Here is a 144,179-nt window from a genome sequence, read left to right as displayed (position 1 = left end):
CTTGGAATTTATCCAGGAAGTTGGTAGAGGTTGTCTCGAATTTCATTCCAAGATACCTGCAGGCATTATTGTCAAGACGACTTTTCCAAAAAGAAAATAAAAATACTGTCGAATTGATCTCTAGCGATTCCCAAAAACATTCCAAATATTTCTCTGTCACTTCCATCTAGGATTCCTATGGAACGCACTACTAGAAAACTCTCATGAAACCGTACACGACGTCCTCTAGGTGCACTTGCAGTATTTGCCCTAAGAATCCTTACAGAAAACCATCCAAGAATTCCACCAGTAGTCGTCCACAGATTCCTTCTGATTTTTTTTTAGAAATTGTTCAAAGAATTCCCCCAAAAAACCTATTAGGATTCCTGAGAAAATTCCTTCAGAAATTCCTGCGGACGTTACAAAGAGTCTTCTTCTACGATTTCAACCAGGGTATCTAATAAAGCTTTTCCTCGGATTTCTTGGAGAAATTCTTGGTGCATTTCCTAAAAGAATTCCAGGAAACAATCTGGAGGAAATTTTTGAAGAAAACTCAGAAGAAATAACTGGTGAAATTACGAAAGAAAAAAAAAAACTGTCAATACCAGGAGGAGTTTTCAGATGTATCAATGTAATGCATGAGTTTTTACAGGCATTCTTCGAAGAATTTCATGAATAATACTTGCTGTTTTACTAAAGCAACCCTGGAAGGAATTTCAAAATGAATTCGTTGAGGAATTCTCGGTAGACTTCATGGAAATCTTGAAAGAACAAATAAGGGATTCCTGAAATAAAAAAAATCTTGTCGATTTTAGGAGGAATGACTGTGATTACTGGAATCACTAGATAAATTTATAAAGGAAAATCCTAGGAATTTCTTGGAGGAATACTTCAAGAACCTCAAAGAGATTTTTTTTAAACTTCTGAAGAAATTTCTATAGGATTGAACCGCAAGAAAATGTTTTGGAGGAGCCAAGTGATATTTTTAAAGCAATGGCTGGAGAAATCCCTAAACGAATTTCTAAAAGAATTCTTGCAGGAATCCCCATAAGAATTTCAAACAAAATACTTGCAGCCATGTGTGAAGAAATTTCAGAAAGAGACTCATAAGCAATCACTAAAAGTTCTACTAGAGCCATTTATAAAGGAATCCTTGGATGAATTATTTTAATACTTGCAGCAGGACGATCCCAAAATAAATTCATAGCAAAATCCGAAGAAGAAAAAACTGCAGCATCAAAACAGAAACGACTCGAATAATTCCAAGCATAAATCTTAACCCCTCTACCGCCAGCTTCATCTTATCACCACAAAACAATATTCAAATTGCGATAACTTTTTTGGTTCACGATATTTTTGCACATTTTTTCACAAGATCTCAAAAAACTTTTCTATTTTTGGATTTTGTGTCGGTATTAACCATGGGTCATCTAGTTTTGAATATATTCCGGTATTCCTTGAGAGACCGATACTTCTCATGTGACATTTCTTAGGCCGCCATTTTGTTTTTAGTCATTTTACCAAAAAAAAAGCTGGCTATACAAAGTCAGGTAATAAGGAGCTTAACTGAAAAAAATCATTCAAATCGCTTGAGTTCCCTTCGAGAAGCCAAAAACTACAATATGATGTTTTTCAAGTTTTCAAGATCTTGTGACGGTCGGAGTTGAACCAAAATCATAATAGCTTATTACTCAAAAAACGGTTGCACCGTTTTGTTTAATTTTTTTCACAACAGACTCTCGTCAAAGTATAGTTTTGAAAAGCCAATAACCGAACATGAGAAAAAATCTGTAACTTGAGATATTAACGTGGGTCATTGGCAGCGCGTCGGTCCCCCAAAGAAATTTTGGAATATCTCCGGATCCAGATGACCAATGATCAAAATCAATACAGATTATTAAAATAGAAGAGTTTTTTTTTTTGAGAACTTGTGGTGGTCCTTCCTTAGCCGAGTGGTTACAGTCCGCGGCTACAAAGCAAAGCCATGCTGAAGATGTCTGGGTTCAATTCCCGGTCGGTCCAGGATCTTTTCGTAATGGAAATTTCCTTGACTTCCCTGGGCATATACTCATCGTACCTGCCGCACGATATACGAATGCGAAAATGGCAACTTTGGCATAGAAAGCTCTCAGTTAATAACTGTGGAAGTGCTCATAAGAACACTCACATGAGACGCAGTATCTGTCCCAGTGGGGACGTTGATGCCAAGAAGAAGAAGGTGGTGCAAATATATTGAGAAACAAAAACGTTATAGCGTTTTCAATATTTCTTCATGGCAAAAAATTTAAGCTGCTCGTAGAGGCGTTAAGAAACCTCTGACACAAAATGCCTAGGGGAATCTTTGACAAACTTTTTGAAAAAAAAAAAAAAATCGCGAATGAAATAACTGAAAAAATCTACTGAGAATTTCTGAAGTAAATTCTGAAATAATTCTCTGAAATATTTCCAAAAGAAATTTCTTGAAGGATTCATGAAGGCATCTCTGGAGGGGTTTCATGAGGACTCTTTGGTAGTTTTGCTGGAAGAATCTCAAGAGAATTTCTAGAGAACTCCCTGAAAGAATCTTTGTGAGAATTTTTCATAGGAATTCTGTGAGGAATCTTGAGAGAAATTCTGGGACAAATTTCTGTAAAAATCCTTGTGAGATTTTTTCATAGGAAATCTGTGGGGAATCTTTGAAAGCGTTCTTGAAATAATTTAAAAATATGTTTGGGAGGAATCTTTGGAAGCATGAATGACGGTGAAATTATGGGAGAAATCCCTAAAAAAAATTCTGCCGGTAACATCCCTGGTGGAATTCTTAAAGAGTCTCTGGTAGAATTCCTACTGCAATTCTTTCAAAGCCAATGGCCATTTTCGCCCTCAATGCATGATGTGAAATTTTTGTTTAATACATAAGGACTGTTCATTTTATAAAGTGGACACCTTGTGCATGCTGTATCTTTTTTATTAATCAATGAAATTTCAATCGGTTTTTTGCACATCGTTCGACTAGTATTGATAAATGTTGTGATAATAAAAATTCTCCAAAATAATTAAATTTCACACGAATATGGAACAACGATTAGATCGGTCGATTTTTTGAGGTTATCAAAATCATTGATTGTAAGAAATCGGCTGGAAAATTCGATAATTTATATTTTCTATTTTCAAAAAAGGCTTGTTCTTCGAAAGCATCATCAATCAGAAGTCTGATGGAAAAAATCATGTTATTTTTGGAGCAACAATTTTACAGATATAATAAAATCAATTTTCCCGTACATTTTTAAAGAAATTTTTTTAAATTTAATGGGAATTGATATGAGTAGAATTTTTTGTGTAAAAGTACGTCCTGACGGAAGTCCTAATATAGTATTAATATGAAAAATAACTTACGCCTTCATAGAGTTACTTAGTAAGTCCCCACGTCACATTCAAAGCACAACAGAAACACAATTGTTTTATTCTTAGAAGACCTATCAAAGTACATTGACAATCATCAAAATTGGCAACACTGCTGTAATAAAATCGATTTTATTTTCCACATATTATTTTCATAATATGTTATTCTGAGATTACCAATTGAAAAATTCGGAGAAAACTGTTTACAATTTGCTGTAGATCGATAAATATGCGTACATGATTTTAAAAGTATGAGAATTTTTAGTAAAACTACCATAAACAGTAAAATTTATACTTAAGACTGTAGTTTAATCTCACGATTAAGCTTTCGTTTATACTAATATAGTTTCTTTAGTAATCCAAACTAGTTTTAAACACGCTTTTTACTTTTCTCTTTTGCTGGGAGTGAAAGGATGGTGTATCAGCAAATTTGGCCATAAATGGATAAATCACTAAAGTTACCTAATGTCATAGAATGGTGGAATATAATTGATATTTTTAAAGCTTTACCTTTAGTAGAATAGTAAAGGATACAAACATAAAATTTGTTCATAAAAATAAGGATTTTTGTTTTGCGAAAAATAATGTTAAACTTTGACGGACACCTTTTTTTAAGAGTTTTTGGAAAAACTATTTTGCTCTTCAACTAAAAGCATTTTCAAAGATTTTATATTTTCATAGCATTTTAAAATAATAGGTCAACGATACACAGAAAACCGATTACGATTTTATCAATAAATAAAAAAAGATATAGCATAAACAAAGTGCGTTGCGTTGCGTTGCGTGGTAACGGAGTATTTCGTAGATTGCATACTGAAAACTGTCATGTTATAAACTTTACAACACTTATTCCAGTTGCTCATGGAAAACTATTTTGGATCAAATAGTTATCCAATCGGAAGTCAGAGATGCAAAGACATGATAATTTCCATTGCCGGCCACGCCCATCTTCTCCGTTACGAGGGTAGGAAAGGAAAATGATGATATGACACCTACTTGAAGAGAGGCCAGCGACTCACCGACGCCCTCATAGATGTCAAGGAGTTGGATGGTGGGAAGGGTAATGGTCTAGGATTCACTATAAGCGAGTGATGCGACCGGATTGAAATTTAGTGTATGTGTAGTTTAGTATACTTTTTGTAATTGAGTGTAAGTGTGAATGTAATGTTTTCATCATCGTTGGGAGTAACGTTGCTAAGAAAGTTAAAGTCACTCCATGCGTGTTCGTCTTCCAGGGATGAGACACAGGTATTTCCACCTTGTGCCCTAGCTAAGAAGCTTTGGTTTGAGCGCCATTATTCGCTCTCTGAAACGAGAAGATAAAATGACCCAACCCCATGCTACAGAAATAGCCCAAAATTAATAATAGCGGTTAAATCGGAACAAACTCACCAAATCCGTCCATTTATCGGAACGCCGAATAAAAATACGTTTTCGTCAAAAACTTCAATATTAATCTGTTGCGAATTTGAATCGACATCCTTTGAATGGTTTCTAATCTGAATTTGGTTTGAATTATTTTTTCGTAACACAATAATCATCATCGAAGGCGGCTTTCATACTTAACATGGGTTTTCAACATTTACTATCAGAAAGCATAAAATTTAAAATGATGAAAATCTCACAACCGTATGCTTTTTTATCTTATTTTGTCAAAGTCACACTTATTCCAAACGAAAAAAAAAACTATCTGGGTGGCGTAACACTAACGGAACCATGCAAAAATCTAGCACGCCACAAGCCATCTTTAAAATCTTCACAAATAAAAAATAACACTTAAATCACTGTACCATCAGCCAGCTTTATTGCAGCTGTTTAGTATTGTACAAAGCACTACTACTCGGATTACGTTGCATCTGCTAATATCGGCGGATTTGGGAATAACGAGAGCACTAAACATTTTGAAGGTGGCATAGCGCCATCAGCCGAATCTATTTTTCACCGTCCGAAACGTGGAACCGAAGTAAACGTGACAGAAAATTCAAAACACAGCCGCCCGCGCGCACGGCTTGCTGCGATCAAGATATAGCATAAACAAAGTGTCCACTTTATAAAATGAACAGTCCTTAACCTTAACAAAGGACCAACAAAAAAAAAAATATCCAGGTTTCCTGAGGAAAAGGGGAAACATCCAGGTCTTACTCAAAGAATTCTGCCAGAAGTTTCCATTAACATTCTCCCCTAATTTTTTTTTCATTAAAATTCTTTAAATGTATTCTTAAAGGATTAAATTCTAGAAAATTATCCAACGTTTCCTCAGGGATTTTCCTTGAAGATTTATCCAGCAGTTTTGCCTGAACATTTCCACGGGTCAAAAGTCTTTCAAAAGTATCAAGAAATTTATTTTTAAACTACCGTCAAGCTACCATTTCCCGTGCATTGAAAAAAGTCTGCGCTTCAAAAAACAGTATTTTTTTTCAAATAATTTAGAGCGAACTAGTTATTAATACGAAGCGTCGCACGCAGGGAAACATTTAAAATTTGTTATGCATAACAAAAAAATACTCAAAAAACTGTGTTTACAAATGTCATGTTAAGGTTGCCTTGTACCATTCTATGTGACTATTTACCGTGCGTCTAGTTTTCGTCATTAAAATTTTCTTTAGAATTCACCCCCAGATTTATTTTAAAAAATAATCCGATAATTTCCAAGTCCAGTCCGACACTGAAGACGGCCTTACAGTTAAGGTCGAAATACGCGAATCTGTCAAAGAGTACAAACGCTAGTGGAATTATATGGTATAGTACTAAATTCAATTTTTCATATACAAAATATTTCTGAAAAAATCCTTGACATTTCTTTGGTAGCATACTTAGAAAAAATGACTGGGAATTCCTAGTGAAAATCACGACATAATGCATACAGTAATACGAAAAGTAACATTTATGGTAATGTCACGAGAAATGCAAAAAAAAAAAAAAAAATTCAAAATACTCTCAAAGAAATTCCTGGTCAAATTTTATGATAAATCGATCTTTTCTTCTTCTTATTTTTATGAATCGATCTCTTATCCTCTATTTCCTGTTAAGTTTCTCTTTGTTTTCTTACCTTTTTTTGGTTTCTTATTGTTTTTTTTTTCTGGTTCCAGTTTGGTGTCTTTTTTTCAGGAAAGAACTAAAAAGTTCCAGTCTTATATTGCATATTTGTAACATTCGACAAAAGTAGGCATTGAATAAATGGAACACCAACTGTGGATTTTATGGAAGTATGGGAAGAAAGTGAAATTTCTAAAAATTACCTTAAACTCAAAGCAAGCACTTGAGATTGACATTTTGTACAGAAAATATTGCATATTGGGAGAATAGTCAGAAAATAATTCTGATAGAATTTTCATTGCTACAAAACTACGAGGCTCATGTATGATCTCAATGTGACTGCTATGCGGTTACAATTGGCAATGTGACAAAACAAATTGGTATTTTTTTTCGAATTTTCTAGAACATTCTCACAGATTTCAGTAAGTTGATCGGAAGTGTTTATCGTCCACGGTATTGACTCGACATAGTCAAAAATATCCAATGTGACAAATATGCCGTTATGGGCAGAATACCAGTCCTAGTCAAGAGTCGACATTAGAGCGGGTCAACGGATATGTATTTTTTTCGCTGATTTATTTGTCCAGGACTCTGACAAATGCGAGGGAAAATTTCATAAACTTTATAGATATCGTTAGGAAATTGTGTGTTATAAGTCCATAAACGTGCAGTATGCCGGGATAGCTAGGTTATAATGCAAAAAAAAAAAAAAACAAACGCGTAGATAAATAGTAAATATTTTATTAATCTTTACTGTTCTCCTCCTTGCAGAATTGTGGGAAAAAATCAGTAGGTAGAAAACTCTGAAGTATCCTAAACATAGCTTACCTGTGAAAACTGAATATCGATATTGAGATATTAGATATCAAAAAATGAATGAAAAATGAATTAAAAGTTCATTCGAAAATCGTGCAGAAACTTATTTTAAAATATCCCTAGAATTTTGTAAAAATTCTGTAAACATTTTTAATGAATCAGAACGATAAATACGAATTGTTTTACAAATTCTTTTAGTTATTCCCTACAATTTACCATATATCAAAATATCACAAATTTCAATGGAAGTTCGATCCAATTATTCTCCAGAAATAAGGGAAGCAAAACAGAAATTTTCTTCGAAGCTCGTTTATGTGTGTTCTGCATAAATGGATCAGTTCTATGTGTTTTTTTTTTTCATTTCCATAATGGAAATCATGAAAAATGGGACAGGGAAGGATAAGCTTCAGAATTATAAATGTAGGACATTGGTTCAACGAAATGGGATACTAACAACTTACTTAAATTCATCTTGATTTAAAGAAAAGTAACTTAAAGAAACAGTTTACTGAGCCATGAACCTCAGCTTCATGCTTCGAAAATTGGATAAGTTCCATTAAATTTTAGAAGAATTTCATCGTGCACGTCGATCCAAATTCACAAGGATTTTTCTATTGGGAGCAATTTTGAAAACTGTTTTTCAATTAAATTTCGGGCAAGTTAAAACGGCTGGGGTTACATGAAATGTAAATTTTCGTAATAATTTAAAATTTTACTGCAAAAACATTGTGCTAACAAATGAAACCAACTTTAAGGAACAAAAAACCTGCTAACACTTATTGTCATCATGTTTAAAACTTAGTTTTTTATTTTGCCCCGCAGTAAGAACTCATGTTTACAGAAAAAAAAATGTCAATTAATTTGATTAATCGAAAAATAGAAGTCGATTAATCGTTATCGATAATCGGCATTCTTGGACTGTAATCGATTAATTGAGATTTTGCGACAACCCTAGACTCGTGCACTCAATCGCACGGGTCCTGCTGTAAAATTTGTTTGCGCGAGAGATCCAAGCATGCTTTTATGGACGTTGCTATCGATTCTGCCTGTCCGCGTTGCTATGTTTGAGGAGAATTGTTATAGTTTACTGTGATTAGCTTCAATTTCTATAAATGTTTTGCTAATCCACAGGTGATAGTTTCGACTCCAATTCAATGTTCGTTTGGAGTTTGAATTTTTGAAAGCACAGAACCGCCAAAGGAACATTTATGGCAGCTGAAAACTCAATCGATTGATCACTTGCTGAGATGATCTTTCGATCTAGTTTTCAGCTTAAGAGGATGCTCGGTCCTCCAGATTTGTGTTATTTAAAATTTGAGGTTTGGCTTCGATTCATCTTCACCTCAATGAAACGAAATGCTCTCCGGATTGTGTCAAGAAGTCAACGATGATTTGATGGCAATGATGATGGAGGGGCCCAGATAGCCTTAGCGGTAAACGCGCAGCTATTCAGCATGACCAAGTTGAGGGTCGTGGATTCGAATCCCACCGGTCGAAGATCTTTTCGTAACGGAAATTTTCTCGACTTCCCAGGGCATAGAGTATCTTCGTACTTGCCACACGATATACACATGCAAAAATGGTCAATTGGCACAGAAAGCTCTCAGTTAATAACTGTGGAAGTGCTCATGAGAACAAGCTGAGAAGCAGGCTCTGTCCCAGTTGGGACGTAACGCCAGAAAGAAGAAGATGATGGAGGAAAAAAACTGAACCATCGAAATACAACCATACTCTGTTCAACAATGTTCATCTCAAATGTCGGACGACTACGGCGAGAGATCATTTTTCAAGCCATCCATAGCTTGCTTTGTTCGGAGTGTTTGCCCATATGCTGAATGTCAACATAATTAGATTCTTTGTTTTATTGCGGTAGATTTCTTTTAGTTGTTTGCACCAGTAATCGTAAGCAGGCCACGATTACTGAAATATAGTGATTCACATTTGGACGTGACATACAACAATGAAGAAAACATATCAGTTTGATTAACGAAACAAGATTATACTATTCATCGAGTTTTTGAATGAATTCAATACTCTTCCCATTAACGCTGTCCAAAGTACTGGCAATAAAAGCGATAAGTCGCAAATTAATCTAAGCTCATTTGCCTACAAAGCTTCTCAACGAGCATCACACATAACCCCATCTCCGCATCTTCGCCGACCTTCCCCACCTTTCCACCCACATTTCCCCGTCTCTCGTTTCCTCCTGCCCCGAAGCAACAGCGTGCGAACAAGTTGACAAACGAACAAAAATGCGAATAATTGCTCCTATATAGATCTGAGTCATCTCTTTGCGGTAAGGGGGGAGGGGGCTGGTCCGGACGAAGTGAAGCGACGCCAAGAAACCATTTAGATGTGAGATCCAGTATTATCTCAGCAACCAGTGACAGCGTCGTCAACGACACAAAAAAAAAAAGACCAACAACGGCAAAAATGAAGCCAAGGCACTCTTTGACCAGCAACGCGAACTGAAGTCCATAAACGATGGGGCAAATGATCTCCCGCTCGTTTGTTGTTGAACGGAGGTCCGAGAGATCTGAACAAACGAAGAAGGTGGACCAACGATGCGACGACGGGAATAAGATTTCAACATATTATGATAATAAAACAAATGAAACAAAAACGAAGCGGGAATGAAATAAAACTACATTAAAAACATAAAAGTATAAGAAACGGATCGACAAGCTCCGAGAGATGGCAGAAGGGAGACAGCGAGCTGCGCAGGTGCTGCTTAAGTATCGCGCTGGACGTAGCGATAAACTTAAGAGGCTCGATGAATTTCAGCATGCAGATTCATCAATTGTTTTAATTGTTTCTCGTTTATCGCTTTTCTTTCTGGTCTCATCACGAGTAGATCGTATGCTGCTTGCCCAGGGTTTTGTGACCTCCATGGTCAATTCCTCCGCACGGAATGGTCAACGGGATATTTGATGGCCTGGAATGCCGTTCACTTTGGTGCGTGGAAGCAAAGCGAGGATCGAGTAAAAAAAAAACGTTCAAAGTAAACTGGAGATTCCCCTCGATTATTTCCATGGAATAGCAAGCCATGAACTCGGGTTTTTATTGTTATCAGCACCTTGTTACACACTCAACCCTAATGACACGTTTTTATGCAAAATTGTTCCGAGCAATCTCAGCAAAAAGCTTCACTTTTAATGGTTGTGTCACTGGCAAAACAAATACAGAAAACCACTCACATGTTGATGCTTGCCAAGAGTAGAAATTTGTAGCACTAAAAGCGATGCGATAATTAAAACTTCTTGCACACAAAGCGTCCTAAAAGGGGCACGACAAGGCAAGGCAACAAAACATTTTACGATTATCACGCTCCAAGCCGGGCGTTGTTGTCACTGTCCGTCCTTCTGCGTTTACCAAGTCCAAATCCTGGGGTCTAGAAATGCAAAGTGTTTCGGACACACTCAAACCCTACGACGGTCTGCTCTCTTCCGCCATTGCCAAGTGAGTGCGAAAAGGCGCCGCGTTGAATATGGCGACAGTTTACGATTCTGTAATTTATGTAAATATGCAACGTTCGGGCGCTTGCTTGGATTGCCAAAATTATATCGTCGCCGGACGCTGGGAATACCAACCAGTGCTTACTATGCCTTCGGTCGAACGCGCAGCCGATTGCACTTTTAAATGCTTTTTAATGAGGGTTAAAGGGCTGCGATTAAGAATTGTTCATCCAATTTCTTTCGGTTGATGACGGGGATTATAGGAGGCGAATGTGACAGCAGTGTTGAAAAATTGTCAGTAGCGCGGTATGATGCACATTATCGTTTGTAGAGATATTTTGTTTAAAAGGTATTTCTCCATTTAAAATCAGATCTGCCTTTTTAAATCAATAGCCTATCTATGCTGTTGACCCGTGACCAACTGGCAATAAAGCACATTTTTTATGACTGATGTTTTTAAATATTCAACAAATGTCCATTGTTTTGACTATAGATGAATTATGTTGCCAGTGTATCCAATTTAGTATTTCTGTTTTATTTATTTATTTATTTATTATTCCTTGTGTTTATTTGAAAGAAACTCGTGCTCATGGCCGCCACTATGCCGGGATCATAGTTCATCTGTAGCTTTCTAATTCTTTGATATATTTCTCTTGAAAAAAAAAACTTCTGTATTGTACAATGTAAACATTTAAAAGTGCATAATTCTTGAGGAAGTTATCTAAGAATTCTTGCTACAAGAAATCTTCCAAGAAATTTTCAGTGGGTGTTCTTAGGCTGGAGAATTAGACTGGAGTGGGTGTTCTTGTAGAGGATTTTGTAAAAAAATCTCAGATAAATACTGATAACGGGTGTTAAAAGAACATGAGAATTTTTTTAGTTACATAGTATTTTTTTTCAACGAATGCCGATTTTTTTTTATTAAAAACATAATGTCTATTCTTGAAAAAAAAAGGAAAACCTCAATGAATATTTGAGAAAGGGCCTTGATAAGCCGTAAGACGCAATTTTTCGCGATGCTGTCACAAGAGCGCTGGACGGCACTGGCCTCCATCTTCCGGATCCTCGTGGTCAACTGCTTCGTATACTTGGCCCGCCAATTATTTTTGTACACTAGGGCACTGAGGGAGCCGAAAAAATCCTCAATGGGACGGCAGTGGGACACTTGTTGATCTTGTTCCTTTATTTCGGCACTTACGGCATTTCGTAAAACCGTACAACACGCTCGGGGAGTGCTTGCTGTTTCGATAGCATCTTCAATTGAGCTGACAGCACCTGAGCGAAAAAAAAAAACATGCCACACATTTTTAGGGAGTCCAGAGAGCAACGCTCTTGGAGAGTACAACATTTACGTTCTTTACTTTTATTTCAAAAAGGTATTGAAATCATTCTCATCTTTTACTGAACATCCGATAGGAGTTTTCAAATAAATGTTTGGATGAATGTCAAAAACAAATCTCGAAAAATCAACAAATTTTTTCACTTGACAAATAGAATGACCTCGCGTTATCTATTATTGACTGATATTGGGGTCTTAAAGAAATCCTTGCAAGTTATTTGTGGGATAATATGAGATGAATATCTCTACGATCTCCTATACAATTTTTCAATGGATGCTTATGGGTCTTCTTGGGAGTCTTCTTAGCCTAGTGTTAACGTTAGGTATTGCCCACCATACTTACAAAATTCAAGCATTGGACTCTGATATGCAACAGTTGATGTTAAATAAAACCGAAATTGTCGATTTAGCATCGAAACGGATATCGATAACGTCAAATCAGATATATCGTCGATACCGATTGAATTGATATAATTCGCCAATGCCGATCAATGCTCATTGTGCACAGCCATATAATTTTACCTGCCACAATACAAGAATGCGAAAATGGAAAACTTTAACACAGTAAGCTCACAGTTAACAACTGTGGAAATGCTCTTTGGACAAGCAGACAAGTTCCTAAAAAACGTTGTAGTAATTTATACTGTAATTGATCTCATGCAATGCAAACAAGAGCCCTGAAAACATATTTTAGTTCAATAGAAGTCCGTGACAAAATCTCTGCAAAATATTATGATTTCTCGGAAAATCTCTGAAAGAAACTTAGGCGAAATCCTGGATATGTTTCATCGCAAGCGTTACAATATTTGCTTTAAGCGAAAAGATTTCATTTTTTCATCTCTAGGGGGAAAGAGTATTAATGAGTATACTGAGCCTGTTCTCAAAAGAGGAAAATTCAGGTTAAGGAAAGAGAGTTGCCCTTTTTTCACATGTAGACCATTTTCATCTTCTTAAATTAGAAGCTTTTGTCTAGCAGATACTAATATCGATTTATCTATATAGATCACACAAAACATGATCTCAATTTTATTCATCAACTTGTGGTCCCAGCAAACTTCGTCTTGCCATCAAGTAGGCTGTTGAAAATCGCTATGAATCGACTCATACAAAATGACAGTTCCGTTCACTATCGTTTTTCAGACTTTCTCTGTCAATATCCTGGAATATTTATACACACACACACGTCGGAACTTTTGACGAACAAAACGGAGAAAGAATCATCCAAATCCGTTGACCCGTTCGTGAGCCATTTCGTGACATACAAATACCATTCCATTTTCATTTATATAGATAGATTGATTTTGTAATATTCATTCCTACCAGGCTCCAGATGAGTTGGTTTAAATAATCAATATTATTTTTTATAATATAGATTCTCCATTATATTGCTACACGTACAATCACAATTTGACTTTTTGTAATATGGATTTTCTCAAAACCCAGCATGTAGCGAGCATGTTAGTTCTATATTTATTAGAGTGCTTCAAAAATCGTTTTTGCTCCACATCGCTCATTAAATTCAAGATCAAATTTTGAATGTCCTCTTAAAATTGAACTCATTTGACAAAAGGTCGAAGAGACAAAAGATCGGAAGGACAAAAAGTCAAAAAAGGTCAAAGAAGGAAAAATTCCACACCTAGTAAGTAATTTTTAACCTTTTGTCATTTCTACCTTTTGTCCTTTCGACCTTTTTGATTTTTGTATGAGTTGAAAATCTTTGGCTATAATAATTGGACTGCTCTGCAGGCATCACTGGTTATATGCAGTGAAACATAGTAGCCATGATTTGTGTTTGCTATCTTTCGCGTCAGAAGCAGCAATGTTGCCTGTTCGTAGGATAAATGAACACTGTTGAAGAATTCCCATTTGGGTATAAATCAATAACTAATTACTGAGTCGTCTGATTTGAAAACGGTCTTCGGCAAAGTTGTAGCTGACCAATGTATCTAACAGCATCAGCGTAGTTCTAACCCTCAAGAGCACATGGGAAAACACTACGACCGATTGAATGAATTGCTTGCTTTTTCCAATGTAGTTTCCATAAAAACTTTGGAGGGCTTGTGCAGTCTCAGTTTTCATTCAAAGCTCCAAAAGCCCAAATTTTGGGAGGACACTCAGAATTTGATCTAGAATCAAATGAGCGGTGTGGAGCAAAAACGATTTTTGAACCACCTTATTATGTGATGAAAAATGGCATACACACTCAGCTAATTTTCATTCTTTTGCCGAGATCCGCACAGCCGAGCGGTCGGCAACTGAGTTTTAGCTGATATGTCAGCAGAAAATCAAGTTTGTTTATAGCAGAACCTGTGGGTGCCGCTGACATCAAACGTCACTTTTGCTGAGATGTCAGCAAACGAACTTTAACCGAGATTTGCACAGCTGAGATCGGCATTCTGATTTAAGTGTGTACAATGCGAGTGCTACCGAACTAGTCTGTGATCTTATGCGACTTAACTTATGATCAGTGCTGGGAATTATAATAGTAGTAGGCTTGAATTTTCGCGAAAATCACGTGGCTCTTTCAGTACAGTAGTTCAAAAACGTGAATCTCATCAAGTAGCCTATGTTGGGTGTACGAATTTTCTAAATCATGAGTGTCATTGAAGGCTCTAAATGCGGGTAATGCAGCGGGAAATAGGACATTTTTCTTCAGTAGTTTTGGGTTGCCCTTAGCAACGGGTGTTATGATAACAATTGTTGATTCGACAGCTGCTACGGATTTTAGATTTACTTTGTAAGAGTGTACGGGGTGACAAATGAACTCAGAAAATAGCATTTTATGCGAGGAAACTCATCAATCTGACGATTTCATGCACCATAATCATAATTTGTATGAATAAATTGATATAACCGTTGCTTTAAGATATCCTCAGGAAATTTTACTCCATGAATGTCTCATTAAACTGTTCTTCATGAGGAATTTCTCAGGATATTCTGACGGAAATGTTTCCTAGATAAATTTAAACGTTAGCCCAAAGATACCTATTAGAACATTTTTGAATTTAAATTTTTGGTTTTCTTCATGAATTCTTTCAGAGTTCGCAGAATCTTCCAGATCTCTCAAATACATCCAAAAATATATTCATAAATTTCTACAATAATAACTTAAAGTAAATACAAAAGGAAACTTGCATACATCCAGAAAGACCATTTTTTTTCATAATTGCTCCAGAATTCCTAAAGTCAAATTTTGTGGAATCCTAGAAAATATATAACAATATATAATTCCTAAAAATATCACTGCATTAATTCTTGAATAAGTTTCTGCAGCAAATTATGGTAAAATTAACTCATAAATTTTGAAGGAAATCAAGAAAAAAAAAATATTCCAATAATACCAGAATAAAATGTCTGAACAAACTACTGGATCAGTTTCCAAAAAATTTCTTAATCAAAACATGAATAACATAAAAAAGACATAGAGCAAAAAAAATTCCTAAAATCCCATCAATAATAATATATCTTGAAGCATTTCTACAGCATTCCTCAATATAACTTCAACAACAAATGTTTGCCTTTCAAAAATCCTGATGATATTTCTGGGAATATTGTTATCTAGAGAATTGCTTGAAACGAGGACGGACCTGGTGTAGTGGTTAGAACACACGCCTCTCACGCCGATGACCTGGGATCAAATCCCATCCCCGAGATAGTCACTTAAAAAACAATTCAGTGACGACTTCCTTCGAAAGGGGGCGCGGTAAATGGCTTGGCATGGCGTACCATTGGTACCTCGCGTACCTGCAGGAATAAAATAGACCCCTTTGTGCGGTCCTTAGCCTCTTGCCCAGCAACTCCTATCCCTACCTCCTCGTGGTACTGGCCGGGGTACGAGTAACCTTGGGGAAGATCGGGTAACCAACCCCCGGTGGGAACTTTGGTCGTATGCTGACAGGGAAGGGGGGGTTTGCTTCTGCAAACCTGGAGCGTCTGTACTCCACGTTAGGAGCGGCTCACAACAGCGTCTGTTCCCCATGTCAGGGGCGGCTGATCATCGTCCGTGTGCCAGAGAAGGACTCTAAGCTAAACTGCGCACTATGGCCCTCCGAACATTTAGGGGGAATGGTCCTCCGGAAATCTAGGGGGTTGGTGTCAGGCCCTGCGAGCCAGCCGTAAAAACACATCAGCACAGGAACGTCAACGAGAGAATACGGACCGGAACAATCGGCAAAGACCACAGCGACGAAAATGGACTAGCGATTGGAAACTCGGTACGTGGAACTGCAAATCTCTCAACTTCATTGGAAGTACTCGCATACTCTCCGATGTACTGAAGACCCACGGTTTCGACATTGTAGCGCTGCAGGAGGTGTGCTGGACAGGAGCAATGGTGCGAACGTTTAGAGGTAATCATACCATCTACCAGAGCTGCGGCAACACACGCGAGCTGGGAACAGCTTTTATAGTGATGGGTGATATGCAAAGGCGCGTGATCGGGTGGTGGCCGATCAATGAACGAATGTGCAAGTTAAGAATCAAAGGCCGATTCTTTAACTTCAGCATAATCAACGTGCATAGCCCACACTCCGGAAGCACTGATGATGACAAGGACGCATTTTACGCGCAGCTCGAACGCGAGTACGACCGCTGCCCAAGCCACGACGTCAAGATCATCATAGGAGATTTGAACGCTCAGGTTGGCCAGGAGGAGGAGTTCAGACCGACGATTGGAAAGTTCAGCGCCCACCGGCTGACGAACGAGAACGGCCTACGACTGATAGATTTTGCCGCCTCCAAGAACATGGCCATTCGTAGCACCTATTTCCAGCACAGCCTCCCGTATCGGTACACCTGGAGATCACCTCAGCAGACAGAATCGCAAATCGACCACGTTTTGATCGATGGACGGCACTTCTCCGACATAACCGACGTCAGAACCTATCGTGGCGCCAACATTGACTTCGACCACTACCTGGTGATGGTGAAACTGCGCCCAAAACTATCCGTCATCAACAATGTACGGTACCGACGCCCGCCCCGGTACAATCTCGAGCGGCTGAAACAACCGGATGTCGCCAATGCGTACGCGCAGCATCTTGAGGCAGCGTTGCCGGATGAGGGCGAGCTCGATAGGGCCCCTCTTGAGGACTGCTGGAGGACAGTCAAAGCAGCCATTAACGACACTGCCGAAAGCGTTGTCGGATATGTGGAACGGAGCTCAAGAAACGATTGGTTCGACGAGGAGTGCCAGGAGGTTTTAGAGGAGAAGAATGCAGCGCGGGCTGCAATGCTGCAGCATGGTACGCGGCAAAACGTGGAACGATACAGACTGAAGCGGAAACAGCAAACCCGCCTATTCCGGGACAAAAAGCGCCGCCTGGAAGAGGTGGAATGCCAAGAGATGGAGTTGCTGTACCGTTCTCAAGAAACGCGGAAGTTCTATCAGAAGCTCAACACATCCCGCAAAGGCTTCGTGCCGCGAGCTGAGATGTGCCGGGATAAGGATGGGAGCATCTTGACGGACGGACGCGAGGTGATCGAAAGGTGGAAGCAGCACTACGATGAACACCTGAATGGCGCAGAGAACACAGGCACAGAAGGTCAGGACAGCGAAGGCGATGGCTACGTCAGCACAGCGGACAGCGGAAATCAACCAGCTCCCACAATGGGGGAAGTTAAGGATGCCATTCAACAGCTCAAGAACAACAAAGCCGCTGGCAAGGATGGTATCGGAGCCGAACTCATCAAGATGGGCCCGGACAGGTTGGCCGCTTGTCTGCATCGGCTGATAGTCAGAATCTGGGAAACGGAACAGCTACCGGAGGAGTGGAAGCAAGGCGTTATATGCCCTATCTACAAAAAGGGCGACAAACTGGAGTGTGAAAATTATCGTGCAATCACCATCCTAAACGCCGCCTATAAAGTGCTATCCCAGATTATCTTCCGTCGTCTATCACCTATAGCAAACGAGTTCGTGGGAAGTTATCAAGCAGGTTTCATCGACGGCCGCTCGACAACGGACCAGATCTTTTCCGTGCGGCAAATCCTCCAGAAATGCCGTGAGTATCAGGTCCCTACGCACCATTTGTTCATCGATTTCAAGGCGGCATACGATAGTATCGACCGCATAGAGCTATGGAAAATCATGGACGAGAACAGCTTCCCCGGGAAGCTCACAAGATTGATCAGAGCAACGATGGACGGTGTGCAAAACTGCGTGAAGATCTCGGGCGAACACTCCAGTTCGTTCGAGTCTCGGCGGGGACTACGACAGGGCGACGGACTTTCGTGCCTGTTGTTCAATATTGCGCTTGAAGGTGTCATGCGGAGAGCCGGACTTAACAGTCGAGGCACGATTTTCACGAGATCCGGACAATTTGTTTGCTTCGCGGACGACATGGATATTATTGGGAGAAAATTTGAAACGGTGGCAGATTTGTTCACCCGCCTAAAACGCGAAGCAACAAGAGTCGGGCTAATGGTGAATGCGTCGAAAACAAAGTACATGCTGGTTGGCGGAACTGAGCGCGACAGGACCCGCCTAGGAAGCAGTGTTACGATAGACGGGGATACTTTCGAGGTGGTGGACGAGTTCGTCTACCTCGGATCCTTGTTGACGGCTGACAACAATGTTAGTCGGGAAATACGAAGGCGCATCATCAGCGGAAGTCGTGCCTACTATGGGCTCCAGAAGAAACTGCGGTCAAGAAAGATTCACCCCCGCACCAAATGCACGATGTACAAAACGCTCATAAGACCGGTAGTCCTCTATGGGCATGAGGCGTGGACTATGCTCGAGGAGGACTTGCAAGCTCTTGGGGTTTTCGAACGCCGAGTGCTAAGGACGATCTTCGGCGGCGTACAGGAGAACGGCGTGTGGCGGCGAAGGATGAACCACGAGCTCGCTCAACTCTACGGCGAACCCAGTATCGTGAAGGTAGCTAAAGCTGGAAGGATACGCTGGGCAGGGCATGTTGCAAGAATGCCGGACAACAACCCTGTAAAGATGGTGTTCGCCACGAATCCGGTCGGAACAAGAAGGCGTGGGGCGCAGCGAGCTAGGTGGATGGACCAGGTACACCAGGACCTGGAGAGCGTGGGTCACAGTCGAGGATGGAGAGAAGCGGCCATGAACCGAGGGAATTGGCGAAATATTGTTGGCGAGGCTTTATCAAGATAATTGATGTAAAGCCAAATAAGTAAGTAAGTTCCTTCGAAAGGGAAGTAAAGCCGTTGGTCCCGAGATGAACTAGCCCAGGGCTAAAAATCTCGTTAATAAAGATAGAAAAAAAATTCCTTGAAAGTATCATCGGTGAAGTTCTTCAAAGATTCCTATAAAGCACTTCACACTTTTTTTGATAGATTGATGATAGTATTTCTTAAACTATTTGTGGAATTTTAGATTTATTGCAAAATGCTTTAAAAAATTAATTAGTTATGAGTAATTGATTAGATGAAGTACCTCAAGATTATTATTGGATTTTTTAACCTGTCTGTTCTTAGTATATAGAAGATTTATATTCAAGAATACTTGTAAAAATGTTTAGTGAAATTTGCGAGAAAACTTTTGAAAAATTCAGATGCAGTTCTCTAGATGACTTCTTTGGAGATATCTCAAGGTTGACGATTTTTCTTGTGCGAGACGCAGATTCTATTTCATCACAATGTTCTGGAGATTTTTCAGAGCAGACATTATTGAAGGGCTGTTTTTTCATCGAGTTGTTCAAGGCATGACCTCAAAATAATGAAAAATGCAAAATGTCTGAAGTAAAGCTAAGATTCATAAAAAAATGATTATTAAATTAATTTCCTGTTATAATTCCTGGGACGAATTCATCAGGAAACAATCGAAAAAATATATAATTTGCACATAATATCATTAGTGTTAGGGTTGGTGGTCTAATAGATACCGCTTCTGCTTCATAAGGTCATGGGTTCAATCTCAGGCCCGTTCCTTTCCTCGTACTTTGTAGTTGTATATATATTTCACTTGCTTCTATCTACCACTCTTAATATATCTATCACAGTTCATGGCATTTGCTAGAACCCGAGACGGACAGAAATAAACCGTTTCCCTACGCTTCCATTCTTTCATCATTATAGCGCACGTCTTTCCTTACGCCTGATACATAGGCAGTCTGCTAACCAAACAGCAAGCCTCTCTGCCATAAAAATTTACTGAAGACCCCAAGTTTCGAAATTATCTGGATTTTGAGATATTGTAGCTACTCAAACCGTATATACCGTCGTTGGGGGTGACAATGGGTCAAAAAGGGATATATGCGATTTATTTTTTGAATAACTATTGCAATTTAACTCCAATAAACTTCAAATTTGGTGTGTATGTACTTTGATGGTACATTAACTACTGTTCAAAAAATTAAAGACAAATATTTATTCACAGCGGCACCACAAGTGAACGAAAAATGACCCAATCTCACCCCATAGAGGGGGTGACATTGGGTCACTGTAATTGAAATAACTTGTTTTTGAGAATATGATTTCAAAACCATTCACAGTGGAAAAATATTGATAAAAAACGATGCAAACAAGACAAAAAGATATCTAAGATGTTTCACAAGTATGATAAACCCACTTAAAAAAAAAAATTTACTAAAAATTGAAGAGCTATGAGAAAAAATCTGTAAACCCAACATTCATCGTCAAGTTTACATAAATTTTCCCTCAACTTACTTACTTATTTGGCTTTACATCAATTATCTTGATAAAGCCTCGCCAACAATATTTCGCCAATTCCCTCGGTTCATGGCCGCTTCTCTCCATCCTCGACTGTGACCCACGCTCTCCAGGTCCTGGTGTACCTGATCAATCCACCTAGCTCGCTGCGCCCCACGCCTTCTTGTTCCGACCGGATTCGTGGCGAACACCATCTTTACAGGGTTGTTGTCCGGCATTCTTGCAACATGCCCTGCCCAGCGTATCCTTCCAGCTTTAGCTACCTTCACGATACTGGGTTCGCCGTAGAGTTGAGCGAGCTCGTGGTTCATCCTTCGCCGCCACACGCCGTTCTCCTGCACGCCACCGAAGATCGTCCTTAGCACTCGGCGTTCGAAAACCCCAAGAGCTTGCAAGTCCTCCTCGAGCATAGTCCACGCCTCATGCCCATAGAGGACTACCGGTCTTATGAGCGTTTTGTACATCGTGCATTTGGTGCGGGGGTGAATCTTTCTTGACCGCAGTTTCTTCTGGAGCCCATAGTAGGCACGACTTCCGCTGATGATGCGCCTTCGTATTTCCCGACTAACATTGTTGTCAGCCGTCAACAAGGATCCGAGGTAGACGAACTCGTCCACCACCTCGAAGGTATCCCCGTCTATCGTAACACTGCTTCCTAGGCGGGTCCTGTCGCGCTCAGTTCCGCCAACCAGCATGTACTTTGTTTTCGACGCATTCACCATTAGCCCGACTCTTGTTGCTTCGCGTTTCAGGCGGGTGAACAAATCTGCCACCGTTTCAAATTTTCTCCCAATAATATCCATGTCGTCCGCGAAGCAAACAAATTGTCCGGATCTCGTGAAAATCGTGCCTCGACTGTTAAGTCCGGCTCTCCGCATTACACCTTCAAGCGCAATATTGAATAACAGGCACGAAAGTCCATCGCCCTGTCGTAGTCCCCGCCGAGACTCGAACGAACTGGAGTGTTCGCCCGAGATCTTCACGCAGTTTTGCACACCGTCCATCGTTGCTCTGATCAATCTTGTGAGCTTCCCGGGAAAGCTGTTCTCGTCCATGATTTTCCATAGCTCTATGCGGTCGATACTATCGTATGCCGCCTTGAAATCGATGAACAAATGGTGCGTAGGGACCTGGTACTCACGGCATTTCTGGAGGATTTGCCGCACGGAAAAGATCTGGTCCGTTGTCGAGCGGCCGTCGATGAAACCTGCTTGATAACTTCCCACGAACTCGTTTGCTATAGGTGATAGACGACGGAAGATAATCTGGGATAGCACTTTATAGGCGGCGTTTAGGATGGTGATTGCACGATAATTTTCACACTCCAGTTTGTCGCCCTTTTTGTAGATAGGGCATATAACGCCTTGCTTCCACTCCTCCGGTAGCTGTTCCGTTTCCCAGATTCTAAATTCTAAATTTTCCCTCAAATTGTCTTCAAAGTCTCATCCCCATTCCTATAAAGCCCATTCAGTTTCCCCAACGGTGTACTGAAACAGTGATTAGTCTAAACCTTCGCAAATAGTTAAATTTCGGTGCGACATTCCACGATCAATAAATTTCAAGCAGAAGTTGACGTCATAATCCCAGTATTTCAGCGATCCAACTCATTTGTACTTCCGTGAGATGTTTCTTTAATATGAAAACACTGATAAATAATCAAATTTAGAAAAAACACCCTTTTGATAAAAATTTACGATGTTGCTGCACACGAAACACAGTTGCTGGTTTGAAAAGTTGTCAAAATGCGTTGTATTGTTATTCAATGCACGGAATACTCAAGTGGACTTGTTTGATGTTTCAGAGATGCTGTATTTGGAAAGAATAAACACATCTTAATGAAAAAAGAGAACACCCGGCACCGTAAAATGTCAAAAAAGTGGACTTGGAATTTCATTTACTATCGTTCTTGCTTGACCCAATGTCACCCCCATTTTCAATGTTTTAGACATCGTACCGAAAAAAATGATTTTTTTGTGGGAAAATCAAACAGATTCCGGAAAATACCTGTGATGTGTAATGAAAAGTCTTTCAACATTCTACTAATACAACGATAGAGGCAAGAGTACATGCGTGATACTTTGTACAGGAGAAATTTTATGTTGTAAATTTTATCTAGTTTCAACATGCAAGTTTATTGATGTAGTACACAAAAACTACTATTTCTAAAAATGTATATTGTTATGAATTATGTGTAATAATATGTTCCCTAACATATGAATTATAAATTTTAGTAATATCAGCGTTATTAGCTGAAATATTTCACAAAACATATTTTCCGTTTTGACCCAATCTCACCCCCTAGACCCATTGTCACCCCCATCGACGGTAGTGTGTTAATTATTATGCGACTCCTATGTACATTAGATAATTTTACCGTATTAAAAAGGATTTTACTGTTTTATTAAACTGTCGAGCATTGTTCTTGAGAATATTCTTGAGGAATGCATTTTTGTTCAGTAACGATAGATACAGATCTTCATACCAAACAGCCAAGTTTGGAAACTTGCATCTTGACTTCAAGAGCTCCAATTGATCTGAAATTTTTACCGCCATTAGGAAATAACTTGAAAATAGGGCAGTAAAAACACCATTTTGATCATACACTTTGAAGTCATCGCAAATTTTCCATATTGAAAGAAATGTCAAAATTTTGGTTTTGATATATTTTAAAAAGTATGATTCTTAAAGAAAAATTTTGTTTTACATACTTATTTCTCTTGTTAAATAAAACATTTTTGCCAAAGGGTATATTGCGCTAAACCCTTTCGATTCAAAAATAGTTCAAAATGAAAAATTTAACTTATTTTTCAAAATGGGGCATTTGCAATAACTTTTAAGTGGGTGACCAAATTGCTAAATGCTGAGTTTTTCTCTGAACAAATTTCAAGTTATTTCCTTGTTGCGATAAAAATTTCAGCCCAATCGGAGCTCTAGGAGCCAAGATCCAAGTCACCAAATTTGGTCATTTTGTTTGGAAAACGATAGAATGTTTTTTTTTTCGCTGGTCCCTGTACCTCTGTTGCAAAAAAAAATTTGTTGCAAAATGATAGCATGTAAATTACAACTGGTGTACAAAGTACAACATCGCAATAGCCTGAAGGTTAATATAATACAGTGACGATGCAGGATGACGAAGGACGATGAGATAAAAATAACAATCGCCAGAAGGAAAATTTTCTTGAATTTCTGAAGGAATCCTCGGAAAGATTTCAGGACAAAATATTAGTATTCTTGGAGGAATTCCAGGACTAACTAACGTGAATCAATTTGACGTTCATAATGACAAAACATACTTGTTGATAATTACAATAATTTATTTTAGATTACAAGAACACTCTGCCATGATCTTTTTCAATATTTCATAAACCTTGTGATTGAAAAAGGCTGAAGAAGCCAAGCGTAATATTATTATTATTATAGAGTTTTGGCACTTCTCAGCAAAAAATGCTGGAAACTTTCACCTACCCCGGGCAATCTGTATGCCAAAGGGGATTAGGCTCTGTGGATCTCATTGGTCGGTTTAACTTATCCTAATGAGTCTGCTGGATGAGCTTCTCAGTTGTGGTGGTTCAGGAACCGTCTAACTATGCTGCAGGTTCCAAGAATCACCGCTTTTTGGATGCTGTGTAGGTCCTTCTTCAATTCCAGCTCGTCTAGGGACCTTAGGAGAGATTTCGGGACAATTCCGGTCGCTGAGAGGACTACCGGAACTATACGGACGTCCTCTAGGTGCCACATCTGCTTCAACTCCTCCGCCAAGTCGTGGTACTTCGCTATCTTGTTAGAGAACGTTGATTGGACATTGTGGTCCAGCGGTACAGCGATGTCGATGAGTGTAACTCGTTTCATCCTTTTGTCGTAGACTACAATGTCGGGGCGGTTGGCACGGATGAGGACGTCCGTTATGATCTCGCGATCCCAGTACAGCTTTATGCAACTATTTTCCAGAACCGGGTCAGGCAGGTACTTGTAGTAGGGCACAAATCGATCCACCAAGTTGTGCTTAAGGGCAAGCTGTTGATGCACAATCTTGGCAACTTCGTTGTGACGATCGAGGTAGGCTGATCCAGCTAGTACTGAACAGCCGGCAACGACATGCTCGATAGTCTCCCCTACTGAATTGCACTTCCTACAGCGGTCCTCCACGTCTTCGTGCAATATGTAGTGCCGATAGTTCTTCGTCGCAATTACCCGGTCCTGGATGGCTACCATGAAACCTTCTGTTTCTGAGAAGAGGTCACCCCGCACCAGCCACGTGTTTGACGCCACCTTATCGATGTGCTCGAGCTCCAGTTGATGGGGGTGCGTTCCATGCAACTCCTTCTGCTTCCACATTGCGATCATCTCATCGACGATTTTGATGTCGCAGTTCAGCTGGTAATCCTCCTGCGCCAGATGCAGTGCGCTGAATCCGTGGTCAGCTTCGCATACAGTGCGGTAAATTTCGTGGCGGTTCTGGCTTTCTACGAAATATGCCCGCAGCTGCTGGATCTGGGAGACACATAGTGCCTGGATATCGGTGACGCCTCTTCCTCCTGCTGCACGTGGCAGGGTGACTCTCTCAATGGACGATTTTGGGTGGCGCATTCGGTGCTTGGTGAACGCCACTCGTACTGCTCGTTCTATCGCCTCCAAGTCAGTCTTGGTCCACTTTACCACCCCGAAACTATACGTCAACAGGGGCACAGCAAACGTGTTGATCGCCTTCACCTTGTTGCCGGCAGACAGAAAGCTCTTCAGAATACAGTTGACACGTGACAAAAACTTTTCCTGCAGCTCTTTCTTGATCATTGTGTGGCGAATACCTCTAAGTTGCAGGAATCCAAGGTATTTATACGTTTCGCCTTCAACCATATTACGAATCTCCTCCTGCTCGTTGACGCGGAAACAGCTGGCATCCATAACTTGACCCCGACGTAGATGAATTGACCTGCATTTGTCAATACCAAACTCCATCCGGATGTCGTTACTGAATGTCGTAACTAGCTGCAACAGCTGATGCAGCCTCTGCACTGATTCCGCAAATAGCTTCAGGTCGTCCATATAGAAGGTGTGGGTAACTCTTGTGCTCCTTTCCCCACTTTTCAGTTGGTAGCCATAGTTGCATTGGTTGAGTGCTTTGCTGAGGGGGTTCATGGCCAGGCAAAACCACAGCGGACTAAAGGTATCGCCTTGAAAAATCCCCCTCCTGATGCTGAGAGTCCTGGACCGTAACACAGCTGTACCGTCGGTAATGTGTAGGGATGTGCTCCACATCCCCATCGCGTGTTGCATCAGCCTGATGACGTTCCCGTCTACCTTATACAACTGCAGTACCTTGAGAAGGTACGAGTGCGGTACTGAGTCGTATGCCTTTTTGTAGTCGATGTACGCCATACTCAGGTTCCTTTGCTTTTGGGTAGCTTGCCCTACAATGACTGCATCTACGATGACCTGATCTTTGCAGCCTTGCGTGTTTCTGCGACACCCTTTCTGTTCCTCGGTCATCACGTTGTTGGCGTCGCAATGGGCTTGCACCCTCCTCGCTATTACCGACGATAGCACTTTATACAGACTTGAAAGGCACGTTATTGGTCTGTACTTCGCTGGGTCAGCTGTGTGTTGGTCCTTTGGCAGAAGAAATGTGACACCCCTGGTGATGAATTCCGGTAGCTGCGTGGGGTCTCCTAGTACCGTATTGAAGCATTCCGCCATCCGCCCATGGATCGTTGTGAGTTTTTTATACCAAAAATTGTGCACAAAATCAGGTCCTGGTGCAGCCCAATTCCTGGTATACCGGGTAGCTTCACGTATATCCTGAGCGGTTACCACGACCGCGGTCATGTCTCCAATTCCATCACATTGTCTCCCTTCTTCTGCTAACCACATCCCATCGTCGTTGTGTTCGGTGGGGTTCTCCCATAAATTGGCCCAAAATTGTGTAACGTCGCCAATCTCTGGAAGTCCCTCGCCAAAGTCGACCTTGTCATTTCGGATGCGGTTGTAGAACTCCCTCTCGTTTATGTTGAACATCCGGTTTTGTTCCTTCCGCTTCGAACATTCTCCATAACGTCGCAATCGTTTCGCAAGAGCACTCAACCGCTGTACATGGGTGTCGAGGATCTCAGTAATGTCGACTTCTCTGAGATCTCGGAGCTCTGCGGGCCTAACAATTTCAGCAACATGACGAACCAGCCTCGTTGATCGATTCCCCTGCTTGTACTGTGTTAATCGACCAACCTTTGATCGCAGTGTTGCGGCTCTCAAGGCGTCGCATCTATACGGGTTTCTGTGCGTTGGGGCGTGTGCCATCTTCTCCTTGCGGGCGCGTTCGCAATCCCAACGTCTTAACTACAGCTATTGCAGCTGAATACACGATAAACTGCAGATCCTCAAGGTTCTCCACGGCTTCCAAGTACTGTGGCAAAATATCCTGATTTAGGATGCTTACTGCACTCGTCAGCCGGTAGGAATACCGCAGCTTTGGTATCCGGTGCCGGGACATGGGGTCTGTCCCACGGAACTGCGTAACTGCTGTGCCCATATGGAGTGCTAGTTCGTCTCGTAATTGCTGTCGTTGCATATCCGCTGTCGGTCCTGGAGCAGTGGGTGCAGGTGAATCACGACTCTCACTCGTGATCGGTGCATCCAGCCCAACAGAACTCCTTCTCGACGTATCGCTCGATGTTGTCCCCTCCTCTCCTATCTCCCTCTGCACTTCCAGCTTGATGTACTCCACTTCTGCAGCGGTGAGCATATTATGAGACATAATTGCACGCTGCCGTGTGTACAGCTTGTTCAAGTCAAGCTGGCGCGCAAAGCGAGGAAATCGCTCGTTGAACATCTCCAGCATCCCTGATCTGCCAGACATGTCCGTCTCCATCCTTGTGCAGACATAGTAGCAGCGAATCACATACATATTCATCTCCCTCGTCCACATGATCCGCTGCCGTCGGCCGCCTGCCAACGTGAGTGACTGACGTCTATCAGCCACAGCAACATCGGTAGGTGCAACATGGCCTTGGTGATTTCTGCTGCTGCCGTTTCTGTTTTGCGTTCGCGGTACGGGCTGTGCCCGTTGACTGGAAGGCCGCTCTTGCACATTATCTTCTTCCAGCCGCTGGCCGCTCGCTCTGTCCCCCGTCCCAGGACCAGCTCCAGTAGGGGCTCCCTCCTCGGGCGATCGCATTCTTCTATTCCTCATTGATCGTGTCTCCATTGCTGGGTTTGCTTTCATTCCCGGAAGCTACGGGTTCTGCATTGGCATTTCCTCCAATTACAGTGCTTAATAGCTTGGTTCAAGCGCCGCTGCTCGCCGAGGGTGGTTTTACATGGACGCCCAGGATATTTTACCTCAAGCTCCCACCTACTCAAGATGGTGGTTTTTCATGGACGCCCAGGAGTTATGTTGCCTGAGCTCCCACCTATTATTATTATTATTATTATTATTATTATTATTATTATTATTATTATTATTATTATTATTATTATTATTATTATTATTATTATTATTATTATTATTATTAGAGTTACATTCATCTGACACATTAGTCTACATGAACACTTAAACCTGTTCATAAAAATTTGTCACTCGATTTTGAAATACTCTAGAACTAACATCAAAGTCGAACATATGATGGTACAAATTAAACAACACACACACATGGAGTTAACTGGCTCGTTTCGTGCGTAGTCAGTTCGGTGTGGTTGAAGACGAAGGAAACTACGCTGTCTCAGTGGGCGGGGCAGGACATTGATATTGATCTGGGCAAGAATCCACGGTGCATTGATCTCTCCCAAAAGTATTTTACCTACAAATATGGCTTTCAAGTTGTTTCTCCTCCTCTCAAGGGTGTCCAATCCTAGAAGCCGGCATCGAGCTTCGTATGATGGAAGTTCAATTACATTCTGCCAGGGCAGATGTCTCAGCGCTTATCGGATGAATTTTGACTGTATTCTTTCAATTCTGTCGATCCAAACATTGTGGGCTACATACTACTGCTGCGGTTTCCAGTATGGAACGGACTAGACTGAAATAAAGTGACCGTAAGCAGTATGGGTCTCGAAACTCAGACGAAATCTTAAATATGAATCCAAGATTCCGGTTGGCTTTGTTGATGATGTAGCTGTAGTGCTCACGAAAGTTTAACTCAGAGTCCAGCATGACTCCAAGGTCCTTCACAACGTTCGTCCTTTCCACTCGCTCATTCCCCATGTGGTAGTCCCAGAGAATTGGACTCTTCTTCCTGGTGAACGAAATTACTGAGCATTTCTTCACGCTGATAGGCAAAAAGTTCCTTTCGCACCAGCTTGAAAACCTCTCGACTAACACTTGCAGCATTCGGCAGTCCTCTGAAGACCTGACTGACCGAAATATTTTAAAATCGTCAGCATATACTAATCTGCAGCCTTGAGGGACGACAAAGCAGGCATCGTTGAAAAACAAGGAGAACAGTAATGGCCCTAGGTTACTACCCTGCGGCACACCAGAGTAGTTGCTGAACGGTTCTGATTCCATTGAACCTAATTTGACTACTAACTGACGATTTGTCAAGTACGATTCCATCCATTTGATGACGTTGGTTGCGATGCCTAGACGATTTAACTTCGCCAGCAGGATGTGGTGATTCACTCTATCAAATGCTGCTTTTAAGTCGGTGTAGATCGTGTCAACCTGAATTCCTCGTTCCATAGCTTTTAGACACAATGAAGTGAATTGTACTAAGTTAGTAGCAGTGGACCTGCCTGGGTAGAAGCCGTGTTGGTCTTGCGAAATGTATGATTTCGCATGTCGAGACAGTTCGTTGCTAACCAGGATCTCAAACAGCTTAGAACCAGCACTGAACGAGGTTACGCCGCGGTAGTTTGAAATATCACGTTTGTCCCCTTTTATGAAAGCAGGGAACATAACGGATTTCTTCCAGCGTTCCGGAAATACTCCTTGCGAGATCGATTTGTTGAAAATCGACCGTAGTGGTGCACAAATAGCAGCAGAGCATTTTTTCAGAATGACTGAAGGAATTCCATATAATCACAAAACACAAAATGGAGTTTTTGGCCCATTTCGCATAAAGACGTTTCGCAGAAGTGTCATAAGAGATCACGTAGCATTTTAAAGAAGGCTTTTAATTCTCACCCCTTACAAAATTGGAGATCGAAGTGTGCCGTGCTTCATGCTGGACGCGAAAACTTTTCACTCCCGTCAAAATTGCGTTTTTCTCCAACATGCATTTAAATTCGACTTTTACATCTATAAACTGACAAGTGGCGTAACATTGAAAATGTTTGGAAATGTGCCTTCCGTGCAGTGACCAAAGCTGTAATTTGGCCCATAAGATTCGGAAAGATAAGATTAGGCGGAAATTTGTTCGTTATACTACGACAAAAGTTACGCGGATCGGTTTTTGCGTTTTCGTTTACGGAATTTATTTGCATGTTCTGAAGTGAAAGGGATATTGCGTTCTAGCTCTTTCAATCGGAAAATTCCATACTTTTTTTTGTCTGGGAACCATGAGCGCGTCATGTTTATTCTGTTTACGCGTTTTGGTAAGTCGGTTGGTGTAATTCTGCCAGTTGGTTGTAGTTCCTCGCCCGGAACATTGTATTTTCTTTTTTTTTTGAGTTTTTCGTGGCATTAGTTTTTTGTTTGTTTGTTTTCGGAATAATCCATAGACTTTACAATGATCCGGTATATTTTTTTGTTTTTTTTTTCTCGCATAAAATCCGGTTTAAACGTCGATGTTAATTACTCCAAACATAATGATCCATATTGTACATAAATCAGATGTGTTTTTCCTTGATTGCCGGAGTTTAGAGATTAAATTTAAAAACACTTAAACAACAAATGCCTTGGGTTCATTATTACCAGTTTCTGAGGCAAATCCTGACCACCAACCATTCCTAACATCCAACTCCGTAGCACTTATGAGGGTGTCGCTGAGTTGGAGGCCTCTCGTTAATAAGTGCTACATCAACATTTCCTTCCCCAAACCCAAGTTACAGTAAAGATGGGAGGGGCCAAGAATAACGATTTTTATGCCTTTGGTATTCTTGTTTCAGATTGGTTCAAGGTTTACTCCCCAGCCTTGGTCCTGAAAGCAGACCTGATGAGAATATCAAAAGGAACATAAAATTTGTTAATATCCAATCTACGAAGTATACCGTAACTACGCTAACGCTAATGTCCCACCTCGTTACAAAATCCTGTACATTAGTTTTAGGGAAAATTGTGATAAAGTTCTCATAATACCGTCAGCAGAATTTCTCAGAATCCTCATAATAAAATTTTCTCAAAATTATGGGCAGGGTTCTTAACAGGGTTCATACAAAATCCTAGACAAACATCTTCACGATTTCAGAACAGGATTTCATAATAGAGATGCTGAGGATTTCACGCAAAATGTCACGCAGGTTTCTCACATAACCCTTAGCGGGATTTTCAAATAATGGTGGGAGAGATTGTGACGAACCTCTGAGTAGGATTCTTATAACATCTTTGACACCCCAAGTAACATTGGTAACTGAATAGTAGTTTGTTCAGCAAAAATGCCATTTTACAGCTCATTTCAGCTGAATAAGCTATTATTTTGCTACTCATGTTATCTGGAATGATTCTAATATAAAATTTAGAGCAGGATTTGCAATGATTCTTGAACTTAATTCTGATATAATCTTGAACACAACGCCTTCGCAAGATTATTACACAGTGTAGAATACTGAGTGTGATTCTTATTGAATCCTTAGAAGAATGTTTAAAAACAATTATCTCATTTTTTTCCAATAGAAATTTGTTGTTCGTATTCGTTGAAAAAGTGTTGGACGCATATTGACCCGCCGCAAAATTTTATTTTTGTTCAAAAAAGTTGGGCAAGCTTGTTCTAAAGGATAATTTTGGGTTAACTAGGAATAAGTTTTGCGGCAAGAGAGATTCATCACGGATTTTTTGTAAGGTTCTATGCAGTATCCGTTGTAGAATACTTCAAGAATAATTCTTGAAGTTTCTAGTAACGCATTTATATTTGTGGGATGATACAATATTTGACAAATTTGCGTATCTGTCAAAGGATACAAACTCTAGTGGAATTAAATGGTGTAAAACTAAATTCGAGTTGCATTTATTTATAAGTATTCCATTAAACATCTCGAAGATTTGTTGTCACGCAAACAATGAAGCAATGGACCATCGATTCAAGATGGTTTCACTGTAGAACTTTTGCCCCAATCCACTGTGTGCTCATAATTCGTATTTCACCCAACTCATATTGAAAAATTGATTGGTGTAAATAATACCTCATCAGCGAAAAAGGCATTTGGCAAAAAGAAATCAACCTGAGTGCCCCCACTAGTGCCAAATACTCGAAAACCAATAAGCGCACTGGAATGGGCAGATGAACGCCCTTACAGGAAGATAATAAAAATCGATAAAGCATCCGTCCGGCCGTTTTGCCAATCCATTCGACGATGATGACGACGACTTCTGGTGGTCCACCCTTAGTAGGCGCACGCCCTCGCCATCGGACGCAAACAACAGCGGCCTCCTGCGATTATTACGACGATGATGTTGTTGTCGATTTTCGCGGAGAAAGGGGCAAATGAAAATTGTATGAAGTAGTCGCAGCAAGCTTCGAGCATACACACGAGAAAAAAAGATAACCGTAAATTATTAGGGTAAATGGAAATGGATTACGAAATACATGTGCTGCAAGTGTGGTCCATTTCGTCTGTATGAATGTGAGTGAACTTTTGCCTCATTGCCAGTTGCGAAAAGTAGCATCCTTCGTATAGCGCCGACAACCCATAACAAACATGAAAAATACTCCAGCAGAAAAAGGCAGTAGACTCGAACAAAAACAAACTAACATATTTTCGACGAATCCTTCCCTTGTGGAACAGGGCAGAAAAAAAAAACATGGACAGACAGCCTTCAGTCGAAATGGCAAGTGGTTTGGGAAATATACGGTGTACCACTCCGGAGTAATACAACTGAAAAATGATTGCTTTTCGGTGGGTGATGCGAGGAGGTGGGTTTCACGCATTTTACACACTACATCGACATCGACATCGGTTCGCACTATGGTCCAGAAATCAAACAAATGAAAACCGAATTTTATACTATACCATTTAATTCCACAAGAGTTTTTGTTTTTTGACAGATTCAAGTATTTCGGCTTCAATTGTTAGACCGTCTTCAATGTCGTGTACTAGTACACGACACTGCAGACGTATAAGGACGTTAAGATCTAAATACGCGTTTCTATAAACAAACCCTAGTAGAATTTAATGCTATAGTGCTAAATTCGATTTAAATTCGATTTATTTCTTAATTGTTAAATAATAATAATTCTGGGCAACAAATCACATTGTTTTAAAATATGCCTCAAGTGAAATTTTGCCGTTTAAACAAAAATCCACTCCGTAAAAGGCAATTAATTTCTGTAGTTGATCTAATAAAGTAATCGAAATACAATCACTTGTGTTCCCTTAACTGTAAATTCATCTCAGATTTAATAGAAGCTTGTTTTACCTTTATCGCGAAACTTCGCTCTCTGGCCCATAGTGCGAACGGACAGGACAGTGAAAAATGAAGATCATCGGAATCGGGAGCGGTTTTTGTGTCGTCCTAGTAGAAGCCGATGTCGCTGCGACAGCATTTTTATGATGTATCGGCAGCAGATGGGAAGTGGATGATTGAATGGGCGATAAGAATCAGAACGGTTGCGATGCCGACAAGGCAAGGAGGAGAACGTTTGGAATGGTCACCACCCTCCCTCTCCTATTGCCGGTCTTAATTAACAATTTAAATGGGCATTTAGTGATGGTGATGTTTACGATGTCTCTAAGAAGGGAGATTCCATGGCGTGGTGGAACCTTCTGTGACGTGAGTGGCTCGTGCACACGGAACACCTGCCAACATTCGGTGACCCGTGGCCCCGGATGATCGTTTATTATAATTAAGAAATGAAGCTATTTGTAAGCGATTATTTAATATTTTTGAAAAGACTTCTTACAAGCAAAATTTGATTGATGATATTGTTCTGTAATTTTTTTTCGTTAATTACGGATTATTTTTCTTCTGTCTAGCATAACGTCCCAACTGGGACAGAGTCTGCATCTCATCTTAGGGATGGTACACAAATTATGTCACGCTAAATTTTAACTTTTTTGACCCCCTCCCTCCCCTTTGTCACGTTTTTTGTATGAGTCCTCCAAAAATTTTGTAAGACTTGTCACGCTTGACTTGACCCCCTCCCCCCCTTTAGAGCGTGACATAATTTGTGCATGACCCCTTAGTGTTCTTATGAGCACTTCGACAGTTTTTAACTAAGGGTTTTTTGCCAATTAACCATTTTTGTTTTTGTACATCGTGTGGCAGGTACGAAGATACTGTATGGAAAACTAAAAAATCCAACCCTAAAAGATTATCGACGAATGGGATTCAAACACACGAATTTCATCTTGGCCTTATTATGCGCTTACTGCTACAGCTGTCAGATTACCTGTTACAATGATGTGTTTTTTTTTTGTAATAATGGCTAGTATGGTAATGTCTTTATCGTTCTTTCTATTTTTTCAGGTTGCTATAAGGATTAATCAGTTCGTGCTTGGTAAGTACTAATTAATCGAGTATATTGAATTTATCAAACATTGTAGCACTAAAACTTGAAAGAACTCTCGAATGTGTATTCAGAGATATCACTGTACGTACGTTTGGACAAATGCTTGCATTTCATTAAGTATCTGCCGAGAAAATGGAGAAATCTTATTAAAACTATCAGGAAATACTCTGAGGATACCTCAAGACAAGAAAGAGTGAAGAATTTCTGAGAAAACTCTTGGAAATATCGGGTGTAGTTTATAAAGGATAAACCCTCAGCTGAACCCTTGAAGTAGTTCATGGATAAATTTTTCAAAAAATGGTAGAAGTAGTGTTTTTTTATTTCCGTACGGGTTTGGGCCGAAAGGTCTCAGATTTTCATAAAACTTTTTCCACAGGCAGGGGCTCATCAATATATGAATAAAAAATATGAGAAAAAATCAGGGTCGCCTATTTTCCCGGAAAACTTAGTTGGATTTTTTTTGTTTTCCCCTGACACTACTTACTTTGAACAATCATAACTCAAGAACGAAGCATCATAGAAGCAAAGTTTTTTATGAAAATGAAAGAAAATTTTCTCAGAATAAAAAAAAACAAATTAACTGGAAAAAGTTTTCCACAAAATTTTCCACCGTTGAGAAAATTCGTAAAGAAAAGCCTTAAAAACTATGCTCCAATTAGTGGAAAACTTTCAAAAATATATTTTTGAGAAGGTAATTTCATAAGCTTTAATCGCTGAAATTTTTGAAATGTACTTTTGTTTCGTTTTTGAGTTATGGCCAATTTTGTGGAAAATGACCACATAAGCTTTTTCTTTGAAAACCCATATTTCAATCGAAGCATCGGAAAAACAAGATTTTTTATCAAAGCAATTGCAATTTTTCTAAAACATCTGAAAAAGGATATGGGATTAGTTTTAATGAAGTATAAGTTGTAATGGATGATATTTTTCATGAAAAAATATACCGCTAAGAAAAACTGAAAAAAACTGTTTCTGCCTCAATTTTTCATTACACTGAAAAGGGATTCTTTCTTTTCTATGGAACAAATAAGATTATTATTATTTTTTTCAATATTATTTATTCAATTATTCAGTGTATAACTTACATTTTCATCTTGATACTATCTATTTTTTCAACCGGGAAGATTGTCTTTGGTTGCTAACACTAGAAGATTGGTTTTCATGTGCATCTGAGAATTCACTAGCAAAAATGCTTCGTTCGTTTTTGAATCTATGACAAAAGGTCGAAAGGACAGAAGGTCGAAAGACAAAAGGTCGAAAGGACAAATGGTCGAAGAACAAAAAAGAAGGGACAAAAGGTCGAAAATCTTTTTTCAAAGAAGGAAGAAATTCCCACCAAGCAAATCAATTTCGACCTTTTGTCCTTTCGACCTTTTGTCTTTCGACCTTTTGTCCTTTCGATGTTTTGTCTTTCGATCTTTTGTCCATAAACCGCTATTGTTTAATGGGATCCATCAAGGCAATCGGATTATTTCTATAAAATTCCTTGAATTTATGTCTCAAAACCAAATGAATGACTGCTAAATCCTCATAATTTTCAGGTTGAGTGTATTTTGACAATTTGTTGGATATGAGCCTAGGTAACAAATAAGAATTCGAATAAGCCATACATCAGTCGTATAATTGCATTTCATATGCTCAATGCCTCAATAAAGCATACTGATTGATTAGCTGCCTTAAATTAGCAAAACGACTGTTATTCAAAAGTTTTTAATGTTAATCAGCATTTCGAATTTACAACTTATTTTGATTTCCGAGCATCTCAATTGCTTGTAGTTATAGATCCAAGAACAGCTAAGAGAGGCGAATATTGTCATAAGCAAACAAACTGTCATCTCTCTCGCTGGCTGGCCAGCGGGACACTCTTTCCTGCCGTTTATGAGAAACCACAAGAACATAACGTTATTATAAATAATAATTCAATAATGAAATATTGAAATGGAATCACATTTATCTGATACATGTGTTTGTGTTAATTTAAAATCACGCAGAGGGAACGGTCAAAACTTTTTTTAAATTACAGAAGGGTTTATGTGATTTTTAATTTTGAAAGCTCTATGTCAGTGTGATATATTCAAAATACTTTTTTCTTATTTCTTAGTTAAAATTATGCATGAAAAAATATGTAACTTCATCGTCCGATTTGTACGATTCTTTTGAATGAAAGGAAAGGGTATGCCGACACCTTTCCTTCTCTCTTCTCTTTCTTACTATTCACTTATGATGGATCAAACCTACAATAGAAAGATTGTTCTCAAGTAAATGCCTTTTATAACACCTATTTCATTCCAACGCCCAAACCGCAAATGTTTGCGACGCAGGAATGAAATTCTGTAGAAGCAAAGTGTTTTATTAGAATTGTATTTCATAAAATCTACGCAAATTAACACTTCATACAGTGGCTGAAATTCCTATAAGCGCACACGCATTTTTCAACATTTGCGACTAGTTATTACATAAAACATTGACGATCTGTTACTAAAATGATATTTACTATATTTCCACTTGGTTGTATGAAAGACAGTCAAAATTAATAATTTTTCGATTTTGTGAAATAAAAATATCATTTTTTGGCCAGGAAATTCCTATAAGCGCACAGTGTCCAAGCTAACGCCATTTGTGTTTGCTTCACTCACACTACAAAAACTTGTCATTTTCTTTTGTTGCCGATGTAAACGGATGCGTGCGGAAAGTTTTGCGATTCGTGCACAGTGTTGTTTGTTGACAGTTTTCAAGATGCCGAAAGGAAAGTTCTTGGACGAAACGGAGCGAAGATTAATCCTTGAATTGAAGGATGTTGGCCAAAGTAACCGTGCAATCGCCAAGAGGATCGGTAGAGGAGAGTCGGTCGTGCGAAATTTCCTGAAGAAAGGTGAGAATTACGGCATCCGGAAGAAAAACAAGGGCAACTCCAAGATCACCAACCGTGAGAGGAACCGAATTATCCAGCTTGGTGAAGCCGGGGAGCTGGATTCATCCGTTATTAAGAAGGAATTGGGTCTTTCCATCACAACAAGGCGAGTATCTCAAATACTACGTGGATCTGGACACATGGTGTACACGAAAAAGGCCAAAAAACCCAACCTTACTCCGAGGCATGTTCAGGCAAAACTGGATTTTGCCAGAAACCATATCTCTTGGAAGCGGGAATGGAACAACGTGATTTTTTCCGACGAGAAGAAGTTTAATCTTGATGGTCCTGACTGCTGCGCGTATTATTGGCACGATCTTCGGAAGGATCCGCAAGTGAAGCTGAGCAGAAATTTCAGTGGAGGAAGTTTGATGGTCTGGGCTGCATTTTCACGTAGAGGTAAAACCCCGATTGCAACAATTACTACCAGAATGAAGTCCGAAAACTATGTTGAGCTTCTGGACAGTGTTTTGATCCCATTTACGGAGGATGTGATGGAAAACGAATTTGTTTTTCAACAAGATAACGCTGCGATCCATGTCAGCAAGGCCTCCAAACAATGGTTTTTGGAGCGGGACATCCCAGTTATGGATTGGCCAGCGCGGAGTCCGGACCTAAACCCAATCGAAAATCTTTGGGGAATCCTCGCAAGACGGGTTTACAGTGGAGGACGGCAGTTCGGATCAGTTCGAGAGCTGGAAGCAGCTGTTAGAGAGGAGTGGCGTAAAATTCCTTTGACAATGCTGCAGAACCTCGTCGATTCAATGCCGAAACGAATTTATGAAACAATTCTGAAAAATGGTAAACAAACCAAGTACTAAAGTTGTTGTGTTCTTGTGATATGATTTTTTATGATCTGAAAATAAAGGTGCGCTTATAAGAATTTCCATACTCAAATCCCGTTTTTTCCTCTTCATTATAAACTGTTTGAAAGAAAAGTCTTAGTAGTTGGTAGAAATATCATATTATCCGAATACCTAAAAGCAGAGATGATTTATTGAAGTATTGGACTTTCATACTACATGTGCCGGTGAAAAATGGTCATGCGCTTATAGGAATTTCGGGCACTGTATATGAGACATCCTGTAGTGCGGCACTCCACCAAACACCACTCAACAAGCGTAAGGGTCATAGGTTGGAATGCCAGTGGATTGACAAATAAGGCAGCATCCATTTATTACGTAACGCTAAAATTTTAAATTTTTGACCCCCTCCCCCCCTCCGTGACGCTTTTTGTATGAAAATTTTTAAATTTTTGTATGAGCCGTAACGCTTTAGCCTACTCCCCCCCTCCCCCTAGAGCGTTACGTAATTTGTGGATGCCGCCTAAGACGGGTATCAACAAAACATGTTAAAATATAGACAGCAGCGATGTGAGACGAAGACAAAAAAGTCATAAGAGAGAAAAAGGTACAAAAGGTTGAAGGAGCAATAGAGAAAGAGATAATTTTTGTTTTAGCTTCAAATGAGGTGTTACGTTTTAGACTTTATCCTTTTTGCCAGATTGATACGAAGTTTTGGATGAAAAAAAGTAACACTGTAGAGGATTCTTACACTAATATCAGAAAAGCATCTGATAGACTTGACAATTGTTTCTTATTTAACTGACCGGCAGAAAACAGTAAGATTTAATGACAAAATCTCTAAACCAATTCTTGTCACATCGGGTGTTCCTCAAGGCTCCCGCTGAGGACCATTCCTTATTATATTATATGTTAAAGACGTATTTTTTATTCCTAAAAAACTATTTTTAGTTGTATTATTAGTTCATTGTACGGAATGTGTCTACGAAACCATTTTGCTGCAGAAAACAATGAATGATTTCGTAGAGCTAACGATCAGTTTCGTAATACTAAACAATTCTCGATTACTTTTTCAAATCGACGTAAGTTACTTTCCCACGGTTTGGGGGAAAAAAATAATTGAAATATATTGAAACTTGTTTTTTTTTTCTTATTTTATTTCAAAATAAATCTTTATTTTGGCATTTTTTATCTTTACGTGTAAGCAGCACGCGTTCAATTCGGATTTTATATCATGTTCCCAAAAAAAAAAACATTGGAAAAATGATACATAGTTTTGTTCAATTACTGACGCCGTTATTTTACCAGTGCTTTATGGTTCATAAAGCAGATAATAGAGGAAAGAGGCATTAAGAACTTTAAAACTACAAATGGTTGAAGAACAGATAACTAATAAAAACGTCTCAAGTTAGGCAATTTCCAAAGGAAATGCCTTTTTAAGTGCGGGTAGGTTGTTTGACCACTGGAGAAACCCGTGGCATGCGACTATTCAATTACAGCTCCAAAACCAAAGTCCAAAGTCATTCAATGACACGATCCACGTGAATTTGAATACTTGGGGCTTTTATGATAAATGATAGATAAATGACCATTATGGACCACTGTGAAAACCAAAATTATTAAGTAAAGACCTCCAGGTAAATCCTTATCGCCCATCTCAAACTATAGTAATTTCGTATTTGACGAAATATCTGATAAAATCTTGCAAAATCATTGGAATAGTTCTGAGAAGAAGAAAGCTTGAAAGTCGAGTCTAGTACATGACACAGAAGACGGCCTTACAGTTGAGGTCGAAATGCGCGTATCTGTCAAAGGATACAAACTCTAGTGGAATTAAATGGTATAGTACTAAATTCCGTTTTTTCATCTAGTTGAAATTTCTGGCTTAATTTGTGGAGAAATTTTATCTTGGACTATTGGAGAAATTCGTAGACTACCCTTGAATCACTGGAGAACTTCATGAAGAAATTTTTAATGATATTTCTGAAGAAATTCCTAAACGAACTTCGTTAAATACCTTTGGAATGAAAGAAATTTTGAATGAAGCCCTGTCCAAAGTCCATGAAAAATCCTTGAATAAACATTTGAGACCTTCCCGGAGGAATTTCTCTCGGAACCTTCAGTAAAATCCAACAGCCACCTTTAGAGGATTTTCTGTGAAAACTCCTGAATGGTATTCTAAATTGGTGGGAAGAACACTAGTGTTTTGGTTAAAGCAATTCTTTGATGCTCTCTTGAATAAATCTTCGGATAAATTTATGAAGAAACCTTGGATAATTTTTAAGTCAGTCTTGTATGACTTGCTTCCATGTAGAATTCATAAAGTTATTTCGGAAAAAAATCTCACTTAGAATTTCCAGTTGAATTCCAGTAGTAATTGATCTAGCTCAGGGTTTCTCAAACGGTGGTCCGCGGACCCCTAGGGGGCCGTAACGACTTCACAGGGGGTCCGCGAAGCCATTGTGAGTAATTTTTCTTGATTGATGATAAATGAGAGAGATCTCTTATCTCGCTGTTTGCACAAGAGACGTAGTCATGGGGTTTGCCTTTATGACATTTTCAATTTTATTTAATTAATGTATTTGTGTTTTCTAATCAACATATTTACTGGTAAAACGTTAACATTGCATGTCTTTAAAAGATTAAAATTTAAAATTTACTCCACCGAGTTTTCATATTTTTTCCAGTGCAAACATAACAATTAAACCATCATAGTAACAGCCTTTTTTGCAATTTTTTGAGGTCATATAAAATATATTTGAAAGTTCATTGCTGACGCAAAGGTAACTACATGTCAAGCGAGCTCACAATCAATTGTCCCATTTTGTGTGGATTGGGATAAATAGAAAGATATCATGATGGAAACAGACGGTAGCATAGTTGCGAACTGTTAATCTCTTGGATAAGTTAAAGTGACCAGACGTCCCGGATTATCCGGGACAGAGCAATTTTTAACTTGGCAGTTCAGTGTCAATACTTTTTATTTCAAAAAACTTAGTATATAGTACATGTCTTAGACTGAATATGAATGTAAATTGCACATCAAATATAAGCAGCGCTTCATTGATGATGAGATCTGACAAGCGTTCCGGATTTCTTCCGGGACACATCTGGTCACATTAGAAAAATTAGTTATTTTGAACAGAAATTCAAATTTGTTGAATGTATTTTCTTTGATAATGTAACAATTATGTGTACCAACACGAAGATAGTTCTCGTAAATTTCAATGAAAAACCCGAAATGTCGCTACTTACGCGTTTAGCGATCATTATCATATTCTGTTCAAGTTGTGATAAACTGTTGCTATGACCTCTGGGGATACCCGAATAAGTCATTCGAATTGTTTGATAATCTTTTGTTCTGGTTTTCATTAAAATCTTCATCGTAATTCGTGACACAGCTTTGACAAAAATAAATAATGGAAATCTCACGCAACGATCCTAAAGGGCCAATGATCAAATTGTAAACAAATCAGGTTTTGATACCATTCGAAAGCACCTCCCGACACCCACAAACTATGCAGACATTGTCAACATAGTCATAAAACTTACCGTTATAAACTCGATTTTAAAAACGGCCAATAACCGGCTTTCCAAATCATTCATTCGCCCCTGCTCGAAACGCCCAATGGTCGGTTCTATCTCCATCAAGAGGGCATACAATCGGAAAATCGCAAACTGTTATTGGCATAAGCATGCTGAGAGGCCAATGACTCTCTCTGGCTCATTCATTGAAAACCAGAAGAGTCTAGCCTTGGGCCAAGCACGCTTATAAAATTCAATTTGGCCTATAAAAAAAGCCCATGTCTTGTTGAAAATCGAAAATGAGCCAAGCATTTAAACTCATAAATTTTTCCACAATTTTGGCAGTTTTCAGAATAAAATCGATTATTAACGTGTAGTAAAGGGTGTCCACGATGAAATTGCCACACTATGAAATTGCACTAACTTTCTAACCGTTGGATAGAATTTAATGAAAATTTGAGTGGATTTTGTTCATAGTGCATTATTTACATCCTGCAAGTTTTAAAGTCCTGTGATCAAAACTCGTTCCATCGTTCCATCGCTAAAACGTTGGGAATGCGAATTTCACGGTGTCGCGAGTGATTAAGCGGTTCGAGGAACGATTGATCACCAATCGGAAGCCCAGAAGTGAAGGAAAAAGTATTCCGTACAACACTAAAAATCACTACCGCGTAGTTGGGGTCTGCAACCGAAACCCGAACGCCTTCGTTCGGGATGTGGTCAAGAACCTGCACCGAAGCCGAAGTTTTGTCCAGAAGGCCAAAACTAAGGCTGGGCTTCGAACGTTCAAGGTACAAAAGGCCCCTAATCGCGAAGAGAAGCAGAAATAGTCCGCCAAAATCCGTGCCAGGAAGCTGTACCTCAACATGCTGACGAAAGTTGAATGCTGCATCATGGACGACGAAACATATGTGAAGGCCGACTTCAAACAGATCCCCGCCAACCTGTTTTTAGGGCCAAGGATAAGTTCAGCGTTTTGCCGCACTCAGAAGTTGTCCAAATTTGCGAAGAAATTCCTGGTTTGGCAAGCCATCTGCACGTGCGGGACGCGGAGTGCACCTTTCGTGACCCAGGACACGATGAACGAACAGGAAAGAGTGCCTCCAGAAGGCTACATCCTCTCCTGAAGGCCCACAACGTCCCAACAATCTTCTGGCCGGATTTGGCCTCATGCCACTACTCCAAGGACGTGTAGAAGTGGTATGCGGACAATAAGGTCAATTTCGTGCCGAAAATGTTCAACCCTCCCAACACTCCGGAGCTCCGCCCCATCGAGAAGTACTGGGCGATTATGAAGCAGCACCTTTTTAAACGAACTAAGGTAGTGAAGACAGTCGAGGAACTGAAGAAAGGATGTAAACCCAAAACGGTCGATTCACAGGATGTGCAGAATCTTATGGCCGGGGTTAAGGCCAAGGTGCAGGCATTTGTGTATGGACTAAAAGTAAAATTTTTCAATCCCTAAAAATTTGATGACAATCGGATGAAAACTCGAATTTCATCGTGGACACCCTTTAATAGTAAATCGTCACACACCGAACAAGATATCACATTGATTGATTTGAGTACTGAGAAATAGTAATTGAAAATGTGGTGAACAATATTCAAATTTTCTCAGAGTCAACGATTTTAGGATTGGCCCTTTTGAATTGTTACGCGAGAAATATACTTTGTTGTCGCCTAGTAAGGTTCTTAGTGGACTCCAAAGGATCTTAGTAGGATTCCTGCATCTGTAATGGATTTCAAACGTGACCAGTTCAGAAGAGTTCTTACAAATAGCTTTAAATTAAAAAAGAATTTACTGAGAAAAAATTCCCTTCATATCGGAGGCATCCTTGGCTATAGAATTCTTTCAAGTATGTCCAAGGCATGCACTTAGTGGAATCCGTGATGGAACTCATGAAGAATTTATGGGACAAATGTTACTTTGAGGAACAACTATAGGTTACTTTAGAGGAATCTCTGTATAGAAATTTTCTTAAAATATGTCAATGGAATCCCTTGAGGAATAATTCATGCGGGAGTTCTGTAGGAATTTCTGGAGCAATCATTGAAAAATCCCTACAATTGCTCATGGTGAAATCTATGACAACATTTCTTGTGAGGTAACCGGAATGAATTCTAAAGGAATTGAGGAACTTGTAGAGGAATTCCTGGAAGCATCCCTGGTTGAATTTCAGGTGAAATCTCTTGAGGTGTTGTTCAAAACCAGACTGAATATTTGAATGATTTTTTAAGATACAGCAGTTAATTAAGGTTTTTTTTATAGAATTTCCATAAGTAAGTCATGAAAAAGTCACTTAAGGAAGTCTCTGGAGAAAATCTAGGTCTAGGAAAATTTCGTAGAAGAATCGGTTTTGAATATCATGATGTGCATTTTGCTTGTTATCTAGCGTGTACGAGACGCAACCAACTAGTCCCGAGTGAGATGACCAATTTCAGCGTGCATCAAAAATGTAGGTAAATTTTTCTGTTCCTAATTAGACGAGTCCCGAGGAATAAAGACGAAACATTAGATAGCGATAGATATAGACGTTTTACCTTTGCACAAGGTATATAAGCTAGGGTAATTAGGAATCAAGATCTCCTTTTTTGACCTCTCTTTGACTTAATACCACTCGACCCAACAGAAGTGTAACGCAAATCAGTTAATTCAAGTTATTCGTTCCGAGAGAATAAAGTTCAATTGTCGTTCCGAGAATAAACCGGTGTTAAAGTGTTTCGATCTGAGTGAAGACACAAATTACCCCTTCAACTATCCGGGAAGCAGTGACCTATTCCAAAAACTACAGTCCACTTAACAACGTTCCGAACATAGCGTAATATCAATAGTTTACCCTTAGTTAGCCTCAGGTTTGAGACTGAAGAAAAAATATCTGATTATCTCAGTGATAGGGGGCCCAGATAGCCGTAGCGGTAAACGCGCAGCTATTCAGCAAGACCAAGCTGAGGGTCGTGGGTTCGAATCCCACCAGTCGAGGATCTTTTCGGGTTGGAAATTTTCTCGACTTCCCAGGGCATAGAGTATCTTCGTACCTGCCACACGATATACGCATGCAAAAATGGTCAATAGGCATAGTAAGCTCTCAGTTAATAACTGTGGAAGTGCTCAGAGGAACACTAAGCTGAGAAGCAGGCTCTGTCCCAGTGGGGACGTAACGCCAGAAAGAAGAAGAAGAAGAAGAAGATCTCAGTGATACTCAAGGTCACCGTCACCATTGCTCCGGGTAACGCAGGAAGGGAACTGTACTGATATCATTTTCTAATTGTACTTGGTCTACACTTAGATCAAAACACCGATTTCAGTAATTCATTTACCGAAATCTCAACAGCTGATCGTTCGGTAATCGTTTCGGTAGGTTCCATTTCGACGCGCAGCTGTCAATATAACCGAATGTTTAGTAATCCATTACCTAATATCTGTGATTCTCACCCCCAGGGTTTTGTCTCAGGATGCTCAGCAAGAAAAGCAACAAAATAGGCAACTAATTAAGCAAACTCATATTTTATTATCGTTGGCATAATGAATTAATAACTATTGAATACAAGCTGCGTGCCAATCGGAAGTTCAGAATCCGTTGATTCTTTGGAACGCCATAACTTAGACGATATTCGGCGAACCGTATGAAATTAGCGGCATAACTGTCCCATATTGAATTTCTAACCAACACTATTTTTTATCGCAGCATTTATTTTATAATATATATTTTACTATACGTATACTAATTAACACACTTTGTTCGAAAATGTTGTGGAAAAATATGAAGTTAGTGTAGTCCCATATTGAAAAATAAAGGCATAACAGTCTCTATATGAACTTTCAACCCTAATAGCAACTGCGAAACTTGATTTATGTTCAGGTTTATATTTTTAGCTGATAAATAGAAGCAAAATGAAAAATCTGCGCGTTAGTGCTGAATGAATATGGCATGTAGAAATTTGCTGGAAAATTATGAAGATTTGTATGAGATGGCAAACTTCAAACTTTAAGCGTTATTTTCTCCATGCCTACTTTTTCCATATGGGACAGTTATGCCTTTACGGGCAGTTCAGAATTACCGATTTTGGGAATGTAAGAGTTCGTTACCGAAACATCAGCTGAATATTTTACGGTTTTCAGTATTATTGCCAATTTACAGAAGTTCCGGTTGGCATGTCAACGACAGTTTACCGAAATTCTGTACAACAATTTATAACGAGCTGTCAGAAACTCGCCGAATTGCTGAATAAAATTGAAAAAAATGCTAATTAATTTGAATTACTAAACCCGTCTGTTTAACTGTGTCCAAATTTATCATGTGCATTCTAAAATTATCGGTAATTGCTAAACCAGAATATGGAAAAAATCGCAAATTGAATCTTTGAGTTTTGATTTTTCAATTGACTAATGGTCTTAATACCTTAAATTATCACTTTTGGCAACCTATGCAGAGAAAACATTTCTTCCCGCTAGAAAACCACACCCTTGTTCAAGAAATATGAAATTACATTTCACAACGTGCAAAGTTTGTACGATATGAACTCGACTGAAACATCGATTTTTTTGCATTGCCCAAAAGTCGATGCACATCTTATAATTCTTGCAACAACCAGCGAGAAAAGCACCATTCCACTCATTTTTCCCGAAAAATAACCAGACAAACTCGGAATGGGAGCCGTGTGCAGAAGAATGAGATTTCCCCATCGCACCCGCCCACCCATCGTCATCATCATCACTCCATCTTCCCATATCAGAGCCATTGTGGTTGCAACAAGGGGGATGAGTCTCCCACACACTAACGTCAATACACAATACTCCCCATTATTGTAGCAATGTATGCGAGAAACTGAAATACACACAATTCTATGTAAACAAAGCAGTTTTCACGGAAGAGAAAAGTATAGTTTCCCCTTTTTCGGTTCCGTGGAAAATAGCTTCGACCGAAGGTGGGAAGTTCCCCTCCGATCCAAGCAGTTCGCGACTCGTCAGTGGGGAAAAAACGAGCGAATAAGAATGGAAAATATTGTTCCACACTCCCACAATGCTCCACAACGCAAGCAAGCGAGCGGAGAGGCGGTCTCTTTCGGGGCTTCGTGGGGGCTATCCGGCGTTGTTTACAATGGGAGCTATTATGTGGGTCTCCCCCTCTCTAATGGTTCCGAATAATGGGCTAGAGCGAGAGCCGCCACATCTCCGTCGGTGGTGTTGGTTCAATGGATACCCCGAACGACGAGTTTACATAGTTTTCCCCTCCCGACTCGAGACGGCTTCAGCTCAGTGAGCGAGTTGAGAGAAGCATAAACAGAGAGCCGAAGTTGCGAGAGTATCGCAAATAAGATTATTCACCTCATTAAAGTGAGATGAGTGAGAGAGGAAAATCAGGAAAACAGGTGGATAATGAACAATTGGTTTTCGCTCTCTCTCAGGCGTTGCGCGAGGTTCGTAGGAAATTCCTAGCAATGAGAAAGCTTCAGCCAAGTTACATGAGGGGGGTCTCGTCCCACAAACCGTTGTTCGATTGCCACCGACCGAAATGATGACGATGACGATGATGATGATTGCAACATACACATTACCATATAATGCAGAGTGAATCGAAATGAACTAACGTGTGTGCCTTTGCGTCGTTTCGCTTTATTTGCGCTTCGTGTTCAGTGCGGATGGATGCTGGATGCAACCGAAAGACTTGTAGATGTGGTGGCTGACTGCGTATCCAGCTGGAAGGGCTCATGATAGGAGCGGGAGTCACATGAGCGTAGCCAGAGAGGAGAAAAAACTCTTTTATTTTGCGAATCTCTGTCTATTGTGTTGATTTCCAGCCATTGCAGAATTCGTTCTCAATTGATTTCGTAGCACGATGAAAGCAAGCGAAGAACAACATTCCGTAATCTGTATCGGTCCATTATTGGAGATGTTTTGCAAGTTGTAACAAGCTTGATAAATTACAGCATTAAAAGAGACCTCCAAAGAGAGAGCGATAATAAGACTCTTGTTTTATCACATATTTATCATTGGGGGTAGATGTTCTACTGTACTGGCATGATAAACAATCCCCGAACATCCAACGGCAATAGTGCCTCCCAGGTTTGGAGCTTGCTTAGATGGGTTTTATCATGCATTGTTATCCCCCCGACGTAATCAGAGCTGTAGCAGTAGACTATAAACAGATTCTCATGATGTGTTGCGAATCATGATTGTTACAGAGAGCGATAAGTGAGAGATACTCTCAATTTTCTCAGAATTCAACCCCTGGTTTTGTGAATATATCGAAATTTCTTGGAAACCTTATAAATGTTTCAAGTTAGAAAAGTATTCCCGATAATCTTTTCACAAGAACGTATTTAATACTGAGAGGCTCTTTTTGTATACTTTTTCTTTAATTAATAACTGAGTCACATTATCTCTTCACTTGCGTTTTTTTGTATGGAACGCAAACCAAGGACATTGTTTTTCGATCTATAGTGAAAAAATTCCCCAAAGCTGACACGCTAAACTTGTCAAGCTCAGAAATGAGTGCCGAGTACACAAAATCAGCCTCTCTTCATGCAGCACAGATTCTGTGCAAAGGGGGCTGTACACAGTTTTGTGCAAACGGTGGTAAACAAACCAAATGAGTGAAATGCGCACAGAGGAGGAACGCTTGGAATGCGGAATTCGCTTCCATTTTTGTTTTGCTTCTGAAAACATTAAAAATAAACATTCAAATTTTCAAGTTTTCAGCGATTTTTTCGTTCAAATAGCCGAAGCGGAAGCAAATGGGGAAAAAACTTCCACATTTGCGACCATCTTCCGGCTTTTCGCCTGAAAAAATCACAGAAAACTCCCCATCTTACCAACGGCCAACTGTTTGCTGCCGCGCGGGAGAGATTGACAGTTCCATTTCCATCGATCCCCGCACAGCCGAAGGCCAACACATCGGCTACACACAGCATGAGTGCGACTTACACAGAATTTTCACTCAGCCAGAGAGTCCTGCATTGGTTGCCTCATTCTGTGTAGTTTTTACACATGCGCTGCGTTGAGCAGACTTTGCGTGGATGTTATCGAAAAAGAGCAAGAGAGGAAGGGAGAGGATACGTCATTGTTACATAGGTCCTTTAGTAAAGTTCACTGCCGTTCTAGGCATATTTGTCCCGCGGTTCATAAGGTTCACCCCTCTACCGGCACCTTCATTTTTCACCGCAAGAAAAAAAAACAAATCGTGATAACTTTTTTGTTTCTCGGTATATTTGCACCATTTTTCATAAGTTCTCAAAAAATTGGTCATCTGAATCCAGAGATATTTCGAAATTCCTTGGGAGACCGACGCGTAGCCATAACCCACGTATATATCTCAGACTACAGATTTTTTATCGTATTCGGATATTTACTCCACAAAATGATACATTAATGCGAGTATGTTGTGAAAAAAATGAAGCAATTTGGTGCAACCGTTTTTGTGTAATGAGCATTTATGTTTTTGATACCACATTGGACAGATAAAGATCTTGAAAACTCTAAAAAACCTCATATCGTAATTTTCTGATTTCTCCAAGAATACTGAACCGATTTGTATGATTTTTTCTGAGTAGCTCATAATTACCTGGCGTTGTATAGTACAAATTTCATTTTTTGATTATTTGGCTTAAAACAAAATGGCCGCCAAAGACATTTTATATGGAGAATGTCGGTTTCCCAAGGAACATCGGAATATCTTCAAAACTAGATCACCATCGATTATTATCGACACACACAGGCTTGTTAGAAACTCCTCTGCGAGGCGAAAAGGAGGCGATTTTGCCGTTTTTCTGAGGAGATAAAAATGAACGCAAAATTGTCAACACAGATCCTCAAGCGATTCGAGTGAGAGTGCGCAAAAAATGCGAGGACTTTTTGTTGCGATGCTCACCTTTACTCACATTTCAAAACAACTCTCGAGTCTGCCGCCCGAACAAACAGTCCTCGGGGAGTTGTGAGAGCACCCTTTTTTGATGGAATTTCACTCTGTTCTGTTTTGTGCTGCATCTTCCTCGCTCATTTTTCGTTCAGCAGAGAGCTTAGTATTTTTTCGCTCCCTCGCAAAGAAGCAAAGGCAGCACGCTGCTCTAGAATATTTCACCGAACTCTAATGATATTGAGGAGCATTATCAAGCCTGGACACGGATTCTCAAAACTTGAAGAGTTTTTTGAGAACTTGTGAAAGAATGGTGCGAAAATACCAAGAAACAAAAAAGTTATCGCGATTTGATTTTTTTTTTCTTGCGGTAAAAAATTAAGCTGCCGTTAGAGGGGTTAACATAGAACTTGGGACAAGTAGGCGTAGACGAGCAGTTCAGTATTCTTATCTGCATTTATTCATATTTCAAATTAAGACTTGCATGCGAGTTCGTTGTTTAAAAATTAAGGAAATTGGTGCAACCGTTATTGAGTGATAGAATTTATGTTTCTGGTACTATTCTGGCCGTATCAAGATTTTAGAAACTTCAAAATATTATATAGTCCATATTCCGTATTCATTAATAACTTAACTTACAAGAAAATGGCTGTCGAAGAAATTTTGTGTAGAAAGTTTTGGTCCCCAAACTTCCCCGAAGAACAACGGAGCTTCTTCAAATTAAATTTGACCAATTATCAAAATTGAGTCAGATACCAAAAACTAAAAGATTTTTGAAAACTTACCGGTTCCTACCTCTGGACACTACAACGGCACAGTTGGTAATTGTATAGTGCGCTCCCTAACATTTGAACATTTGACAATTCCCCCGAGAGGGTAAAGCAATTTTCCCGAGAGGGTAAATCAATTCCCCCGAGAGGGTAAAGTAATTCCCCCGAGAGGGTAAAATATTTCCCCCGAGAGGATAAATCAATTCTCCCGAGAGGGTAAAGCAATTCCCCCGAGAGGGTAAATCAATTACCCCGAGAGGCTAATGTGATTCTCCGGAGAGGGTAAAGCAAATCCCTCGAAAAGGTAAAGCAATTCCCCCGAGAGGATAAATCAATTTCTCCGAGAGGGTGAAGAAATTCCCCCGAGAGGGTTAATCAATTTCCCCAAAAGAGTAAATCAATTCCCCCGAGAGGGCAAAGTAATTCCCACGAGAGGATTAATCAATTCCCTCGAGAGCGTAAAGAAATTCCCCCGAGAGGGTTAACCAATTTCCCCGAAAGAGTAAATCAATTCCCCCGAGAGGGTAAAGTAATTCCAAAGAGGCACTTACCCTTCGAGAGGGTAAAGTAATACCCAGAGAGGATAAATCAGTTCCCCCGAGATGGTAAATCAATTCCCCCGAGAGGGTAAAGTAATTCCCACGAGAGGATTGATCAATTCCCCCAAAAGGGTAAAACAATTCCCCCGAGAGGGTAAAGTAATTCACCAGAGAGGGTAAAGCAAATCTTTCGAGAGGGTAAAGTAATTCTCCCGCTAGGATAAATCACACACTCAATTACGATTTGCTTGTTCGGTAATTTTTAATACTGGGTACGAATTGTAAATCATAAAAATACAGAACTTTCAGCTTTTTGATTGAAAACTTCTGACGTTCAGTAATAATTTTTACTTTTTACTGAACTACAGTAGCTATCAGACCCAATTTTTCAACATTACCGAACAGGTCGAAAAGTCAGTAAAAACATTTACCGACTATTCAGTATTTGACGTTTTTTACTGACTTGTCGTCAAAATCAAATCAAAACAAACTGATGCGCATGCGGGAAAGTGTCAAATGAGAATCTCCTGCTGTAAAATCGTCCAGCGCCGGGAGACACGGCTTTGGCAACCAAACTTTTCCTGCACCTATTTTGCGCTTTCTCGTGGTAAGTAGTCGAAATTTAGTGAGAAACTCAACCATTCTAAGAAACCAAAAAGGCTCAACAGCTGCTTAAGTTGGTAAATTCGGTTGATTTCCTTACAAGAGGTAAATTCATCTGCATCTTTGAGTTTGCCTCTTGTATGTAAACCAACCAAATAATGAGTTTGTGACACATTTTTCGATTACTTCCACTGAGATATGAGCATACCGTAGATGTTTATTCTCACGAAGAATGCATGTCGTTGTCCATGTCCATGTCGATTGGGGTTTAATTTGTATTGATTTCTGAAAAAAACAGTATCCGGAGAAGCAAAACATGACGCAAGGGAAACTGGAAAGCCAGTAAAAACGCTCTACAATTTTACTGACTAAAGCTAAGTATGCTGCTCCGCTCAAGAAAAGTAAAAATTTCTGCGGAAGAAATGGTCAAGAAATTTTCTACAGTGAGCTCCATTTGAATTGACATTTCTTTTCAACTGCGTACTGCGATCAGAAAAAGGCGCATTCTTGATCGATTCCTTGCAGAAATTTTCCATGCATCAAGATAGGCCGAAAAATTACTTGTCAGCAGCGAATCAGGCTTAAGTCAGTAATTTCCATCAATCAAAACATATTTTGGTTTACTGGGTTTTTTTGGTAATCGTAAAAATTACCGAAAAAACCGTAGTTCCAAAACCCAGTAAAATTTTACTGGGGTCGGTAATCTGAATTGGCTGTGCAATTCCCCCGAGAGGGTTAATCAATCCCCCCGAGGGGGAATGAGGTGTAGAGGATGAGGAGTAAGAAATAAGAAGTGGGGAATGGAAATAAGGAATGAAGTGAGAAATAAGGAGTGAAGAATAAAGAATGAGGATTGAAAAGTAAGAAGTGAGAATACGGAGTAAAATGTGAAAAATGAGAAGTTAGGAGTGATAAGATAGAAATGTGGAACGAGGAGTGAGGAATGAGAAATGAGGAATAAGGATATAGAAGTGAGGAATACGGAATGAAGAGTAAGGAATGAGCAGTTGGGAATGAGAAGCGAGGAGTGAGGAATAAAAAATGGGGAGTGAGGAGTAAAATGTGAAGAGTGATGAGTGAGGAATCAGAAAAATGAATGAGAGAAGAGGAAGAATCGAAGAATGAGGAGTGAAAAATGCGGTGTAAAGAAGGAGGAGTGAGGATTAGTAAATAGGGAATAAGGAATGAGGAGTAAGGAATCAGGAACAAGCTTAGGTTTGAAGTAGTCTCCTCAACATGTTTTTCAATAATTCATAGAAATATACAGAAAAATAATAGATGCATTTTCATTACGACATCTTCTCGTGTGAAACCTTAAACTATTTTTCAAATTGCACTTTGTTATTGTTTTGAAATTCTGCTTCGAATACTCTAATGATTTCTACCCAAAAAAAATCTCCAAAGATTTCTTTCCTGAACATTTATCTAAAAAATTGTGTTCACATGATACAGTTATCTTTTGGTAAATGAAATTTTCTAGACCTTCCTGGGCATAGATTATCATCGTACTTACCACACGATATACGAATGCAAAAATGTCAACTTTGGCAAAGAAATCTCTCAGCTATTAACTGTGGAAGTTAAGTTAGTTAAGTAGTTGATTATACTTGGGAAAAATCGGCCAGAAGTTTGTTCACTTATAGGTATTTCCCTAGAAATTTCTGCAGGATTTTTATTTGGCATTCTCTGCAAGAAGCTAACAAGAATTTCTGAAGGGATGTCTCTTGAATACTTTGTCAGTGTCCAGACGTACCTACAATGACCCCTGTATGTATTTTCCACGGGATACTCGACGATTTCACCAGAGTTTTTTCAAACACCTCAATTACTTTCACTTGAAGTTCTGCTGAAAAAAACTGAATAAGTTTCTCGAGAAAATGGTCCTGAGGTTTTGGGAATGTATTTTGTTTAATTTTACCCAAATTTTGAGTAGCTCTTCCAGTATATTATTCAGAAGTTGCTAACAGATATTTACTCTGGTATTTAGTCTTTACAAATATTTTCCTAACACTCAATGTAGAAACTTTTTCAAAAAATTATGTGATGAAGACTCAGGCAATTTTAATTTTCGGAATTTCAACAAAGAATTCAGGCAGGAATTCCTCTAGTACAGTCTACTCTCCACACCTCGATGTTCTACATCTCGATATCTCTCTCTATGTCGATGATTTCGTAGGTTCCTTCATTCTGCATACGATTTCCCTCTCTATATCTCGATATCCTCCTTATCTCGATATCTCCATTTCTCGATGTGCTCCTGTTGATTTTTCATTCCCAATTTTCTCTCCGTATGTCGATATGATGAGCACCAAAGGTTACTAGACCACATTTTAGGCATTTAAAACAAATTTGGAACGCGGAATGACGTCTGATTGTTTATTATTTTCTTAGTATCGGAGTAATTTTCAATCTAGTATCCATTAAAACTTTGTTCTTTGTCTCGATCTCTCCCTATCTCGATGGTCCCTTCGGTATTGAGATGTGGAGAGGAGACTGTAGCACTATACCTACTCTGACAAGGGTATGCATAAAAACATTCTTTCTTGGGCTTTATATAATGTTCGTTATATCTAATCCAAATTTCTGAAGAAACTAATAGTTCTTTTTGAGTATCTTTATCAAAGTATCTGTTGAGAATTTCTTTGAGGAGTAGTGGAAATTTTGGGAAGAATTCTCTGTGCAATTCTTACAAAAACGCCTGGAAAAATCTTTGGAGTATTTTTAAGAAATTTTTGCTCAAATTCCTAAAATATCTTCCATGAATTCATTTATTTAGTTAACATCTACACAGATAACACTGAATCAACAATTTCACGCCACAGTACTCGGTTCGTGGCCGCATCTCTCCATCCTCGGTTCTGCCCCACGCTCGCCAAATCGATACGCACTTGATCCGCCCACCTAGCTCGCTGCGCTCCACGCCTTCTTGTACCAACCGGATCCGAAGCGAACACCATCTTTGCAGGGTTGCTGACCGGCATTCTTGCAACATGCCCTGCCCATCGTATCCTTCCAGCTTTGGCCACCTTCTGGATACTGGGTTCGCCGTAGAGTTGGGCGAGCTCGTGGTTCATCCTTCGCCGCCACACACCGTTCTCCTGCACACCGCCGAAGATCGTCCTAAGCACCCGACGTTCGAAAACTCCAAGTGCTTGCAGGTCCTCCTCGAGCATCGTCCACGTTTCATGCCCGTAGAGGACTACCGGCCTTATGAGCGTTTTGTACATGGTACATTTGGTGCGGGCGTGAATCTTTTTTGACCGCAGCTTCTTCTGGAGGCCATAGTAGGCCCGACTTCCACTGATGATGCGCCTCCGTATTTCACGGCTAACGTTATTGTCAGCCGTCAGCAAGGATCCAAGGTAGACGAACTCGTCGACCACCTCGAACGTATCCCCGTCTATCGTAACACTGCTACCTAGGCGAGCCCTGTCGCGCTCGGCCCCACCAGCTAGCATGTACTTTGTCTTGGCCGCATTCACCACCAGTCCAACTTTTGCTGCCTCGCGTTTCAGGCAGGTGTACAGGTCTGCCACCTTTTCAAATGTTCGGCCGACGATGTCCATATCATCCGCGAAGCAAACAAATTGACTGGATCTCGTAAAAATCGTACCCCGGCTGTTAAGCCCGGCTCTCCGCATAACACCTTCTAGCGCAATATTGAACAACAGGCATGAAAGTCCATCACCTTGTCGTAGTCCCCGGTGGGATCCAAACGAACTGGAGTGTTCGCCTGAAACCTTCACACAATTTTGCACACCTTCCATCGTCGCTCTTATCAGTCTCGTAAGCTTCCCGGGAAAGCTGTTCTCGTCCATTATTTTCCATAGCTCTACGCGGTCGATACTGTCGCATGCCGCCTTGAAATCGATGAAAAGGTGATGCGTTGGGACCTGGTATTCACGACATTTTTGGAGGATTTGCCGTACAGTAAAGATCTGGTCCGTTGTCGATCGGCCGTCAACGAAGCCGGCTTGATAACTTCCCACGAACTCGTTTACTACGGGTGACAGACGACGGAAGATGATCTGGGATAATACTTTGTAGGCCGCATTTAGAATGGTGATCGCTCGAAAGTTCTCACAGTCTAACTTGTCGCCTTTCTTATAGATGGGGCAGATTACCCCTTCCTTCCACTCCTCCGGTAGCTGTTCTGTTTCCCAGATTGTGCCTATCAGCCGGTGCAGACAAATGGCCAGCCTTTCCGGACCCATCTTTATGAGTTTATGAGTTCAGCTCCGATACCATCCTTACCAGCAGCTTTATTGTTCTTGAGCTGGTGAATGGCATCCTTAACCTCCCTCAAAGTGGGGGCTGGTTGGTTTCCATCTTCCGCAGTACTGACAAAGGCATTTCCTCCGTTGTCCCGTCCTTCATTGCCTGTGCTCTCAGCACCATTCAGGTGCTCGTCGAAGTGCTGCTTCCACCTTTCGATCACCTCACGCTCGTCCGTCAGAATGCTCCCATCCTTATCCCTGCACATCTCGGCTCGCGGCACGAAGCCGTTGCGGGATGCGTTGAGCTTCTGATAGAACCTACGCGTTTCCTGAGACCGGCACAGCTGTTCCATCTCCTCGCACTCCGTCTCCTCCAGGCGGCGTTTTTTCTCCCGAAAGAGGCGGGTCTGCTGTTGCCGTTTCTGTTTATAGCGTTCCACGTTCTGCCGGGTCCCTTGCTGCAGCATGACCGCCCGCACTGCATTCTTCTCCTTCAAAACCTCCTGGCACTCCTCGTCGAACCAATCGTTCCGTCGACTCCGTCCCACGTACCCGAAGTTGCTCTCAGCTGCATCGTTGATGGCTGCTTTTACTGTTCTCCAGCAGTCCTCAAGAGGGGCTTCGTCCAGCTCACCCTCTTCCGGTAATGCAGCCTCGAGTTGCTGCGCGTATGCCGCTGCGACATCCGGTTGCTTGAGCCGCTCTAGGTCATACCGGGGCGGCCGTCGGTACCGTACGTTGTTAACGACGGAGAGTTTTGGGCGCAGTTTGACCATCACCAGATAGTGGTCAGAGTCGATGTTAGCGCCACGATAGGTCCTGACGTCGATAATGTCGGAGAAGTGCCGACCATCAATCAGAACGTGGTCGATTTGCGATTCTGTCTGCTGTGGTGATCTCCAGGTGTGTCGGTACGGAAGGCTGTGCTGGAAGTAGGTGCTACGAATGGCCATATTCTTGGAGGCGGCAAAATCAATTAGTCGTAGGCCGTTTTCGTTCGTCAGCCGGTGGGCGCTGAACTTTCCAATCGTCGGTCTGAATTCCTCCTCCTGGCCAACCTGAGCGTTTAGATCTCCTATGATGATTTTGACGTCGTGGCTTGGGCAACTGTCGTACTCGCGTTCAAGCTGCGCGTAAAAAGCGTCTTTATCATCATCAGTGCTTCCGGAGTGAGGGCTGTGCACGTTTATTATGCTGAAGTTGAAGAACCGGCCTTTGATCCTCAACTTGCACATTCTCTCATTGATCGGCCACCACCCGATCACGCGCCTCTGCATATCACCCATCACTATAAAAGCTGTTCCCAGCTCATGTGTATTGCCGCAGCTCTGGTAGATGGTATGGTTACCTCTAAACGTTCGCACCATTGATCCCTTCCAACACACTTCCTGCAACGCTACGATGCCGAATCCACGGTCCTTCAGCACGTCGGCGAGTATGCGTGTGCTCCCGATGAAGTTGAGAGATTTACAGTTCCACGTACCGAGCTTCCAATCGCTAGTCCCTTTACGTCGCTGTGGTCTTCGCCGATTGTCCCGGTTCGTATTCTCTCGTTGATTATTCGTTGCTTGATTTTTTTACGGCTGGCTTGCAGGGCCTGACACCAACCCCCTAGATTTCCGGAGGACCATTCCCCCTAAATGTTCGGAGGACCATAGTGCGCAGTTTAGCTTAGAGTCCTTCTCTGGCACTCGGACGATGATCAGCCGCCCCTGACATGGGGTACAGACGCTGTTGTGGGCCGCTCCTAACATGGAGTACAGACGCTCAAGGTTTGCAGAAGCAAAAGCAAAAGCAAACCCCCCCTTCCCTGTCAGCATACGACCAAAGTTCCCACCGGGGGTTGGTTACCCGATCTTCCCCAAGGTTACTCGTACCCCGGCCAGTACCGCGAGGAGGTAGGGATAGGAGTTGCTGGGCAAGAGGCTAAGGACCGCACAAAAAGGTCTATTTTATTCCTTCAGGTACGCGAGGTACCAATGGTACGCCATGCCCAGCCATTTACCAATACTTCCATGAAATACATTTCAAATTTCAGCCTTAGAAGAATCTCAAGCTCCTGGACAACTTCCTACTGGTTTATTGATATTAAATTCAGAGGAATTCCTGACGGGTTTGATACGCTTTGGACAAACTTAGAGTATAATTTGGTTAAGGTGACACATTTGCCTCAAATTCCACTACAAACAACGTGGAGAACTGCACTTTTGTGAGAGATTGACGAACAATGTCTTTGAAGTCGTTCGCCTTCCCTTAATGGAAATCCTGGCTACGCCCACGGGAAGCCGGATGAAGTGCACCGAAAGGCTGCTGAACTCTAAACGAGATATGCTGCTCGCGCGCGAGGAATGGGAGCATATGCATCATGGATGAGGTGGAAAAGAGTTGAATGGAACAGGTGCAGCGAGAGAGCGAGTGAGTGAGAGAGAGAGAAAGCCTGTGCACGGAGTACCGAAGAAGGAAGTAGAAAAGGGCACATGGCTTGCTGGGATATGCTTTGGCGTTCGCTGGTGAAAAGTGTTTGCCCAGAGAGCAGGAAGAAAGAAAACTCAGCAATCCGCTAGGGCATAACGAATGCGTTCTTCCTTGGCAAGGCCGTCTTGGATGGAAAGGTCGGTCAGGGAAGGAGGGATGGGCTGAAGTGGGTTGATGCCTTTGTTGTGAAACAAATCCATTGTCTGTTTTTGAGGCGAATCTTTTTCTCGAGCAAGAGCATTGATTAAGTGCAGACACTGAAATGTGCTTTTGCAAAAGAAGATCTTTGTTTTCCGCTATTGCTTATCAGTTCACCAGAGCAATTGTCCTCTCGTAGGGAACTTCTTTTTTTCCTTTCCTTCCCACCCATCGAAGAGCAGATATGATTTGCATCAACACAAAACAAAATGCCACGAAAAGACAAAGTATCAAACCTGCACCGAAGAGGACAAGGAAGATCGACTCGCGATATCATTTGCAAGCAACGACTTCGTAAGCGCACGTCAGCTTAAAGCGCGGAAGGGAGAGAAGGGGGTGGTGCTCATTCCAGCTTCGCACTAAACCGAATGAGAGAGGGACTCAACGCTTTTAATTTTCGCCTGTTTTGAAAAGGAAATAATTTATTTCTTTCGCTTCAACTGCTGCAACCAGCCTGCTCTGATGCTCACGTTGCTCACGCGCGTATTTCTTCTCTAGATGGTCAACGACGAAGCACGACGAAGAGGGGTATTCCACTTGCATTTGCTTCGGTTTTTAATTGATTAATGTGTATGTTTACATTATTTATGTAATGCTCGATCTGCTCTTCGACTCGAGGCAGCTCGGGGTTTTATCTCGTGGCCAGAGCCAAAGCGACATCCCCGAGGGGTTTGAGGAGGACGTTGAGGTCTAACATTCCACAGGTACACCTTCACCGTCATCCGCCAGCGCCGCCACCAGCGAAAAAACGAGGTCCATTTGCTGTCTGAGGTTGTTGGTGCCTCGTGCATTTGCCAGAATAAAAGATCTCGTTTCTGTACCGTTTTTTCTTCCTTTCTACGACTTCTCGACATGTTGCACTGTGAGAAAAGGTCTTCTGGGTTCTTGTTCGACTCCCGCAAGGACGGTTAGGGTCTCTTCGCGCAAACTTGAACTTGAAACAGGTTGTTTCGGTGTTGTTGGTCGAACGAGATTTGAGGAGGTTAGCCACGCAACTGTGAATTGCCCTTGTTGGTGGAGATCATAGCGGTTGATGGGTATCTTCCATTGATCAGCAGTAGAATGAATACTTTGCGATTGCATAATTTCCACTCTAATAAAACAAAGAGGTCAGAACTAACATCGCCAATCAGTTCTTATATCTCTTAATTGCATAAAACCCCAAATTTGTGAATACGATGGATTTCTTCCGATACAGTCTAGTACACGACACTGAAGAACGATTCCTTGTTTTTAAAGGTAACAATCAAAGCTGCTGCTTAGTAAGACTGTGTTGAGAGCCGTGGGTTCGAGTGCTGGTCAAGTTAAGGATTCTCAATTTTCTCAACTTTTCAGGGGGTGGGATATATTTGTGTTGGCCAAAATTATACAAATAAAAATACAACAACGTTTAGTTCGATAATAAATCTTCGAGATTTTAAGTGGAATACCTATAGGTAAAGGATTAATAAGCTCAAAAAAATATTTGGTTTTATAACTGTCGCAAACTCGAAGTATTTTTTTACGTACTTTCGAAAAAAAATTGTAAATTCAGTTGAGATTATTAAATGGAAAATATTGTCTGTATTGGAATGATAGATTATAAAGAATTAATATAATTTGTTCGATTGTTTGCTTTGAAGTCAAATTTAGCAAAGCTTTGGAATAGCTTATTCATACGTAGTGTTGGTCATATCAGCCATGAATTCCAGAAAACGAGCTTATTCACTACCCCTCAAAAGAGTTTGCAAATGCAACGTAGTTTAGGACATCAAAATAGCTTTTAAGAATTCTAGGAATACCAACTGGGAGCGATTTGCGTCAAAAGTGCAGTTTGAAAATATAACCTCGGATAACGTAATCAAATTTACAGAACAACTGGACAGAATTGCAGAAAATATAACTGAAAAAATATTACAGGCATATGATGCAAGCTGCCCATTCAAAGAAGAACTAACAAGCAGAGATGTTCCTTGGTTGAATAAAACCTTAATCAATTTAAGGAAAAAATCTCGGCAAGTTTTTACCCAGCGAAAGTTTTTGGGCAATAGGATCAATACAAGAAGGTCCTTACGATGTACAATAAAGAAATACGAAAATCAAAAAGGCGAACCTGGAGGTATTATTGTGAAAACATGGAGAAAACTCCAGATGTAGCGAAACTGCAAGAAGTACTTTTTAAAGACCATTCAAATGGCCTGGGAACTGTATGGAAAACAATTGATAAATTCACTGTTGATACACAGGAAAGTCTTAAAATAATGTTGGAGACGCATCGATAACAATAAGGACTACTAAGGGTTGTTCTTAAGGAGGTGTATTGTCGCCTTTATTATGGTCCCTTGTTGTTGATGACATTCTCAATGAACTAGTAGAAAGAGGATTCGAAGTTATAGGATTTGCTGATGATATGGCCATAATAGTACGTGGAAAATTTGATAATATCATCACATATAGATTGCAATCTGCACTAAACTGCACTGTTGAGTGGTGCCAAAACGAAGGGCTAAATATAAGCCCATCAAAAACAGTTTTAGTTCCATTTACTCGTTAAAGGAAAATTACACTTAATAACTTGATAATTAATGGATCCATTTTACAATATTCATCCAGTGTAAAGTATCTAGGGGTCATTTTAGATGATAAACTTAACTGGAGCTTACACTTAGAGCAGGTCATAAGTAAAGCCACGAATGCTCTCTGGGTGAGTAAGAAAACATTTGGTAAAAAATGGGGACTCAAACCTAAAATGATTCATTGGATTTACACGGTTATTGTAAGACCCAGAATTGCTTATGCCTCATTTGTTTGGTGGCCTAAAACAAATCAAAATACATCCCAACAATAGTTAGCGAAATTTCAACGTTTGGTCTGTATGGCTATAACAGAAGCTATGCACAGTACACACAGCCTTAGAGGCAGTTCTTTATAAGATTCCATTGCATCGATACATGCAAATGGAAGATGAAAGGAGTGCGCTAAGGCTGCGAAGAACTACCATTTTTTCTAGAAGGCAATCTTCTTGGGCCTTTTAGTATACTGAAAGATTTTTGTATTGATAAATCATTACAGATGATCGAAGACTGGATAGAAAAAATTCTGAACCTAGATAAACCGTATAAAGTGATTAATACGAATCGCCAAATTTGGGAATCAGGAGGGCCTATTATTTCACCAGGATCGATTAGTTTTTACACAGATGGTTCCAAAATGAAAGATAGTGCCGGAGCTGGTATTCATGTTTCAATACCTATGGGAAGATGGACAACCGTCTTCTTTGCAGAAGTATACGCCATCTTAGGATGTGCATATATATGTTTAAAAAGAAACTACAGACATGAAAGGATTTGCATATTTTCAGATAGTCAGGCGGCTCTAAATGCATTGAAATGCTTCACATGCCAATCAAAATTGGTTTGGAAATGTATAACAATTCTGAAGCAATTGGCTATGAAAAACCAGGTCAATCTGTACTGGGAGCCAGGCCATTGTGGGATTGAAGAGAACGAGAAAGCCGATTAACTTGCCAGACAAGGCGCAAATTCTCAGTATGTAGGACCAGAACCTTTCTGTGAAATATCTAAATGTGTAACACAATTGGAATTAAAGTAATGGAAGGAAAATATGATTCAGTTAAATTGGAAAGCTATAAAAAATTTAAGGCAATCAAAACTTGTCATAACTCCAAGCAAACAAATTACGGAAAAAATCTTGAATTTAAATAAACAATCACTAAGAATATTTATTGGGTTGCTTACGGGACACTGCCCGGCAAGATATCATTTGAAAAAGAATAAGTCGAAGTCAAACTCTCAACATCTACCTACTTTGTGACTCTCCAGTATTATTTGCAAGTAGGAAAAAATATTTCAACAAGGGCATTCTAAATCCTTTTAAAATTTGGTTACATAACCCGAATTTAGTAGTTAAATGTATTTTAAAGGTCATCCCGGATTGGGATAGCTCGCATCATCAGATAACGGCAGTTATCCTGAATGGTAACTCTCCGTACTGAGCATGTTGCGATAATAAACAGGGGTATACCACAATAGATCACTTAATGGTTGCAGTGGTTCAAATCCCAACAAAAAAAAAAAACGTAGTTTAGGATAGTAATAAGAGACATATTGGAAAACTATTTAAGCAGTGTATGCTCACAGTTATCCAAAGAATTAAACTTCATGAAATATAGATAGAATTTGACTGTAAAAAATGTTTGCGTTGCGTGGTAACGGACTATTTCGTAGATTGCATACTGGAAACTTACCACTTTTACCACTTTTATTCCAATTACTAATGAAAAATTATTTAGGATAGAATATATGTTCAATCGGAAGTCAAAGATATAAAGACATGACAATTTCCATTGCCGGCTACGCCAATCTGTTCCGTTACGAGGAAAGTAAATAAGGATAATGATGATATGACACCTACCTATCGAGAGGCCAGCGACTACCGAGCCCCTCATAGATCAAGGAGCTAGATGATAGGGAGGGAATGGTCTAGCATTCACTATTCGCGACTATTGAAGTGTTACCGTCGAATGAAGATACGGTTTCCGCATTAATTTTCAATCACTTTACTGTAAGCCATACAAACTGGACAATTGATTCGGGATGAAAACAATCACTTCTACACCTAGCACAATGATCATTACCGGAGCGTTTTTTACATTTCAAAACGTTTTCTTTTTAACAGAACAATATGCACTAAATTGCAATACCAAATGTTAGAACTACAGTGCCTTACCGATTTTGGCAACAAGGCGTGATTTTTATGTTGCCAAATTGGGGATGTTGCCAAAATCGGGAATTTTGAAATGTTTTTATTTTTTATCATTTTATTCTCTAAAAGTATCAGAAAATGTATGGCAACTATCACGAATGATGTTAACAATTTCTGGGAGCCTTTTTCAGATCAGATTTTGACTAATAATCATAGACATCATATACTGATTATTTGTACCATATAAAAAGCACGCTTGTTGTACACAGCACAAGCGTTGTATTACCTTCAGTGGCCATTTGCGGCTGTTCTGGAGTGCAAATGTGCAAGTTTAAAGCACAACCATATTAAAAGTAACAGATTTAAAATGCAGAACAATTTATTTCATGGATTTATTATTAGGATTTCCTGAACATAAAAACATGATTACCACGCGTCTTATGTAAAAATATTGAACAAGGTTCTTAGTTGAAAAAGTAAAAAGTGCTTATAAATTACTTTGTTAAAATTAATGTTATCACAGTTGAAATGTAATATCAGAAATGAATAGAAACAGAGAAAATGAAAAATATCGTTCAAATATTTAATGGTTAAAAAACTACATGCCTTTCTTTGGATCATGGCACTTTTTAAAGGCTTTTTATTGAGACTGACACCGCCACGCATCCAGCAATAGAGTTAATGACAAGATCTCATCAAGATTCGGGAAATATTTTGCTGAGAATAGCAAAATGAATAATCAAAGGATTGGGCGGAATTTCTTTTAAAAAACATGTTCAAGAAGTAATTATGTTGGAGTTCTTAAAGCAACATTATTAGTAATTTTGAAATAATATCAGTGAAAATTGTTGAAACTTTTACTACTGAAATTCCAAATTTCATTCATTTCATTGAGTAACTTTTCTCCCAAGAAAACCGTTAGATTTTTTTTTTACAAATTTTTGAAGAAACTGCTTGTGAAATCTCTTTTGTACAAATGCATTTCCTAAGTAACCACTAGCCCGCTAATTCGCCTTTTTGGGCTTATAGAGCTATTGTACGGCTAATATACTGCACATGAAAGCATAACTGTTCCATATGGATTTTCGAGCCAACACCTTTTTTCATTGAAATACCAGGTACCCCCGTTGGTTTGACCACTTTTAATATGAACACTTTTTAATCTGTACCCCGATAATTTGCACATCGTTCAGATTAAAAATGGTTCAAACGTCATTTAGCTCATAAAACGGAGTGAAGTGAGATGGAACGCTGTGGAACGGAATGCAGAATCAAAACAAAACAGTGAAAGAGGTAACCAGAAACACGTTTCTAGGGTGACTAGATGTTCAAATTAAAAATGAACCCCGATGGTTTGCATGAGGTACCGTTCAAATTAGGGGGGGTGCACGGTATTCAAGTTTCAATGTATACTATGCATATAAAAATAGACACACTATGTATGAAAATGTTGTGGAAAAATATGAAGTTGATGCAGTCCCATTTTGAAAAATCAAGTTTTTTTTTACTGATGAATAGGAGCAAAATGGGTTATCTGTACGGTTGTACTGAATAAATATGGCATGCAAAAATGTACTAGAAAGTTATGAACATTTGTATAAGAGAACAATCTTCAAACTTTGAGCGCTATTTTCTCAATGCCTACTTTTTCATATGGGACAGTTATGCCTTTATGGACAGTATAGTGCATGTCAGCTCTATAATAGCACTATATTAGCACGCAAAGGCTAATCGGTTTGGTTTATGGTTGTCGTAGTCCGGGGTAACATTGATCATTTTTTTTGGATATTTCTTAAAAATTCAATTTGAAATAGCATATGTTGCAAGTTTTATATTTTTTAAACAAGTACTGACACCCATTGCTAGTGTCTATAAACTGTATTTTGTTTTCTGAAAATTTAAAGCATGTCTAAAAAATGTTTCAAGTGATTTTTATATATCTAATATGGATTAGCATTGATCACCCATTGAAACAACGTTCGGTTATACAGTACTGACCCGATTTTGTCAGCCCCCGATTTTGTCTGCCCCCGATTTTGTCTACCCCCGATTTTGTCAGCTTTTTGACCCGATTTTGTCAGCCTATTTTAAATTTGTCCCAAAATTGTTATCGTCATGTTTAACCACGTTTACATTAAAATTGATGATGATGTTTGATGTCATGCACGCATGGGCGTAGCCAGAGGGAGCAATGACAATGCCTTTTATTAAGTGTTAAAAATCGATATTACCAATATAAGGGTGGGGGGAGCCCCTGATAAAAAAAAAACTGGCTACGCCCATGTCCATCGCCCTCTTAAAAGTTCATATAACTATGTAACACGTCAAAATTTGAAAACTGGAACAAAATAAAATGACCCGATTTTGTCAGGTTCCCCATTTTGTCAGCCTAAAATTCATCGAGGGGCTGACAAAATCGGGTCCTTACTGTATTGAGAATGTCATTTTTTACTAAAATCATTGTCCCTGAAACCGAATATAAAATCCAATATGAAATTACAAGTTATTTACTTTTTGAGTTATTTCAAAATTGAAAACACTTTGAATTGTGGAATACTCCTAAAAGTAGACAATTTCCCAAAGAAATTCTGCATTTTTTACAGCAATTAGTGAATTACACTCCCATGCAAAAAATTGTGTTTACGAGAATTTTGAAGTTAGTTGCCTTTCCTCATAAAAACTGAAACGAGAAAACTTCTGCTGATCAACTGTGGACAAGAGCAAAGCAGCTAATCCATTGGACGTGTAATCACAGAGATATGGACAAAACACTTTTGCATGTTTTTTAGGGGGTAAACTCTAACTTTTGCACGGGAGTGAGAGTGATCATATTAATGGAAAATTTGAAAACGGGATCGTTTAAAGAATTTTGAACATGGGTTCTTTTTTTATTCGCTTTTAGAATTTCGTTCCGTTTTCGATAAACGATAAATCAACATTTTGCCCAAATTATCAGCTAGAGTTATGAACAAAGTTTCTCAATGTTTTCCTCAACAACTGTTATTGAAATGACTACAAAAATACCTAAAAGAAATAACTCATCAATTATTCATTTTTTTTCTTGCGGATTAACTTATAAATGATCACGAGATAATTTGGAAAAAATCAGGCTCACCAGAACGCCACACATAATCCGATTGATATGTTAAAAAAACAAACACAATACAACAAAACATTTGCGATCAATGTAGTTTAGCTGACCATCTTAACATTTGGTGCTTTAATTACATTTTTTTTTCTTGTCGATTACCAACGTATTCCACCAATTTTAGATGCATGCATGTTTTATATTACTAACTTTTCCTATACGTTTAACAACAACTTCGAAATATCTAAGTTATCCACATAAGTACGTTCCACATTAAGTTTTTCAGCTCGTAATGGCCACCACCACTTTCATTTGGACTTATTTTAACTTTGTTTTAATTCAAAATGTTAGGTTTCCGTACTTAAAAATCAATTCGAAATGTTTTTCATTGTGTTGCCAAAATCGGGAAGAAAATGTTGCCAAAACGGGTGTTGCTAAAATCGGGGGTAGACAAAAGCGGGTGTTGCCAAAATCGGGAAGGCACTGTATATAAATGATGATATAACTGCTGCAATATCTCATCAGAATCACACTTATCACTAACGAAAGAAAGGCTATCCGGGTGACCTAGCAGCAGCCAAACCACCAGCAGAAACTCGAAAAATCCATCACGCAGAACGCTGAAAAAACGTGACAGTCAGTTGAAAACAAAACCGTTCGCGGCGTGGCCTACTGCGTTTTCTCTCCGCTAAGAAAGGTCATAGAATTTGACTGAACAAAAAAATGTTTGTGGAAAAACAATAGAAATATTAGTAGTAGAACGCTAGTAGCGCTGTTGTCACAAAACTGATTTTAATTATTATTACCTTTAATTGTGGGTTTTCATAGTTTGTTCAATGCCTTGTTGTTGTTTATGTTTTTATAATTAATTTGACACTTTGATGCCCGGTACTCAAGCTGTCAGTTCGTGGCAAACTAGATGTTGGTAACACGAACAGCAGCGACATTAGCATTCTTAGGTTAATGCTTCTACTGGAAAAACTGGATTATCCAAGAATTATTAGAAGTAAAGGCCCTTAGATCTAAGAGCATAATTTGTTATCTATTCATGAATTTTAAATTCAGTCCATGTTCAGAAAGGTTAAAAAATCTGTAATGAAACGGCTTACTTTCTAGTCCTGAATTATGCAGCGTCATAAGAATCATTACGCAATTGATGCTATAACGCAACGCTTTTAAGTAGCGCAACTCTTTTGAGTTGTACAGGCATTGCAGAATTCATTCTCATTTGGTTTTGAAGCATAATCAGAGCAAACGAAGAACAATATGCCATCTGTATCGGTCCATAATCAGCTATGTTTCGCAATTTGTCACCAGATTGATAAATAACAGCAACGAATGAGAGCCCCAAAGAGAGAGAGAGAGATGATAGCACAAACTCATTTTTCTTGGATGATAATAAATCTTCGAGCTGTTTAGTGGAATACCTATAAGTAGGTATTCCACTAAACAGCTCGAAGATTTATTATCATCCAAGAAAAATTTGGGGCCTTCCCTAGCCGAGTGGTTAGATGCCGCGGCTACAAAGCAAAGCCATGCTGAACGTGTCTGGGTTCGATTTCCGGTCGGTCCAGGATCTTTTCGTAATGGAAATTTCCTTGACTTCCCTGGGCATAGGGTATCATCGTACCTGTCACACGATATACGAATGCGAAAATGGCAACTTTGGCAAAGAAAGCTCTCAGTTAATAACTGTGGAAGTGCTCATAAGAACACTAAGCTGAGAAGCAGGCTCTGTCTCAGTGAGGACGTTAATGCCAAAAAGAAGAAGATTGTCTAATAATTCTAAATAAATTAAATAAACACAAAAAGGGTTTTAGTTTGAGTCCTGGCAGAAAAAGGTAGAGAAAAGGTTCATTTGACAATGGGGGTTAACCATTTTGTCGCTTGAGCGGTGTCTTGTATCTACGTGACAATGGCAACGAGTGAATTTGGCACCACTCAAATTCGTGAACTCATGCATCAGTCCATTGTCAAATGAAACTATTTGTTAATTAAATTTATTTATTTAGAATTATTGGATTATACGAAAATTAATACATCAAATAATGAACTCGTGCATTGGTTATTTGTAAGGCATTAAGAGTTCTATCATCCTTATATAAACAGTTCTATCTATATGTTGCAAACATTTAGAGAATCACAAAAGCGATGATTTGAAATAAAACTCGAACAAGCAGAAGACAGTAGAAACAATTTCAAAAGTACACTGAAAGCTGTTATTTTTAAACAGATATTGCGCTACAATTTTTAGAGAAAATTTTTGATTTTTGTTGCAAATAATCAGAAATTATTTTGCAAATAAATTCACTTGTTATGCCAAACAGCTAGAAAAGCATTTGAAGACTTTATTCAAACAAACTCCTTTTTAGTAAACTGTGAATTATTTTATGCCGATTTTGTTGATCTTCAAAGAAAACCTTAATGCTATCCAGTACATTTCAGACAGCTCTATTAAAAATGGAGTTGTAATATGTTTTCCTTCATAATCGTACACATAATTATGTTGATTGAAATGTTTTGTAGAACACTAAACTTCTGCTTCGGGTCATTTCCTGTACTCGGCTCAAACGAACAAGTTAAATTTTGTTTTAGAAGACCATAACATGCCGGGTCTGAATGGATCCATTGAGTTTGGTTATGAGAAAGTTGTTTGTAGCTTAATTAGCTTAATCGGAAGAGCTCTTGTTTCTAAGTGCACTAAGGTTTCTCTTATGTCGGTCAATGTCCCGCGCAAAAAGAACGGGTAAAAAAACCGCGCTAATTAAAAAAAAAATGACGTAAAAATACCTCATGTTCTTCGACGTTTCATGACCATACGAATCATGATGGAGAACATTGCTTTGTATGGAAATTTTTGTTTGACTCAGGTCCTTTTTACAACGGTTTTTTAATCAACGTTCTCCCTACGTCGTTTTTTTAACTACGCGCAAGATAAACCGCGTAAAAAAGACTTCAGTGTATAACATATATTTTTACGCTTCATTAGGCAAAATAGGCCTTCTCACGTGACGTTTCAAATCAGCTGATTTCTATATAAATGACAGGCGTGTATGCACCGGTCCTCCACCGATGTCAGAAAATGAAAAGGCCTATGACGTTTTGCATAATGACAATTCATTCCGAAGTGAAGTTTGAGGGTGAATCAAAAATGAATTTCATAATAACTCCGGATGCATTCTAAAAATGTTCCTGGATATCGACATTTTTTTGAGGTTACGCTTTCGCTTCATAAGCGGAAGGTCATGGGTTCGATTTCCAGCCTTTCCACAAAAAAACAGTCCAGCCATCAGAAGACGCCGCACGGAGGACCGTGCATTGGTGAGGACATCCATCCTCCATCACAGTATCAGATGGTGACTGAAACAAACTGACCCTCTTCGCAGGCAGCTAACCTCAAACGAATCAGTAACACTGCTAAACGAGCCACCGCAAGAGCAATGGACTATAGCGTATTTGATTGGACTAACAGCAAAACACTCTCCTACCTGCTCTCGGCCAGTAGCGTAGCTAGGGGGGTGCGGTGGGTGCGGTCCGCACCGGGCCCCGAGATCATAGTGGCCCCAAAATTGCAGTTCGGATTTCTCATAGCATTGAAAGTTCGACCTAGCTTGACAATTTGTATGTTCTCAAACTAAAAAATAATATAATAAGCATAGGTTTTGGAGGAGATTTGGATCAGATATGTACAGGGGCCCCTTCATTATCCCTTATTTTAAATACTTAATTGCTAGATTTAGAACCAGCAGAGGGGCCTAGAGTGATCGTCGCTTCGGGCCCCCCATTCTAGGGGCCTCCACAAATATTTGTTGTTGTTAAATCGATTGGGCGCATGAAAGAACTGAGCCTTCGAAAAGGGCCGCGTTTAGCTAATCCTCATGTGGATACTTAAGTAGGCTCAGATACCTTTTTTTGAATGTCGAGTCTAATAACGACTTTGGATTTATAAATATTTACTTCATGAATTTTGATTTTAAATTAAATGTACCTTAGTTTGTTGGCCTCCAAAAATTTGGAGCATTGGTGAGCTTTGAGCTTGAGGCAGTCAAAATGCCTTTTTTTTTGATCATCCAAAAATACTTACCAAAAATAATCTGAATTTATTCTCGGGTGGTTTTAAATAATTATTCAGGATATTTCTTTCAAAAAATCTCCTGGTTATTTATATGAAATTATTCAATGAATTTTACCATTTTTTTTTTTAAACTTGTTTGGAGAACCCTCAAGGTTTCGTAATATTTCTTCCAAGAATTTGTTTACAAATTCTTTCAGGATTTTTTACAGAAATTTTAACTGGGTTTCTTCAGAATAAATAAAGCAACAAATTCAGGGATCTTTTTCCAGTGCTATCTTGTAAACAACATGCTGAGCAATGCAACCTGCAATTTTTCAATTAATATCTGAAAGAATTGCTTCGGGCGTAAAACCACTATAAAATAGATAGTAATAATCGTTTTGGCTTTCCGATATGGGCGTCAATTAATTAAGGGGTTTTAAAAATTGCCTCAGAGATTCCGAAAATGATTACCCTGATTTTTTTTCAAGGATCCTGGAAGATTACATATAGGAATCGTTCAAGGAATACATCAAAGTTTCAACCAAGAATTTCATTGAGGGGACTTCTAAGGATTTTCCCCTAAAAAAACAACTGAAGGGTTTTCTTGGCGTACCCTTGGTCAAGCCCGAGATTTCCGCGAGTTCTTCTTTACCAATGCAATGACTCCAAGGAATCTTCCACGAATTATACCTTATTAAATATACCCATAAAGATTTAACTGAGGACTTTTTTTTTGGTATTCATAATAGAAGTTTGCGAGAATTTCTCAGATGATTGGAAATCCTTTTGGATTTGCCCTTCATTGTTCCCTGGGAGTTCTTCTTCATTACTAAAGAGTGTCCGTAAATTACTAAACAAAATATGTGAAAGATTATCTCTCATTTAAAACAATAAAAATCTATGTCGATGTATGTATTTTAACCCTCTAATACCCAGCCCCGCCTTTAGACGGGGTACACTTTGGAATTTTGTGTATTTTTTCGTAGCTCGGAAATCAAAATGATTTCATTTTTGGCTTAAACCTTGACTCATAACACGCATATGAGGAAAGTTTTTTATGACTTTTGAAACTTTTTTGTATATTTGAAAATTGTTTGAAAAATTGTATTCTTATATAATCTACAAATGCCTGGGGTTTATTTAACGTGAAATATAAAAAATATTATCTTTTATATTTTTATACTATTAACCTTTAATAGAAGAAGAGCTTGGTGGTATTAAAATAATTTCCAACCTGTTTTTCCGTTAATTACACAAAAATCAGAAAAATATTTAAAATTTATTATTTAGAATTTTATAATTGCCAAAAATAAGTAACTAGAAGAGACTTCAAATTATAAATTATATAAATATTATAAATTATTTAAAAATTATAAAAATCAAAAACCAAAATTCATAGATTTGCAAAAAAATAAATCATTGCCCAAAACGATTTTAGATAACTCAAAATGATATTTAGATCGAAAATAAAAATTTGGGTTTCAGAGGGTGATACATCTATGAAATAGCGAAAAATACAATGATGGGTAATTTCAAAATTGCTTTTTACTGAGATAATCAAATTGAAATTTATTGGAGACATATTTTTGAGGGGCGCTAGCCATATTAATTATTAGCTATAATTTCTATAAGATGAGTTCAAATATTCTTTTTATGATTGAAATTTTCTACAGAATCTTGGCTGTAGGATAGACTGGAAACAGAAAATTATTCAGTTTAAATCCATTGAGATCGAAAATCTTTTTTCTTCCATCATAAAACCCGAAAAACGGCGTTCGTTAAAACAGCCCAACACGATTGGGTAGGATTTTACAAATATTTGACATCAGAAAAGGGTCAAATTTGTTGCTTGAGAATATAATATTAAATCATGTAGGAATTCTCAATGTATCTATTTCGGTTGCATAGAGGCATGTCTTCAAATTTAGTACGGATAATATGCGGATACCCTGTACGAGAAGTTCTTCAGGCGATAAAAGCAGAAATTTCTTCAGGAACTCCTGCCAGGTTTTTTGACGTAGAAGTACGTCTTTCTTCTCTATACAGGAGTGAAATTGGAATTTCAAAACCAAGAGCGTTACGTTGGCATGAAATATTTTAAACGTTTATAACTTTTCGCTGGCTTAACGAAATTTCTTGATTAGCACCTCAATCGAAAGATAAGACATCAAAGCTACATGTCGTTTACTTACTGAATCCCGCATACCTGTCCAAATAGTTTAATAACTGTTTTAAAAGAGAACGTTGATTTCAAGCAAATCTATAAATAGGGGTGGCTAGAGAAAATTTGACGTCATTTGCTTTTCACTCTCCGATTGGCTCGCATCTCAGCAGGCGACAGATCGGCTTGCTCTGACCGGGCGTGCTTCTCAGGCACAGACATCGATAGCGAAGGACGCCCCCGTTTGTCTTGCTTCGCTCAAATCAGACTGTCGATCGAGCGAGAGAAGATGCCGTCCGAAGCTAAAGCCATCACCGCTGCCGCCGCCTAGAAGAAGAAGAGGAAGCAGTCCACAGGTGAATTTGCGATCGAACTGTGAACATGGTCGGGCGAGTCATTCTCGCTTTGTGGTTCACCGCTTGTTTGCGTTCACCCAGCCATCGTCATCGCCGCCGCAAATTTCATCGGCCGAGGAGCTGTGGACCCGCGCTTCAAAATTTCGACTCGTGATGAAATCATCATTGGTGGTCAAGAAGCAATCCCGTTAGGAGCAAATACCAGAAGTCCCCTGAGTTTTGCTGGTCCGAGCAGTGTTATTTATCCGTAACAACATCGAAGCTAACAAAGCCATCGGTTCTTTTCAGAGCCATCAAATTTGTGGAAAAGAGTTAAAAGAGAAATATTTCCGACTTTATTTATAACTCTTAATATTCCTAAATCAATTTTACGGCTTCGTACAAAATTTAATTTGTCATGAATAATTTATGACTCAACCATTAGAGATTGTACTCGCGGACGCTGCTGCAGTGCCGTCGGGTTGAGTGCTCAACATTCCACAATAATTGTAAAATAGAGTGGCTTTTCCAAAAGCGCCTTTTATGTTCCATATTTTATGGGAAAACTTTGATTAGGAAAATTATCCCATGTAACAAAATTGCGACATATTTAGAATGCTTTTGAAAAGACATTCTCATTGAACAATTGTAATAATTTTGGCACCCATGGATCAGAAATTTACCGTCATAATAAAGAAAATTATTAATTATCAATAGCTCGTAATAAATATATAGGGCATGCCAATCATTCCAACAATTCATGTTCGACCAATTTCTCACGTATTAGTATTCTCCGCAATTTTCAAGTAATTCAAGCCCAACACATTATTAGCACATACCCATTTCCCAGATTGGTCGATCCGAAAGCGAAGAGCACAAAAGGGAGGAGCATCATCTGCTATTCCAAGGTTATAAAACATGCTGCCTTCGTTGAATTCAGTTTCATTCCATTTCCGCTTTCGAGCTGGTAAGAGCTCCTCCGAACTTGCTTAGCGAGAAGTACCTCGCTACTAGAAGCCTGCCTGCTGAGCTGTTAATCCAGAATCTGGTTTGTGAAATCGCTCAAGATTTCAAGATTGAGCTACGTTTCCAGATTTCAACTAAATCCCTGTGATCCGCTACCCTGTTGCTGTTGTGCACCCATGAAATATTCAGCTGGTTTGTCGAATAAACAGAGAACTTATGCACATCTTCTTATTCTTCTTCTTCTTCTTCTTCTTCTTCTTCTTCTTGGCATTAACGTCCTTACTGGGACAGAGCCTGCTTCTCAGCTTAGTGTTCTTATGACACTTCCACAATTATTAACTGAGAGCTTTCTTTGCCAAAGTTTCCATTTTTGCATTCGTATATCGTGTGGCAGGTACGATTATACTCTATGCCCAGGGAAGTCAAGAAAATTACCGACCGGGAATCGAACCCAGACACCTTCAGCATGGCTTTGCTTTGTAGCCGCGGACTCTAACCACTCGGCTAAGGAAGGCCCCAACTTATTCACATGCATTTGCAACTTTTTCGATTTTCCATACAAAATGACCAACATTGGTAAGTTAGATCTCAGTTATTTATGGAAATATTTTCGAATGAAACTTTCGCAGAACATCAGGTGTAACTTGAATTTTACCCTATAGTTTTGAATAATTTCTCCAATTACAAGTTTATAAGTAATAACGGTTTGACTAAACTGTAATTTTCGACGAAAAATTCAAAACTTTTTATCTTAAAATCTGATACACAAAAACTGTCTTCAGCAAACTTATTCATCTTGTCAAAATCTACAACTTTGCTGAAGATACCATGAAGCTATTCCTTCAATATGTTAAGTTACGTCAATTATAAAAAATCGTCCAAAAATTCACTTTAGTCAAACCGCTGCTTTTCAACGTGTGATTGGGAAAATCACTTTAAAATATATGTTAAAATTTAAATTACGTCTGATATTCTGTGAAAATTTCATTCAAATCGGTCCATAAATAACTGAGATATAGTTCATCAAAGTCATATAGTTCATATAGTCATCAAAGTTGGTCATTTGGCATGAAAAATCAAAAGAGTTGCAGTTTTTTTTTTTCTCAGCGAAGAATCACACCATCAACGAAAATAGCGCGAAAGCAATAACCAATCGCGTGCGAGTAGCGAACGAAGTGACGAAACAACCAAGCGAGAACCCCACCACTCGCCATCGGTGAACGGAGCTCGAGCAAATAAAACTACTGGTTGTTCTGCTCCCAGCTCATTCACAAATCGAACGGCATAACGAACGGATCAAGCAGCGGAGCAGCAAAGAAGAGCGCGTAAAAGCCACAGCAGTGTGCGAGTAGCGAACGGAATCAGAGAGCAACGAAGCGAAAGCAACAACTGAAAATCATTCAGTGGACGGATTAGTAGTCAGCGCCAACCGGCGACCTGTTGGAAAGTAACGCTAGCGAAATATACACCATTTGCCTCTCCTTACCATTCATATTCTTGTACTTGATGAATTCAATGAAATGGTTTGGTTTGGCGATGGAGCAAAGAGTTATTTAGGATGATTTTACTTAACAAAGAGTTGCTGATAAATATTTCAATCAATAAGAGTTGTTTTGAAAAAGTTCACTTTTAGCAGAATTTTTCTCGGAAAATTTCTGCTTTACCAAAGAGTTGTTAATGAAATTCCTGCAGCAAAGGGTCGAGTTTCTCCCCACGAATATTTCCAGCCAGGACCAGTCATGGAGGACAATCCATCCCGAGCATCACGGCCCCCGCTTCCAAAATTCTCGAGTACGGAAATTGGAAAATGTATTAAAATTGCGAAAGATTTCAAATACTGTTCAATAAACTGTTTCTTGACCAATTGTAATGAGCAACTATTGATCTGAATTGATTTTTCTACATGTTGTCTATTGCGTTTATCTGAGAAATAGGCTATATGAAATTGATGTCTTGGCAAGGGATGTACAAGATGAGCATTATGCTGTTATTGCATCCCGACGGCACTACAGCAGCGTTCTCGGAACATCCTCAAATTGTCGTATTGTCGATTATTTGTGATAAATCAGATATTGTATGATGCTACGAGATGAATTAAGAGATTATAGCAAGTACGTGGTAAGCACATTAAGAAATATTACTAGCTATACTGTATTTATCACGAGAAGTTCTTACTAGCTCGAAAGTGTAAATGAAATGAACCGAATCCTGTTGTTGTTACAGAGGGATTTAATCCGAAGGTCATTCGTCCCTTAAATGAACCGAATTTGTCGAAGTTAGTATGTTTTACATAATTTAAATTGCAGACGATGCTCCTCCCTTTCGTATTCTTCGCCTTCTTCTGATTGACCAATCTAGGATAAGGTACATGAAGTTGATGTCTTGGTTAGTGATTTACATATCTTGGAAAATTCACATGCGCTTTCGTATGGACAGTAAAAATATTAACATTATTTTAATAGCTTACAATAAATTAAAATCACGCATGTTTTGCTTTCGTGCAAATTTTAAATATTTCTGATCAATGTTCATTGTGTTCTGATTTATATACTATGACATTTGCAATAGACTAACATGTAGAAAAATTTCAGATCAATAGTTGCTCATCACAATTGGTCAGGAAACAGTTTATTGAACAATATTTAAAATCTGTCGCAATTTTAATACATTTTCCAATTTCCATACTCGAGAATTTAGGAAGTGTTCCCCCATTATATGATAAATCAACGATGCTGTTAGAAATACGATACAATGCTGAGTAGTATGATGTTATTACGGTCCGACGGCGCTGCAGCGGTAAACTCTCAAATTCATGTAATTATGTGGGGTAAATTATGTGAACCAAATTGTAGTATACCGCGATATTTAGATCATTATAGATAAATCAGTAAATATCATCCAATAAACCCTTTTATGAACGTATGTTGGCCCTGAAAAGGGCCGATTGAGCTTGGATGCTGTGACCACGAGTTTACCACGAGTCGAAATCTAGAAGCGCGGATCGGTCAACCTAGAAATCTTGAGCGATTTCACAAACCAGCTTGAAGATTAACAGCTCAGCAGATTTCTAGCAGCTAGGTACTTCTCGCTGACCAAGTTCGGAGGAATTCTTACCAGCTCGAAAGCGGAATTGGAATGAAACTGAATCCGACGAAGGAAGCATGTTTTATAACCTCAGAATAGCAGATGATGCTCCTCCCTTTTGTGCTCTTCGCTTTCTGATCGACCAATCTGTGAAATGGGTATGTGCCAATAATGTGTTGGGCTTAGAATTACTTGAAAATTGCGGAGAATGCTAATGCGTGAGAAATTGGTCGAACATGAATTGCTGTAAGGGTTGACATTAAATAAATATTCAATACGAGCTATTGATAATCAATAGTTTTCTTTATTGTGAAAGTAAATTTCTGATCCATGGGTGCCAAAATTATTACAATTGTTCAATGAGAATGTCTTTTCAAAAGCATTCTTAATATTTCGCAATTTTGTTACATGTGATAATTTTTCTAATCAAAGTGTTCCCATAAAATATGGAACATCAAAGACGCTGTTGGAAAAGCCACTCTATTTTACAATTGTTGTGAAATGTTGAGCACTCACCCTGACGGCACTGCAGCAGCGTCCGCGATTACAGTCTCAAAATGTTTAGTCATAAATTATTCATGACAAATTAAATTTTGTATGAAGTTGTGAAATTGATTTAGGAATATAAAAATATATAAAGTCGGAAATATTTCTCTTTTAACTCTTTTCCACAAATTTGATGGCCCTGAAAAGGGCCGATGGCTTTGCTAGCTTTGATGCTCTTACAGATAAATAACACTGCGGGATGTTATCAATTGATTGCCATGGTCAAACGGGGAATTTTCAACTCAAATGTATAAATTTGAGCAAGTTATTTGCTTATACGACGAACCGAAAGTTTCGTGGCGTGGATGGCGCACAACAGTAACAGGTAGTGGATCACCGGGCTTAAGTCGAAATCTGATGATGGCGGCGATGACGATGGCTAGGCGAACGCAAACAAGCGGTAAAGCACAAAGCGAGAATGACTTGCCTGACCGTGTTCACAGTTTGACCGCAAATTTTCCTGTGGACTGCTTCCTCTTCTTCTTCTTGGCGGCGGCAGTGGTGATGACTTTGGCTTCGGACGGCATCTTCTCTCGCTCGATCGACAGTCTGATTTGAGCGAAGCAAGACAAACAGGGTGGTCCTTCGCTATCGATGTCTGTGCTTGAGAAGCACGCCCGGTCAGAGCAAGACGATCTGTTGCCTGCTGAGATGCGATCCAAGCGGAGAATGGAAAGCAAATGACGTCAAATTTTCTCTAGCACCCCTATTCATAAATTTGCTGGAAATCAACGTTCTCTTTTAAAACAGTTATTAAACTATTTGGACAGGTATGTGGGATTCAGTAAGTAAACGACATGACCCTTTGATGTCTTGTCTTTCAATTGAGGTGCCATTCAAGGAATTTCGTTAAACCAGCAAACAGTTATAAGAGTTCAAAATATGTCAAGCCAACGTAAGGCTCTTGGTTTTAAAATTCCAATTTCACTCCTGTATAGAGAATTTTTATTTTACTTTCAAACTGTGCGGCATAATCAAATGCAAACGCATTCAGTTCCCGATGGTTAGTGCCTGTGCTTTTACTGTTCATAAGTCGCAAGGTGGAACTTTCCCCGAGGTCGTGTACGATTATGACAAAAGCCAGGATCAGCAATTGGTATATGTTGGTTTGTCGCGGGTTCCTTCACTGCAAGGACTATTTTTGACAAACTCATCCAAATTGTTTAAAGTCCAACACGCCAAAGGCAGCAATTCTCCCAAGAGGGTTGACTTGAGGAATGAGCTGCAGCGCTTAGGCAATCATCGATTAGTGACGCTTTGAGACGAACTGCGTGAAATACTGGATCATAGCGGCCAAGCCTGCATATTGATGAGTATCAATGTACAGAGCCTAAATGCTCATGCAATGGATATTGCTACAGACCAAAGCACTGGACCGATTCTATCGATTCTCACGATCGAAGCACCCGAGCTATCAAACATCTAATCTACTGGAGGAGTTTGGCGGACTACAGCTGGAGCCAGAAACCGATCACCCAACCAAGCAACACAAGGAAGCAACGACCAAACAAACAAATTCAATCATCTGGCATTATTCCTGGAACACCAAACACTGGTTCTCGGAACCACAGAACGACAAATGGTTCAGGACTGCCAAAATGAGTCCAAAAAGAGTTAACTTCTGAAAACAGCATCCGATCAAAAACAAAACAAAACTAATACACTTACAAATTCATACACATGACAAATCAAATTATTAATCATCGTAGTTCTACGTCAACCCCGCGGTAATGTAATAGACATTACCCACCCCAAATTTTTTATAGAGAATTCTTTCAAATATTCCTGCAAAACGTCTTCCAAGACTTCTATTACAAGGAGTTTTTTTTTATCCAAGTATTTAGAGAATTTAGATAAAGTTTAGTAGTTCCAAAATTTTACTTCAGAAGAATCTGTTCATGGTTTTTTTCTTCAAGGTATATTCTAAATTTTTTTAGGGTACCTCTATGAATTTTGCTGGGAGTTCCTCATAAATAAAAACATAAAAAATCAAGGATATTATCTTGATTGCCTCCTAGATCTGCACAAAAAACACAACAACGAATTTGTCCAATGATTGTACCAGATATTTACCGATGAACTGTTCCAAATGTTTTTCACGAGTTTTCAAAGATATCAAATATAAATAACCGTAAGCATACTACTAAATACCTACAACATACAGTAATGTATCCAAGAGTATCTTTAAAGATCTATTTAAATAAAAATAGATAGAAGCTTCATAATATAAGAGTATAATATTATTTCGTCGACCTCAGCAAAACGAATAGCCGAGAATCCACCAGTTGAGAATTCGGAACTTTTCAATACCGAATATCGGTTATTAGTTTGCCAAGATTTCCGCAATCCAAGTTTTTTATCGAGATTTCGGCAATCGCTATCGACATTCGGTATACGTTTGTCGAGATCTCGGTAAAAAAAATTCCGACATATCTGCTGTTGGAAGTGTGTATATATATATTTTTTTAGGTTCCACAAGAAGTTGAAACGAAAACGATTTCTTGGCCGAAATTGTAATTTTTACCAGCAGATTATTTTTTGAATCTTTAACCCCTCTACCGGCAGCTTATTTTTTTTACCGCTAAAAATATTCAAATCTTGATAACAATTTGGTTCTCAAAATTTTTGCACCATTTTTTCACAAGATGTCAAAAAATTCTTTTAAATTAAGATTAAAATTCCTTGGGGACCGACGAGTAGCCATAACCCACGTGAATATCTCAGGATACAGAATTTGTATAGTATTTGGATATTCATTCCATGGAATGATACATTAATGCAAGTATGTTGTGAAAAAATGAAGCAATTTGGTGCAGCTGTCTTTGAGTACTGAGCATTTCTGTTTCCACGCTGGATAAATAAAGATCTTGAAAACTCAAAAAACCTCATATCGTAATTTTCAGATTTCTCCAAGAATATTGAACCGATTTGTATGATTTTTTCAGAGTAGATCCTTATGACCTGGTTTTGTATAGTCAACATTTTATTTTTTTGATAAATTGACCTAAAACAAAATGGCCACCAACGACATTTTATATGGAGCATGCCGGTGCTCCAAGGAACACGGAATATCTTAAAACCAGATCACCAATGATTATTATCGATACGGATTCTTAAATTAGAAGAGTTTTTTGAGATCTTGTGAAAAATGGTGCAAAAATGTGGAGAAACAAAAAAGGTATCGCAATTTGAATATTTTTAGCGGTAAAAAATTAGGCTGCCGGTAGAGGGGTTAATCACGATTTTTTTTACAAATACTGAAGGTACGTGTGAACTCGCTAATAAAAGACATATCTTGCAAACCTCTTTTCGATGGGCCCCCAAATCTACCTCCGCACCGGGCCCCCAAAACTCTAGCTACGCCACTGCTCTCGGCGTGAGAGTAAAAGAGTAGAAGAGAGTGAAAGTAGATGTAAATGTAGATTAGTTGGAAATAGATCTGCATCGGTAAAGAAGATACAGATCAACTATGATTCCGGCATCTTGGTGGCCACGAGCACAGAGTGTCTTTTAAATAAACATAAGGAAAAAAATCAACATTTTTGAAAATTTAGTTTTTGGTACTATATATTCGTATATGAGGGGCTAAACGCAAAGGGATGTAGGTAATATTTTGGCTGGTTTTGAGTGGAGTATACTGAAAATTTCTACTGATTCAATGCTTTCCCACTATGTTTTAAGGTGTTTTTTCCATCCAACAGGAAACATAAAATAATTCGTTAAAGATTAACTAATTAACTGTATGGAATGAAATTTTTTGAGAAATTTTCAAGTTCAATTTTATCAAAATCATTTTTTATCATTAGGGGTAAGCGCGATGAAAAATCCCAAAACATCCTTTAGAAATAGTATCCCCAAGTGTGTAGCTTGTTAAGCCTAAGGAGCCGATTCAAAATATGGAGATGATTTAGTAACTCGCGTACCTACAAATTTCAATGACGACCTACTTCGCCTTAAGATAGGTTTTATCATGCACTGATAAACAGACTTTTATTATGTATTTTTTTACTGAATTGAAAGGATTGTCATTTGTAATTTGTTTCAGAACTAGATTTTTACAGCACTCATCGTAATTATCGTAAAATACTTGACTGGTGCTGTTAAACCAACATCTTTTAACTATTACCGCAAACTACTATTTTGCATGGAGAACTATATTTTTTTCATTTTCCCATTGCACATAAGAGTTGTTTTTCATCACACCAATCTCTAAAGAAATGGTTTGCACTTCTGCACCGAATTATACGCATCGAATCATACGCATCAAAACGGGGTACCTTTGATAATACGGGTAACTTTAATAATGCGAGACCTACAACATATTAAACGAAATAACGAAGTTTCTGTTCAGAAAAAAGGAATGCAAAAGTAAAGACACTTCATGTCAAAGCTATTTTCGTTTAAATCAAGTGCATTTGAGAATTTATATGCAAATATTAAAAATTTACAAGTTTTTAGCATTTTAGCAACACTATCAAACAATCTGTTATACGATCACTATTTGATAAAATCATAATGAGTTCGTCACTTATCCATGACAGCCTAGTTATAGTAGAACATGAATTTGGTTTCAAATCTTTTAGCGAAAACCATTTTTACAAACTGGGATCATTTTTGTAATCTAAGTCAGAAATTTCCATTTAGCGTTAAACGCCTAGAGGTATGCGAAGCCCTATAAATGTTTCGCAATTAATTATATTTTGTTTGATTTATACTTCATTATCAAAGTTACCCCAAAACAGGAAACCGATTTTCGATTATATGAAAAATTATATATCCATTCAGACTTTCAGCAATCGATAACTAGGATGTCAGTATTTGTTTTTGAAATATAATTATAATATAATATAGTTCTTAGAAACAGCATGCATTAATATTTATGTTTTCTTCGAAAAAACTACCAAAGTTACCCCGTTTTACGGTACGTAAAACTCAAAGTCATCATCCAATTCTTTTGAGTTAATCACGCACTGCAACGAAATTTCATATAGCATTACAGCACAAAAACCAACAATTTTCCCTCATGATTATACGATTTTATTCGTCATAGAATGATTAACAACTTTCAACATGGCGCGATCAGCCTATTGAGCTTGAGTACACCCAAAATTCGCATAAATTTCACTAATTCATAAATAGTAGTTTATGAAACAAGTTGCATAACTCGATTTTTACAGAATGAGTCGTTCAACGAGACTTGCCGAGTTGGATATTTACGGCGAGTGCTGTAAAAATCGTGTTCTGCAACTAGTTGCGTACTAGTAGTTTACGGAACAAGTTGCAGAATGATGATTTTTACAGCACGAGTCGTAAATTTATCCTACGAGGCTTGCCGAGTAGGATAATTACGACGAGTGCTGTAAAAATCGAGTTCTGCAACTAGTTACGTACAACATTTTTTGCAATTTCGTAGAAGGCCACTTGAGGGTATCAGAAATTATATCGGAATGCATTCACCATCATTTTACAATTTCTGATCAATTGTTATGTAATGATTCATTACGCAACTCAAAACAATTGCGTAATGAGAAAGCGTTGCGTAATGAATCATTACAGCACTGGTTTCAGTTGCGTAATGACTATTCCCGCACTGCACACTCCAGTGCAGGAAAGTAGGCCGTTTCATGACAGATTGGCGTGATGAAAAACAGCCTATTACGATGAGAAATTGCAAAAAATTTTTTTTTTTGCAATTTCACGGACTTCTGTGAACTTGAGGAAATCATATCGGGTTGCATTCATTGTTGTTTTGCAATTTCTGAAAATTGTTTTTCAATGATTCATTAAGCAACTCTAAACAGTTGCGCAATGAAAAAGCGATGCGTTAGAGTTATTACCCAACTGATTTCAGTTCCGTAATGACTATTACGATACTGCATAATTTAGTGTAGAAAAGTAATCCGTTTCATGACAGATTGGCGTAATGAAAAACAGCCTTTTGCGATGAGAAATTGCAAAAAGAATATTTTGGTACATCACACCGACAATTATTTCGAACAGCTTCTCATTGTGTGCAACTTTCAAGCACGTGCTTCAAAAATAACCGACCAGTTCTAAATTGTGCAAAAATTCAGTATATTTTTTGTTTCATCACAATACAAATCTACTGAATGACACATGAAGGAACAATTAAAAAGCATGTCGAAGTTGCACATCTTGTATGAAAATCGACCTCAATACACTAAACAACTTACTATTGATTGTACCACATCCTTCTAACTCAATATGAAATGTACTAGTTTCATCATCCCTCGCTCAAATGCATTCCTAATCAACATTAAAAGCTCGCTAAACCGGAAAAAATTAAGACATCGTAGATACCAAATGGTTAAGCAGTTAACGAGCAACATCAGGTGGCATTTCCGTGGCTTTTGCGAATTCATATATCAACTTAATGTCCAGGCCAACTGACCCCTCTAAGCTTCACAGAAGTTCAGACCCACAAACGGTAGGCAGTAGTGTCACAAGCCTCAGCGCGGCCTGCTGTGATTTGCGTTAGAAGAGATTCCAGCTCCACGCATGTCGTATATTCAGAGAGAAAGACGCACTCAAAACTGATAATTTTGAAATAACCACTCAGCTCCTCGCATTAATTAGCAGCAATAACAATTTCAACTGAAAAGAAAAAAAATGTTAGGCTTCATTCATTTAATTTATATTTTAACGACACACTAACTGTGTGCCCAGTGGAATGAACGAGAGAAGCGATGGATAAGAAGCGAAAACTAGTTTTTCATTAACCATCATCATCTAGCCGCACAGTCATTGGAGCGACTCCCGAAGCCAATAAGGCGGAAATTACTGTGGCCATTTAAATACACATTATGAATCGCATCGCATGCATTACAAGAAGCAAGAGAGGTAACGAAAATGAACTGTGTACTAGATCTAGCGCAGGTCCAGCGCATCATGGTTGCTGCGATTGCACAAAAGCCCTCCCCCTGGTCACCGAGGAGACTACAAAGCTTCGTTGAATTCGAATGATAAAACAACGTCCTACGGTGGGGATGGGACGAAGACCCGTTTCTTGCTCTCAACTCGCATAATAAAGAAACTAAAATAATTAAAATTTTTTCTAAGCATCGCCACTGATAATGGGAAAACGAATGTGCGCTGAAAATGGCAAGAGGAAAAACCGGACTCCTTTCGCGAACGCATTGCATACGTACTTTTACGATTATAAATGATCACAGCACGGCAACACGGCCTACTCTGAATGCTGTTGGCCGAACTCCCCTTCCCTTTACGTGTCGGCCTGTCGCTGATGAAGATTAGCGAACCTAGGCGACGACGCATCGGAGGCTAATTTCCACCTAGCGCGGACGAAGCAACGGCACAGCGTAATAACATAGAAATCAGGAAGAGATTGATGCTCGTGTGGAAAAGCCCCTTCTCTGCACAAGAAGAAGCGGGAAAAGTCACTCCGACCAGTGTACATTGTTATAACAAATGAAGAAGAAACAATAAATTTTACTGTACATGCACAACTACGATGAGGCTGGACTTGGAGCAGAGATGGCAGGGAAGACAGCGAAAAACAACTTTTCCTCGACCGACACAACGACCGATTGCTGTTCTCCACGCGGATTCATTACTCTAGGCAAGCGGTGGAGGGCAACGTCAAAGGGGGTGCGATAAGTGTTACCCTTATATTGAGCCTCTTCTTTCATTCACACAGCCGAAGCAATCCCCACGAAGCGTTGGGTCTCTAAATGCAGTTGGGCAGCTTGTCAGGTTATTGTACAAGTTCGCATGCATGCCGAAGCCATGCCATGCGAAGCGATTGCGAATAATAGCAGTTATAATAAATAGGATATGCAGCTAGTCGCGAAGCCTTGCTGCGCTCCGCGGCTTGCTCGCAGTAGTGTGCCATGACCAAAGTGGAATAGAGCATCTTCTCTCGGGTAACAATATGCAGAGGTCTGCATGGCGGTGGTGATGGTGGTGGCGAAGGTAGACAATAGTTCAACGAGACGGTGGCAGCAGGAGACCATGGCGTAAGATCTGCGGCGTTCGGGGTGTTACCAGATTTATGATGGAAAAGAACCCTTGAGAATTCTATTATAATATCTACGAAAATGTCAATTTATAGCTTAACATTCGTTAATTTGTATTTTAATTTTATGTAATTGCTTGTGATAATTGGCATCACTGCACGGACTGCACAGTGTTTCACTGTTCGCTTGAATAATGAAATAGAAGAAGCTTCGTTTGGTACGTATCCCGAAAACGATTCAATTGACACATTTATGTTTAAAAAATAGTAAAAATTTCGAAACATACAATTTTGAAAGAGATTATGTACTTTTACAAATCGTATTCAATGTAGAACATAAAAAGGTGCTAAATAATGCATGTTAGTATGAGTTCGATATCAATGTTCAAAATTTTACAAGAAATGTGTAGCACGTTAGTAGATTTTGCGTTTCCCAAATTACTTGGGAAAAAATCAAATTTTCAAGAAAACGATTTAGTTCACATCAGATTATCTTTTTCGAGTCGGGATCATCAGAGCCCGCGGACAAACACCACGCTGGGCTTCTGCGTTAATAGAAAAATCTCTTGCAACCGCAATCACACCTTTAGAGGAGGATGGAGAAAGAGAAAACCGGGCTTCCATTCGGCTGCGGTACTAAGGGTATGCGATATGCAATTATTTCGTTTCAGGTATAGACGATACACCGGGTGGTAAATGACTGGACATTGCGTACCATTGGTACTTCGAGTACCTGCAGGTATAAAATATATCCCATTTGGGGTCCTTAGCTTCCTGTCCAGTAACTCCAACCCTACCGCTTCGTGGTGCCTGCCACCTGCGGTACGAGTAACCTTAGGAAAGATCGGGTAACCAACCCCGTTGGTACCTTGATCGTATACTGACAGGGAAGAGGGGTTCCTCTCTTCTGAGGGTGCCTCAAACCCAAGTATATCAAATGCATTTACACAACAGTTGTTCGACCAAGATGGCGGCTGGAAATTCAAGATGACGTCTGTTTCTTGTTGGTTTTGGCCCTAAATTTATACAATATGGGTATTTTTGCTATGGGGAAGGAGTCTAGAAGCCAAAAATTATGATTTGAAAATCCAAGATGGCGGCTAGAAATTCAAGATGGCGTCTGTTTCTTGATGGTTTTGGCTCTAAAAACATGCAATATGGATATTTTTGGTATGGGGAAGGAGTCTAGAGCTTAGCTTAGCTTAGCTTAGACTGACTACATATATCAATGGTTGCTATTCCGTGATTGACCGAAGTCAGTGAAAATGCACAAAGAATCAACTAGAAGATCGGCTGGGATGGGCCATAATCTTCTTCAGTGTGCATAATTCAGTGCCTCTATTTATACAGAGTCAATAACGGCGCCGGCCACGTCCTTGCAGTCAGGTGGGATTGGGGGAAGGAATGTTAGTGTGTAACCTTTGCTATTTGGAGACCGTGTTTGCCTCTGCATCTCCACAAAGGTTACTCGGAAGGATGTTTGTTAATGGGAAGGATCGTTGGGTCACAGGATTCGCTTTGATAAGTGATTAGACCATGGAAAATAATTATTGGTGAGATATAAACATGCTTATATGTAAATATAATATTTTCATTTGATATGAACAATATCTATGTAGAGAAAAATTATGCCGACACTTGAGTGACGAACCTTTCAAAGTTTGTTGAATAAAGTGAACCTTTCGCAAGTCTACACTCGTAGTGTCGAACCATTCAAAGTTTTTTTTAATTACAAAAATAAAAGTAAAAGGAAAAAGGTGTTTTGAAAAAAAAATTAGACATAAAAAATTTATGAATTAGAGTTTATGTCGACACTCACAGTGACGAACCTTTCATAGTTTGTTGAGAAATCATATTTACGTCTCACCGTTGTAACGATTAAAAGTGCAGTCATACATATTTTATATATTGGAAATAGTAGCATGAAACGAGCTCACCAATTGATAAGTTATCCTTGAGCAGCAACAATCCACTTTCAGCTTCACTCGTTTGCTCGGCTATATAAAAGCACTCAGCGAAAATGGGCGCGCGACCCGAGAGGGAAAACAACTGACGACTGCTCGGGCTTTCTTGACGCACTGCCCAGGAGCAAGCGTCAACGTCAAAAGATCAAAAAGAACTAATCGAACGCGGCACTTTTTTACTTTAGGCAGCGTCCATTTATTACGTAACGCTAAAATTGGAAATTTTTGACCCCCTCCCACCCCTCCGTAACGCTTTTTGTATGAAAAATTTCATATTTTTGTATGAGCCGTAACGCTCGAGCCTACTCCCCCCCTCCCCCTAGCGCGTTACGTAATTTGTGGATGCCGCCTTACTCGACCGATGCGCGACATGTTTGATCCTGCCCTCATCGCCGGCCCCCGCAGGAACAAGTGTCAAGGTCGAAGGATCAAACACAACTCTTTTGGTATGGGGAAGGAGTCTAGAAGCCAAAAATGATGATTTGAAAATCCAAGATGGCGTCTGTTTCTTGATGGTGTTGGTCCATAAACCATGTAATATGGGTAGTTTTGGTATAGGGAAGGAGTCTTACCACCGTTTGAACTAAAATGTATACAGTCTCCTTTGCACAGAATATTTGCTGCACGAAAATAGGCCGATTTTTTGCACTTGGAACTCATTTTTCAACGGAGAAAGTTTAGTGTGTGCAATATATAGCCCAGAGGGTACACGGAGCAATTTTTTTTATACCTTATTTTTCTAGTTTAATTTACCCGAAATTAATGTCGAATTTGTTGAAAAGCTAGTCCGCGTTAACTGACTCAACCCGTTATGAATCACAGTTTAAACCCCAACCCGATTCAGGTTCGACCGAGATATAATTTGCGGGATGTTGGTTTGTTTATGTGTTGATCATCGTCCAGTCCCTAAAAACAAAAACAACATAAGTATATTGATTATACTGTCAACCCGAAATCTCTTGGTAGTCTCTTTCTTCCTCACGAATGTTGTCAAAAATAGAGAGCTGTATCTACCCAATGGGGGTACTTTGGGGATACTTAGAACTCAATATTGCATCAAATCAATCCAAAACTAAGTATATTTTTTTAATGGAATTAAAGGTAAGGACACACGAAATTAATGGATTATTTGCGCACAGCGGAGGAACGCTCGATGTGGAATCCGCTTTCATTTTTGTTTTGTTTATTATTCAACCTCATTATTGTTTAACGAGGATCCAACTTTCGATCGAAACCATTACCCAATTGAATTTGTTCCGTTTTTTATCAACACGATCGGTAATTTCCAGTTGACAAAAACGGAATAATTTTCTTAGACAAAATATTTTACAAATTTTAAAATAAAATTGCAGTTTTGACAGGATAATACACAATTTCATCCTAATACAGTAATGATCCAATTTTGTCAGCCCCTCGATGAATTTTAGGCTGACAAAATGGGGAACCTGACAAAATCGGGTCATTTTATTTTGTACCCGTTTTTCAAATTTTGACGTGTTACATGGTTACATGGACAACGGGCTCACGGAAGCAACAAGAGTTCAGTTAGGCGACTGACGATTGAAAACTTGGATCATGGAACTGCAAGTCCTCAATTTCTTTCCTTCAACTTCTTTCCGAATTATTGAGGGTTCACAAGTTCGACATCGTAGCGCTGCAGGAGGTTTGCTGGGAAGGGTCGACGGTACATACGTATAGGGATGGTTATACCATCTACCAGAGCTGCGGCAACAGACATGAGCTGGGCACAGCTTTTATCGTGATGGGCGAAATGCAGAGGCGCGTGATTGGGTGGTGGCCAATCGACAACAGAATGTGCAAGTTGAGGATCAAAGGCCGTTTCTTCAATATCAGCATAATCAACGTGCACAGCCCTCACCTAGCAAGTGACGATGACGATAAGGACGCTTTCTACGCGCAGCTGGAACGTGAATACGACGGCTGCCCAAGCCATGATGTCAAAATCGTTATCGGAGATCTCAACGCTCAGGTTGGCCAGGAGGAGGAATTTAGACCGATTATAGGGAAGTTCAGCGCTCACCAGCTTACGAACGAAAACGGCCTTAGACTGATTGATTGCGCCGCCTCCAAAAACATGGCCATACGTAGTACCTACTTCCAGCACAGCCTCCCGTATCGGTACACCTGGAGATCACCCCAACAAACTGAATCGCAAATCGACCACGTTTTGATTGATGGAAGACACTTCTCGGACATTATCGACGTCAGAACTTATCGCGACGCAAACATCGATTCGGACCACTAACTTGTGACGGTTAAAGTGCGCCAACGACTCACCATTGTGAACAACATTCGGTACCGACGACCGCCACGGTACAATCTGGAACGACTCAAGCTACCCGTAGTCGCAACTGATTACGCGCAAAGCCTTGAAGCAGCGTTGCCGGAAGAGGGAGAGCTCAGCGAAGCCCCTCTTGAGGACTGCTGGAGTAGTCTCAAAGCAGCCATAAACAACGCAGCGGGAGGTGCCATTGGGTTCGTGGAAGCCAATCGACGGAACGGTTGGTTCGACGAGCAGTGTCAGACGGTTTTGGACGAGAAGAATGCAGTGCGGGCGATAATGCTGCAGCAAGGCACCCGTCAAAACGTGGAACAATACAAACAGAAGCGAAGACAGCAAACCCATCTACTCCGAGATAAAAAGCGCCGCCTGAAAGAGTTGGAGTGCGGAAAGATGGAGCAGCTGTATCGTTCTCAAGAAACACGAAAGTTCTACAAGAAACTAAATGCATCCCGCAAAGGCTTTGTGCCGCGAGCTGAAATGTGCCGGGATAAGGATGGAGGTATCTTGACGGACGAACGTGAGGTGATTGAAAGGTGGAAGCAGCACTACGATGAACACCTAAACGGCGCAGAGGAGGAAGATCAAGACAGCAGGAGGAATGGCTTCATCAGTACGGCGGATGAGGGAGACGTGCCAACTCCCATAATAGGTGAAGTTAAGGATGCTATCAAACAGCTCAAGAACAACAAAGCAGCTGGAAAGGATGGTATTGGAGCGGAACATATTTAAATGGGCCCGGACAGGTTGGCCACTTGTCTGCACCGATTGATAGCCAGGATCTGGAATACAGAACAGCTACCGGAGGAGTGGAAGGAGGGAATAATATACCCAATATACAAAAAGGATGACAAGTTCGAATGTGAGAACTATCGAGCTATCACCATTCTTAATGCAGCCTATAAAGTGCTTTCCCAGATCATCTTCCGCCATCTATCGCCACCGGTAAGCAGATTTGTGGGAAGTTATCAAGCCGGTTTTGTGGACGGGCGATCGACGACAGACCAAATCTTTATGTTGCGGCAGATCCTCCAAAAGTGTCGCGAATATCAAGTCCCTACGCACCACCTATTCATCGATTTCAAAGCGGCCTATGATACCATCGACCGCGAAGAGCTATGGAAGATTATGGACGAGAATGGTTTTCCCGGGAAACTGACTAGACTGATCAAAGCAACGATGGATAGTGTACAGTGCTGTGTGAAGATATCGGGTGCTTTATCGGACCCGTTTGAAACACGCAAAGGACTTCGACAAGGCGATGGTCTTTCCTGCCCCCTGTTCAATATTGCACTAGAAGGTGTTATGAAACGGGCGGGCTTCAACATGCGGGGCACGATCTTCAATAAGTCCAGCCAGTTCATTTGTTTCGCTGACGACGTGGACACACGGTGTGTTTCGTAGAACAAGTTTATTACAAAAAAATAGGTAAGTCTGAAATTTCTCCACAATAAAGTCTAGGTTTCTCGCGTTCATTTGCTGCTAAAACCAAAAAAATCGGTCGGGGGGTCCAGAGTAATTTTTTTTTTTGTTTGATTTTGAGAGACTTGCACATATGTTTGAATTTGCCTATCTATGTGTTTATGTACATTAGGGCGGTTCAAAATTAAAAAAATGTTTGTTTGTTCAATCTCACATATGTTCCTTACTATCCTTAGTATAAAAAAGTGTTCTGTAAAATTCGCAGCTTTCTAGGTGGTGATTTAAGGTGGCCCAAAGACAATGTAGGTTAATATGGAAATTACTATGAAGAAATTTTGAGGTATTTTCCTAAAACGCTTGTTCTGTAATGTAAGTACAAACTTATTATCCCATTGTAAAAGCTCATTCTTCAAACCATAATAAATTATTATTATAGTCTTTATTAAAGAGACTTTAAGCCCTTGGCTGGTTCGTCTCTAAACCATAATAAAGACATTTGCTGAAGAGAGAAATTCAATTTGACAGATAGCAGAAGAGATATTCATGAGTTTGTTTGCTATTATTTAGCTTAAACCCTCTACCGGCAGCTTCATTTTTTCAGCACAAAAATATATTTGAATCGCGATAACTTTTTTGTTTCTCAATATTTTTCCACCATTTTTTTCACAACTTCTCAAAAAACTCTTCTACTTTTGGAACCTATGTCGGTATTGACCATTGGTCAACTGGTTTTAAAAATATTTCGGTGTTCCTTGGGGGACCGACACTTCCCATATAAAATTTCAATATGATGTTTTAAGAAGTTTTCAAGATCTCGTTACGGCTAGAGTGGTACCAAAAACATAAAAGCTCATTGCTCAAAAACAGTTACACCGATTTGTTTAATTTCTTCACAATAGACTTTCATCAAAGTTTAGTTTTGAAAAGCGAATAACCGAATATGAGAAAAAATCTGTAGCCAGAGATAATTACGAGAGATATGGCTATGCGTCGGTCCCCCAAGGAATTTTGGAATATCTCCGAATATAGGCGACCAATGCTCAAAACCGATGCAGATTCTGAAAATAAGAGTTTTTTGAGAAGTTGTGGGATTTTTTTTCAAAAATATTGAGAAACAAAAAAGTTATCGCGATTTGAATATTTTGAAAAAATGAAGCTGCCGGTAGAGGGGTTAATATGGGGTTATAGTACTGCAAACAAGTACAAATATCCCAAACCCATTTTAACCTCATGATGTTAGTTTCTGATCTTTTCATAAGCACTGTGCCATTAAGAAAATAACATTAAAAATATAAGATTTGAAACTTCTCAAATACCATCCAAATTAGCGTATTTTTCAGCACCATGGGGCAAGTATATTACATGCCTTATAACAAGGTTTATCACATGCGAAGCCCTCTACTAGTTAATTCGAATAACTGAAATTGTGTTGTTTGAAAGGCGGATAAGTCACTTTTGCATCTAGGGGTCATGCACAAATTACGTCACGCTCCAAGGGGGGAGGGGATTAAGCCATGCGTGACAAGCCTTACAAAATTATCGGAGGACTCATACAGAAAGTGTGACAAAGGGGGGAAGGGGGTCGAAAAAATTGAAATTTAGCGTGACATAATTTGTGTACCATTCCCTACGAGTAAAAAGATAAATCTCGCATAATTTATGATCTCGTCCTAAAAGCCATAGCTTGTTATTACTGAGCAAACGAATGGATTTACACTTTATTTCACAATGCTACGACGAAGAGAAGATCCTACTCTGTCTCCCAGCGGAGACAGTTTTTATTTTGGTCCGTTTATCTGCTTAATAACAACGAGCTACACACTCGGTTATCAAAAGGGTGAATGTACATAGAAGCCAAACCTCGAATTTTCAAAAGCACAAGTCTAGAGAAGCAGACAACCACTGGTCACTCGCTGGTGGCGACTAATCAATAAAATGTTCAACGCAAAAGGTTGTCAGATTCTCAAGATACAAATCTACAAACAAGCTCTTGAAAATTCGAGGTTCGATATCGATGCATCTTCACCTATTAAAAATATTTCCCAATAACTTCTTACATCATTATGACCAATTTAAGTACGATTTTCAAAGTTTTTCGTGAACAATAACTAAAATGACGTTTGAGACAGTTTTGCAATTATGCGTATATCATATGTCATATATGCTTACTACAGCTCTTTTGAGCAAGAACAACTTTACCTTCCAAGCCAAGGTGTTCGAATGGTTTGATCTAGCAGTTTGTCCCGTATCTATGTTCAACGCAATGTGTGTCGATACAAAACACATATCCATGAATACTTCACACAAAATAAAAAAAAATGTTCTGGACCCCCCGACCGATTATTTTGATTTTGGTCGCAAATGAAAGAGCAAAGTCTAATTGTTTTTAGTTCGAAATTTCAGACTTACCTATTTTTTTGTAATAAAGTTACTCCACAAAGACACCGTGGGACATTGTCGGAAGAACGTACCAGGTGGTTGCTGAACAGTATACCAGGCTGAAACGTGAAGCAGATCGGGTTGGATTGAAGGTAAATACGTCGAAGACGAAATATCTGCTAGCTGGAGGAACCGAGCAGACGCGTGACGATCGACGGGGATGAGTTCGAGGTGGTGGACGAATTTGTCTACCTCGGATCATTGATAACGTCGGATAACAACTGCAGCAGAGAAATTCGAAGACGTATCATTGCCGGAAGTCGTGCTTACTATGGACTCCACAAGACCTTGCGGTCTGGTAAACTTCACTTTCGTACTAAGTGTACCATGTACAAGACGCTGATAAGACCGGTAGTCCTCTACGGGCATGAGACGTGGACAATGCTCGAAGAGGACCTGCAAGCGCTAGGAGTTTTTGAACGACGTGTGCTTAGGACGATCTTCGGCGGAGTATGTTAGAGCGGCGTATGGAGGAGAAGAATGAACAACGAGCTTGCGCAACTCTACGGTGAACCCAGTATCACGAAAGTCGCCAAAGCTGGAAGGGTACGATGGGCGGGACACGTTGTGAGAATGCCGGACAACAATCCCGCAAAAATGGTGTTCAACTCAAATCCGGCCGGTACAAGACGAAGGGGAGCGCAACGAGCTAGGTGGTTTGACCAAGTGGAGCAGGATCTTGGAAGTGTGGGGCGATCGAGGAATTGGAGGTTAGCAGCCATGGACCGAGTTAGTTGGCGTAACATTGTGGCGCAGGTCATGTCTTGAAGGACGTAGAGACAGCAAAAGTAAAGTAAGTTGAATGAACACTCAAACAGTCCTCAATAGCTTTTGAATACCTCAATGAGGTATTTTTATTTGTTTTTATCAAAATTTTCTTTACCATTATACCTGAACTACTGAACAATACCTTATTATGATACCAGAATATGGTATGCACTGTTAGGTGCGAGTTATTTAATCCTGCTCTGGTATTGCTATTGTTCCATAAAAAAAATGAAATTTTTATTTATTATTTTGCATTCCTGTAAAAACCTGATGTCAGTGGAAAATAATCTTAGTTCCTAAACTTTTCCAAGAACAAGCTTACAAACTCATACAGTCGATTCTCCACATCTCGATGTTCTACATCTCGATATCCCTCCCTATATCGATGATTTTTTCGTTCCTTTCATTCTGCATACATTTTCACTCTGCATATCTCGATATCCTCCTTATCTCGATATCTCCCTATCTCGATGTGATTTTCGTTCCCAATTTTCTCTCCGTATATTGATATGCCCATTATCAATGGTTACTAGACTATATTTAAGAGATTCAAAACAATTTGCGGAGACGAAATAACATCCGTTTGTTTTTAATTTTCCCGGTAACGGAGTGATTTTCAATCTAGTATTCCTTACAAATTTGTTCCATGTCTCGATCGCTCCCTATCTCGAAGGGACGATATCGAGATGTGGAGAGGCGACTGTAGTTATAAACAGTGAAATACTGCTATAAAAGAATTTGATTCGATGTAATCACATTATTGTGCAACGATTGTTTAAAACATGAATTGGAAACGGTAATTTTTTATTTGGTTTTTGAAAATCAGTTTCTTTTTAAAATAAAATGGTGATCTGTGAACAAAAGGAAGATTGTGAACTGATTTCCAAGTTAAATATGAATCAATTTGCGGCGCACTTGGAGAAGTCCGATGGCGCATAAACAGTGTTTAGAAGTTTGTCAGATGAACAAAATAAAATTTACTTTGAATATGAATTGAGTAGTGATAGATGCTTTGGTTGCGTCGCTTGCTCCTGCGGGTGGATCAGGATCAATCGTGTTGCGCGTCACTCGCGTAGCACGCTGGACTAGTGTCGTGGATCACAAATCGCGAACACTTGTTTGGCGTACGACGTGTTAGACGTGAATAGATGACTCTCAGATCCGTACCTTATCTCACTACCCAAATATCCTTTTCATGACAACTGTGGAGATGCAGAAGATTCTTCGGTATTTAGTAACAAAGGATAGATAGAAATACCATTACTTCCCTTCCCAGATGACCGTAAGATCATGACCGGCGCTGTTTTTGACTTTGAATTTTTGAGCTATCGATTTGTGCACATTGAGAATGGCAAGCTAGTCCCAAGCCCCATTAATTAAATCTCTGTACAACCTCGATTGCTCTGGTCAATCACGAAGTTGCAACTACGAATTGTACGGTCATCTATGCTCATGCTCATGAACATAAGACAATTTTATTTGAATGACAAGTGTTATGAACTTATCATGTTGCACTATATTAAAATCACAGTTTTGCAAAAAATCGAAATATCGCATGCCCTTATCCCAATGCGCGCTTCGCCAAAGCACAAACAACGCAATCACAGGTACCTACGAAAGCGCCGAGCAGCGAAGCCGTGCGAGGATGCGAACTATTCTCCGTTCACACATGGAGCCAGAGCCAATTTCAAAAACAAGTGTACATTAATGGTAACAATGTGAGGGGTAATTATTATTCGAGATTTCGCCTTCTATCCTTGTCGCGCAGTCACTCGCCTAGCTGAGCTCTTGTTGCTTCCGTGAGCCCGTTGCGTTGCGTATTGCGATATCGTGCGTGAGTGCGGGGAAAGTGAGCTCTCCTCGCAGCAGTATGGCGACTTGGATCGGCTCGGCGCGGCGTCAAGATAGATAAAGCAAAGTGGCCTGCTTGGATAGGGTTGTTTTCTTTTGTGGCGCAGGCAGGTAAACTTTTCCGCATATAATCGTTTCTAAGCAAAGCGTTGCTTTGAACAGATTCCGGCTTTGTTGGGTGCGCAAAGTCTATCTTCTTGGTCAGTAGCAAGCCAACGAACGAAGCCGCCAGGAAAAGAAGGGCCAGAGGAAAATGCCGTTTTTCCACAATATCTCTATCGAGGATTTAGCGAAATAATGTACCGTAAAACGGGGTAACTTTGATAATGCGGGTAACTTTGATAGTGCGAGACCCCCAACATACTAAACGAAATAACGAAGTTTCTGTCATTTAGTTAAGAAAAACGATTGCAAAAGTAAAGAGTATTAATATGACACTTCATGTCAAAGCTATTTTGGTTGGAATCAAGTGCATTTGAGGATTTTTATGCAAATATTAAAAATTTACAAGATTTTAGCATTTTTGCAACGCTTACAAACAATCTGTTCTACGACCACTATTTGATAAAGTCATGATGAGTTCGTCACTTACCCATGATAGCCTAGTTATAGTAGAACATGAATTCGGTCTCAAATCTCTTAGCGAAAACCATTTTCACAAACTGGGACCATTTTTGTAATCTATGTCTGAAATTTCCATATAACGTTAAACGCCTAGAGGTATGCAACGCCCTATAAAAGTTCCGTAATTCATTCAATCTTGTTCGATTTATACTCCATTATCAAAGTTACCCCAAAACAGAAAACCGACTTTCGATTATATAATAAGTTATATATCCATTCAGAATAAATCTTTTGGCAATCTATCAAGTGCAATCGATAGCTAGGATGTCAGTACTTGTTTTAAAAATATAAATTGTAATTCTTTGAAACAGCATGCATAAATATTGAAGTTTTCTTCGAAAAAACTATCAAAGTTACCCCGTTTTACGGTATTCAAAATGTATGGATGCTGCACGGAAAGCATCGGTGAAGAGTGCTTGATTAATGGATGGGTAACGCTTAATCCTCGTGACGTACGCTAATGCTGGAAGAGGCACTCGTAAGTTAATGTGTTGCCATTTTTATGAAGCTTGTTACAAAGTGTGCAATACTCAGCTTGGATTTTCTTTCAGGCTGCAGGTTTACGAGCTTAGCCTTCGATGACCGTATCTAATGTTGTTTTTCAATCCTTCTGCGGATTGTGGAGACTCTGATCTTCAGTGTGATTGATACGAGTTTAATAAACGTAGATTGGAATGTATTACTCCACCTTCAATCCAAAATTATAGCTATTAGGGATTTTTACACTCCGAAGTAAAGTTATGATAAAAAGTTCATCGGTAAAATATATTTGCTTTAGAGCTGTTATGGCATGTTTCTATCATTCAAAATCATATGATGAATTTTATCGCTATGTCTGAGCTCGAAGAGTATTCTAATGTGTTAAATTCCCAAACACTCATTAATAGTTTAACATAAGCATTTTTTTTTTTTGAATTATAGGCGCTTTAACCATAGCAAATCATAAGTAAATTGATTTGGGGTCCAGATAGCCGTAGCGGTAAACGCGCAGTTATTCAGCAAGACCAAGCTGAGGGTCGTGGGTTCGAATCCCGCCGGTCGAGGATCTTTTCGGGTTGGAAATGTTCTCGACTTCCCAAGGCATAAAGTATCATCGTACCTGCCACACGATATACGCATGCAAAAATGGTCATTGGCATAGTAAGCGCTCAGTTAATAACTGTGGAAGTGCTCATAAGAACACTAAGCTGAGAAGCAGGCTCTGTCCCAGTGGGGACGTAACGACAGAAAGAAGAAGTAAATTGATTAAATCGGAAATTGTGATAAAACTGTGCCATTTCAAACAAAACAATATTTTTACGTTTTTGCAGATGCATGTTTTTTGCCTCAACTGTAAGGCCATCTTCGGTGTCGACCCTGAAAACAGCCTTGCAATTGAAGTCAGAATACGCGTATCTTTCAAAGGATATAAATTCCAGTTAGAATTGAATGGCGCAGTAATAGATTCCTTTTTTTGCGTACAGATAGTCTACTAACAAGCTGAAAGATTTATTATCAAACTTTGGATGATTTACTGATCAGACGAATGACAATATGACAAGCACGTCAAACTAATTGACTTAATTATGTGTTTATCGCTTCCTATAGGGTGCACACACCAAACTTTGTATTGCTGTGAATCGGCAATTTTTTTTCTGATTTTTTTTTTCTGTTGTAAATTTAGCAATCGATCCAGCAAAGTAAGCACTTGGTTATTGTTGTGGGATTTCTTGCTGTTTTCCAGCAATTTTGGGTCGCCAGCATAATTTTTCTAGGGGAATGTAGTATGTAGGGAACTCCCAGATCTTTTCCTCCCTCACTAATTAACACCCTTCCTGTGGTGATTGTGGAGATGCAGAGGTATTCTCGGTCTCTACAAGCAACAATCATTACACCCTAACATTCCTTCTCCATCCCAACTGACTGTAAGGACTTGGCCGGCGCCGTTATTGATCAATAATATTAGATCTGCTAAAATTGCACTTCGAGAGTAAGCGGAAACTCCCATCCCTTATTCATTTGGATCGTAGTGCAATTCTTACCAGTTCCGATCAATCACGGAGTAGCAACCATTGACATGTACAGTCAGTCTATGCTATGCTATGCTATGTTGAATCTCTGGTGAAAGGTTAATGTCATTCATCAGAGGATCAAAGTAGATTTCTCATATAAACTGCGATCACGTCTGCTTCTTTCACTGTCTTCCTTAGAATTGTCTCCTTGGGTCCAGGAATTCTTCGTTCAGATTTCATCCACAAATTTCTCTATGGACTGCTACCTCAATTTTGTCCAGAACAGGGCTCAAATAACCTTAGCAATAAGCGTGCAGCTAGTCAACAAGACCATGCTGAAGGTGGTAGGTTAAAATTTAGTCAATCGATGATCTCCCCACAAATATTTTTTTTTTTTTTTCAACTTTTCGGGACAAAAAGCATTTTAGTGCCTTTATACGATAATGATGATTTTGATCTATTTCATTTTCATTCGCGTCAGTTTTGCATAGATATATTCACACTTTTTGAAAGTGTAAGCAATACAGTTGGAAATGTTGGTGCTAAACAATCCACTGGTGATATGCCTTAATGTCAACTTTGAGTGATTGAAATGCGGCGTAAGCTTATGTATGAACCTGAGACGAGACTCGCGATGACGGTCTTGTTTTTCTGTGATTGCTTAGTTTTTTTTCTTATTCCACTTTGTGTTTATACCAATTATGCGCATGCTGTTCAAACCCTCACATGTACCTCTCAGCAAAAAATGATTGAGTTTGCATCACATAGAATCATAAATAACCGTTTGAGTGAAATTTCATGCCAGCAAACGTAGCAGACATTAGATATAATTAATCTTCTGCTTAGATTCATCAGGAACTTTGGAAAAAACTGCTCCGCCGACTGAGGTTTTTAATAACAGTTTACTTTGAACACAATACTTTTCACTTTTTCAGCCATAAAAACGGTGGGCTGCATTTGACGTTTCGTGAGAGGGGAATCTGGGCTGCATATGACGTTGATATTTTTCCTCTTCGCGAGTCTCTCTCAGGTATGAACTACTGAACTCATTTTTGATACTATACAGCATATAATGAAACCGTTTATTTTCATATAATGTGCCTATTTCAAGGAAAATTCCCTACATTGAGGACCATTATGCAGATTTGCAAAGTTTAATTTTGCGATGAAATGATCAAATACTCGAGTTGTAAGAACTTTGACATCATTTTCAGATTCAGGAGACTCAAATTTAGTTGATAGGGAAATTTTTTATGTTCACACCTGCATTGTTATAAGTATGGTGATCAATTTTGCCCCAGTGTGTCATTTTCATTTTTTGATATGAAACCTATTTAGACAATATGTTAAATATTATTTAATGAAAAGTTGATAACACAATCTAAGTACTGATTTTGTCAAAATTTATTTTACACTACTTGAACTCTGAAGGATAACATAACAAAAAGTATTAAAATAGTACTTTTTCCAGATTTAATAGTTAGTTGAACTTCAACGTTCAAGAAGATAAAAGCTAGAATGGGAAACAGTAGAATTTCAGAGGACTGGTTCTCTTCGTAGACTAGCATGTTACCAGAGGCGCGTCCACGTTCAAAACCATGGGTAGGACAAACGTTGGCGAATGCTTTGTGCACAGTGAAGCTAAGAAAAATGTTGAGGTCTGGGAATCTAAAGATGGCCGACTTGTGTCCCTATCCACGTTTTCAAAGGCACTGAACTGGAGAAATAGTACGCAAACGTTCTTGATCTTCTAATTTTACGCTTTCTGCTAGTGCACAAAGCTAAAATAAAAAGTGCACTGTTGTTTGCTGCTTTTTTGGCGAGATTTGTGCCTTTGAAGTTTCAGTGCAAACTTGTAAGAAGTTGAATTCCAAACTGTTTCACCTTAAGACGAAGTAGGCCGTCATTGAAATTTGAACGTGTCGTTAATGATTGTTGCTAATTCATCTCACGACTTCGAATCAAAGAAAATCAGTTGGTTTTGCACTACAGTGCAAAGCATGCGTACAGTGATACATTTTCAAGTCAATATAAACTATCAAGACTGAGTTTTATCACTTTGAAATGCAAGCTGAAAAGTCATCATTGTTGCCAAAATGAATGACGGGCTACTTAGCTTTAACCCTATGGAATTTTAGGCTGGAAATTGAAAGTTATTACACTTGAGGGGCTCAAATGCAAAGGGTGTAAGTAACATTCTGATTGGTTTTGAGTTGAGTTGAGGAAATTATTATTTTGTTTGACAGGAAAAATAAAATAATTCTTAGACGATTGGCATTTATTTGACTCTTACACAATTTGTTTTTAAAATGAAAAATTGCTGAAAAAACTTCAAAAAATATTTATCTCAAAACTAGGTTCTTCGCCACAACTAGGGCATTCACCACAAGATTAAGGTGAAACAGCTTGGAATCAAAATTCAATAATGTACTTAAACTTTGAAGAAACAAATCTCGCGAAAGAAGCATCATACTACAGTGCAATTTGTGCACTAGCAGAATGCTTAAAATAAGAAGATCTACTTTGTGCATTCATTATTTCAGCAGATTAGTGCTTTTAATACCTCGAGTAGGTGCACAAGCCGATCATTGTGCCAGCCATATTTGGATTCCGACATGTGTCACCTTAAGAAAGCTTTTCGTATTAACAGGGCTGGTAGCGACTGACTTCCTTAAAATAGGAAACAGGGTACTGAAATGTTTAACGAAATCTTGTTTTTATTTAACGAAAGAGCATGTTACTGCAATTTTTCCCGCTCAAAAAAAGACTTTATCATATCTTAAATTTAATCAAAAAATTGGGTTCACCTTGACACTTTTGATCATGTTTGACGTTCGCTTAGTTGACAAAAACACCACAAGGGTTTTAGATTAAACACTGGGGTTGTTGCTATCTTCAATTTTGGAAGGGACACGGAAAACATAATACACCCAAAATTTGAGTTTAAGCTAAAGGGTGTGCCAAAATAATAAAACAAAACATAAACATTATTTAGACAAAAACAAACAAAAAACTTAAAAAAAAAACAAGTAAACATGTGTTCTTGACCTAAAGTTAAGCGTTTGGCACTAAATCTGGGACAGGGCTTTAGGACCTTATTGAAGACCTTATGAGACATCCTCCAAGATTCCCGGTCAAAACGTCTTCAGAAATTTCAAGGGATTTTCTAGGAAATTGTATGCCATGGTTTAAATTAGATTTTTACTAGGGATTTCTCTTTAGTTACTTTAAGCTATTGTTCCCGTGATTCCTCCTAACGTTTCAACAGAAATGCCTCCATGAATTCTTTGATTTTCTTATGTAAGTATTGAAAGTATTTTTTTTCAGAAATTGCCCCAGGAAAACTTTTTGAAAAATAAATCTGAGAGGTATTATTGAAGAAATTCCCAAAGTAACAACTGATAAAACTTGTTCTTGTTTAAAAGTCACCCTTAATGAACAAGGACCTCTGAAATAACTCCTGGAATCTTGGGGAAGATCTTGAAGATTTCCTAGATAATTTGCTAAGATCTTAAAAAAATCAATTGAATCTCGGGACAGTATTCCGCAGAATTTGCTAAAAAATTTCTCGAAAGATATTAGACAGAATCTCAACAGAAATTTATGTAGGAATTATCGGAAGAATTATTGGAAAAATTACTGTTGAATTAAATGTTGCAAAAACTTGAATAAACTTTTTCGGAATTTTTCGAAAAACATAATAATAGTTGGATGAAATGCTGGAGAAATTTGTAGAATAAAATAGAAAAAGAAAAAGATTTTGAATTTCTTGGAGAGAACGTGGAAGATTTCTTGAAGGAATCTACATGAACAGGTAGAAAAATTCTTTCAGGGTATATTGAAAAAAAACCCTTGAGGTATTTTTGTTTTCAAAAACTAGAATTAATCTTTGTGGATTTCCTTGTAAGGAACTTTGGTGTAATCTTTGGAAGATCCCCTAGAGTCACAACTGTAGAATCCAGTTGAAGGATTAGTGGAAACATGTTTGGAAGAAATTTTAGAATAGTTTTAAAAAACCCAAAGTGTTACCTCAGGAAATTACTGGAGATGGTAGCTTCGGAGTTCTCAAGGATTTCTTGGACCAAATTTTGGAGAATCTCTTTTAAGGTCAAGATAAATCGAAGCCAATCCTCAAATTTTCAGGGGCACAAATCTGGAGAACCAAACATCCGTTTAAGCTGAAAACTTAATCGATTGGTCACTAGCTGGTGGTGACCAATCGATTAAGTTTCCAGCTCAAACGGGTGTTCGGTTCTCCAGATTTGTGCTCTTGAACATTTGAGGATTGGCTTCGATTCATCTTCACCTTAAGCATCCTTTGAAAGATTGCTGGAAAACTTTCTGAGAGAATTGGTAGAAAAATCTCTAAAAAAAAAATCTGGAGCAATCCCTGCACAAAATCACTACGATAATTCCTTAAGCTAAACATTTCCCAGACGAAATTATTGATAAGCCTGTTGAACCCGGTATAGTCTCTAAAGTTTTTTTTGGAGCCTGTACAATTTTACATTAGGATTCATTGCAAGCAGAATAAGTAAAAAAGAGACTTTAGAGACCATTTTGGTTAAAATACATACCTTAGAGACTTTCATTAAAATAGAGACCAAATATCTAGAATGAAACTTACTAACATTCCTATCCTTTCAGAATCATTCATTGGAGCAACTTATGTTACCAGTCATACTCAAAAATATAAATATCATTTTAAAAACAAAGTTATTGTACGAATTTCACAAAATTAAACCAAACTGCTTGGTTTTACATCCTTTGAGGTTGTTCTAATTACCTCATATACTTCATGATAACAAATAGAAAAACAGCAAAAACTCTGTGAATTTTAGTAGTTTTTTTTTTTTGTACCGAAGTGATTCGGCTAATCGCAGGAAACTCTGATGACGCTTGAAAAATGTTTCATCGCGCAGAAACTCCATCAAATATTGCACTGGAATTCCTTTAACAACTCTGTAAAAAAAATTTACAGAAAATCGTCACAATGTGCTCTAAATATGTTTATGAATTATGTCACTAATTCCTACTGATTTGATCAAATCATTTTTCGAAACTACTCCCAGAGTTTTTTTTAAGACACCGACACGTTAATACTTCCAGTGGAATAGCCCTTTAAAGGAAGCACCACACTATACAACGGACTAGCATGCAACGCCCAGTGGCACAGTCGAAATACATTCCTGAAGAAAAATTTTCCAGACTGAAGCGTAAATCGAACCCACAACCCTTGACTCGATGCGGCTAAATGCTTGGTAACACTAAACGCACGGCCACGAAGCCCACTTATATGTGGGCCAATCTATAGCGATATATATAGCGAATCTCACAGACGGGGCTCTATAGGAATCACTCTGAAAATCGTCAAGAGATTCAGCAATGCTTTGATAGATTATGAAAAGAGTGATCGCACGTTCAGAAATCGCTAGCACCATCACACACGTGCTGTGTACAATACGATGCGTCTGGTATTAGATTGATCCTGATTGGTTCATTCCGAAATGCCATAGAGGATTGCTCCATTTGTTTTCTAAGGTTTAAGAGTTTTCTTGTAGCAATTATTACAGTAAGTTTCCCAGGATTTCACTCAAGATATTCTCAATCGTTCTTCTCACGAGCCAGAACTTTTGGAGGTCATGCACAAACCGTATCACGCTTTATCAGGCAGAGAATGCCATGAAAAACCTGATCATGTCTTCCATCCTCCATAAGTACGACGTTGATCAAGTTTGTGGGTATATTTAACAGATGATAAATAGTTTAATTTATTTTTAAAGCTTTCTGCTGATCTAGTTTTCTTTGTTGAATCGTGGGTAGGACAATCCTTTGACTGTCCTACCCTGGTGTTTTTTTTTTGCGTAGTACATGTCCTACCTGTCCTATCCATTTCCCGCGCCACAGCATGTTACCATATGTCTTCATATTTTCAACAAAATTGAGTGATACTTAGAAATGTCTTTTTTCATTTCGTCTTAATTCGTATTGTAATAAAATTGCTGATTCTGTATGTTATCGGTCTGCTTTGAAGAATTGAGGGACTCAAAAATAAAAGGAATGTTACTGACATCTCGGTAAATTGAGGATTTTCTCTAAGTTTTATACTCTTGAATACTTAAATTTGGTATTTTTTGGCTTCTATACAATTTGCTGAAAACATCAAAACTGTTTTACTCAAAAGTTTATTTGTGTCATTTATCCTTTTCTGTATCTAACCTACTCAATAAGCGTCCATTACATTACATGTTTCAGTACCTATATTTTAATATAAAGAATATGAAACAATATTTAAATCTATCTAACTTAAGTCATGTTTTTCTTCTTGTTTCAGGATTCGGAACTGTTAAAAAAGGTATGTCCTACGAAGTATTGATAATCAATTTTCGTTGTAGAGATTTCAAATCTATTCAATGGTACACATTTTTTAAATTCTTAATCGCGGTCCAAATCAAAATTTACGGACATTAAATCAAAATTTAGTATTTGGCGATAAACGAAATTACAATTATAAAATTAGCCTGTAATAATTGTGAATTTTGTAATTATGATTATGCAAATTGTTCAGCATAATGAGAAGTTTCAATATATCTGAGTTTTGCTCGCCAGTCTGCTATACAACTATTCTTCCATTCCTACAAATTCTCAATCAGTAGCTATAGACCACTAGCAGTTGGATAGATTATCCATACGAAAATCATTCAACTGTCAGCTGTCAGCCCCAGTTAATTTACTTCCCAAGTAGGCAATGCAATCGACGAAAGATGGCACGGTGATTAGGCAGGCGGGTTCTCGATTGAAAAATGCACCTAGCAGAGACCTACTTGGATCTGTATGTGCCGATGCAATGATTTTCGTTCTATTGCAGTGATGGAAATAATTACTGAACTCTATCCGGGAAAGATCGCTCACAGAGAGCGAATCTCAGCGTAGATTCCCTCCGGAGGACACACGCGGAAAATCCCAATTCATCCGTCACCCCACGAGTCCAAAGATGGCAACCGGTGTCACCCTGCTTCTGCAGTCATTTGCATACCGCGAACCGTGTAAAAATCCATAATCGCGCTTCTGTTGGCCAGAGGAGTTCATAGATTTGCAGCAAGTGTCGTCGTGGGTCGCGGTGACGACTTTGAGCGGAACCTTTATTGGGCGGCTTCTGAATGGGAATCTCTTTGATGTTTTCTTTTTCGCGGATCGTTTTCCGGCTCGAATTAAGGGGGCATATCGTTTGATTGCTTGTTCTCGCTCGCGCGCGTATGTTCTCCGGCTCTTTTCAGTTTCATATCTGTCCCCAACGAGATTTTTCGAGTCTTTTGTTCGGCTTGGCGTTTTTTCCCTCTTTGCCAGTTGGGACCCATGAATCTTTGTTTGCGGCACACCGGCAGCCTCCCAGTAATGGGCGTAGCCATAGAGGGGCAAGAGGGCCATCGATATAAGATTCTTTAAGGAGTTTCTCGAAGAACCACTCCAGGGATTTGCCAAAAGTCGTTCCTAGAAGTACCTCTAATTTCCCCCAGAAAGTCCTCAACAATATCTAAGATTAAGATTTGCTAAAAATTTATAGAAGTTCATACGCGCCATCCTTCGAAAATTTCTCTTAGACTACTCGAAAAGTTGATCTATATAATGCTGATTTTTTTTCCAAAAAACTCAAAGAATTGCTTCATGGATTGCTACAGGAATACTAGCAAAGAAAAAAATGATTTTTTTATGAATTCCTTCAAACATGCGTCTATGATGGCATCTCTAGGAATTTTTCTACAAGTTCTTCAACTAATGTCTTTATGCATTCCTTCTTGAACTTCGACTATTTTTATGACAATAAGTGTTGTCAAGAATTTTGCGTGCGTAGTCGGATTCAGAGAGCCCAAATCAAGTTGATAGAGTTGTTTTTTTTTAAACTAACAATAATCCCTATGTCAATGAATTTCACACAATCAATTTCAACCCGGAAGGATATTCCCCAAATTTGTGTTTATCAGAAGATTCTTAGATTCAAAATCACATTTGTTACAAAGTTTCAATACATGAGAATGTCGTTCTTGATTTCCTGCATTCAATTGTTCAGCATTGAAGGCATTATTAAAAGTAAACCTGAAAAACTTTGAAAATTGATCAATTTTACCCGAAATTACGGTACTTAGAAAAACTCTTTAAGGGATACTTGGAGAAATTCAGAACTCAACCTCCTCATTAAACCAAGACACGCTTCATGCAAAACGGTGTGAATGCTGTGCATAATAATCGTTTTTGCGTGAAATTAGAAAAAGCATTTTAGAGGTAGTTTGCCCCTCCCTGATGGAAATCCTGGCTACCCCATTCTCCCAGCTGCGGGTCGTGGTCGTGGGCGCTGGTGGCAGCAGATTTTTATTTACTTCAATTAAATTCAATTCAATTATTGAATGATGAATGCATTGTATTGTGTGTTTTTATTATAATTTACCTTTTTGTTTAATTGAAAACATGATGTATCAATGTTTTATGGCTATACACATGTCCATTAGGCGGCTGCTATTATTACAAAAACGGTCTCTGTGTGCTTTCCCACCCCCTCACTCGAAGAAGCAGGCGCAGGCAGCCGCGACAACGACACGGCAAAGCAGGCGCGGCAAAGAGTATTGTGAATGTGTTCCGCGAGCTGTCTTCGCGAGGTGCGGCGGCAAATCTTTTCTGTTTTGCTCTTTCCGGAGACCGCTCGCGCGCAAAACACAAGGCCTACTTGTTGGGAGCGTGACTTTCGCTCCAGGAACTGATTCCATGTGTTTGTTTGTTTGTTTGCGGTCATTTTTTTCGGTATGACAAAGACTTGAATTATTGTTATCGGTTTTTGTGTTTTTTTTCGATGAGTCTGAAAAAAGTGTTGGAGAGATTGTTTTCCGTGTGACGTCACGCTACGGTTAGTAAGGGGTCACTTGAGCGATTTAAGAGGCTCCGACTCGCGGTAGTACATTGTTTATTGTCTATCCGACGAAGATGGTCATCCATAGCGCTGATCCGATGAGAGGAGGGGTCAATCCTTGCCACGGGGGAAGACTTCTTGAAGTCACAAGAATCGATCCGAGTTGACAATCACCTTCGAACCAAATCCGCAAATCCGCGGATAGTGGCGGCTTCCTTTGTGTGTTTCTGGAAAAGATGGTGGCAGTAGGCTCTGGGGACAATCCGAGTGGGTGAGTGAGTGAGTGAATGGAGTGAAACGAATTGATTGCTCTGCCGCTGTGCACCAACCTGAAGGAGGACTGCGCAAAAGAATGGAATTGATAGGATTAATTTTTAAACACTTATAATTGCCTATGGGAACCGATCCGTTTCATGTTCGCCGCCATCCGTCGGGCAGTGAACCGATGTGAATAAAGTGCGTTTGATGAGAATGAGATGGTTCGGAAGGGGTTAGGGATCAATTGAAATGCTCGATACCGGTGGCAATCGAAGCTAGTTATCCTAATTAGAAAACCTTCCGCTACTTGGTACCATATTGTGATTGCATGCTAATAATTATTTTACTGTTGAATGCGTTTTATTGATTTGATGCTACAGCAGACTGAGTTTTTCATTTATTTTCCAATTAAGTATACAATGTAATGGTAACAGCATATGATACAGTTGTGTTCGGAATGGTAGTGGAAGCATTACATTCTCGCGTTCAGTATCATAAGGGCGTAACTGCAGTGATCGATTTCTCTTCATCGATTTTCTCTTTAGCTAATTGCTTGGCCGGGTGATTGTTCTCAACTGCTATTTTAGATTCAGTAGAAAGTATTCACCGTCCTTCATCGTACTGAACCGTAAAATGTTTCAAAATTCGAATGAATTTCGTGCAATAATGTAAAGAGAAAATCGATGAAGAGAAATCGATCATTGCAGATACGCCTGTATGATACTCAACGCGAGAATTATACAATATATTTTTCTCGACTTCTCAGGGTATAGAGTATCTTGGTGATGATGATGCAAATGTGACATGGTCTTGTCGGCAAAAAAGAGACTCTCATGGGTTATGTTCTCTTTAGATTATTACCATGTTACAATAGATATCCTAACTATTATCTCGAAGAAATTTTTTTCTGAACTTGTTTAAGGTGAAAGTTCATTGAGCACGTAAACATAATGTTGCCACCCACTCGAGCCACCCGCTAAAGCACCCACTCGTGCCACCCAACAAGGTGGAGCACAATGCTATGTGCGCAGGCCAAAAACAAATCATAATGTTCCATGAATACCTCCACCCACAGAATTATGTAGGCAGTATTACTAGCACACGTTTCATACAAAGGTATTATTGTCGATATGAATTCATCAACAACTTCATAAAAGCTCAAAATCACAATTCATTTCATTTGGTAGTGAAAACATGTTCTTTGACCAAAATTATAAGCATTTTTCACACCATGCGTGTGTTGTTTACATTTTTGGCAGTTTTCTCCTCTCTTCTCTCGCTTCTCACGGACGGAGATAGTTGCCATCAGAATGCATTTGATTTCTACAGTCAATTGTACTCTATAATATCTTATATTCATTTTTGCTGTTAAATTGCGTCGTACATTGTTTTTTTCACGCATAAAAATGTTGTACAACACTTGTGACATTGTAAACCTTTTGAGTATTGTGAAATTGTAAAATACGTGATTGTAGCAAGTGTATGACAGTAATCCTTTATAAGAGAGATTCGCGGAAGCTGACATTTCTGTCAAAGTGTGAGCCAATCGAGCAGCGAGAGCTGTCAAAGTGTGAGCCAAACGAACATGCGTTATGTTTGTTTTGAACTTATCTTAAGTAGCAATGCAATCCGCTTGAAATTATTTGGGTAAAACCAATTTTGCATGAAGCAAAACAATGAAACAGTTTTATTTTTTAAATATTTGTCAATACGACTTTTAGTTGTTGATTTTTTCGGCTGTTTATTAGTTTGGAGATGTAACTCAAAGATCTATAACAAAACAAAATACACTTTTTAGCAATGAGGAAGTCATGTCCGTGCTACAATATTATTCTCGACGCCGAGCAAAATCAGCACTGCTGGTCTGTATCCAAATCATTCCATTTTATTTCCGCTTATCTCTCTATAAAGGATCACTAGTGTATGAATATCAAAACAATTTTAATTCCAAACATAAAAACTGACATCACTTCCAATCAGTGAGAGCGGCGCATCCTATTCATAAATAATGTTGCTCAGTGAATTCGCGTTCCGGTGCTGTTTTCGAGCACAAATTGACGAATATAACTGATTTATTGCTCCCAGGAGCATTGTGCGTGAAAAATGAAAGTGTTTCAAGTATCGCATTAGATTTTTGAACTGCTACGGTGAGTAGCAATACGATTAAAAGTGAGATTTAGAACGGACACCGAAAAGTCAGCAAACAATTTTTCGGTACGTGAAGAAGAAGTGATTCGGTAGTGCGTGGTATTTTACAACACAAATCACAGCAATAACTACGTGTTTGCATTCAAAAACTGGTAATTTGTGAAAAACACATTATGGAATGCTTTGAGTTAAGAAACCACCCCTCTACAATAAGGTTAGTAGCTTCAAATAGTCATTTTTTGTGATCGCTCTCGAAAACACTGTGAGAAGAGTGGGAGGAGGGAGCGGAAAGTGAAGGGAGTAAGGTGCCACATAAGAGGCCATTTTGGTACTCAAGGAGATATGTTCTTAAACAAGCAAGTAATTCCCGACATAGAGCGTACCGATAGAGAGTTTCGCTTTGGCAGACATGATCATTTGCTATGTTGACATTGATTTGTCTCTGTCGTGTTAAAGAGAAGGATATGTAAACTCCCAAATCGTTTTTTCCGCTTTCTTTGTCGAAGTTGTCATTCTGGCATTCGTTTACTGTGTGACTTCGTTTGGACTTAAGGTAACACGGGAGACCGTGTAGTAATTTTCATCAAAGCTTTGCAGAAGAAAATCTTGAGTTTTAGTGTACCGATAAAGCTGAACATTTAATGGGTCGTGCACTACATATATAGAATTATATGATAAACTTTTCACATCGATACATGGAGTTGTACTAGAGATTTGCGTCTTCAAATGGATAGGGTGATTATAATGATGTCCCGTGCGGCCTTAAGCTTCATATGAAAGGAAACTATTTTCTGTTAATATAGAAGGATGAAAAAAAAAAACAAATATAAGCACATCGAAAAAAAAAAAAACAAAAAAAAAGTCTGGCGTCGAGTACGTCATGCAAAAATTGAATATACAGTCGACTCTCCACATCTCGATGTTCTACATCTCGATATCTCTCCCTATGTCGATGATTTCAAAAGTCCCTTCAGTCTGCATACATTTCCACTCTCCATATCTCGATATCTTCCATATCTCGATGTGTTTCTGTTCATTCAGTTCTCAATTTTCTCTCCGTATGTCGATATGACCAATATCGAAGGTTACTAGACCAAAGCCTTGGGATTCAAAACAAATTAGGAGCGCAAAATGACGTTTGTTTGTGTATTACTCTCTTGGCAACGGAGTGTTTTTCAATCTAGTACTCATCAAAAATTTGTTCTTTGTCTCGATCTCTCCCTATCTCGATGGTCCCTTCGATATTGAGATGTGGGGAGGCAACTGTATTCGACAACCCCTCCCTCCTATCTCACACTTTTTATATGGGACCTTTAACCCGTATAGGCCTGAGTGAAAGAAATAAAACTAAAACACTCACCGCTCAGCGAATACTTAACGCATTTCAGTTATTCTTTGTCAGTGTATTCGTACACTTATCTAGTTTCCAAAAGTGACTGATAGATCTCGGGAGTGTTCTTTTGGTCGGAGTTATCCCAGGGGGTCACAGAATCAGTTTTAACGTGGCCACAATATCAACTCTTTGAGAAACGATTAAATTGGCCCTGCATTTTATTGATCCTACAAATGATTATTTTCGGGTCCCCGAGACGCCTCAAATTTACTACAAAGTGGCCAATTTACATCTAACCATATGTGCCAAACTTATGGAAACGCATTTTTGTGGTCTATTATGTTCAATCTTTTTTTTCCGAGAATTGAAACGGTTTAGTATACATCAAACTTATAGCCGGTTTTTCAGGTGCGAGTGACCATATCCAGTGTATTCTAAACAATCTAAAACTCTTCATTTATAATGTTGAATATCAGATATCAGTGGTTTAGGCAAATTAAAATGATTGTCATTGCAAATAAATAGAGATAACTTGGTGTGTCCTAAAAAATAGCGCTGCATTACCCGACCTGACCCAGTGACCCACCGGAATAAGTCCGACCACAGAAATATTCCCGAGTTTCTCTGGCTACTTTTAGAAACTAAATATGTGTACTAGATACTGACAAAAAATATTCGCATGCATTAAGTATTCGCTGAGCGGTGTTGGTTTTAGTATTTTTGCTTTCACTCAGGCATATACGGGTTAAAAAATATATGGGTCGTCATGCTTAATTTGAATCTTTCCCCTTATAGCGTAACGTACTTTGTGGGCGGTCCCAGAGATATAGTTCGGTGTTTTGAAATATATGTCGGGGTTGATGGTCAAATACTATCTGCCATTCGATTTTCAGCAGTACTTTGTAGCTGTATCTTCCACTTGCTTCTATCTTCCACCCTTAACCTTTACAGTACTGAATGCCTAGCTGAATGCAAACATTAAAGTTTCAAAATAAAAAAAAATCTGGTCGAAAATTAAAAAAAAAACAATGTTTACTTGACATAACGTATCACCTGTTTCAGTTTGGAGATTATTGTGGTTGTTCCGGGAAAATGGTAAATAACCGAATATCGGTGTCGGTAGGAACCCTAAAGAAACATTTCCAAAATATCATGCACTCATTCCTTTCGACAGCTCAGAATTTGTGATTTTCTACTCAGAAGTGAACAAACGCCATAGCATGAATTATAAAGTAGCTCCGATCATTTTCGGACATTCGCACGCTATGTTTGAACCAGCAGATTATAAAAACCGAATATACAACGGATTATTCGGTCCATATTTTCATAATCGAAAAGTTATACAATATTCTATCGGTGTGTTTTTCCAACATATGGATAAAATACTAATCTCAGGCAAGAAACCCTCCGACGTACATTTTATTTTTATATTGTCATGATTCAAACTTAACGTAATTCAGTGACAGGTTCCGATGGGGCTTCAATTGGCCTCAAATGGACCCTCTTGTGCATTTGTCGTGTGGTGGCTTAAATAACATGATGTTTCGCCCAGAATTGAATATAAATATAAATCTCATATGCTTCCTTTTCTGTTTGGTCTAACGACCCAGTCGGAATAGTGCCTTCGTCTCAACTTGGTGGCTCTTTAACATTAAGGACCTTAGAACTTTCTTTGCAAGCTGTTACGAAAATCTTGGTTAAAATGTCCAGGATTTTACAGTTGTGCACAATGATCACACTATTTGTCCTATCTGTATGCAATATTTTTCGTACTAAAACAGTTGGTATATTATGCCAAGCAGATCAATCTATCTATATAATCTATATACAGTCAGTGACATAAGTTAGTAACCAAATGCTGTTTTTCCATACAAAATGCCCAAGTTTGGGGAGCTGTATCTCAGCTTCTGGTAGTCCGAATTGGCTGAAATTTGGATGACGAACTACAAATAATTTGTAGTTTTGCCTGTAGGGGAATTATGACGCTGCAGTCATTTTACAAGGAGTTTCAGAGGGTTGTTCAAAGACAAAAGTAAGTAACCAAGAGACTTTTTATTTTAATTCGAAAACGGTAAGTCGTGGAAAGTTGATATGTTCTGCAAATTTGTGTGACTTATGAAATCGAACAAATTTGTGGAACAGACCAACAATCCACAACTTACCGTTTTCAAATTAAATTGTAACTCTATGTAAAATGACTGCAGCGTAATAATTCCTTTACAGGCAATACTTCAAGTTATTTGTAGTTCGTCATTCAAATTTCAGCCAATTCGGACTACCAGAAGCTGAGATACAGCTCCCCAAACTTGGGCATTTTGTATGGAAAAACAGCATTTGGTTAGTAACTTATGTCACAGACTGTAAATAAAACTGGAATGGTGTTTGTATGTCACGAAATGGCTTACGAACGGGTCAACGGATTTGAATGATTCTTTCTTCATTTTGTTCGTCAAGGGTTCCGACGTGTTTGTGTGCAAAAAAATCCCAGGATATTCATCGGGAAAGTCGAAAAAAACGAGAATGCACGGAACTGTCATTTTGTATGGAATGATCCATAGTTTTTTTTTCAACAGCCTACTTGATGGCAAGACGAAGTTTGCTGGGACCACTAGTTTACACTGATTTTATTAAATTATTTAAAAGTTTTCCTAAACTTCCACATTATTTCCATGTCTAAATGCCCTAAATGTTCAAAACCATCACAAAAATTCAAATTTTCAATGCATGAATCAGAAATATAACTGATTTATTATTTTTCTGAACATTTCATCAGATTCGATGGAACGGTAACGAAGTAACAACATGTTTAAATATTGATGTCAGTAGGTCAGTACTCTAAAGTTTAATCTATCACACTTTGTAACCGTTCGTTAAACTACACTAGAGATTTTTAGCAAACTCGGTGGCTTAAGCGCCACTCTCAATGAGAGACCACCAGTCGTGTTCAGATTTGCCCGACTCTTTTTTCTCTCTGGGAGAGTTTTGAACGGTTCTTGGTAAACAACACTAGAAAATCAAACGCAAGAATGACTTTTACTCCTCCACAGCCTTAAAGTTTTAGGGAATTCAGAAGAGTATGCTTACTCAAAAGAGCCAATAAACGGAACGAAACGTAATGTAAGTTAGCGAGTAGTTTTATTTAAGCATAGTTAAACGTAACGGAAAAAGTGACTAATCTTTCTTCAAAAATGGTTTATTTTAGGAATCGAATTCACCATTTATTCGGGTTGGACAAAGGACCGTACGGAATGGAAAAGAGCAAACATGGCCATGTAAAATAAGCTCTTGACGTACCTGCGCAGGATTTTGGCGTTGAGTCGATGAAGGCTCGTTGACGGGAACCGAAATGTCGATTCCGCAGACTCGATGAGATGGCGACGATCGACCTCAGCGATGGCGGTAACGAGATGGCGACCACCGGCGTGTCCGTGCTGCAAATTGGCGGGCAGCGATGAATTGACCCGCGTGCAAAATGGCCGAAATAACGTTGCGGAGGGAGTGGCGGCTGGAACGGAAGCTTCCGAATTCGGCTCTCGAGAGTGAGACGGCGATTTCGCCTATTAATACCCGGGACGATCCGCTCCTGCCAATAGAGGAACACGTACCCAGCGACCCGGCTTCGCGTACCTGTCCGCTAATCCGAGCGGGGAGTAATGTCGCCCTATCTTTGGGTTAGGATCGAGGTTCGCGGCGTGCAATTGGCGTCACGCTTCAACGAACCGAACTCTCGGAAATGGTCCACTAGGAGTAACGGAATGGGACCATACCTTCGGTAATTGGTGTCCGAAGGAGGAAAACTCGCTACAGAAGAGTTTTAGCGACTTCACTCACGTCTCCGTTTAGCTACCTAATTAAAAGGCGGGCCTTTGCACTGCACACGGGTCTGAATAATGAACGGACTTCCAGAATTCTCGACGAACGGACTACCAAAAATCACGATTCGGCGGTGATGGATGCCGAACGCTGACGTAAAATCCAGCCGTACGGAAAAAGCGCAGGGCGCTGCATATCCAACGCGAAACCACAATAGTTTTAAGCTTTCATGCAATTAATTAAAAATAATTACCTTTTTCCGTGTAAATAAACTGAATAAAACTTTTTGTGCTGAAACGCGAATAATTTATGGACCTCGGTCCTCTAAAAGACGAAAGAAATACACAACGTTTAACACAACTTATCACACAAACTCAATCACTAACTTTTACCTTTAATCTCAAACTAACTTTTCACCAAAAACTCAACTCTAATTTTAATTTCACTTCAACTTAACGTCTCAGTATACTCGACTCGCGCACTTCTGCTTTCCAGGCAACTTCGTAGCAAAATGAACGAGTTGAAGAAATTCTTGCGCCAAGAAACTGCCTATTCTGACCGTCCCACTATTCAAACCAAAAAGCAACTATTATAGAAAATCGCGCCAACTGCTTTCGCATGGCGCTTGGTAGGTATGGCGACAAATCTGAATTACGCCTGTAGTCCGCCAAAATGTGTACATGGCGCTTTGCGAAGCTTTCATAATTCGTTATGGCAAACGCAATCCACATACACTTACGCTACATGGATCGCTGCATTTTACGAACGCAAACAAAATATTTTTATTCAACGCTATAAAAACTAAAATCATTTTTTGTTTTCTTTTTTTTTGTTTATTATTAATGTTTTTAAACTACAAAAAACGTAAAACGTTACAACTTAAAAACTATTCGATCATAGCAATCGATGGAACCAGAGACGGACAGGCAGCTGTTTCCCTAAGCTTTTCTTGTTCCATCATTATAGCACACCTGTTCTTACACGTGATACATTGGCAGTCTGCTTACCAAAAGCTGGCCTCTCTGTCATAAGATTATCTTACTCCTTTACTTTCCAGCATGAACCGGAGTTTGCACTATTTGATGATTATTTTCTCTATTTTTTTACTTAAATTGTTTAAGTAGGGCTTTGTTCTACTTCGTCGTAAGCGCAACTAATCGTCGTATCAAACTTTAAATGTTCCACTACGGCGGATATTCAAACTTACACTGAGGCAAAAAAAAACTTAATAATTTCTTAAGGAATAATTATGATTTGGCGCCACAACGATTATTGTTGAAATTCTTAAGTATTACTTATGATTTTGGCGAAGAATTTCATTACTAAATTTCATAAGTCAATCAATGCAAATCAGAAATAAGCGCAATGATAATTGCTTATTAAAAATTATCAATCAATAATTATAATCGCCTTTTATATCAGGCGAGCTCAAAAATTTGACATGTATTGATAACATGTGATTTGTATCCGATTAATCTGTACCCAACATCGAAAGCGGAGTAGTTCTTTCAGCGATTGCTATGGAAATTATTTCATGTAATGGTTTATAAATTATTCAAAGCTCTCACTTATGAAACTTATGAAACCGTTTTAGAAATGGTTAAGCGTTCAATGAAACCATAATTTGGCTGTTTCATAAGTAATAATTTATGGGAAACCTAAGTGTTTTTGCCTCAGTGTGCGGTTCCTTTGATTATGTTGTTTTCGCTGTACTGTGAGCAAATGCCAATATTGTATGGTCAAAAGGAATTGTGTTGATATGTTTGGGCTGAATTTTGATGGCGAACAATAAATTTTAAAGGAAATTAGTATATTCCATTATGCTGAAGGAATGGAGGGAGATGCCCGTAGATCAATATATTCTAGTAAATCATTTTATTATAGCGTTGATATGTTGTGTTTTAACCATTCAATACACACAGTGAGCCGTAAGTTGTGAGACGAATCTGGAAACTAATTGCGACGGAGTTGAAAACGATACGACGGACTGAGAATACGGTAAGATGCATTTTCTTTGCATTATTTCCAAACAGAGATCAAGATTTATCAAAATGTTATTGTACAATGCTAAAGTCGTTTTAAGAAAGAATTGTTTGGCATCGGTTTGGTTCAGCATCATTCACTGCAATACTGGGAAAATTGCAGTTCTCACTGACCAATGCTGAATACGATGGATACTAGCACATCACCCTATAACAAACAGTTATTTTTCTATACTGAAAATTTAAAAAATCATGGGTTACTCCATTTTTACGTCAAAATGATTTCAATTCGGATAAATTTCAAAAACTATAAACCGTTAATCTTGACATATAAGGAATAGTCGTTGGTATTGCTAAAATAAACCTTTTTACTAAACATGTTCTAGCATGTTTCAAGAATGTCAAAATTGAAAGCTGAAATGTGCCGAAACTAAAGCAGTTGACTTTTGCATTATCCATTCATGTCATGTAATTTGCTACTCAATTATTTGAAGGTTTTAATTGATTTTCATTCATTGCGTTTCTGGCTTATGGGCAAAACGTCGAAAGGACAGAAGGTCGAAAGACAAAAGGTTTTCGACCTTTTTCCCATCTTTTTTGTCCTTTGAACTTTTGTCTCTCAAACTTTCGTCTTCTGACCTTTTGGCATAGATTCCCAGTTTTCGTTCCGAATTGTTAAAGTATGAAAAACGCTTCTTTATTCATACTAAAAATTAAAAACTGAGAGACTAAAGCATTTTTACGTCAATATGATTTGATTTTGAAAGAAATAGAAAAACGTTAGCTGTGAAATGTTGACGTTTGAGAAATAGTTGATAGTATTGTCAAAATAAACCTCTTTACTGAAAATTTTCGAGCATGTCATTTTTTCTATAATGTTAAAATAAAAAGTTGAATTTGGCGACTCTAATGCAGAAGATTTTTGAATTATTACAATGAAAATTTTGGTTAGAGACAACAAATGTCGAAAATAATTTTGGCTATAATACTAGTTATAATCGGGCAAAATATTATCATTATCTAGGAAGAGGAAAACTGTCTGTTGTTGATTTAAAAAAAGGTCATAATTTGTATCGAACAATACTTTGATAGAACGAGCATACAAATGTCCAAGTTTTGCCGTCTTTAATCACTTATCAGCATTTTTTCACGTTAAATAAATCGGACATGGCCGTTTTCCTTACAAAAAAACTTTACCTGAAGCAAGAGCCTCTTATCATATGCAAAAAATCTTGAGGATAATGATTTTGAAATATTTGATACTCACTAGTGCGCCTACCCGACCAGACAGAAGAAACAAGATTATAACAGAATGTGTTCCCCTGATATGATTTTTTCATATCACCAGTTGTTATAAAATATGTACCGTTAGTAGTTAAAATAACAAAAAACCTAACAAAATTTGCACCAAATTAATCTAAAATATAACAAACTCTGTTACAATTATATCAAAATTATTACAGAATGTGTTGCAACGATGTTACAAAATAACACAATTATTGCAAACTATGTTACTGTTTATGACATCGGATATTTTTTGCAACAAACTTATCAATGCGATGTCAAAAATATAACAAAACTTGTTATAAATGTGTTATTAAAAATATGACAATCTGAGAACAAAGCCATCTTGATAACAAACTTGATAACTGCAGCTGATAGAAATGTGTTATAATCTTATTATGTGGTTCTGGTCGGGTAGAGCCAAAATTTGCTGTGTCAATCGAGAATGCAGCGAACAGCCCTTCATCTAACGAATTACTTTACCGAAAACACTTGCCTTCTAATATATGGCGACAATTTACATTTTTGAGTATGTTGTACGTAATAAAATCTAGACTAATATTTCAAAATAGTCTATGTCACGAATGTTATAAAACGCGAATCATTATGGAATATTCATTGCATCTTTAAAAAGGTTCAATTTGCAAAAAAATACCCTTAGCTTTTTTTCAATTGTTCTTTGTAAAAAAAAATCTGTGGAATCTCGATTTGTTGATTTAATTCCGTTTATAGCTTTTTTTTTTTTTCAAATATTGGATTATAAATGAATGCTTTTAAAAAAATAGTTGATACGGTTGTAAGCTCAGGCAAATATTATTCAAACCTCAAAATTGCTTAGATCTTGTATGCTGTTAAATTCCTTATCAGTGTCCGGTCATTTGGTCGAATTCCGTTTGGCCGAAATACCAACTAAAAATGAATCAGATGGAATCAGAATGATCAGCTTAGTTAGCTTTAGTTTGTAGATTTTTATGGGGTTACCAGACGTCATGCTTGTTACTGTATAGAGCTCCAAGAGGAAGATAAAACTGGCTTGATAATTCAGGACGAGTATTTGAATTATGCACATGATTTCGAGATGCTGATGGCTGATTCGGTTTTGTATTAAAGACAATTTACACCGTCTTCAGCCAAAGGCTGCACAGACTGAACGATCACTAACATTAAACAACGGACAACACGGAACACCCAGTAGCCCAGTGACGAATTTTTCGTTTGACGAAAAGTTTCCACCGACTGGAGCGGGAATCGAACCCACGCCCCGTGACACAATACGTCTAAACGACTGGCACCGCTAACCGCACGGCCACGAAGCCCAACTGTGTACTGAAGTTGATTTTTAATGATTTTATCAGATTTTTTTCCTTCTTTGGAACATTATTATTGATTAAAAATCGCTTATTGGACAATCGAATCATGACATAACTATTTCAGAAAGTACAAAATTATGTTGAGTGCATCCCGATATCCCTTTCGGGACATAGGAGGTGGTCACTCTACACACTTCAATCGGCACACATAGTTTAAAGTTGTGCCTTCAGTGCGCCAAGTGCGCCAGGCATGCAATTGTTTTACATACCTACTAGAAACACTCAACTGAACTGAAATTATCGGAAAACGGTCTCAGCAAACATAGACTTCAAAATTTTCTTCTGGTTTTACTCTACTCTAGGAGTTGGATTTCAAAAATTTAAGCTTAGTAGCCCCGCAAGGCATTTATGTACTTACTTGATATTTGATGGGCTACAATCCGCTACATTGAATCTATGCCGAACTCAAGTGCGTGAGACTTTGTTTGTGAGGCTCTCCGAAAAGAAGCACACGATCATCGTTTTGTCGTGCACTTGAAATGAGACTTCTCTGTTCTCTCTCTTCTCCTGTTTGTCGCATCGCACGTACATAGGAAACCCGAGTGCTGTGCGACTGCATCGTTTGTCGCATTTGTCAATGGACCGATGCACTAGTTGCGAGCCACATGCCACCGTAGCGCATGTATCGTTTCATGAGACTTAGTTCATGAGGCTTCCACAAGTACGAGGCAGCTGCCGAATGGATAATTTTTCTCCACTGGGCTCGGTTAAATGCTCTTAAGTCCTCTGCAAAACTGCAAAAAGCCAACATGTGTTCGGTCTACCACGAAGCCGACGGTCTCGTCCGGGATCTCTACTGAATATAATTCTTGCTTGTCGTTCTTCCGTCATTCCGGTGGTACGGTCACTCCAACGAAGCCTGCCGTGTTTTATGAGCTTGACAATATCCAATTCTTTATACCTTCTTCTTCTACTTCTTCTTCTTTTTCTTGGCATTAACGTCCCCACTGAGACAGAGCCGGCTGCTCAGCGTAGTGTTCTAAGAGCACTTTTACAGTTATTAACTGTTAACTTTCTTTGCAAAGTTGCCATTTTCGCATTCGTATATCGTGTGGCAGGTACGATGATACTTTATGCCCAGGGAAGTGAAGGAAATTTTCATTACGAAGTGATCCTGGACTGACCGGCATTCGAATCCAGGCACCTTCAGCATGGCTTTGCTTTGTAGCCGTGGACTCTAACCACTCGGCTAAGGAAGGCTCCTTCTTTGTTCGCAGCACTTTACGCTCAAAAACTCTTCTCCAAAATTTCCGGTCGACCTCTTTTAACGTCCAGGATTCATGGCCGTATAGAGCAACCGGAAAGACTAGTGTCTCATATAGCGCGAATTTTGTTTTCTGCAGGCTACTTGACTTAACCCTCTAATACCCAACTCCGCCTTTAGACGGGGTACACTTTGGAATTTTAGTTATTTTTTCTATTGCTCAGAAATAAAAATGATTTTATTTTTGTCTTAAACCTTGACTTGTTACACGCATATAAGAAAAGTTTTTAATGGCTATTGAAACTTTTTTGTATTTTTGAAAATTGTTCGAAAAATTGTATTCTTATATAACCTACAAATGCATGGGGTTCATTTAACATGTAATATAAAAATCGTACCTTTCATATTTTTCTACTATGAACCTACCAAAAAAGAACAGCTTGGTGGTATTTAAAAAATTTCAATACTGTTTTTTCCGTTAATTACACGGAAAATAAAAATATTTCCGGAAAAATATTAAAAATTTGATATTTTTAAAAGTATTGAAAAAACTTGAATTTTTATTATTGCCAAAAATCTGTAACTAGAAGAGGCTTCAATAAAAAATGAAAAAGGATAGGAATGTTCAAAAATAAAAATTATAAAAATCAAAACCAAAATTCATAGATTTGCGAATAAAAATGAATCATTGCCCAAAACGTGTTTAGAACAATTTTAGATAACTAAAAATGATATTTAGATTGAAAATAAAAATTTGGGTATTAGAGGGTTAAGCTGGTTACGGAGCCCGTCAAAAGCCCTATTCGCAAGACGCCTTTTCACCTCGCGGGTAGCATCATTATCGCACGTCACTAAAGTACCAAGATACACAAATTCTTCCACTACTTCAAATTTTTCACCACCAACGCACATTTGTTTGTGTCCATTTGTTCTACAAAGCGGTCATAAATCATTTTACTCAATATCTGATGGCAAATACCAAATACCAGAAATTGCCAAGTTTATTATTTTTGACTGTTAAAACTCCGTCGAGGTTGATGTCGTAATTGATATCACTTCAAAAATTCTGATTAGGATGTGGAAATCATAATGCGAAGGCTCTGTTATATGAACGGTTATATATGTGCATAAAACCGACATTGCAATTATCTCTCCTTCTGTATTCAAAATTAATTAAGGTATTTATATATATAGTCGAGTCTAGTACACGACACTGAAGACGGCCTTACAGTTGAGGTCGAAATACGCGTATCTGTCAAAGGATACAAACTCTAGTGGAATTAAATGGTATAGTACTAAATTCGGTTTTTTCATCTACTTTTAAGGTATTTATTATTTTTTTGAGAAGAATCATGAAATCTATGCATTGAAAGCAACATATCAGGATTATTTTTGCCAACTAAAGAAGATTCCCTGCTTATAGTTGCTCATAAGCTTACTTTTCAGTATGGTGATATAAAAAGCTATTGAACACTTTTATAAGTGCCGAAGATGTAAATAACAAATAAATACTTGAAACACTTATTAATCGATAATGCCAATTTCACATCAAATCTCTACCATAACCAAATAACGAACATGCCACCTAATGTAATTAACCTTATGTTTCAAATACTTACAACTAAGAAATAGCTTATGAATTATTTGTTAATATATTGTTGCTTCTTGACATATTTCTCACATTTTTATTTTTTAGCGCTGGATCTATAGATACTAGAATTTTGTTGAAGATCTTGATGTTTGAAGTTTTGATGCTAAAAAAAACATTCTCATGTTGTTCCTCCCACACTTTGGGAAGTCATGTCATGTGTATTTGAATGGATGTTGTACAACTACTAATTTTCTTAGGATTTTATTGTCTCAGCGCCCTCACTAAAACTACTCAAAAAATCAATGTACAATGTTGCAAATGTATTCATATTGAATTGAAGTATAAGTAGTGAGAATTTCATTATTTTGTACATTTATTCCAGTTAGGTACAATTATACTGGTATGTAATAAATTATAAGAATATTTTTATTATTGCCTTTATTGGTAAAAACTAACAACTTTGAAGGCACGCTGCTAAATTATTTGCAAATATGTGCAGCTAGAATCTTCACAAGTTCATTTTACTACCCAAACATGATCATGCGGTGGCAGATGTTTGATTAAATGTGATTAAGAACATATTCAAAAACGTACTTAAAATAAAGTAATGAAGTTACGAAGTGAGTATATTTCTATCTTCATTACTCACATCAATACTGACTCCTAGATGTCACATAACACTCTAATATGTATCGGTAGTGATAGATATACATCTGTAGAGTAAAGTGGGGCAAAAGTTCGAGTGGGGCAAGAGTTTCTTTTTAAGATTTCTAGCTCAAATCAAATCAAAACTTAGAAATTCCATGGTGGTTCAAATGCTATTCAAGTAAGAGATTTTCACTCCAAATGTCATAAAAATCGATTGAGATTTGGAAAAGTTATGGCTATTTGTTGTTTTTCGACGTTAATATTGTAATATTTGGTCAAACTTTCGATGCATGGAACCAAATAAAGATAAAATATTTTTCAAAATTTTATGTAAGGGTGTTTCTAGGCCTATCATAAGGAAGCTTTGACGTGTATTAGTTTTTCCATAAATAATTGGAATCAATTTTTGGCCCATAGCGGGGCAAAAGTTCGAATCTGTGGGGCAAAAGTTCAACCCATGTATAAACCCACGGAAAAATTTTCAAATTTCCTGAAATCTACATATTATCTTCAAATTTAGTGAATTTTGACTGATCATGCGAAAAATGTCATAAAAATTTTACATTTTCACTTAGTTTTGCGAAATACTGCTATTTTTGGGTGTATTACAATTAACCCTGTTTTGGGCATTTTTTGATGAAAATTTAGTGTGTATTTTTCGGCAAACATAAGTTTACGGCTGTAATGAAGTATGTCTGGCATAAAAGTATTGATATTTTGTGTTTTAGCCAACGAGCTTTTGCCCCACCGGTGGGGCAAAAGTTCGTTTAAGACAATCAATTTTGAAACTGTTATAACTAAAAATTGGTAAATATTTTGACATAAGTTTTTTCAGTAAAATTGTAGCCAATATGTTGAAGGTTCGCTGTATGATATTTGTTTTGTTTCATCTACTATTATTTTCCTGGAAATTTTTATTATACCACTAAGGTCGAACTTTTGCCCCACCTTACTCTACTAAGGTTCTGCAATCTAAACTGATTGAAAAATCAATTGATTCTGGCTTGCGAAGACAATAAAGAAAGAGCTGAAATTGCTTAATTTTCAACGTTTTTTTAACACATGAAAAATATACTCCATCATTCATAGTCCTACTATGAATATTATTTTTTTTTTCTATCTTTATTAACCGAAGGAAGACGTCACTGAAAAATTTTTAATGACTATCTCGGGGATGGGATTCGATCCCAGGTCCTCGGCGTGAGAGGCGTGTGTTCTAACCACTACACCAGGTCCGTTCCCACTATGAATATTATACAGGAACGCCTATAATTTTTGTTCTTTTGCATTCTTGAGATCATAATTGACCCATGCAAAAGTAGAGTAAAGTGGGGCAAAAGTTCGAGTGGGGTAAGAGTTTCTTTTTAAGATTTCTAGCTCAATTTAAAACAAATCTTATAAATGTCATTGTGGTTCGAATGCTTTTCAAGTAAGAGACTTTCACTCCAAATATTATAAAAATCGATTGAAGATTTGGCTGTTTGTTGTTTTTCGACGTGAATATTGTAATTTTTGGTCATACTTTCGTTGCATGGAACCAATTGAAGATAAAATCTTTTTCAATATTTTATATAAGGGCGTTTCTGAGCCTATCATAAGGTTGTTTGAAGTGTATGAGATTTTGCATAAATGCTTGAAAACAATTTTTGGCCCATAGTGGGGCAAAAGTTCGAATCAGCGGGGCAAAAGTTCGACCCATGTATAAACACACGGAAAAATTTGCAAATTGCCTAAAATCCACATATTATCTTCAAATTTAGTAAAATTTGTCTGATCATGTGAAAACTGTCACCAGAATTTTACATTTCCACGTAGTTTTGCGAAAAACTGCTATTTTTGAGTGTATTACAATTAACCCGGTTTTGGGCAATATTTTGATGAAAATTTAGTGTGTATTTTTCGACAAACTTAAGTTTACGGCTGGTGTAAAGTATGCCTGTCATAAAAGGATCGATATTTTGTGTTTTAGTCAGCGAACTTTTGCCCCACACTAGATTCGAACTTTTGCCCCACCGGTGGGGCACGAATGCCTTCTAACGGCTTGACGATCAATCGAACTCCGATTATATCGATATCATCCGCAAAACCCAGGAGCATATGCGACCAGATGACGATTGTATCGCTTCTTGGCATGCCCGCTCTCTTAATAGCTCCTTCGAGAGCATTGTTGAACAAAAGGTTCGAAAGCGCATCTCCTCTCCATTCCTCCATCTAAGGTTACGAAGGAGGTCTAAATCTCATCCGCAACCCGCACACTTGATTCAACATTGCACGAATCAGTCCAATCAGTTTCATCGGAAAACCGTATTCCATCATTATTTGCCATAATTCATATCCCTTTACTGAATCGTACGCCGCACAGTGGGACGAATCCAAAAAAGTGGGACATGTGTGTTTGTGCTGAAAATATTGGTTTTAGCGTTTCGACATGTTCTACAAAGTTTCATCATTTGTTGAGTACTTAATTAAGACACTGAAAAAAATTTCACTTAGAGTGATATACACTGAGAAAAAAAATTAACTTTTCTAATTATTGTCAAAATTGAAAACTGTCTAAGGAAGTATTATAGGCGACATTATTTCATGAAAGTTTGTCGAAGACGGAAAAGCTCTATCTCCTACACTGACGAAGTTAGGGGGTAAAAATGATGGGTACCCCCTTAAAACTCATATTTTCTCCATAACTTCTAAATTTGAATTTCTACATTTTTACAATGTTCTACAATGTTTAAGGTGCTGTAAAAATACACATTTTTGTCAAAGACACCGAAGCGCTAGCTCTTCATTTTGAAGATTTACGATTTATCTTTTAAAGTTGCAAGTAGTAGCAGCTAATTTTACCATCATGCTGTTCCTCAACCTATACCCTTTTAATATATGTATGAATAATTGCGGGGTCAAGCGGGGCTCATAGCAGTTTTTTTAGTTGAAAATTGTATTTCCTATGAATAAATGTATGTTTTCTATATTTTAATTATTGTTTTTTTCTATCTGTTAATTTTTTTATGTTTTATTATGATATTTAACTCTTGGCCCATTTTACGAACGGCAAATTTATAATGTTTACTGTTCAAGTTTCAATTTGACGGCTATAGAGGAAAAGTTGTTGTATCCGTGAAAATAACTGGATTTTTTCAAGTGTATCGAATGCTATCAGGATTATTAATAGTTAAACACAATATCATTAATCCTTAAATACTCAATTATGTCCCTATACTAGATACCGTCTGTCACTTTTTGTAATTTTGCAAAGCTAGGAAATCAATACATATATAGATATACAGCGCTATAATAGATATCTTAGCGATGTCATTGATAGTTGTCAAGACAAATTTGTATCTTTCTATGTTTTTAATGTTCTCAGAACTGCAATTCAATTTTTTTTATAACTAAGATTGTAGTATATACAATCAAGAGCCTTTAATTATATTTAATTTATTTTTTTTTGTAACGTATTTTTGAAAAGATAAAGAGGTTTTATGCCTTTTTGAGAAAGATTTCGAAAGGAAATCACTCAAAGGGGCTTTTCCCTCATCCAAAAATTTTAAGTTAATAAACAACAATAACAATAACAATCAAAATGTACAGTTGAATCAGTTGAACAGTTGATTATAATCTAATAGCGGTATTTAGCACTTTGATACATTTATAAAAATGTTGTCAGATGCATGGAAAAATAAATATAACTTAAAAAATATAACAGTTCAAATTTTGCCATAAACTGTAAAACATAACATTTTATCATCGTTTAAAATGGGCAAATATTAAAAATTCCATAGCAGAATGAAAACAAAACTTAAAAACTATACCACATAAAAAGATACTACAAAAAAAATTATTTATTATTATAGGAAATACAATTTTCAACTAAAAAAACTGCTATGAGCCCCGCTTGACCCCGCAAATATTCATGCATATATTAAAAGGGTATAGGATGAGGAACAGCATGATGGTAAAATTAGCTGCTACTACTTGCAACTTTAAAAGATATGCACACTTAAATTTGATGTGAAAAAATAATAAAATCGTTCGTAAATCTTCAAAATGAAGAGCTAGCGCTTCGAAGTCTTTGACAAAAATGTGTATTTTTACAGCACCTTAAACATTGTAGAACATTGTAAAAATGTAGAAATTCAAATTTAGAAGTTATGGAGAAAATATGAGTTTTAAGGGGGTACCCATCATTTTTACCCCCTAACTTCGTCAGTGTAGGAGATAGAGCTTTTCCGTCTTCGACAAACTTTCATGAAATAATGTCGCCTATAATACTTCCTTAGACAGTTTTCAATTTTGACAATAATTAGAAAAGTTAATTTTTTTTCTCAGTGTATATCACTCTAAGTGAAATTTTTTTCAGTGTCTAAATTAAGTACTCAACAAATGATGAAACTTTGTAGAACATGTCGAAACGCTAAAACCAATATTTTCAGCACAAACACACATGTCCCACTTTTTTTTGGATTCGTCCCACTGTGCGCCGCCTTGAAATCAATAAACAGATGGTGAGTCTGCAAGTTGTATTCCCGGAACTTTTCAAGGATTTGTATGGTAAACATTTGAACGAAGGACTCCTCCAGCGTCCTCAATCAACACGCGACATTATTTTGTACGCCGAATAGGGCGATATTCAAAACTGAAAAGGCGATAGATGATTCTTTTTCAGTGGTAGTAAAAACGAAATCCTGAAGCAAAGAAAGCACAATGGAAAATGAACTAAACATAAAAAGTTATGTATTCATATTACGCTTGATTTCTAATCACTACTTTTTCGATCCAGTTTCCTAATTGCAAGTAATTTACGTTTTTCATTATTTTCCATACGATTCGACAGTTCACCTACTACTATTCTTCCATGCGCTTGTGTTTGAAATTTGAGAAATTTGAGAATCCGAATCGTAGCCCGATCAGTGAAAGGAATACACACATCAGTGTCGCCGCTAGGCGGCCAGCACAGATAAACTGAATGTTCGAAGGGTTGTTGTCTGTACTTTTTGCCACTGGCGCCAACTGTTAGCGATTAAGATCAAAATAAACAGTCGTTACCCTATTGAGGAGCGTTATTCCTCGGCAATTGGCGCACTTCAATTTGTGTCCCTTCTTGAACAGAGGGCAGATGAGGCCCAGCCAGCTAGCTGGCAATTCTTCTTCCTCCCATATCCTTAACAGAGTACGGTGGAGTATTTCGTACAGCTGCTCACTACCGTGCTTGAAAAGTTCGGCCGGGAGCTCGTCTTTTCCAGCAGCTTTACAGTTCTTCAACTCCTCTAGCATCGGGGAGCTCTACAGCTTGTCCATCGTTGCTGATGATTGATCTGTTCTCAGACGCGCTCGTGTTCACTCCGTTCAACAATTGCTCGAAGTGTTCTTTCCACCTGGCATCCACCAAGATTTTGTCTGTCAGCAAGTTACCTTCACGGTCATTGCACGTGATGGGGGACAGCGCTGTTTCTCTCCGTACGTTATTGACAATTTCGTAAAATCTCCGCATATCATTTTGTTCCATGCGCCTCAGTAATGTTATCTTCTTTCTGCTGTGAATTCTTTTCTCTGCTGCTTTAGCTTCCTTGTACCGGTCTCTATTCTGCCGGGTACCAGGCACCAACATCCGGCTTCTGGCAACATTCTTCTCATCCGTCACATTTTGACACTCCTTGTCAAACAAACCATTTCTGGGACGTCTCTGAGCAGAACTTATCACCTCTCGCGCTGATGTGCTCACAGATTGTTTAGGTTGTCGCCTACGTTGTATCCCCTTATCCGCTCATTAAGCTTCCGGCGGTACTCGTCTGTTACACCTTCTGTTGATAAGAACTGGATATTGAAACGCAACGGTCGCTGTGTTCTTGTGTTAGCCACGATAGACAACCGTGCACGAATTTTACTACCAAAGAGATATTGATCAGTGTCGATGTGCCGAGAAATGCCGGCCGTCCACCAAAACGTGGTGTATTTGGTTGCAGAGTTCGCTATTTGGGCAAGCCTCATTGGATGAAGTTACGACTCGTGCTGTAAAAATAATAATTTCTGCAACTTTCTTCTGCTTTTTGTTACATAAGATCGAGTTATGCACCGAATTGTGCACATATTGAGTTGCTACAACATATTTTTGCTATTTATAGGTATTTTTGGGTATAGTAGTAAACGCAACAAGTTGCAAAATGGTGAAGTCGTACATTCAGTCATTGAGACTTGCCCACGACGAGTGTTGTAAAATCCAGTTCTGTAATGAGTTGCGTACAACATTTTCTACAGTTTCGCAAAACTGCACTTGAGGACATAAAAAATCACATCGAAATGCGTTCACCATTATTTTACAATTTCTCAATTTCAATTGTTGCAATCTCTGTACAATTTTTTTTTTATCTATTCAGTCAAAATTTGGTTCAACTTTCGTGAAACGAAACAGCCTACTTTACTTCATTAGCTCTGTTAAAGCAATTGTCTTGGAGTAACTGTATTACATTTTTAACTATTTTAATAAGTTTTCCAAGCATATTTGTTATTATTGTATTGTGCATATATGCAGTAACGACATGCAAAGACACATTATCCTCCTCCAAGAAACAATAACAAGCTCTAGAAATATTCCCCGTTCCTCTAATGCATTACTCGTACAAAAGCATTCCATAAGTGATGCTTTCGTTTCCCCCGTCGTGTCTTTCATTAATACGTTTCAATTATGCTTCCTAGCCCTTGATAGTCGTCTCCTGTCTCATCCCAGTCCCATCCCAGACCCATTCCCATTGGTGTGTGGCAAGCAAAGTGGCTCATCGCTTAACGAGCTCTGGAAAGCAGGCAATAAACAAGTTCTCATTAGCCCAAGACTCATCCTACTCAGCCAGCAACAATTGCTGCATTCCTTCTTATGTGCCTTGGTTTCCTCTCGCGGTTCGTCCTCCTCGTTTCGTCTTCGCAGCTTCCTTCATCACATTTAAATGTTGCGAAATGAGTTCAACGAAATCTGCATGCTGCGCTGAAGCAGCAACGTCCATGGAGAAGCGAGGAAGGGCAAAACCTGCCCCAACAACGGCGTTTATCCGAGCCCAGGATCTAATCCATCGTCTTGTCATGGAATAATCCCGTTCACAGAGCGAAATGATTATCTATTTATAAAAGCAGAAAAATGCATTTTCTGTTCGGTTGTTGTTGTTTGGTCCGTTTGTTTCTCCACCGCCACTTTGCTTCCTAATCCGGAGTGGATGCTGCAGCCCGGACCTGGTCAAAGACAACTCGGACGACTCGGACTTCACCTGCTGCTGGATAGGGGAAGATGATTCAACTTAAGCTGCAAACTTAATCTCAATGGCATTTTACAGATATAGAACAAAATGCTACAAGAAATTTGGAACGTTTCATATATAAATATTATTATATTCAAATAAAAAACAAACTGAGCCATTTTACCCTATGAGTGCATTTTGAACCGCTTTGCCCTACTGCCCGGCACAAGGAGTTCAATGAAGCAGGCGGAACAGCAGGCTGTGGAGTCTTTTATCTTTCGCACTCAATTTTCCCAGCGACGGAAAACATCAACAAATGGAGCAAAACTCGGCGGTTGCTACGACCCTCCCTCTTGCGTTCGGTTACCATAGAGATGCAAGTGCGTGAGTTTGACAGTTTGAATAACTGGAGGTTATTTCACTCCTTATCAAAATATAGTTGTTATTTTTAGTTGAGAGTACCGTTCGACGGTCACTCACAGACGAACGCTTAATGGCCTATAAAAAGAAACGTACAGAGTAGTTTAGCAAAAAATTGAGGACGATTTCGACGAAGAGTTGGGACCATTTTTCACTTTATGGCCCATGCATCTTTCTAATTAGGATTGCCAGTTTTTTTCCCCTCGGATTGTTTTTTGTTTCACGTTCCGAGCGTCGCGCAGGCTCCAAAGAATCAAACTGGCGCGCATAAAAATAATAAAAACGCCATCCATGAGATTTGCGCAGGAAAGAAGAGATGGAGCCATAAAAAATAAATACATAAAAATAAACAACAAAGGAGGAATGCGAGGAACGTTTGCAACACGATATGTCGAGGTGTACTTAATTTCTTCCTCACTCCGAGGCTCACAGCACCAGAATAGGGCCACTCCGTCCACTACCTCAAGGGTGTAGAAGCTAAGGCACCTTCGGGGAAGGCGCGCCAGGGCGAAAAAATATGTAAAATGCGCTTACAAGACCTGATTTCTGACCGGTTGAAGAAGTGTCCAGCCTCATCACCAATTTCACCTTCTTCTGCTACTGGCAACCAGGAATGCAACTTGCTACATCAACATAACAAAAGATTTTTTTTTATTGAAATACCCTCCTTCTTAGTCGCACTGCTCGGCGATAAAAAGATAGTAGGCCATAAAACAAAAATAAATGATAACGCTACACTTGTACCTTCTCCCACCGAGCAGATCCAAGCAGGCGGTCTCAAAAAGTATCAAACCCATACTAGAGATTTGTTGAAACTTTTCTCAGATAATTATCAAAATTAATTAAGAGTTTGAACAGATAAATGCTAAAGTAATGATACTTTTGCGATCAATCGCAAAGTGCATGGGCTTTTAAGGTATATCTCTTCCAAAACACAAACGTTGGGCATGCAAATTAACAAAATATATGCTAAATTCTTGTTCTTGTTCGGTTTATCGCAATAATTTCACAGTGACATACACAGGGTGGGCTGTAGTGTATGTGGTGGGCCCCCTCTAGGTAGATATTTATTTTGAATGGGTGGAATCAGAAATTCAATTATTATTTCTGTTATGATAATGTAAAGAATCAGAAACGTTTGGCTAGTCATAATTTATGTTTTTTATAAATAAAAATACATTTTATCGCTGACGGATTATAACTTTTAACAGAAATCGAAATTTTTGACCTGTTTAAATAGGGCTCTAGTAAATCCTCCAGGAAAGCCTCCAGAGATTTTTTCAAGAATTCCTCTCGAAATATCTCAAGAGAATCTTCCAAAGATTTATTTCTTCCGAAAACTGCTCCAGGGATTTTATTAGAATTTCCTCCAAGATAATCTCTACCATAATCCCATCAGCGATTTCTCCAGGAATTCCACTAGCGGAATTTCCAGAGATTCCTCCAGGAAGAACTTTTGTTCGCTACAAGATTTTCTGGTTCTGATGAGGCTCCAGAAATACCTTCAGCAATTCGTTCAGGAATGTTGCCAGCGATTTTACCAGCATTTTCTGAAGGAGTTTCTGCTCCAGTGATTCCTCCAGTAAAATGTTTACTGGGATTTCTTCAGGAATTTCCACAAGGATTCCTTAGGGAGCTTTAAAAAGAATTATTTCAATTTATTCAAGGATCACTTCAGATATATCTCCGGCGAATTTCTTCAGGCAGCCCTCTCGTGAATACTGAGAATTCTCAATTCTACAAGAAATAACTTCTTGAATTCTTTTAAGAACTCTACCAGTAATAATTCAACAAAAATCGCTACAAGAGTTATTCTATGGATTTTTCAGGGATTTCTCTTTAAAGTTCTTCTTTTCTGGTCATCCAAAAAATTCTCCGAAGATTCCTCCAAAAATTCCTATAGAGATTCGCCCATGAATTCTTCGTGGAATTTCATAAAAACAGAATAAGAATTCCTTCAGAGTTTCGCGATTTTTTTAGAGATTTCTCCAGGGATTCCTTCCTTGAAAAATATTTTTTTATTCCCTGGAGGGATTCCTGAAGCAATTCCTGGAGGAACCTCTAGAAAGTAATCTTAAGTAATCCCTAAAGCAATCCTCACTTAAATTGCTGGAGAAATTTTTGCAGGAGGCTTTGGAGGAATACTCGAGAAAATCTCTGAAGGAATTCCTTCAGAAACCCCATGGACATCAAATATGCGTTTCGGCTACGTAGTTCTTGTCTTTTCATCGGTTTTAGTATAATAAAAACTGCGTCGACGAGAAGTATACTTTATAAAAATATACAATCGATTGTCCACCAGCTCATTCCTGGAACAATTTCCAGAGAAAACGATGTAGGAAAAACTGAAGAAACTCCTGCAAACTTTTATCTAGAGAAATCCCTGGACGAGTCTGTGGAACAACTCTTATAGGAATATCTGAAGGATTACCTAAGTTATTTACTGAAGGACTGGAGGCATCTCTGGAAAAACCACTGTAGAATCCTTGGAGATATCCCAGGAATTGCAACTGGTAGAATCCGCAGAGAAATCCCTGAAAAAAGCCTGTATTTCTACAGGAATCCAAGGGAGCATCTCTGGAGACATTTCAATAGAAACCCTTGGAGGAATACCCGAAGGATTTTTGGGGGCCAAGAACGAATCCCTGGAGCAATCCCTGTAGAATTCCTGGAGGCTTGTTTGGGGCTAACCTTGGAGTTATTCATGTAGCGATTTTTCTGGTGATGACTCTTGGAAAATTCCTGGAGGATATTCTTGAGGAATCCCTTGAATAAGTCATGAGTTGTAAAATAGTTGAAGGAATTCCTGTTAGAAGAACCCCCGAAGAAATCTCCAGTATATTTCCATGACGAATCTCGAGAACACTACTAGGGGATACCTTTGTGTGTATCCGTGGCTTAATCCTCAGATGAAATTCTGGAGAAATATCTTGAGTAATCCTTGAAAAGGTCCCAGTGTATCTCAGGAAAAAAATCCTGGAGAAAGCCTTTTGGAGATTATCCTGGAGGAGTCCTGGGATAAGTCTCTCGGAGATTATGTAGAGGAATCGCTGAAGGAATACCAGCAGAAAACGCTTGAAAATCCCTGGAGAAATCTATGGATAAATTCCGGAATATTCCTGGAAGAATTCCTGCTGAAACAGATCCTAGAGAAACCCTTGGAAAAAATCCTGGAAGAACCCCAATAAAGATTTTACTGGAGAAATCTATGAAGGAATAACTACAGACCATTCTGCAGGATTTTTTTATTTGCGAAATCTATAATTAAATCCATGTAGATATTTTCTTGCAGGAATCTCTGGAGGAATCCCTTGTCGAATCACTGGAGGAACTCCTGTGTGAATTGCTAAGATATTTCTGGAACTCTATCGGAATGGGTCTAAAATATATCATGCCGAACAAAAGCTCTTCCTAGCAAAAGCCTTTGTGGAGAAATCGCTGTAGGGGTTACGTTCGAGGATATCTCGGAGAATTTTGTGGTAAAATCCCTGGAGGAATCTCTGGAAGAGTCTTTGGAAATATTTCAAGAGGTTTTTTATTGAAGGAATCTTTGGAGGTTTTCCTAAAGGCACTCCCCGCGTTCCCAAAATTTCGATTTCGGTCAAAAGTTATATATAATTCGTTAGCGATAAAATGTCTTATTTCTAATGCTTTAAAATAAATAATGAATTATAATTTATCAAATTATGCTCGGAAGCAAGCTCTAGCTAGCCTGGTCGGGACGTAACGCCTGAATTAAGAAGAAGAAGAATTTTATGTTTGGTTTTTTGCAGGGTTTCTTTTCATTTCTTTTCAGATATGAATATAAAATCATGACTTTTGAGCTGCCACATGATGGAACAATATGATGGTCTGAAAATGTCCATATTACACCCAACCAGAACCGGATACGGATTACTTCGACCAAATCCGGCCAAATCTAATTGTGGTCCTCTAGATGCTCTAGTTAAACGGAATGAAAAACTATGAAATTTGAACCAAAACAAAACAAAACTGGAAGATCAAGCCATTTGAGCACCTTGGTATGCGTTGAGTTGCGTTGCGTGGTTACGGAGGATTTCGTAGATTGCATACTGAAAACTGTCATGCTTTCCCTTTCTTATTCCAATTGCTCATGAAAAACTCTTTGGGATGAAAAAGCTTTCCAATCGGAGTTTAGAGATGAAAAGACATGACATTTCCATTGCCGGCCACGCCTATCTTCTCCGTTACTAGGAAAGGGAAGGAAAATTATGATATGACATTTACTTAAATAGAGGCGACTCACCGACGCCCTCATAGATGTCAAGGAGTTGGATGATGGGAAGGGTAATGGTCTAGGATTCACTATAGGCGAGTGATGTGACCGGATTCAAGTTTAGTGTATGCGTAGTTTAGTATACTTTTTGTAATTGGGTAATAGTGTGAATGTAATGTTTTCTTCATCTTTAAAGTTAAAGTTAAAGTTAAAGTCACTGTATGCGCGTTCGTCTTCCAGCGATGGGACACAGGTATTTCCATCTTGTGACCTAGCTAAAAAGCTTTGGTTTGAGCGCCATTACGTGCTCTCTGAAACGAGAAGATAAATTGACTCAACCCGATGATACAGATAGAGCCCAGAATACACCAAATACCACAATACCGAATCCGGCCAAATCTAATTGTTAGTCCTCTAGATGCTCTTGTTAATCGGAATGAAAAACCATGAAATTTTAACCATTGCACAGTTGGAGAAATGGGACTAAAACAAAACTGGAAGATCAAGCCGTTTGAGCACCTTGCTATGGGTTGCGTTTCGTAGTAACGGAGTCATACTGAAGAATGTCATGTTAGTTATTTTACCACGCTTATCTCATGAAAATCTATTTGCCATGAAATAGCTTTCCAATCGGAGTTCAGAGAAAATAAATTTACCTAACCTTATGATACAGAAAGAGCCCAGAAAGCATTATTACAAGCGGTTAAATCGGAACAAACTCATCAAATACGTTCATTTGTCAAAACTTCAAGTAAAAGAAAGCGTTTCCTTGAAAAACTTCAATAATTCTGTTGGGAATTTGAATCGACATCCTCTGAATGGTATATGGTATATGAATAGAACTTAACTACGCCATGCATGCATAATCTTTTCCAACCCTGTCGAAATCACAAAAAACTGGAATAAACTTGATTTGAACTAATTCTGCGTAACACAATAATTATCATCGAAATTGGTTATCATACTTAACATAGGTTTTGCAATATATATTATCAAAAAGCAATGAATTGAAAATAAAGCATAACAAATTATGCAAATTTCACAATGGTATGTTTTTTTTTTAATTTGTCAGAATCACACTTATCTCAAACGAAAAAAAAAATTATCCAGATGGCGTAGCACCAATGGAATCATGAAAACATCTAGCATGCCACAATCCATCTTTCAAATCTTCGCAAAGAAAAAAATAACACTTCAATCTAAGCACAATCTGCCATTCCTATTGCACGCTGCACCTGATAATATCGGACGGAATCACGAACGACGGGAGCACGACAAATTTTGCAGGTGGCATAGCACAATCAGCCGATTCTTCTTTTCACCGTCCGAATTGCAGACAAACGCGGAACCGAGGTAAACGTGACAGAAAATTTAAAACGCAGCCCTGATTTTTTTGTTTAAATCCTTGCAGTAATTTTAGATACAAGCCAAGAGATAATGAATTTGTAGTCATGTTTGATTTAGAGCCTGTAGTGGATGAATTTTTGGAGGGATATTTAAAATAATTTATGAATGTTTGTATGGTGTAATATTTAGATGGATCAATTCTGAAAAAATAATGCAGTTATGGAAGAATCTTTGTAACAATTTGAAGGTTATGTATCGAAAAATATCAGGTGAAATTATTTGCGAAGTTTTTTCTTGTGGTGGTACAAGACGCAAATCAAATAGAATACTTGGCGGAATATTTGAACAAGTTCGTGTGGAATCCCCTGAAACTTTTGGAATTTCTTGTCAAAATCTCAGATTATTTTGGAAGAAATATTTTGACAAAAAATGTGGAACACTGACTTTTGTTTAATTTTAAGTTTTGTTAAAAATCATTATTAAAATTCTTGAATTAATCTTCCAGGAATTAATAATGGTAATCAATAATAATGGTAATCAATAATATATGCATAAGTAATTCCTACAGAAATCCGTATGGGAAATTCTCTGAGCATCCCTCTAGAAATTCAACAGGGATATTTTTTTAAATTTTCAAAATTTAAAAAAACGGAGATTCTTGTGAGGTATTTCTGCAGAGATACATCTGAAAATTTCTCTGGGGATTCCTCCGAGAATTCTCTCTTCAGGGATTCTACCAGAAGTTTATTGCTTCCAGGTATTCTTTCAGAACTCCAGGAAATCCTGGAAAAACTCCTGGCGAAACTCCTGGAGCGACTCCTGGAGGAATCCATGGAGGAGCTCTTGGAGGAATACCTGGAGGAATATTTAGAGGAATACATCGAGGAACTCCAGGACGAGTCCAAAAAGGGAATTTCTCATTAGGGAGGAGAGATTTCTCATTCAATCTTCCAGAATAACTAAAGTTCCCGCAGGGATTCCTGAAGGAACTCCAGGGGGAATTGCTGAAGGAATTCTTGAATAAACTCTTGAAGGTATTCTTGCAGAAACTGCCGAAGGAATTCCTGGAGGACTTCCTGAAGGAACCCTTGGAATTATTCCTGAAGAGACTCCTGCAAGACTTCTGGAGGAATTCATGCGGAAACTTCATGAAAAATTTCTGACAGAACTCTTAAGGAACTCCTGAAGAAATTTCTGAAGGATTTCTTGGAGGAATTCCTGAATGAACTCCTGTAGAACTTCCTGATTGAACTCCTGGAGGAATTCCTTAACAGACTTTTGAAGTAATTTCTGAAAGAACTCCTTAAGGAATCCCTGAAAGCATCCTTAAGTGAAAGTGATGAAGCGATTTCTTTCTTTCTGACAGGACAATATCCAGAGTAATAATAATATAGCATTCCCAAAGATGCCATTTGCATGAGCTTTCGAATGAGTCATAGAGATTTTGAATCAGGCGTGTATTTACAGGAACATGGACAAACACTTTTTATGATTTTTAGGGAGTAAACCCAAACTTTTACACGGGAGTGTATCTTGATTGCCCCCTCAAGGAGTTCCTCCAGGGATTTCTTAAGGACTTACTCTGGGAATTCTTTTAGGACTTGCTCAAGGGATTTCTTAAGAACATCTTCTGGAAAACCCTCCAGAGTTTCCTCCAGGAAATTTTAGGATTTCCTAAAGGTGTTCCTCCCGGAATTACTCCAAGGATTTATCCAGAATATCCTTCACAGATTGTGATTCCTCCAGATTTGTTTTTGGTATTTTTCTACATTTTCTTCCAGGGATACCTCCTGAAAGTTCTCCAGAAATTATTCCGGGGATTTTTACATGAACTCAGTAATTCCCCCCAGTAATTTTGTAAGAATTCCTTCAAAGATTCATTCAGAATATTTCCGCATTCCCACTTAGGATTCCTGCATAAATTCTTCCAAAAATCTCATCACGAGTTCCTCTTGGGTTTTTCAGTAATTCGTTTAGAGATTTTTTCACTTATTTCACTTATTTCTAAAGGAATCCTTGGAGGAATCCCTGAAAAAATCCTGCTGAAGTTTCTGAAGGAGCTCCTGAAGGAATCTCTGAAGAAAATTCAGGAAGAATGTTAAGAGGAATCGCTGAAAGAACTCCTGATTCCCGGAAAAAATCCTGAATAAACTTGCGGAGCAATCCTTGTAGGAACTCCCAGAAGGAGTTAGGAGGAATCCATAACAAAAATTATCTGGAGGAACTCGTTATGGTATTCTTTAGGGGATACCAGGAAAAACTCCTTAGGGATCTCTAGCGGAACTCCTTTAGGAATCCCTCTAGGAACTCTTGGAAGAATCGCTGGAGAAACTCCTGGAGTAATTTCTGAAGGAACTCCTGGAGGAAACTCTGAAGGAATTCATGGAAGAAATCCTGAAAGAACTACTGCAGGATTTTCTGAAAAAAGTTCTGAAGGAACTTCTTGAGGAACTCCTGGAGGAATTCCTGAAAATAAACCTGCGAATATTCTTGAAGAAACTCCAAGACGAATTCCTGAACGAACTCTTGGAGAAATTCCTGGAAGACCTCATTGAAAGAATTCCTGGACGCATTATTGGAGATACTCCTTGAAGGAACTTCGGGGGCAATTCATAAAGCAACTCCTGGAGAAATTCCTGAAGGAACCTTTGGAGAAATTCCTGAACCTGGAGGAATTCCTATAGTAACTCCTGGAGGAATATTTAGAGTAATAATTGAAGGAATACCTGCATGAACTCCTGGAGGAATTCCTGAACAAATTCTTGGAGAAATTCTTGAAGGAACTCTTAACTCCTATTCGTGAAAGAATTCCTGAAGGTATTACTGAAGGAACTCCTGGACAAATTTTTCGAGATACTCCTGGAGGAATTTCTGAAGGAAAGCCCGGAAAAACTCCTGTAGGAACTTTTGAAGAAATTCCTTGAGCTATTACTGAGCAACTCCTACAAAATTTCCTGGAGATACTCCTGGAGGAATTTCGGAGAGAACTCTTGGAAGAATTCCTGAAGGAAATTCTATTTTTGGAACTCTTTGAGGTATTACTGAGGAATTCCTGGAGGAATTGCTAAAGGAACTCGTGGAGCAACTTCTGGAGTAATTCCTGAAGAACTTCTGGAGGAAGTCCAGAAGAACTCCTGGAGGAATTTCTGAACGAACTTCTGAAGAAATTCCTGGAGAAAGTCGTGGAGGTATTCCAGGAGGAACTCCTGATGGAAGTCCTGAAAGAACACCTGGAGGGTAGAATTCCTGAAGGAACCCCTTGATGAATTCCTGGAGAAATTTCTGAAGAAACTCCTGAAGGAATATTTGGAGGAATTCCTGGAGGACCTCCTGGAGTAAGCCCAGGAGAAACTCCTTGAGGAATTCCTGGAAAGAATCCTGGAGGTATTACTGGAGGAACTCTTGAGTGAATTCCTGGAAATTCTCCTGGAGAGATTTCTGAAGGATCTTTTGGAAGAATTCCTGAAGGAACCCCTCGAGGAACTCGTGGAGGTATTACTGAAGGAACTCCTGAAGGAATTCCTGAAGATATTCCTAGAGGAATTATTGAAGGAACTCGTAATAAAATTCCTGAAAGATCTCCTGGAGAAATTTTTGAATGAACTCTTAAAGGAATATCTGAAGATACTCCTGGAGGGATTTCCTGAATAAACTCCTAAAGGAATCCGTGAAGAAACTCCTGGGGGAATTATTGAAAGAACTCCTGAAAAATATCCTGTAGAATTCCTGGAGGATTTCTTAATAAACACATGGATTTCCTAAAGGAACTCTTGGAGGAATTCCTTAAGGAACTCTTGGGAGAATACCTAAGCCCTGGAAGGAATTCCCTCATGAAGGAACTTCTGATGGAATATCTGGAGGTATTCCTGAAGTTTATCCTCGAAGATTTTCTGAAAAAATTTTTGTAGTAATTCCAGATCAAACTCCTAAAAGACTCCTTGAAGGAAATCATGAAGGAATTCCTGAAGGATCTTCTGGAGGAAGAAAACCCTGGAGAATTTCCTGAGAGATCTTTCGGAGGAATTCCTGAAGGAACACCTGGGCTATTTCTGAAGGAATTCTTGGAAAAATTCCTGAAGGATTTCCTGGAGCATCTCCTGGAAGTATACGCCTGGAGGAATTTTTGGATGAATACCAGGAGAAACTCTTGGACTAATCTCAGGAGAAACTCCTGGAGTAATTCTTGAACGAACTCTTGGTATTATTCTTGAAGGAATTCCTTGAGGAATTATTGAAGTAAACCTTGGAGGAAATCCTGGAAGATCTCCGGGAGTAATTTCTGAAGGAACTGTTAGAGGAATCCCTGAAGAAACTCGGAGAATTTTCCTGAAGGAACTCCTTTAGATACTCCTGGAGGAATTCCTGAAGAAGCTCCTAGAGAAATTCCTGAAATAACTTTTGGAGGGAATCCTAAAGAATTTTTGGAGGAATCCCTTAGAAACTGGAGCAATTCCTTAAGGGTTTCCTAGAGGAACTCTTGGAGAAATTCTGAAGGAACTGTTGGAAGAATTTCTAAGGGAATTCCTGAAGGAAACCCTGGAGAAACCCCTGAATAAATTCCTGAGTTAAATCCCAAGAGATTTCCTGAAAGATTTCCTGGAGTTATTTCCGAAGGACATCCTGGAAGAATTCTCGAAGGAATTCATGGAGAAATTCCTGGTAGAATTCTTGAAGGAAACTCCGGAGGATTTCCTGAGAAATTTCTGAAGGAGCTATTTGAGGGGTTCTTGAAGATACTCCTGGAGGAATTCCCGAAGAAACTTCTGGAAAACTTCCTGCCGTGTGAAAGTAACAGCAATATTATCAGTGTTGTCGTTTCGTAAAATGAACTATGGAAGGTAATTTTTTTTTTTTTTTTGACACCTCGACCCTGAATACGCCCCCGGCAGTATTCGGAAGAAGAACTCGAATCCAGATTATTTCTTTGTTATACGATCATCGCATCGCGAAGATATTGTCTTCCAGCCCAGCGGATGACCAACTCGTTTGCTGCAAATAATAATAAAAGAGAAAGAATGGCGAATAATAAAAATAAAGACAGCTAATGAAAAAAAATCTCCCGACCCTCGAAAGGGGGGAGCAGCGGGTAAGGAGTGGAAAAAAACACAATCCCTGACATCCGAGAGTGCACAAACGAAACGGACCAACATATCAGCGAGCGAGCGAAGGTGGACGAGACAAACGTAATAAAAACAAAAACGCAGCAAACCGATAAATCGATGCCATAAAAAATCAGCAACGGTCCTCGGGAAGAAGACAAGGCAGGGAATCGACACCACCGGGGAATCAAAGTAGGCTCCCATCTCCGATGCCGGAATGATGGGAAACAAAGCTTTAATTAAAAATCATTTATACCGTCCAGTGGTGGTGGTTTGTCAGGGTACTCTAAGGAGAAAGCCCGCTGCCAAACAGAGCTGCCAACTTTGTATCGGATGACAGCGCGAAGGGAGCGAGATAAATCCGCGTCATTCTCGGTGCTGCGATGAGACGAAGGAGGCCTGGAGAAAAACGTTGCGTTCGATGTCAATTGCGTGCAAGACAAATGGGCATCGCAAATGGTTTCTCAAGTCGGGGAAGAGTCGCAGCAGGCGTAATGAGGCGCACGGACAACTTTTCTGCTACGGTAATTTTAGCTGCATGCTGGCTGCCGTGCTGCCAATTGTTTATCGGCTGAGGTTTTAGACACTTTGAATACTAGCAAACCGCATTGGCCAGAGTTTGGTCCGACGCCGAGGAGCTGATCTAACCGTTGTTGGCTGCAATTAAGGGTGTGTGATGTGCATATTTTGCATGTCAATACGAATTCTTAGCACTGTGAGTAGTGTTTAATCTTTTGTTCACGTCGCTTGATCCCGCAGGGTTGGGTGACAAAGACTTATTCATCGTACAATGCTGTCATCGAATCAAATCGCGAATTCGGTTAAGCATGAACATATCATGGATCGCATCACAATAGGTGACTCCCAGATCCTAACCTTATCTCACCAGTCCAATATCCTTTCCATGACAACTGTGGAGATGTAGAGGTGTACTCGGTCTCTATTCACAATGGTTGCCTAACTAACATTCCTTGATAATACCATTTCGAGCTGTTTAGTGGAATACCTATAAATAAATTAAAAATGGAATTTAGAACTATATCATTTGATTTCACTTGCGTTTGTATCCTTTGACAGATACGCGTGTTTCGACCTGTAAGGCCCATTTTTAGTGTCGTGTAAGTTGAGTCTAGTACACGACACTGAAGACCGCCTTACAGATGACAGAACGACACTATATCATTGATCAAAAATTTTGCCTCAACCAACTCCGTGGAATTCCGAATAGTAATTGACGGATAATACGAAATATCGCGTACCCCTAGCCCAATGGTGGTGGTGGAGCCCATAATCAGAGTCTTTTCTGTTACTTTGTTCGAAGCCTTAAAGTGTCCGAACGTCCACTGGCCGCATTACGGCGACGATATGTAATGGTATCTTAGTTGTTGGTTGGTCTCTTGTCGCACGATCCGAAGCCAGCCTCAAGACGAGGCACATGAGCTAGTGGTCTTTCCTAGAGATACGCGCTCAATTAAGCCTATAATTACATATGAATAGCAAAGATCTAAACAACGAAAATTATTGCGTGAAAGAGAAAGTTGACTCCATTTTTTCCGTGTACTTTGGTATGCTTAAGGTCCATGCAATGAGACGGCTATGACGGCGGGGAAGCCCCTTTTTTGCGCGATAAAGATAGTTGTGGTCACACAATTGCAAGGTAGTCGAGCCAAAATGAATAGTTTTCTTTTTTCCCATTTGTTATTATCCGAATGGTTAAAACGACAAACCCAACCAAGCAAGCCTTGGAGTGTTTCTATTATTTCTCCTTTTCGAATCCCCATTGGCTTGCCATGGCAACGCGGTCAAAGATGGCAGAGGCACACTTGTTTGTGCGTTTGGTCCATGGCCGGTAGTTATCTGGGCAGATATGGACTGAATACGCAATGCCAACTCGATGTTGTCGACAATTTCTATTGCCGCTGCCGGACTCGTTGATGATGGCGATTGGAGATAGTAACCTGTAGACAAAAAGGTATACAATGGTATCCACCGAGATTTCCGCTTTTCCAGCGAAATTGCAATGAAATCAAATTTTACAGAACTAGTTCCCATGGAGCAGCTGCATCTACCAAACTAATGTCTTTTTTCCACAATTACTATTGAGCACGGACATGGCCAACTGCGGCTAGCATCTTTCGCAAATTGCACAATTCTATTCAAGAGAGACGTCATCATGCAACTGCTCACGTTACTCCTCGCTATTATTCGAGTATGGAGCAGCAAGCGGCGGCCTGCAGGGTGCTTGGATTGAAGCAAATTTGTGAAAGAAAAAAAAACCTGCTGTTGCAGTTGCAGCTTGTTGCCACTACAATCAGGTGTATGATGCAATTGTCTCCAAACGGTGCACTGTTAGTATTTTTTTTTGCGCCATACATATAGTCTTTCGCTTTCGCCTGAGCGGTTTAGTTGCTGTGACTGCATTTGGTTGCAATCGTTGGTTAGTTGTTTGGTTGCAATCTTGTTGCATTTGAGGACACTCTTTCGATTGAGTCAGAGTTGGGTTTTCCAGTTTTGCTGCTTGATGGATGGTGACCAGATTCACTTCGTTTGGATTGATGCGGCTACTGCAGGCACATAATAGCTCTATTTGCACTTAATGCAGCACGTTGCCAATGGTTTATCGATCATTAATTCTGGCATCCAATTTCAATCAATCAAAAATGTGCAATGATCGGGCTGTCGTTGATGGTTTCAGGGGACGATTACGTGCTTTAGTATAAATGAGTAGAAAAATAATGTTGCCTAAAAATATTGGAATCTCTCGAGACTCGACTCCATTTTAGTACACGACAGTTCGTGACTTTAGTACATTGAAGTTGAAGTCGAAATACGCGTATCCAGAGGAACAAACTCTAATGGAATTGAATAGTATTGTATTTAATTCTGTTTTCAT

Source organism: Aedes aegypti, chromosome 2 (assembly GCF_002204515.2).
Source record: "Aedes aegypti strain LVP_AGWG chromosome 2, AaegL5.0 Primary Assembly, whole genome shotgun sequence".
Taxonomy (NCBI): Eukaryota; Metazoa; Arthropoda; class Insecta; order Diptera; family Culicidae; genus Aedes; species Aedes aegypti.
Note: the sequence above shows the minus strand (reverse complement) of the source record.